We start from the raw sequence: 114,767 nt of genomic DNA on the forward strand, positions 1-114,767 counted from the left end.
CATTTAATACTGCTTAAAAATCAAGTTCTAGTGTGTTTCTACTTGGTTTCATATCTTTTTTTTTCCTTATATAGACTGTAATCTCTGTTTTATGACCACAACACCCTTCCATATCTTTTTTTGAAAATAGATATATACTTTTTTTTTCATTTTAAAACCCATACACATATCTTAGCATACCATGATTTTCTGCTTAAAGAATCTTGGTAATTATATTTTATGTGGCAAATTCAAACCAATCAAAGTTTATCTCATTACCTTTGCTCATAGACTAAATGGATTTAGGTCAATTTCTTTTAATGACATGGAATCCTTTAATGAGTATTTCATAATTTAAGAATAGAACAATCAATTGCCCAGACCATAATAACAATTCTCTTTTTTTAATATTACCCTACATATTGCTATGTTTAGCTAAAAGGTGTCATGGATGCATTTTGTAGCCAATCAACAAAAACAAAGTATAGTTCACATTAAATTTCAAGAGCGGACTAACAAGTTCATAATAAAAGTGGAAGTATACTTTTAAGCTTTATATATACACGTGCGTTTTTAGAAGAAGAACCAATGATTGGACTCTGAATAGGAATGAGAGTTAAAAAAAATCTGTTAAGTTGGACAAATTTCAATTACAATTTACCCCAATTTGCACAGGTTTAGTATTGCCCAGGGTTGGGGTGAAGATTTTAACAGGCTTGACTTCTTGGTGGAAAATTAAAATAGGGTTAGCTCCTTGGGCTGCAAAGTCAATCCAAAAAAGAGACTAAAAGGCTGACCTCGTCAGTCAAAAAATTTACAACTAAGTAGTTTACAAACTAAACTTACTAAAAGTCCAAATCTAACACGAATCCTGTGCAAATTAGGGTTTGTATAACCATCAACAGCAGCGACAAAAGAAACAACTAATTTATTTTGGTAGATTTTCTTTTGTTGAAACAATGCAACTCAAAAACTTGAACTTTCCACTGGTGTAGTATTTATTGATGCAAAGCATTGTTACAACAAAAACCTCATCTACCAAACAAACACATTCCATTGCCATTTCTACTATTGAAGCGTCCAACATAGTCTCATACATTTTATAAATAAAAATGGGATTTAATAACACAGAAAGTCGACTCAATAACCTGAGGAGAGTACGTGGAACTAGGAATGCATTATATTTACAAGAAAGTAAATGTTATAAGTCTGCGTTTGGTGCGTTAGCAAAAGTTTGTGAGTCAGTGGCAAGTCCCGTTCTTACTATCAGTGTGTGTAGTAAACAAATTGAAAACAGAGTGTGACTTAATGCTATAAACATGTAGCTTAATCATTCAGCGAGCAAATGGAATAAGACAGATAAGTAAGATTGCATAGCACCTGGCTTACATCGAAAATGAACACGAGTTTACCATTCCGGGGGACATCTACTCAGTGCAGCGGTAAACAGGGCGCCATTTTTTTGGTATTAGAAGGGATCCGCATGGAGCGAGAGGCACTTGGTTTTTGAATTTTCTTCTGGTTTGCAAGTTCAAACTTGGCTCTCGCGCATAGCACCATCCACGGACGTCAGGAAGTTCGAAAGCCAAGTGAATCGTGGGGACGGACGTGGGTGGGCCTTATGTCCTCTTCATGCACACCTGACAGCGACTTATGTGTGTTCGCAGATTTCCTGCTTTTAACGTCGTTGGGACGGGTTTCCTAGAAATAAAGATGGGGGAGGGGCAAGATATTAGAAATCGTGCTAACTCAACATTTGATTAAACATATTGTAATGTCATTCTCAAATAGTATATGATACATATTTGCTGTAATATACGAAAACTAGGCCTGGTTGGTCGAGTGGTTAGCGAGTTAGCCTCACAGCTCTGGGGTCCTGGGTTCAAATCCAGGTCGGTCCATCTGTGTGGAGTTTGCATGTTCTCCCTAGGCTTGCGTGGGTGTTCTCCGGGAACTCCGGTTTCCTCCCACATTCCAAAAAACATGCATGGTAGGCTGATTGGACACTCTAAATTGCCCCTAGGTATGAGTCTGAGCACGGATGGTTGTCCGTCTCCTCGTGTCCTGTGATCGGCTGACCACTGATTCAGGCCTCTAGCTCTAGCAAGTCAGCTGGGATAAGCTCCAGCACCCCCTGTGACTCTAGTGAGGATAAAGAGGTTCATGATAAATCAATCAATATAATAACTAGGGGTGTGACGATACAGCCATCTGGATTAATTCAGCATTTTTTTATGAAAGCACAATGTTGTCATGCTATTGTTAGAGTTGCTTGAACAACATCATCATCTTTTCAATTATTATTATTATATATTATACCTGCTATCCATATTTGGCTGGGATATGTTGCAGCACACATTATTGCCAACATTATGATATGACTGTGTGAAGTCCATTCGACTTACGTAAACATCTCACTGTCTTCAATCGTCGCAAGCCAGAAACTGTAGGAGTTGGCGTAATAGTTGCAAGTTCCTCGACCGTGGCATTCGATGAATGGAGCACTTCTGAACTCCTCCAAGCAGGAACCGGGAGAGGCCAGAGCCTGGCCTGAGCCCTCAGCACCTGCACTGGTATGCTACACAAAAATAAATATGCAGTCATTAGGGCCACTGCTGAGACCCTACCACTCTAGACTGGTTGGTAATCGTAGAGCCTACAACCAACTAATGACAGACAAAGTCTCACCATGACGAAGGAGTATCCAATCCACAGAGAGTCCCAACCGTAAGGACAGTTAGGAATCATGATTGTCTGACTGTGAACCGCAATCACCATGGCTGGAGCTTCACATACCGCGCACCTGTAAGCACAAGCATGAGAAAATGCCAAGGAGCTTGATAAATATATAACCTACCTGCTGATGAAGGGTTTGATGCTTTGGCCTGTGATTGGTGCCATACTCATGGGCATGGGCTCTGGCGAGGTGAGCCAGTACGAGTAGTCGTTACGGGAGGCAAAGTTGCAGACATTGTTGATGTTGCAGAACAAGAAGGGCATAGGGCTGAACTTCCTTAGACAGCTCCCTGCCGTACCTGAGAACCCAACGGATCTGATGTTTATTACAAAACTTTGCCCTGCATTATTTTTTCTGCAAGTGTAAGGTTCTCACCAAGATCCTGCCCATGAGAACGTTCGTTGCCTTGTACATATAGCAGTGAGTAGCCATCGTATATAGGCGAGGTGCCTTCCGGACAAAGGGGAACTTCCACTGTCTGACTATGCCGAGTAACCAGGAAACCGTGATCCATAGAGGAGGGGCCCGGTGGTCCTACTTGGCCTGGAACACCATCAGGTCCTTGCGGGCCAGGATACCCTCTGGGTCCTGTTGATATGATATCACGTTTAAAGGTTTGCTTCTTTCAACTGGCTACAAATTACATAGAATGTGGAATTCTGACCTTGAGGCCCGGGCAGACCAGATTCGCCTTTGGATCCTGACTGGCCATGATATCCAGGGAGGCCATCTTCGCCTTTTGGCCCAGGAATACCTGTCAGACCTGAAAAATAATACAAAATGGAAAAACAGTTATTGAAACAAGTAGGTAAAACCTATAAGACCATAAAGGCTCAATTTGCTATTGTCCAAACTGCTTCAAGACATGGTTACAGGTAACAATTACATTGAACAATCAATTTATCCCTTGTTACCTTGCTGTCCTTTATATCCTGGGAGCCCGGACGGCCCCTGAGGCCCTGGATAGCCTGTGATACCTGGGAGACCAATGTCTCCTTTGATGGATGTGTGTGGACCAGGAGGACCAGGGGGTCCACTATTGCCTTGAATACACAGGAGTATTGTATTTAGTCATGTATTCTGATCCAGCAGCCCAATAATTGTTTAAACACCCGCTGCTATGAGTGGCGCCATTTCTCACTGCTACTACCTCATGGTAATTTTTCTTACCTTTTTCTCCTTGGAATCCTTGGTCTCCAAGTTCTCCCTTGAATCCAAAGTCACCTGCAGAACCCTTTGATCCTGGTAATCAACCGTAGCAAAACAGAAGATGCCATCAGCACATTGTCTGTAAGACCTATAAGATCTATTTATAATCACCCGGGAAGCCGGGTACTCCTTGAACTCCCCTCTCTCCTTTGGGACCATGAACGCCAGGAAGACCAGCTGGCCCCTGTACAAATATGAGCATATTCAAGAATTGCTGTAATTCAAGAAACTAGCAGTGAATGTCTTACATCCTAAAAAGGGCCTATCTCACTGGTGTTAAGGCAAAGCAGATGACATGATGGCCACCCAAGTTTTAGCCTGGTGTCTTTTTTGACTATCCAGTTCAGCTGGGAATCTTTGTGTTTTTTATGGACTGAGCAGTTTTGATGTACTATATGGCAGTTTAGTGTACACCTACTGTAGGTTGTTGTAGTGTGCTGTTTTTTTAAGAGAAAGCAGTTGGACAGAAAATGGTTTTGGTGAACAGAAAGAAAGGGAAAAATACTAAATAAATATATATGCTACCTAATACAAGTAGCGTTGCTTTCAACTAGGAAGACACCATGTGGGAAAGGGATATCTAGTAACTGAAAGAGAGAAGAATAGGACAGATACAAGTGCGTGCACAATGTTATTATAGTGTAATGGGAAACCCACTATGAAAACAAATCACCAATGAGTATTTATTTTATCAGTCGACTTCCTTCATTATGTGTTGAGCAGGTAGTGTGTGACTACTGCACAGTAGCTGAAGCTTTTCCTATGACCAGACACCAGGTAAAAAGGAGAAAATGGATGGATAGATGGATGAATTTAGAGGGCACGTGACCAACACTACAACAGGTAGTATCTTTCCAGTGAGATAGACCCTAAAAGCACATTTATCAATGGCTTTTTTTAGGTACCGGAAATCCAGATGCTCCAGAGTCACCCTTTTGCCCTGACTCTCCTTGGAATCCTGGGAGACCATGGTCTCCTTTGTCTCCCTTCTGGCCATCATGACCCGGCACACCTGATGGCCCAGGAGTACCAATAATTCCTGCAAATGATACGAGATACAAACTGCATTTATTTTTGGTCTTCTTATTAATTTAAAAAAATAAAAAATAAAAGCTGCCTACCTTGTTCACCGGGCTGTCCCTGTTCTCCCTGATTTCCTTTAGGACCCTCTAAAGAGATTCCTGGCAGACCGGGTTCCCCTTGCTGACCATACTGCCCCTGATTGCCCGGAAGTCCCTTGTCACCTTTGATGCCAGGCACGCCGGGATAGCCTGGGGTGCCCGGGAAGCCAGGGCTACCTCTGTCACCTGGATAATAAAATCAGATATTTTCTCTTTTTCACCACTCAAAATTAGTGAAACGTTAAATTAGTAATCAAAGCATTACTCACCTTTGCTTCCAAATTCTCCCTGGGGTCCTGGAATACTAAGACCAGGTAAACCTGCAGAACAAAGTTTACAAATGTTGTCAATCCTGTTCCGTAGTTTTCTGCTGAAAGCATGCAAAAAAGATGCATACATGTTGAAAATTATTGTGTGATACTAACCAGGGTTTCCTCTCTCTCCTGAGGATCCAGGAATTCCATCAATACCAGCTTCGCCTTTCTCCCCAGCTGGACCAGGAGTCCCTTGCAAACCACCTTCACCTAGTGGAGAATAAGTTCAAACAGTATTAATTACAGTGTACTAAATAAGGAGAATTATCGTGTTTTCTGGCTCCGAAAAAAAGCTGTTTCTCACCTGGCCGCCCATCAAGACCAGGCTCTCCTGCAGACCCTGGCAGCCCTGGGACACCCTTCTCACCAGGTATTCCTGGCTGGCCTACATAGGTTGCATGTTCACATATGGTGGGTCATTAAATTACTTTGTTTGTGAATGGAAGCGAGAATACAAATTGAAAAATCTGACCTGCAATGCCAAATGTTCCTTTGTCGCCTTTCACCCCTTGATTTCCTGGCATGCCAGGCATTCCCATGTGACCCTTCAGACCCTTCTCTCCTCGTTGTCCTGGGAATCCCGGTTGGCCAAGTTGTCCCTATAAGAAAATAAAGAGATATTTGGGATGCCGTTCAATTTCAAGTCAGAATTGACACATCAAGATCAAGACATATGGGAAAACATGAAAAACATTTCAAGTCCAAAATAAAACTAGAGAATTACCCTTTCTCCTGGAAATCCTGGGAGACCAATACCTGGCTCACCAGGTGATCCACGTTCTCCTTTGTCGCCATCAGTTCCTTTGAAACCAGGATGGCCAGGTGTACCGATATCTCCTTTCAGACCATTTGGACCAATTGGACCTGCAAGCAATAATTAGTAATTAATTTATCATGTTTACACAAATTAAATTTACATTTGACTTTACTTACCTGGTATTCCCATCCCACCCGTACTTCCCTTCTGTCCAGGGACGCCAATATTTCCTGGTTCTCCAGGATTGCCACTGTCTCCTTTCTGACCTGAGAAACAGTGATCAGATTTAACATTTAAAGAGACTGTAAACATATTTTGATGATTTGCTTCCTATTAAAAGAAATATGTTTGAAGACAAGTGCTGAAAACAATGGAGTGCTGAATCTCTGTGATTGACAGATGGCTCAGACACACCTACAGAATCCTAACGCTGACAGGAAAACCAATTTTAAAGCTTTCTTTCATGCACTTTTTTTTATTTTTTCAAATTTTTCAAGTTTGTTAACAACGGTCTTTACTTTTGCCAAATCCAATAATTTATTTGTTTTAATTTGACTTTACAGGAACTTTAAGGGAGTTTCCACTCAATCAAAATATGGTGCTTTGAATTTGGCTCCTCAGAAAGTCTCAAAAGGCCCCTCTCGTTAAGCTTTGTCACAATTAAGACAATTAGTTTACGAATCCCCACCTGGATGTCCTGGAAAACCAGGTTCGCCATTTTTTCCTGGTAGTCCAGGGTCTCCGGGTAACCCGCGGAAGCCTTTCTGTCCTGTTAATCCAGGGTTTCCTAATGAGATAAATGACATTTACAGTATTATTAAATTGGACTGTATACCACTTGGTTTGTATGTTTTAATGGACTTTGGTGTTTCATTATTTCACACCTGGATCTCCAAGGTCTCCCTTTTCGCCTTTCATATGTTCCATGTCAACTTTACTCATGTTTCCTGCAGGACCCTGAAGACCCATCTCTCCCCTTTCTCCTTTAAGTCCAGTATCTCCAGGTTGTCCTCTTGAACCAGGAAGACCAGGATCACCTTAAAAAGAGACATTTAAAGGGGACCGTTCCTTTATGCTTTTGCGAATGTCCTTTATCACAGAGCTCAAAATCCAGATCTCTGCTGTTGATAAATATGGAGAGCATAGCTAACTGTTACACTTATGGCACCATAGCAAACTGACCACAAAAACAAAAAGAATATTATTTTTGCATAATATTAGGGTTTCAACCATCCCAGAGGTTATTTCTATTGAAGCACATCATAGAGGGACCGCCAACTCAGTTAGAAACTGGCATAGTTGAATAATCACCTCTAAAGCCTTGACTCCCAGGAGAACCAGGAGGCCCAGGAAATCCTGGTAAACCTGGCGTCCCAATGACGCCCATTTCACCCTTCACACCTGGCCAACAAAGACACAGTATAAAATTAAGAATGTTTTCCAGAATTGTTTCACTCTTTCTTGGGCAAGTGACTATTTTTGATAGTTATAAAATTACACATTAACCATAAAGACCTGGCATTCACATAGGTGAACATTACATTTTGAGTTATGTAGTACATTTAACATTTGGGCTGCGTGACGTTCACAAATGTGGATGCCTGGTTTAAATTATTATTACAATAGAGAGAAAGAGAAAGAGAGAGAGAGAGCAAAAGAGAGAAAAAGTACAGGAGAGAAACTTGATGGGCGGCAACGCACTCGTAACATAACTGTAACACAGTATATATATATATATATATATATATATATATATATATATATATATATATATATATATATATATATATATATATATATATATATTGTTAATTCTGATCATTTTAGAATGCTGTCAATGGTGCTAGACGTCCGATCTAATCCAAAATGGATTGACTGTCTAGCGCCATCAGAGGCAGCCAAAGAATTGAAGGAGATCCCTCGGGTTGTGTGTTGCCATCAATCAGACTCTGATGGCTGTACAGAGACGTAAAACCAAAGCAAATCTGGGCTAGTTCTCTTTTCTCACCCTGGTTTCCTATCAGCCCATCCCTTCCTGGCAAGCCTGGAGAACCTGGAAGTCCTGTTATACCCGGGGCTCCAGGAAAACCACTTATTCCTTTTTCTCCTTGAAGTCCTGGCATGTCAATGCCGGGAGGACCTGGATAGCCCCTCTCTCCTTTTTCGCCTCCTCTACCTACAAACAGAACATTGTCAACACACAAAAAACCCAACAACATTGTTTATCTTGTGACCACAAACCCACTTGGCTAAGATTGATCTCCATGACTTTGTACTCACCAAATGGACCGGGCTCTCCAGTTTCCCCCCGTGGTCCTGGGGCTCCTGGTAAGCCCTTTCCTGGGGAACCTGGTAACCCTGCTACTCCAGCAGGTCCGGGGAGTCCAATGTTACCTAAAAGCAAATAAAAATATTTGAATTTAGTAATTCAACTCAATACATTTACTGCTGTACCTGCCAATTTATACCTTTTACTCCCTGAAGTCCCAGTGGTCCTGCCACACCTTCTCGTCCAGGAACACCAGGAAATCCTGTGTTTCCTTTCTCTCCAGGGAAGCCGATATTGCCAGGAGGACCCTGTAAACCTTTTTGGCCGGGGAGGCCCATTCCTGGCTCACCCTGTCCCATGAGAAAATAAAGTGGTGAGTGGCTACTCTAAACCAGGGGTAGGCAAACTGGTCCTCGAGGGCCATTGTGGGTGCAGGATTTGTTCCAGCCGATCGGACGCAGACAGTTTATCCAACGAGATTAGTGCTGAAACAAGAAGCACCTGACTGTAATCCACTAACTGAACTTCTAAAATACCAGATTGGTGTAAAGGTTTTCTCTTACAGGTTGGAACGAAAACCCGCACCCACTGCGGCCCATTGTAACTTTAGCAAATGTAGTATCTTGAAAGTGCAATGTCAAAATACTACATTAACTATTTAGAAACAAGTTCTGTTTTGTGAAATACCATTTTTATAAATGTCATTTATCTAAGAGAGGACCAAGGAAATACAAACCTTTTGTCCCTGTGGACCAGGTTGTCCAGAAATACCATCATATCCAGGTCTTCCTGCCTCACCTGGCAATCCTGGAGCTCCTGGAATTCCACTGATACCTAAAAAATGACAATACAATCTCTTTTTGTATTTGTCTGTCTCACTCATGTAATTCATTAGCTCTTATTACCAATCCATTTTGACTGGTAGGGGCAAAGGAACTCTGTCAATGGGATTGAAAAATGATACTACTGGTTTAAATCAATTAGACATCTATCCTTGGGAGAATCAGGGAGATAAAGACTAGCATGTTTATTGGTTTTTAAATCAGCCTTGGAGTATTATAGGTTAATTATAGGGTAATTATGTATGAATTCATGTTGTGTATTTGGTTCTGTCTGTCTCTATGTTTTTGTTCAAGTATACAAAGAAAGAATAAAGGGATGATTATCAAATTCGCAGTTTAATAATAATAATAATCGGACATAGGCTTTGTCATCATTGAATAGACAAAAAGCCTAATTGTCATCATACCCAGAAACTGCCTATGATGAAATTTATGGTCGTAATCTGCAATTGAAGGAGGATTATTCTCTTAGGTCAGGAGGTCAAAGGTTGCAGAGATTGGAAAATAAATTTTGTGATAATTTAGTGAGTGATTAGTGTATAAAACTCAAAATTTCACAGCAGGTGATGTGATATTATATGGTGAGAAGAGAATGAGTGATGACATTTGGGAGCATGTAGGTAAAGGTAAAAGAGGCCGCCAACATCAAAATATGGCAAATATAAGGGTGTTCCTCTAGTTTTATTTGCTATTCATTCTGTGTGCCAAATCTAAGTTACCTTTTGCACCAGTTGGGCCTGGAAACCCTATTCCTGGGGGTCCTTGATCACCCTTCTGCCCTGGAAAACCTGGTGCTCCTGAGTCTCCTTGTAAACCTGGTAAACCTTCAGTGAAACACATAATCTGGTCAAATAGTTGGATTTTTTACAACTGGTCCTTTCTTACGACAATTCCCAAGTTAAATAAGTTGAAAAGAAATGGAGTTAGGAAATCATTGTTGTTGTTCACCTTGAGGACCATCACTACCAGGTTCTCCTCGTGGCCCAGGTACACCATGTGGGCCAGGGGTGCTCACACCTTGACCTGGTTCACCTTTCACACCTGGTGAATGTGAATTGAGCAGAATTGATTCATGAATCGCTGAGTGTCAGAATCTTGAAGCCATGTATACATTTAAATTTATTTAAATTGGCTTCTTGAAAACATTCCAACATCAGTATTAGTGTTGATGTCTTACCAGGGACTCCTGGTGATCCTGGAATACCAGCCCTCCCTTGACTCCCCTTGTCTCCAGTAAGACCAGGTCTTCCAAAGCCTGGAAGACCTGGGGGTCCCCTCTCTCCCGGGGCACCTATAAGACCAGGGTCCCCAATCGATCCGCGATCCCCTTTTATACCATCTTTGCCCTAGGAGAAAAACATTGCTGTCAAATAAGAAAAAACACTAAAAACTGTTCACTAAGTGAGGTGCTTGGGCACATCAAACGGGTACAGTTTTTTTGTTCACCTTGCATGTTCTACTGAGTTATCAAAATGTATCTAAATTAATCTAACCTAACATTACTTACAGGTTCTCCTTTGTGGCCGGGATTACCGGGTAGGCCGTCCCTCCCTGGGATTCCATCCAAACCTGGATTTCCAGGTGAACCACTCAGACCCGGATAGCCTTTGTCTCCTTTCAAACCCGGAGCAATGAATATGTCTCCTGGTTCCCCAACTGCACCAGGAGCCCCAATCAAACCAGGACTGCCATTGATGCCCTAAAGTCAGATTGAGTTGAGTTAAATTTAATTTGCATTTAGAGAAACTGAGTCTCGTTACTCATATCCTTGTTGATGCTACTCACAGGTCTTCCAGGAATTCCAGAGGGTCCAGACTGACCCTTGTCTCCTTTGGCTCCAACTGAACCAGGTGGTCCTGATGAAAAAAATTATACTTCAGAATACTGCACATCTTGTGGGTAAATGCAGTCTGGATCACCTAGCGACCTTTCTACAGTGTGACCCCACTTTACTCACCCTCCTCCCCCTTAATGCCCTGTGGGCCAGGTAATCCAGCTGGTCCGAATCCTTCACACAGGGTGCAAGTGTCTCCTTTATCACCTGTTTGGAATCACAGAAAAATACCTGTACCGTAAATACAAAAGAACATGAAACCCAGAGATAGAAAGAAGGTAATGACCTTTCTGTCCCAATTCTCCTTGAAGTCCCTGAGGTCCAGGTGGTCCAGGTGCGCCTTTTGCATTAGTGCATTCATCAAGGTCAACTGAAGCCACATAGACAAAACCATGAATTGGTAGACTGAAATGTATAGATCTTAAGATTTCATAAATCCATCTACAGTCGTAGCACTGCCTTAACTCGAAACATACCAGGTAAACCTGGAGGTCCAGGTGGTCCATCTGCACCCGGTTGCCCTGGGGGTCCAACCAGAGAATCTCCTTCAATACCACTGTCTCCTTTCTGACCCACATCACCTTTCTGGCCAGTCTCTCCACGAGGGCCTTCAACGTAGCGTCCTAAGCCAAAGAAACAGTTTGCATTAAACTGTTTTTCGTTTTTATGGGTATGGTTCCAGAATAGAGCAAAAAAATGTTTTGTCTTACCTGGTGGCCCTGCTTCACCCTGAGGTCCTAGAAAACCTTTAAAAAGAGTACGATGGGCGGAAAACATCAGTCAAGGAGGGAAACACACAATGTTGATTTAGAAAAGAGCATTTTCCTCCACGGCGGCACGGTGTGAAGTGGCTAGCCCGTCACAGTTCTGGGATCCATGGCTTACGTATTCCCTAGTGGGATCCAGCCTTTCTGTTGTCCTGAATGTTCAGCCTGCCTGAGTGGGTTTTCTCCGGGTTCTCTCTTTTCCTCCCCATTCCAAAAACATGCATGCTAGGCTCATTGAGCACTCCAAATTTTCCAAAGGCGTAACTGTTAGCACGATTGTTAGTCTCCATGTGCACTGTGATCGCCTGGCAACCAATTCAGGGTGTACCCTGCCTACCACCCATTGTTGGCTGGGATTGGCTCGAGCATCCCCACAACCCTTGAGGATTAGTGTTTTAGATAATAAAATAACGAATGCTTTCTTGTGTTTTACCTTTTTCTCCTTGTATACCAGGGACACCACGGGGACCAGGCGGGCCAGGAGCACCACTTGCCTAGAAAACCCCAACAGGAAGTTGGTTTCATTAATTTGAACCAGTTAGCCTCCAAAATTTGCTCAAGCTTTACAGTAACAAAATAATCCCACAAACGCACGTATCCAGGAGGCCCTCTTTCTCCCTTTTCACCCTAAAGACATAAAAGAAAATATATTAAACATGTTAAATGAATACACAGCAAAATGTATTATGGGTGAATATAAATTGCATTGTTTACCGACGGTCCACTGAATCCAGGAGGTCCTTCGAAGCCCTTTTCTCCCTGTGTAACAGAGTGAATTTGTTAGGGTTTTTTAAGGGTTGTGACAATAAAGGCACCAATAATCAAATTCTTCACAGTAGTACCACATTTTAGCGAAAACACTGTAAAAAAACACTGGAATTAACCCCAAATATCTGCTTCCACTTTATAGTTGATGGCTTTCAATTGCCTTGTGATTGGCTAGCAACCAATTCAGGGTGTCCCCTACCTGCTGCCCATGGTTGGCAGGGATAGGCACCAGCACCCTCTGCAAACTTTGTGAGTATGAGCGGTATGGAAGATGAATGAATGAATGACTTTCAATTGAATTCAACGATATATATGCTCACCAAATTTTCTCCAGTTAGAAATCGGGTGTTGGGCGCTAAATTGTTCTCATTTTTTTACAACCCAAGCAAAAACGAGCCTGTGAAGTCAAGTAGTAGTTGTTTTACTTCTTTCATTCATTCATTTTCTGAACCGCTTTATCCTTATTAGGGTCTCAGGGGGTGCTGGAGCGTATCCCAGCTGGTACCGGGCCAGAGGCAGGGGAGACCCTGAATTGGTGCCCAGACAATCGCAGTGCACAAGGAGACGGAAAACCATGCACACTCACACCCAAACCTGGGGGCAATTAAGAGTGTCCAATCAGCCTACCATGCATGTTTTTTGGAATGTGAGAGGAAACCGGAGTACCCAGAGGAAACCCATGCAGGCCCGGGGAGAACATGCAAACTCCACACGGGTGGACCAACCTGGATTTAAACCAAAGACCCCAGAACTGTGAGGCTGACGCGCTAACCCCCGGGCCACCCGACTATTTATTTATTGATTATTTATATGTCTGTTTGTTGTTATTTGTGCACTACGTGGTGAAAGCTTTAAATCTCATTATACTTGTAAAATGACAACAAAAGCATTCAATTCAATTCAAATTCGGCTATTTGTGAAGTAGAGCTCACATAGCCTAGTAACTATCAATCCTTGCAGCCCTATTTTTTGTATCGCGACTGATTATTTAATTGCAGATAGATGTAGGATATGGGTTAACCACTAGAGAGAAACGTTCAACCAGTTGTAGCACACTAGTGCTTGATTTTTTGGGGGTTATTTATTTTTTACCTTTCGCCCTTCATCTCCTTCCTTGCCAGGTTTTCCCTAAAATGGAATAAAAAAATCTGTAAAACAGTGTGCGTGAATAAATATATCATTTTTTAATAATTATCTTTTAAACCTTTTATTGAGCAAGCATCTACTATTTTCGTCATTTTAAAAAAACAGCCTCTTAAAAGCATGGAGTCATTATATGTAGAAATCACATTTTGAGTCATGTAGGCCACAGGATTAAGATATGGTTTAGTGCATGTAAATTACTAAGTGTGGCCTACATAACCCAAAATTTGCCTCTGTCAATAATTACTGTATTTTTGGGACTATGAAGCTTACTTAAAATTAACACACTTGAGCCAATAGATAAGAAATAAAATAAAATTTCCAACAAATAACATTTTTTTTTACTATTCTCTCTCTTTTTTTCATTTAAATAAAAGAAAATAACAAGTGGATGAACCTTTTTAACACCCACAACAACACAGTCTTATTTTTATAAGGTATTTAAAAAAATAAAAGAAGTCAAAATAAAAAGAGAATATTAAGATCTTTTTTCTCCTTGTTTTTTCTCCTTTCTCCTAAATAAAATGACATTAAAACAAATAAAAGTATAAGAATAAAAAAAGAAGAATATTTACTATTAAGTTCCTTTCTGCCAATGGAAAAGATAGATGTCCAAATAATTGAAAATGAGAGGACTAAGGATGTTTCAGTGCCATTGACGGGGCTAGACGCCCAATCCAGTTTGACTGGGAGGGGTAAAGGAAGAAATATTAATTCACTGCTAATAATCAAAATGGATTGGATGTCTAGCACTGCCAATGGCAGACAAGGAGTTCAGTGACTGCCCAATAAAGAGTTAATACCACTTCAAAATGATAATGCAATGCCACCTTTCGTTTGTCTGCTACTTACTATTGGTCCTGGTGGGCCTGGTTCACCCTTGTATCCATTCCGACCTATTTCGCAAATGCCCTGTAGAGCAAATACCATTAGCAATTTGAATGAAAAATCTGTCCAGTGCAGTTTTTATGTTGACTTAAACTAAAGATAGGAATAAGGATTATAAAATCTGTTTTTCTAATTATTTTTATTACTTTTTGCTACCACGAGGAGCCATTTCGTTGGTAAAAACATTATAGTGTCCAGTAAAGTTTATTATTAACATTGTATTTTTATAAAATAGGGACATAAACTATTTCTCATATTACATATGAGATTATGTATGTATAGGAAAATATATAGTTTGTTAAAAAAAAAATACAAAAAACATGAAGGACGTGCTAGAAAAAAGCCTAGCCTGTCAATCCAAATTTTGTCATATACAACAGCATGCACGCGCTGTATTTCTCTAAATCATATTTGAAAACTTAAACATTTATCTCGACAAACTCATGAATTCTAAATCTCCTTAACATAATTTTAAATAAAGCCGTATTTGGCATCACAAAATGAAAATCACAAAGTTTAAAGAAAATGATAAATCAATTTTCGGGAGAAGAGAATAACTAGTACATTATATCATGATTATTATTATAAATAAAATGACTTCCATTGGACTTGTATTTCTATATGTATGTAGTATATGGTACATGACTTAATAACCCGTTTGAGAACTCACTTTTTCTCCTTTCTCCCCTGGAATTCCCTTTGGAGAAAAATAAAAACATGCAGAGTAAGAAAGGCTGAATAAGGAACAAGAAATTTTACGCTGTAATTTTCAGAGAGCTGAGTGATTAAGCACCGGTGGTCCGATGAATTCTGTGCCAGGACCTTCCACACCCGGCGAAGGTGGTCCGGGAGGACCTGGTGGGCCTCGGAAGCCTCGGTCACCCTGTCCAGAATCAAATTACATTGGACATTTCATGAGGTTCATCCAATGAGCTCAGCAAACAAGAGTAGAATTCAAATGACCTCTTTTAGAAATTAATCATCATCACAACCACTTTAATAAGCAGTAATGATCATAAAACAATTCTATTTTAAAGCTGAAACTTCAAATGATTTCTTCCTTTCAGTTTAACCCCTGGTTTCCTGTATTTATTTTTTATAAATATACATAATAAATGTACTAGATACAGAAAATTGGATTTAAAACAGAGAACAATTTGAAAATCTAAAGTAAAAAAAGAGATAAAAGAAAGATCAAATATTTTTCTAAAATATGTCATCGACGTGAGTGCTACATAAAAACTATGCAAGAGCAAATAATCAAAAATGAAATGAATAAAGACCATCTCTTTAAATAAATACATACATGTGTCAAAAATTAATATTGTATTTAAATAAATAAATAAAAAGTTTCACCAAATGGGTCATGAGTTAGTTAAATAGCAGCTCATTTGATGTAAACACGTAATTATTTTACTATTTATTTAAGTAGTATTTCATTTGACATATGTTGCAGGACTTTATGAATGTGTTTTTCTGTCACTCTTTTTAAAACAAAAAAATGAATAAAATCAGAATACAAATGAGTTCTCACTGAGTATTAACCTTCTGCAAATCCAGCCCCCAAACGCCAATTGACCAATCATACATCTGCTAACGTCCAGTCTGTTTTCCATGTCTCCCTCCACCAACACACCTGAATCAAATAATCAGGATCGTGACCAAGCTCCTGGACAGCTTGCTGAATAATTGATCATTTGAGTCAGGTGTGGTAGAGGAGGGAGATATGGAAAAAAAAAGACTGGCTATGGGCCCTCGAGGGCCAGGGTTGGAGACCCCTGGTCTAATTGATTCATTTGGTGATTTTCAATTAATTGCCATAAAACTGTACAGAAGAAGACGAAAATAATCAACATGTTGGAGACTTCAAAAATGGCGAAGCAATGCCTCTACGGCAAGGGTGTCAGACTCGGGTTGGTTCGCGGGCCGCGTTAACGTCAACTCGATTTCATGTGGGCCGGACCATTTTAGATATAATATTTAGATTTTTTTAAATAAATTGATTAAAAGAACTGGATTAAAATCCCTGAATATTCAGTTTTTTATAGATCTAAAACAATGTTTATTTGAGCTTTTTTATGTATATTTTTATATGATTAAATGATTTTTGAACTAAAAACACAGAAAAAAATGGATTAAAAAATGTCAATTATTGATTCAAAAGGGTGAAAATCAGGAAATTTAATATACATCTATACTCTTCATTTTAATTTGATCCTAAAACAGAAAGTCGCCACTCATGATTTACTTTCCCGGGCCACACAAAATGATGTGGCGGGCCAGATTTGGCCCCCGGGCCGCCACTTTGACACGTGCTCTACGGAATATCTAAATTCAACAGAAGGTAGACAAACCTTGTCGCCTTAACAACGGTAACAAAAGATAGGCGGAGCTTATGACAAAGGTCAATTAGATCATAAAAAATGATGGAATCATTTCTGACCTTATCTCCTTTCTCACCCTCAAAGGACAGCTTGTCATCCTGTCAGAGAGTTATTCATATATATCAATAAATATTCTGCAATTAAAATCATGAATCAGAGAGGATGACACTTGCACCTTTTCTCCAGGGAGGCCTGGTGGTCCAACATCACCCTGTCAAATCCATTAAAAAAAGTATTAATTGAACATTTCAGTGGATTTGCTGAATTTGAAAATGCTTCTATTGAGATGACTCACTTTGAGTCCAACGTAGCCCCTCGGTCCTGGAGGACCAATGGGTCCGGGTGCTCCAGGGGTACCCTAATTAAAACAATCTCTCGTTAAAAACTTCCTGATTGAGACATTCAAATGGACTCACACAAAATACGCACAGGAAGTCCGGGTGTGCCCGGGAAGCCTCTGTCTCCTTTCAGGGGAATAACGCCAATCACACCACCCGGATCACCCTGGAAATAGTACAAGAAATAGTTCAAGAAAAACATGTTTAACAGGAAATTAAACCTTAGTATCATTCAAGCATACCCTCATTCCAGGAAGGCCCGGAATGCCCTGAGAAAAAAAAGGAAAAACTATAATTCATACACTGTATATTTGTAGACAAATTCATATTATTAAGTGAGCATTTGCTTACAGAAGGTCCCTGAGGACCATCAAAACCAGGAATACCATCTCTTCCTCTGTCTCCCTAAAACACACATCAGGCGTCATCAGTGGCAGTGAATGAGTTAATAATAATGGGGAAAAATACAAGCACAATACTGGTATTACGGCTGTCAGCCTGGGTACACACTATGTAGTAGGGTGTGTTGTTTTGTGGTGGTTTCTTTTTTTTCTACAGGTACAGGGAGAGGTGGCTCCACCCCTGTGGCAAAGCCCTGGCCAGGCCAACAGAGCTATGACTACTTCCCAATCATCCCTCCTCCAATCAAGATCCACTTCCTGTCCTTATTTAAACCCTCTTATTTTGCAGTTCTGGGCTTGACTATCTGGCATGCAGTTGCTAAGACAGTGGAGTCATTACTTTTCTTTAAAAGGCACCAATTGTCTAGAGTTAAGTAAGTTTTGTTTGCCCCAGCTTCACCTGATATTGTAAGTGCGCTAGTCATTGTTGTGTTGAGCATATGTTGATAGAGTTAATTATTTTGGGCTGCATAGGGGGACTTGAAATAAGTTTGGACACCCTGGGGTATACATATAGTTTGTTGCAATTATACTTGTAGTTTTTTCCCCTGTCTAGACTTTTATTACATCAGTTCTGACAGTGGCACCCTTAGGCCTTATTTCCTGTATTTTTGGGGGTGTTCATTCAAACACCTGTCTGGGAGGGTGGTTTTTTTTACCTTTTTTATTTGAGGGTGCCACTTTAGTATCTTTTGCTTCCCCTATGTTGTCCTGTAGTCCAGGTTTTGGTGGACTTTTGTTGTAAATAAATTATCCTTGAATGCTACTTGCAGTGTGTCTGGCTTGTCATTGACTGAATCTTTCTGCTGTGGTGGTTGCGACTCCCTGGTATATCTTACTATCAGGGGGAGTCGTAACAACTGGTAAAACTAAGGTTCATCGGGATAACTTTGGTTAATTGTTTTAAGTGTTAAAGAAATAAATATAAGTACAGTACTGGTAAAGCTAAGATTAATTGTAATTAATCAGGACAATTGTTGGGGTAATTGTTTTTTTAGCCCAGCTTTACCGATTGTTACTGAATTAAAATGTTACTTAAACCAAATGAAATGAATAACATTACAATATCGGAACACTGTCGGAAATCCTGATTGAGGCTCTAATGTGATTAATTGCGATTCAATTCTTTTAATCAGGCCGAATTTTTAAGTATCGTTACTTGACTCGTTGAGGGCAATTACAGTACCTGTAAGACTGATATCAATCACAATAAATTTGTTTGGTTAACTGTTTATCTCAGTCCTATTATTTTTACATATTGTTAATTAATTCAAATAAACTAAATAAATTTACAGTACTTATAAAACTACCATTAATCACGACTAATCAAAAGACCTAGCAGTTAATTGTGATTGAATTTTTTAAATGACTACACTAATTTTGTTGCATAATCATTGTGAAAGGAATACCAGCTTAGGGCCCACAACACTGCAAATAATTACAATACATTACAATAATATTCAAAATGACAATTAAAGAAAATGTGTGTAGCCATATTGTAAATATTGTATTGCTTTCAATATCATTTTCATGTATCATTTGTGGATGTGTTAATAAAACTTGCTTGGTAAAATCACTAATTTTTCATTAACAAACACAAAAGGTCATAAAGAAAAAGTGGAGAATTCATGTATGTATATGGATGTTACCTTTGTCCCATTGCATCCTGGGATACCGTGAGAACCAGGAGGACCATCATTTCCATTGATACCCTGGAAAGAGATAACCAAAATGAGCAGCCATTTTTAAAATTACAAGGATCAACAAAGCAGTACTCACAGGCAATCCTGGATTCCCTGGATGACCTGGAAGACCAGGGGGACCCTGCAAGTAGAAAACCACACCAATATTACTTTACAAATTTACTTTGTCATTTTCTACCACATGTCTGTATTTCTCCCAAAATGCTTACTCGGACTCCTTTAATTCCAGGAACTCCAAATTGTCCTGGCTCTCCCTGAAAAGATGCACAATAAATTAGTAAGAACATCATAACAATAATCTAGTGGAGAAAATATGGAATGTGTTCGTATGTGCTGACCTTGGGCCCAATTGGTCCGATGGGCCCCTCATGTCCTTGCATTCCTGGAAATCCCATGTTCCCTTGTAGCCCAGGGAGTCCACGTTCACCCTAAAACAGTATTAAATGATCATATTTCAGTGCCATCGACAATAGATGCATTATCCATTATAATTGGCTCCCAGGCCAAATAAAAACAAGCTCAAATTTAAAGTGCATGGGGGATGAGGCGAGGTAGCTTTTTGTTCAAAATTCATGTCTAAAATATTAGTGATTCATTTTATTACAGTCCATAGAAAGTGAAAACTGGAAAATAAAAGCTGTTCAAAAATAATGCTAAATAGAGTTTATAGGGACACAGAAAAAAACCTTTTTAATGATATGATTTATGTGTATTTTCAATATTAACCGCTAGAGGGAAGCATTGTACTAGATGTAGTTTTCTGAAGCGCTCATGTGGATTTTCTTTTTTTCATTAATTTATTCATTCATTTTCTGAACCCCTTATCCTCAGAAAGGTCGCTGGGGGTGCTGTAGCCTATCTTAGCTAACTAAGGGCACCAGGCAGGGTACACCCAGAATGGGTAGCCAGCCAATCACAGGGCAGAAGGAGATGGACAACTTTTCACGTTCACACTCATACCTAGGAGCAATTTAGAGTGTTCAACCAGCCTACCCTGCAGGTTTTGGGATGTGCGAGGAAACCAGAGTACCTGGAGAAAAACCATACAAGCCTGGGGAGAACATGGAAAGTCCACACAGTAAGGACCGACATGGGATCGAACACGATAACCGTGAGGCCAAACCGCTAACCACTGTCGTGGATTTTATTCTGAAAAATCTATACTTGGCTGAAGAGAATGTTGTGAAAACTATTTTTGAGCAAAATCAACTCTGAAACACTTATCAGCTGCTTTTCTGTTAAATTGTATCATGAGAATTCAGTCATGGGATTCAGCATACAGTTGCTACAACAGCCTGTTGTTGAACATTGGACAATGAAGGCATGCTGAAGGGAGATTTCAGCAAACATCTTTCCAAAGTGGACCACGCCAGGTTGTTAAAATCAAATGTTGAGAACATGGGTATCAAACTCATCTCTGTCACGGGCAAAATTGAGGTTGTATTTTCTTCACAGGGTCATTAACGGAAAAAAAATTGAGTAGAGAATGAATCGGCAGCTATTTTAACAGTTGTATGGAGACATTGCTGACTTCCAAATTGTCCAAATGCTCTTTTTTAAAGCCAATTAATAGCAATTTTGCCTATCATTTTTTACATATTTTTTAATAAAATGGTATCATAATAAAATAAAAGTAAAATATTTTCCTTTAACTACTCACTTATTTCATTAATCATTTTTCTTTTTTTAAATATTATTTTTAAATGAAATAAAAAAGGTAAAACGGTAAACAGGATGAACTTATTTTGAATTAAAACTTGACCTCAATGCATTTGATTTACTACTTTAGTAATGTCACACAAAATAATACCTGTGGTTTAGATACTTCCTGTGAGTCAATAAAACAAATTGGCTTTTAAAAATTGAAAAATGCACATTGCAGTTCATTCTAATGAGTCGTCAATAACCGTAGAGCTCATTTATATTAGCATGCAAGCACAGGAGGTCAATGGAGCAAAACAATGCATAAAATTACAGTTAACTCAGTTAACTCATCCAACATGACGATAACCTTACCTTGGTTCCTTTAACACCACTGCAGTCACATTTTCCACATGATGTCCCACAGCCCTAAGAAGAAAAACAAACAAACATACAGGTAACTATTTTGTGCATATTTAATTTTGGCTTTCTTTTACAACCAATGAGAACCAAGGATTTCAGCGTCAACAATGTTGGAAGAGATAAGATAGATAACATAGAAATTACACTGTAGCAGTAATGATATAAGAAGTAGAAAGATGTTTTTAGGCAATCACGTATAGCTCAACCATTATGATTTGATACTGTATCTAGTTTGCCATGGATCACATCACGAATATCAAGAGCTAGTAGATGTGAAAATACAGAGTCAGCGGCCATAATAACCCATGGCCATCTTAAAGCATTGACCTTCTCTCTCAGGTTCTTTTACAGCGAAGCCAATGTGAGTTATGTTCTCCAAGAAAACACTGTTAACTCAGCATAACAGTTTGGTTAATAAGGTACATACATAACATTTCACGTTGCTATGAATGATGATATATATATAACAACCATTCACGCTCACTTGTATCTAGGGGCAATTTAGAGTGTTGAACCATTCTACCCTGCATGATTTTAGAATGTGGGAGGAAACCGGAGCACCCGGAGAAAAAACTCTACACCAGGGGTGTCAGACTAGGGTTGGTTCGCGGGGTGCGTTAACGTCAACTCGATTTCATGCGGGCCAGACCATTTTAGATATAATATTTAGATTTTTTTTATAAACGGATTAAAAGCCCTGAATATTCAGTTTTTTATAGATCTAAAACAATGTTTATTTTAGCTTTTTATATATATATTTTTAGATTTTACAAAATGATTTTTTAACTAAAAACACATTGATTAAAAAATTACAATTATTGATTTAAATGGGGGAATATCAGGAAATTTAATATACATCTATTCTCTTCATTTTAATTTGATCCTAAAACAGAAAGTCGGCAGTCATGATTTACTTTCCCGGGCCACAAAAAATGATGCGGCAGGCCAGATTTGTCCCCCGGCCCGCCACTTTGACACATGTGCTCGACACAGTGAGCACCCACCTGGGATCGAATCCTCGATCCCAGAACTGTGAGGCTGAAGCGCTAACCACTTGGCAGCCGGGCCACCTGAAATTCAATTAATAAAATATAACTGGTAATAACTGGTGTATATATATATATATATATATATATATATATATATATATATATATATACACAACTGCATAAATACCTATACACACATGTATACAGACGCTCCCCTACTTACGAACGAGTTAGGTTCCGAGCGATTGGTCATAAGTTGAATTTGTTTGTAAGTTGATTCAGTGCTATATTTTGTATTATAATTTATGTTTAAGGCCTATATAAGTATATTGAAGGTTTATATAAGTGCATTTGTATGTTTAAGGCTTGTATAAGTAACACACATTGGTTTGTACTGAAAAAACATTTAATAAAATGGAGAAAATATGTACAGTACTGTATAGAGAGAGAGAGAGAGAGAGAGAGAGAGATTTATGTATTAGAAACTGGCCGAAAGAAGCGATCTAACGACGATTGCACAGTTTTCTTCTTTTTTTCATCATAAATGATGCGGTAGCACTGTATGGCATCATTCAATTGATTTGCAAACTTTGTGCAACGTTCAATATTTGGGTCCTGCTGCTCGATCTTTCTGTTTATAAATGGTACTGACGGTCGAACGATTCAAGTTGTATGACCGTGCAACGCTCACCACTCTCACGCGCATCAAGCTTCGTTATTATTGCCACTCGTTTCAAATGAAATGGCTTGCCTCTTCCTTGCAATCCCTCACTAGAAGCATTTCGCTTTTCACCAACCATATTGAATAATGGCTGCACGAGATATTTCATGGTAAAAATGAAAAAGGTTCTTTGCGCACTGGAGATACGTCACGCACTTACGCAACTTACGCTACTAACGAACTGGGCAGAGGAAGGTGGATGCTGGGTGAGCTGAGCGCTCACAGCGCCAGGCGTCGGTATTAGCGGAAAGAAGCACTACGCGCAATACGAAATCAAACTTACGAACATTTTTCGACATAAACGCAATTTGCAGACATGTTCGTATGTACCGTTGTTCGTAAGTCGTATGTTCGTAAGTAGGGGAGCGTCTGTATATACCTATACACGTATGTTTATGTATATACTTATGTATATATCAATATATGAGGAAAAATCTGTACTGGTGAAAGTAAAGGACAGACTAAATATTGGGTAAAAGACAAGCCCAATTATGGTGAAGCCTGAGATTTTTAGATTCCTGTTAATATGACGTGATTCTGAATAAAGCCCTCTCATCGCCCTTGACCGTGTCAAGCGAAACATGAACACAAGGGGTCCCACCACAACTTCTCTCCCTAGCTTCCTTTCCTCTGGGGTCTGCAGGGGTCTTTTTTTTCATAACCCCCCTCCATTGTGCAGCTGTTTCTAGACTCACGTGCCAGGCGTCCAGCCAGAATTCTCCTTGTCTCAGGGGGTTTGCGGTACCGGTCTGGACATGCTCGGCTACTTTCGTCTCCCTCGTTCTCAGAGCAAAGGAATAAATCGACTTGATTAACTCGTTGGTTGCCGCTGATGACCAGTCCATTTGGATTGGGCACTTCCCAGTCCAAATGGATTGGACGTCTATCAAATAAAGAGTGCACTAAACACAAGCCACACATGTGGACCATATCCACATTATCCACATGTGGACCATTATCCAGAAGTTCTCCAAAATATATCGGAAGTGATCTGGAAATGGCTCTTTAGAGGTAAGCTACTTGATTTCAACAGGAAGCCACCCAAAAGTGAAAAGGAATCAACAGCAATTTCCAAGGAGGCATACAATTTTTAAAAAGAAGGAAGTAAAAATCAACAGGAAGTCACCTGGAATTGCTCCAAAATTAAAAGGCAAATGGCAGACGAGATATGTTATGCATGGCATGGCATGGTATGAAAATACGGTGAATTTTTACTTTAATGAAATTAACTTGCTTCATAATTTTGATTTTCAGTTCTCAATTGACGTTAAATTTATTTCAGCCCTGTGATTGGCTGGCAACCAATTCAGGGTGCCCCACACCTGCTGCCCATAATTGGCTAGGACAGGCTCCAGCACCCCCTGCGAACCTTGTGAGGATAAGAATGAATATTTTCCAAATTATTATTAGTTTTTTTAATGAGTGGGGTCTTTATTCAATACACAAAACATATATATTTTTTTTTAATGACTAAATGAATGGAAATTTATTTTCGTAATATTATTTGATATGAGTATTTAAAGTTTTGGGATATTTCGCTTTGGCTTGAGTTTTCAGCCTTTAAATAACAAAGTTCAAGCGACAGATTAGCCTCTTTTTGGTCAAGTGTGGACAAGGAGCCAATACGGTTTCCTGGATATCAGAATGTGTGTTTATTTACCAAGGATGGGGCAGATTCCTACTCAAGTGCAAAATGGAAGCCGAGGGCCGATTTGCATGCAGGTGTCCACCGGCACGGATGAGACGGAGCACCCAGAATAAACATGACATCATCACACAAACGTGTCTGCCACTGACGTGTCCTTGTCTAATACTTGGAGATGTTTGGGCAAAAAGGACAGAAAATAGTAACACAACTATGATGTGAAGAAAGCAAGTCTGAGTGTTTGGAAATGTTGGATAAGTGGGCCCCTGACAAGAATTTCGTGAACAGACTCCCTGATGGCCATTCGCATCACCACATGTACATTACAGCATTATATAGTAAGTTGTTTTTTTAAGGAGTCAAAAGGGAAGATTTTCCACTCTTTAAAATTCAATCATTTGTATTGTGTGGTGGTCTTTTTGTTTTTTTTAAAAGCGGATCTACCCACCATTCATGTCTTTTTGAAATAGCACAAAAACATCTGGCCAAATGTAGATCCACAGAATTTTCACATAGTGTATCTCCTATAAAAACAGTCTTAAAAAAGCCTACAAGCCTTCATAGTAAAGAAATAAGTGAGTTAAATGCAGGGACAGCAGAAATCTGTCAATGCTTATTCGCAGAAAAGCTGTAAGTTTTGTGCTAAAACTGACATGTATTTGGGACTCTACATAATTCCCCCTACGTTGACGAAGATCCCGGGTCAAACAGAAGAAAAACAGACCCTCAGCATGACACTGCCGCCACCATGCTTGACTTTTTGAAGTCCAGACATGAAGACGACGGAAATAGTGCTCATGTGTACTTAAGTGTGGAGGGGCAGGAATGCAAAAGAAAATACATGTAGAGTTAAATGCATCATTAAATGTTATTTATTTATACATATTTTTTATGGTTTAAGTGTTTGGTTCTTTATTGAAATTTTTGTATTTGTCCATTCGATTTTTAGTTTAGCTGGGATAGGCTCCGGCACCCCTCACAACCCTTGTGAGAATAATGTTCAGAAAATGAATGAATGAATGAATTTATATATTCAAACCTTTATTCATTCATGTTAACATTTATTGATTCATATATTTTCTCTAAAATTGTATTTCCTTTTTCAACGTGAATGTATGTATTCCTATTTTTAGTTGTTTATTTTCTTAGTCTTTAAATGTATGTATTTAATAAAATTCATTCATTTTCTGTACCGCTTATCCTCATAAGGGCCGTGGGGGTCCTGGAGCCCATACCATCCAACTGTGGGGCAGTACACAGTAGATAGTCTGAATGGGTTTCCAGCCAATTGCAGGGCACACATAGATGAACAACATTTTCAATTGAATGTTTATTCATTTATTTCAAAATGTAACTTTTCTAAAATTGGACTTTGGCACTCTTGCTCCTCTGCGCAGCATGAAATAATTCACGCCCACTGAGTACATCCACTCTTATTCCGTCAAACTCCTCTTCTAATAGGCAGCTAACTAACAAACAGACAGAAAAATGACCCAAAGTATGTTTATGTTAGCATCTTTGACTTCCCACAGCCAAACAAATCTCTCACTTTTGGTTCAATTTGCATGACACGGCCTTCAACGTTGCCAGCACACCCAAAAACAAAAAAAAAGAAGCTTGGCATGAAGGTAAAAGGTAATTAGTCAAGGCCACAAAATATGAGCAAACATTTTGTGTCCTTCAGCTTGTAGATTTCAGCACTGAAGAAGAAATAGATGTTTTTGCAACAATTTCTTGTAAAGAATGTGCGAACCCAGAAAGGGCAATTTAATCATATGTGTTTTGATTTGTTATCAAAGTAGTAGTATTTTGAGTTCACAGCCACTGATTAGTCAAAGCATCTGGCATAAGGTAAATAAATGCTAGTAAATACAACAAGTCCTTCAAATGTTTACTTGTGCTCTTGTGAGTTCCACTCAAGTCACAAAAAGTCATTTAATCATTTTCTGAGCCGCTTATCCTCACAATGGTCATGGGGGGGTTCTGGAGCCTATCCCAGCCTACTTCGGGCACCAAGAGGCGAACAAATCAAATCAAATCAAAAGCCTTTATTTTCATCATACATAGCTGCGTATAACGAAATTGTTGGTGCTACTCCACAAAGTGTGTTTCCCAGTAAAAACATAAGTAATATAAAAATATAAAAAGTCACGTCCTGGCAAGGTAAATTCTAAAATATTGCACAATCTAAGATATTGCACATTCTTATTGAATTGGCACAAGGAGACGGAAAACCATTCACGCAAGGGTCAATTTAGAGTTTTCAATCGGCCTAAATGCATGTTTTTGTGATGTGGGAGGAAACCGTAATACCTAGAGAAAGCCCACACAGTGAGGACCGACCTTGGATCGAACCCTAAGACCCGTGAGGCCGCCGCGCTAACCACTCGTCCACCGGGCTGCCATAGTTAAAACCTAAGTTCAATTTAAAAATAAGAACATAAATCAGGGCATTGTACTGACCACAAAAAAAAGATATTTAGGGCAATCGATGATATCTATATTGCTGTTAGGGAAATTATACATGTTTTCTACAGAAAAAAAATACAACTTTATGACCCCAGGAGTGTCATTCTGGGACTTTTCTTTAAACATTACAAATCCGCTCATGTGACGTGTCCAACTACCATTAGTTGGTTTTGGGTGGAGCATCAAAAGTTGAGGGAGGAAATCCCCCCCATCCCTTTAAGGTGCAATGATTAGAGACTTTCTTAATGAGTTAACAAAGTGGCATTTCAAACAGATGTGGTGGCCTACAAAGAGTGAGTGTCCTTATCAACATGAGCCTCATATTAAAGGCTTTTTTCTGAACTCTTAAATCCTTTCTAATGACCTCATTGGGGGTGGAAGGTCAACAGGATGAGCCTTGGAGGGTCATGTGACTGGTCAAGATGGAGCAACTGATTGGAGGGGTCAAAGACCCCGCTCAAATGGAGGCATTTTTCCTCTAAGGGCCTGCTTTCATGTGTTTTGCATTTGGAATTTGGCTCTAAATAAGGTTGACTGTTGTTTGTTTTCAATTGAAACAAACATTTCAATTGGAAATTCATCGATTTGATGAAACAATGGAGTTTATTATTATTTTAATTATAGTGGATTATTGTAATAAATCATGAAATTCAGTTTTTGTTCTGTTGTTTTTTTCAGAAAATAAAATAAGTTCATTCAATAGGTTATTGCAAGAGAATTTGTTTCTTTTTGTAATTACTGAATTAGTTTGCATTTGGGGGGCTCACAGCACAAATAGGGAAAGAGTAAAAAATATATCTCATTTGCACTTAATTTACATGAGTTTTATTTGACATTTTACATTTTTAGAACTCTTTACAGGGCAAGTGACTGTTTAAGTGACTGTGAAACTTAACTTAAACACAAAGAACTAATGTTCATATACAAAGACATCACTATAGAACTGTGACATACATGATGCCAGATACTAATTATAGTAGTTTCTATATTATTTTTTACCTTAATAACCAATTTCACATTGCGATTTAATTGAACAAAAGGGGTTATAAAAAATAAGGCCAAAATGAATAAAAACTACAAGAGGCTCTAAAGTTGTTGATTATTTTTACTGGCATTTAACACATACACTTTCATTCCGTAGGCCACCCCCTCCCCAGTTAAAATGAATTGGACCTCTATAGTGTTGTTGAGGGCAGCCAATGAGTTCAATGACTGAAAAGTTGTTGTGCTTTCATCTTCCATTTTTTTCTGTGGCCCCTTCCTCACGTGGAATCAGTAATTTGCAGCTGGAGTGCAGCCAATTCTGTTCCTGAGAAATCCCCTAAAACAATTTTCCCATTTGCAGAGTTAATTTTTCTGTAGATCTGTGGGGTTCTGCCCAATGTCCTGCTTCACATTACTACTTGCTGACATTTTGAACGCTTTTCGGTGGTCCCAACGGATGCGCTTGCACTATATGTGAGGATTGGTCGTTTCAGCTTTTTGGCTTGTACTGTAGTGTTGAAGTCTTCATTTACATGAAAAGCACTCTGATCAGTTTAAAATAATTGAACATAGATGACACTATGTTTGAAAGTGAAATATGATAAATGATTCTTTGGTGAAATCTGAAGTCTTTTTCCAGTCAAATGGAAAAAATGTTGTTTGCATATTTGCCGGGTTTTGCCCACCCGCAGCCAGTCTGGACATTTGCGCTGTTGGGGTTGATCTAGGGTCATCAAAGCAATGACAGGAATGCTCCTCTCCTTATCTTAAGCCTGTCTATTGTGAACCAGATTTTAAAAATGACAATCTAACTCATTGACTACCATTGAGTTAGGGGCAATTTAGAGTGTTCAACCAGCCTAACATGCATGTTTTGGGATGTGAAAGGAAACTGTCCAATCTATATGGAATGGGAGGGTTGGCAGCGATTATTATTGTTGGCTTTGCAATTGCAGTTAATGAGTTAACATTCTAAGCGTTATGACATCATCGCTGTTTCGCGTCACAGCATTCCAACGTTCGCACGTTGGTGTTGTTTACAGAGCCATTTGGTCTTCCAAGTATGGCATAAAATTCCCTTCCTTGTCTCCTCTCATCCTAACTTGTCAGTACCAGAGAAGGTCAAGAATGTCCCAGCAGACCTCCCAAAAAAAGTACCTGACTACTGAGGAAAAAAAATAGTCCATCCCCTCATGGAAGGCATGATATGTGCGGTTTACCACAGCCGCCTTATCTTTATTGGGTCATTTGCAAGGTTAAGCAACTCTGACCATTACGATGCTGCTTAAATGAACAATAACAAGCGTGTGGGGCCCATAAAAGAATACTCAACCTGTGACAAAGGAGAAACAGGAGATTTATAAGGCACTCATTTAACTCTTTGGCTTCCATTGATGGTGCGAGACATCCAATTCCTTTTGATTGGTAGAGGCACTGCAGATGATCACACTGAAACATGAGCATTCACAGAGATAGGCAAGAAGGTAAACACTATGAAATTCAATAATAATCGACTTACTGGGGCCATAACCAGAGTGTACTTCTAATTTTATTCATTCATTCATTTTCCGTGCCACTTATCCTCACAAGGGTCGCAGGAGGAGGCAGGGCCTAGTGCCCATAGTTGGCTATACCAGCTAACTATGGGCACTAGCCAGGGGAGACCCTGATTTGGTGGCCAGGCAATCACAGGGCACGAGGAGAAGGACAACCATACATGCTCACTCTCGTACCTAAGGGCAATTTAGAGTGTTCAACCAGCCTACCATGCACGTTTTAGGGATGTGGAAAGTAAGAAATGGAGTATTGGGAAAACCCACAAAAGCCCAGGGAGAACATGCAAACTTTACACAGGAGGGACCTGGGATCAAACCCTCAATCTCAGAACTGTGAGGCCGATGTGCTAACCGCTAAACCACCAAGCCACACCTTACACATTTCATCTGAGTAATTTGTTTTAATATGATTTAAATACATTTATAGATGATATATTTTTAAATAATATTGAAAAATACAATATACAATAAATAATATATAATTATAATTGACATCTACCAACAACAGTGTATAAGATGCCTTTTTTTCCACTCATTTGCCTTATTGAGCATTAACGTGAACATCTACTCTGCAACGTCGACTTATCCTTTTTTAAGGCTTAATCCTTTATAGGGCGGGTGACTATTTTCTGTAATTTAAAGAAGTAAATCTCATAAACACCTGACACGTAGACACGTGTGCCCTTTTCAATATTTTTGAAATCATTTTTCAGTTGTTCCCTTATTTTATTGTTAGAACTACAATATACAATGTTTGTTCTTGGTTACTGATCAAATAAAATGATCCCCAAAAATGTGACTTATACTCAATGGTGACTTCAAATAAAACAATTTATAGTTTGTGTATTTTTGTCTCTGAAGTAGTTAAATTGGGTTTTCTGAAATTCTTATAGGATATATGGCTTTAGTTTTCTGACAATTTAATATTAGTCTGATTTTTCTTTTTCTTTTTTTTCTTTTTACAAAAAGCAAGGTTTTAGCAAAAGGTGTACCTAGTGTGAGCAGTGAATGGATGTTTTAGTGAGAATGTTCTGGTTGGCTGTCCTCAAGCATTCCAGATAACAGACCCAACCCTTTCTTGTCTTTGTGAGCATAAAAGGCAAGGAAGAGGAGAAAAAAATGCCTTCCTCCAGCCGACATCCTGTGTCACATTGCTGCGCGTTCACAGGGACGCAACTCAAGTGTTCTCCGAGTGAACGGACCCTTTCTCACACGGAACAAAGTTTGATGCTTGCTCTCACACCCACCAGATTCAGCTATGCATGACTGTTCTATGACATCACTATACATTGTCTCCCTTGTACTGTAGACTATGAACACTGAATGTGGACACATCTTAGGTCAAGACATGTACATTTTACAATGATTTTATGTTAAAGTATAAAGTAAGTTATTAAATTAAGAGAAAGCACTCATACATATAAGAGAATATCAGAGATTTGTAATATTTTTTTCATTATTGTTAAAAAATGTCAAAATGTTCCAAAATCTGGAGAATAAAATGGAAATACATGGGAGAATTTTAGAAACAAAAATCATATTATTGTGAGGGAAAAGGTGAAAATTTGACAATAATTGTCATGGAAAAAATAACATGTTCCATGAGACCATCATAATGTTTTTACCGGATTAAATTAATTTTAGCAGAAGAAAAGTTGTAAGAAAAAAAAAATCTGAAAAACATATTGAAAAAAAGGAATTGGCTTTTAATGGGATAAATTATTATTTTACAGGAATAAGTAAAGTACATTTATGCAAAATTCATATATCACATTGTCATGATTTTTGGAATAAAATGACAATTTTAGAAAAGTATAGTCATCATAGAAAGAGAAAATTTGATTTTTATACCTACGTGAGGCTGAATGGCACAGATAAAGATGAATTAACTTAATTGAGAAAAATATATATTTTCACTGAAATAAAGAATCTTTGTTACAATTACTAAAACTTGATTAGAACAAAAATCATGTATTAGTCAGTTCAAATTGCCATTTTAGCCCCAAAAAAATAGTCGTAATATTAGGAGAAAAAATTTGAATTATTCTGTAAATAATTCTTGCTTTAATTAAGTTTACAAGAGCACGTAGAATTGTACAGAAATCATGTTATGAGACATAACGTTTTTTTCTACCTTTTCGATAAAAATGCCAACTGTGAGAAAGCTCTTCTCACACGAGCTTCCTAACTCATTTCCTGCGTGGAAGTGATCTGATCAAGCTTTCGTAGAAAAACAGAGCAAAAGAAGTTCGGCAGCCTGCGGCCGTGACGCAGCTGGAAAATGCATCGGTTCCTTCAGTTAAAGCTTTACAGTGACAACGCACGTGAGTTCTGCCATTGCGGGATTACATTCCTACTCCATTCTGGCTTTGCACTTAAAACGAGAGTCTATGAATGAATGATATGATGTCAATCCTTGTAACAGACCTCGACCCAAATGTGAACCATACGTCTTCTCTTGTGGATTTGGGTCATGTGTTTTCAGTCATGTGCACATCCCACTTACATGGTTGCAACCAAGACCATCCCTGACAGTGAAAGACAATATACTTTAGCAGGAGAATTAACCCATTCAATTTTGGCCAGGTTCTGTGTAGCAACACGTTAGGTTTGTAACGACACGTCGATCTGGATCGATTGGTTAAGCCTCTGTAGGGCACTCATTGGTTACCATTGATGGCGCGAAAGGTCCAATCCATTTTGATTGGAAGAGGCTGGTAGTGGTCCTTTTCCTAGTTCTCTTGTCTGCGGTTGTGTTGTCTATGTTTATTCTGGACTTTAGTTTTGGTTCCCTTTTGTATTTAGAGGGAGCCTCTGTTCATTAGATATACAATGTCAAAATATACTATTTCAGTTTGCACCAGGCCACCTGACGATGTAGTGGTTCACTTGCCTGACTTCGGTGCGTGCAAGCTCAGTGGCGGTATGATTCTGAGTTTGACTGTTTTTTTCTCTCTCTGTGTACCCTACAGCTGACCAGTCTAGGGTGTGAATACGGATGACGAATGGATGAATGAGTTTGAAACAGCTGCTCCCTTTTTCTTTTAGGAGATAACTAGTAACCAAAAGAGAGGTAGAGGGGCGATATGATAGTGTGTACGAGTGATTGCGCTAAAAAAGTTAGTTTATTTGTAGTGAGAGACCCAGAATTACGACAAATCACCTGTGAGCATTATTTAATTGATGCCAGAAGCCAGCCACCCAAACATCTCACGGAGAAAAAAAGCTCAAAAGCCCAGACACCCAAAATCATTGTAACAGTATTCACGCCACAGGACCCAGGGCGGTCTTCCGGCCCATAAGAGTCACGCCCAACCAGCCTTCGGGGATCAGTGAGGGAACGCGTGTGTTCTATAGGAATGTAACAAAAACATAAAGGAAGACTAAAACGGGGATCATTGTTTTCATTTTCAAAACATTGCAAGGGCTCACATAAGAGCAGAAACCATTAGTTGTCAGGCCCAGGGCCAGACAGGTGAGTGGTTGGTCCTCTCATCCAATCACAGGTCCAGCCCCTGATGGGATAAGCAATGGCTTATCACAATCACGGAGCCACACAGAGCTTGACCACATCGCTGGATCGTCTTTAACAGTTCACTGTAAAGTACCTTCTCGTGCTACCGCCTTGTTTTGCCTCACCTGATCTCCAACATCTTGTTTTGTTCCCAGGACCTCGACCACGCTCACAACCACGACTACGCATCTTATACCTTCGCTTCGGACCGCACTACAGACCTCTCAGCTATCGACAGATTAGAAGCCTAATGGTCAAGACCACACTATCCAAGATTGACTTAGCCAACATCAGAACTCACTGGGATATGACCAAGACATTTGGGAGTCAAAGCTCACACAAAACAACTTTGACATAACCTGAGACCAAATGGGAAAATACTAAGACGCTTCAAATGTGGTCTCAAGTCCAATCTTGAGTTACAACTGAAACAATGATTGCTAAGTAAAATTCCATGCCATCCCTCTCAATTTGCGATTCTCAGAATGTACTGTAACCGCAGAAACAAAAACATAACCAAACATTCACAGTGGAAAAGTTGACCAGACCTTGTTCTTTTTTTTATCGCGCACCTGTCACAATGATGGAAGCTTGCCGGGAACAGCTGAAGATGGGTCGTCGCCCAAACTTGCCTCTTTGTGCAAAAATGCAATCTGTTGTAAATCTGTCTTCTTTATTATCATCTGTCCATTACAAGAAATGGACACGCTGGTCAAGAACCAAGGACAGATAGGTGGAACCACCCCGGTCCAAACCTCCAAGCATTTTCGCCCTAAATCTGCTGTCAACACTTGAACACCTCACTTTACTCATAAAAGAGTGAACCATTTGGAAAGTGACAACAATACAGAGAGAGATCGTGTACAAGAATTATTAGCTTTGGACTTTTGTGTGTGAAAAGTTGAACACAGATGTGACATGTCACAGTGAAATGCTCGGACCACAGGGAAACCTTTGGCGGCGGTAGCCCAATCCATAAAAATTTGGCTGTGGCGTCGAAAATGAGGAGCCAGAAGGTCACAGGTTTAAGGACTGCAACAGAACGGACACTCCAAATCATGCCAATGCCTCAACCGAGGACATTTTCAAGCAAAGAAACAGCATTACAGCTGGGTTGGAATACCTGACTCCATTCATCCATCTGTCTTCCTGACATGTGCTGGCACGATACGTGGATTAGCATTTTATAGGGGAATCATTGGCTGCTATTGACTGTGCTAGACGTCCGGTCTATTTTGACTGAAATGGGCAAATGAGTGAATGCTTCTTAAGTAACAGGGCGTGAAAGTGCTTATCAGGAATATAAAAAAGACACAAAAAATAATAATACAAAAAAACTATTGAGATTCATCAAGATTAATCAATATTACCGTATTTTTCGGGCTATAAATCACACCTGAGTATTTAGTCGCACTAGCAAAAGAAAGTATAAATTAGATTTTTTGTGGCCAAAAGTGTGACTTATAGTCAAGAAAATACGGTAATCGCAATTAATTTATCATTAATTGTTGCGCTAGACATCCAATCAATTTTGATTGAGAGGAGCGAATGAACATTGCTTTATTCAATTGTTGGCAGAAATAATGAAAATATGAACGACTATTCATAACTATACATGGATCAAATATCGATATTAATCATTCTATTTTATAGGTGGCAGCCAATGCCTACCATTGATGGTGCTTGACGTCTAATTCAATTTTACTTGGAGGTACTCAGGTAGTAAATAAAAAAAAAAGGAATTGCTAGCAGTAGCATTGAAACATTTGCGGATTGGACGTCTACCGTTGTCAATGTCAATAGGACAAAACGATTTTTTAATCCTCTCTGGAGCATAAAAAGTGCCCCAGAGCAATTACAGAATTACGATTCATCTTTGTCGCCTGTCAAAATACAGACGAGCGCCACAATGGTAATTATTCCAAATGTAGGCATTTTTACAACAGGGGTCAGGAAGGTTGCGCCTTCCCAGGCAGCGCTGCTTGGCTGGTGGCCCGGCACAGTGAGAAGACCAGCTGTCGTCTCAACAGGAGGGGCTTGATGGTTCGTCCCTAGGTTCAAACCCAAACTACAAGCTCCCTCAAGATTTAGGAGTCGAGACCAAACCGGGTGTCCGACCGATTCGACAAATCCGGCGCACATTCCTGAGTTGACCAGAGGATTAGTACATGTCACAACTTCCCAGGCCATACCAGTAGTTTTGGTGATCGGTAGATAATCGTGCGACTCATCCCAAATGCAAACTGCCTCCAGGAATCTGCCTATCACTTAACCTAGAATCCTCCTGACTCAAAGTGACCACCAAGGGAGAGAAGCTATTCTGGTACTGAAACTCATTCAGGATTGAGTTGCACAAACAAAAAGGAAAACGCAAGATGCTGTTAGCAACCAGTAAGAACCAGGCAGAAGTTGATGGAAGAAGAATTTACGATACATTTCATTGTTGTAGTGCTGCGCTAGATACAATGCTATCTTAGAACGAGATTTGTCCAGAATTCACAAAGACCAAATTAATTCCAAGACTTTTGGGAGTGGAGACCAAGACCTAGACTGAAACAAGATCAAGACTTTAGGCAGTTGGAACAAGGACAAAATCAAATCTTGCTCATGTTCAAAACTCAAGATTTAGGAGTCGAGACCAACATCTGACTGAGAGCAAGACATGACCAAGACTTTTTTTGAGTCAAGACAAGGACAAGACTAAAACTCTTGTGAGGGGAGGCCGATATAAGACTGAGACTGAAACTATATTTTCATTTGTTTTTCGCAAAATGACACAAATATATATTTTTTAAATGGGCAAGTGTAATTGTGACTGAAGCGTGCTTTTTTGAAGGACTCTTTTTCAAAAAATTATTGGGAGGTCTTGTGACATTTTACTGAAAGCAGATGGTTGCATGTTGCATGTGATAAAGTGACTGGGTATGTCAAGTCTTGTGGTGTATAAATGAAATTTGATCAAGTTTTGCGAGAATCAATTAAAAAACAATGTATTTGGGTTTTTTAAACCAAATGTTTTTCCAAAAAATGACTTAAAGTTGAAATACTGCCCATGTGAGACCAAGACTGAAACAAGATCAATGTGGTCTCCCGAAAAAAAGGATATTGAGAGTGACAACATTGAAATGTTACCTTCTGAAAGACAGTCAGCTGGGTTAAGGGTTGCAGTATGACAAAGTGTTTATACTGTATATTCATTCCCGGCCTTAGTTCAATAGCAGTGATTGTAACATAGACTAAACAAGAAGTTATGTTGTGCGGAAGGCCACACAAGGGTGAAATACTCATTGGAAATTCCTTAACATGTGACTTGGCAAGGCAAAACGAGTCAAAAGCAGCACAGAACGTACGTTTCTGGATTAACTGGGTGAGCATTTTTTTCATTTGACATTTCCTCATTAAAACGTTTTTGTAAACATCCTTTTTGGAAGTTACTCTTAGCAATATAATGATGAAGATTCCCTTTTTGATCATTTCAAACATATCATTTAACTCATTGCCTGCCCCTGATGAAATATACTTCCAATTAATTTAAAGTGGGAGGACTGTCTGTAAATTATCTTCTTTCAGTGAATGATCGCTGCCAGGTTTCCCTTTTGAAATGGATTGGACATATCTCTCTTTCAAGGGCAGCCAAGCTGTTAATTAGTCTATATAGTTATGAACTACAATTACACAGGGAATGAGTAAAGATTTTCCATAATATTTTCATTAATTCTATCATAGTTCATTGCTATCCGAAAATCCTGATATCTGATTGGTTTACTACCAAATATATCAGCTACTGATGCATTGTGGGAAACAGAATATATAGTCTATGGACAGAAAGATTTTTCTACAGACTCTCATTATAGCATAATGGTGGATAATAGCATCTTTTTGATTATACCCAAATCTCTGTTTTGAAAAATGTGTCACTATGACTCATTTAGATTCAAATACTACAACCATTTAAACTATCAATCAACTTGGACGTCTTTATGAGTCACTCTGTTCGCAAAACTTTGAGTGGGCAGAGTGACTCCCAAAAATCAGGCAAATATCATTAACAGTTCTGTGTCATTTTTGTATCATCGGATCAACCACAAGATGTTCCGCCAAACAGAAACCCCCTCATCCCAAGAGTTCTTCAGAGTCCAAACAAACCAGATGTTGTGTGTCACTCTTGGAAAGTAGATAAACCACCAGTCCTACTTTATTGAAGACCAGAACTAAGCTCATTAGATGATCTTAAAACTTGACTGAATAGGAAAGGGAGAAAGTCAATGTGTGATAATGCAAGACTCCCTTATGAGGTGCCACTTCCTCTTTTGAGTCTGTTCTTCATCATCTTGACATGGGATGCTCCTCCAACTTCTCCTCCCCCTCACCTGAACTTGCAATACATCCGTGTGGGCGAAGAATGTGCTGGAAACGTCACCTAGTTTACTCCAAACTTCAGTGCATATTTTTATTTGATGGATTTTAGTCGATATGAATAAACACCAACTAGACTATATGCTTAATGTCTTCAAAATATTACTCTTGACAGTGTGTTAATAAGGGACTAAAGATGGATATTAGCCCTCGGCTACAATCTTACAGATTTTTATATATATGTTCATTAACATGAATATGAATATGTTCATTAATATGTGCTGGCCCTTATTAGATAAATAAAACTCAAACTAAGGTTGTAAGTTCTTTCCGGTTTAAAATGCTGCTGTAATTGTGGAAAATTATGTCAGAACATTTTTGGAAGTTATGCTTTTTTGTGACATTATTTGTGAAATTTGGCAGAGAATTTCATCAAATTCTGTCTTAAAATGATGTTAAAAAGTCTTACGTTTCACTTTTTGAAAACCTGCAGATTTTACTTAAACACTAGAGATGAATGTCCAATCCATTTGGACTGAGAGGGCTTGCAGCAATCATGAATGCGTTAATATATAAAAATGATTCAATCATTTTCGGATCCACTTATCCTCATAAGGGCCGCAGAGGGTGATGGAGACTCCCCCAGCTAACTAGGGGCACCAGGCGGATGTCACCCTGAATCGGTGGCCAGCCAATCGCAAGGCACAAGGAGACTGACAACCATTCATGGACACACTCATATCTATGTAGTGTTCAACCAGCCTACCATGAAATATAGAAATTATTGAGTCATAAAATATAAATTAATCAGCTATTATTGTTATCATTAGAGGTAGACTATTGACCTGTATGAAGTGTGCCTGAAAACAACTGGATGGCCAAAGCAGGAAAACAAAGAATATTAATAATTCTGTGGATTTATGCTTATTATATTCACTATATGAGGTGTAAAGTAAGTCAAAAAGTTATTTAAAAATTTCAAAACAAAATAAAAATGAAACATTTTAATAGATTTCCAAAATATTAAAGGGAGAAAAGGAGAAAAAACATATTACATTCATGAACATAGTATATGTATATATTAGTAATATACACTGCATTATGCATATATACACAATTTAAACGCGGTAAAACAGGGGTATATATTTTTCCTTTTTTAAGTGTGTATATTAAGATTAGAACTGAATTTTATTGTATGGCATATCAGGGAAAGACTTTCAATGTTCTGTTCTTTCATCCATAATCTACAATATGACTGTATATTATGAAAAAAAAAATGTGTTTGGTTGACAAGAAAACATGCATTCCTTATTTTAGTATTGAACTTAAAAATCAGGTTTAAAAATATAAACCTTGTGCAATCCTAAAATCACAGCTGTAAAATTTTATGATGCAAATCAGAATGTTGTCACGATCCAATAAAAATCATGGCTCGTCACATTGAAATCATGCCTTGTGCAGTAGGTGTCAACATCATTTCAATTGTATTGATTTTTTTCTGTTCCATCGACGGCGATAGACGTCCAATCTGTTTGAACTGGGAGGGCTGACAGCCATTCCAGTTTATAATGGACTGGATTTATTTCACCGTTACTGGCAACCAATATTATAATGTAGCTCAACGTTGAATTAAGAAAAGGGGTACTAGATTGAATATGAAAGTTTGATCAAAATTTTTGAGTACCTACATGCTGTACACACCCACACATACAGGGGCCCTACCCTCCAGCCCCCTCCCCAATTTCTCCTCCCATACCCCAGGAGAGATGGGAGTGTTTATCCAGAACTTCATGAGAGCAGGAATAAAGATACAGTAGAGCGAAACAAGGATAAGGATGCCATTCAATCAAAGCAGTAAAATGGCAGGACGTATCAACCATCAGAACAGAACAACATTGCTGCGCAAATATAACAATAAAGCACATTAAAAAATAAACATAAATAAAAAAAATACACAGATTTCAAGATTTCATTTTGCCAAAGTTTTCAAACAGTTAGACCAAGGGTGGCCAAACAAGTGCATGTTTTTATTCCAACCGATCAAGCGCAGACATTTTGACCAATGAGATTTCTGCAGCAAACAAGAAGCACCTGATTTCAACCCACTGATTGCGGTTGTAAAAGGTGTCCTCTTTTTCGGTTGGAATGAAAACCCGCACCCAATGCGACCAGTTATGGAATAGTTTCCCCACCACTAAGTTAGACTCACCTCAGCCGTGGCGGTGTTCAAAGTTGACGAGAAAGCCAGCAGAAGCAGAATAGTGCCGGCGGGGAGCAGCATCTCGACGGCGGTGCGTACCACTTGGCGAGTCCGCAAACAAGCACCTGTAGGTCGGCCTCACTCAGTGGCACAGCGCGGTAGCCTGCATGTTGCGTCCACGATGGGTATGAAGTTCTGTTCAAGAAGAATGGGTTTAGTTCGGGAAGTTTGCGCCACACCACACCTCCCCACCCACCCCCCAAAAAAGAAATCAACCCCTCTCCACCCACTAGAACGACCACCCTCGCCAATGATGCGACCAGTGCAAACACTTTGGACTTTTCGGCGTAAAGAGAAGAAGAAGAACCACTCGCCCCGCTTTGGGTGACTTTTAGGAGAATATTCCATCAGTTTTTAAATATATTTTTTGGTTAGCGCTCCGGTGAGTACGAGTTGTAACTACATTGTAATTTGCCGTTTTATTTGTGAGATATTAGTTGAGTTTTGGCTACCAGGTGGGGCGAAGTCATGTGTTAAAAAAAGCTGCGTGGCGTGGACTTTTTTGCAACTATGCAAGGGCATCACAAAAGAATCGTGAAGAATCTAAGGTGAGATTGAATTCATTGGATGCATTGACGGTGATAAACGTCCGATTTGTTAGAACTAGGAGGTGTGGCAGCGACTGAAATGTTGTTGTTTTTCAAATGGATTGGACGTCTATCACCGTCAAATGTACTGAAACATTGTCATTCACAATGTCGCTGTTTACAGGTGGCTGCTGCTGTTCCTCTGCGTGGTCAGCCTCGTCTCAGAAGCGCAAGCTGTAAGTGATTTTTTTGTTTATTTTTAATAAGGCAATGTGCGAAAACGAGTATTTCTATGTTTCAATGAGGTTTTGTATGTGCGCACGTGTAGTCAGTCTGGCCAGGGTGGGAGTGTCACGCGTGGGGAGGGTCTCCGTGCGTAGGGGGTTCGCTTTTGGCATACCATTGCCTATAGTGCTGGGTGTCAAACATACGGTATCTGGGCCAGATATGGCCCGCTTCATTATTTTGTGGTCTGCGCAGCTAATAATATGCATGGAATTCTGTTTTTGTTTGTTTGTTAGTTAGTAAAATAGCCAAATTTCAGTCTGTTTTCACTTTTAAAAATGACGCATGAATTGTTTTGTTACCAATACACCTTTCAAAATAAATACAATAGTTGACAATCTGAATGTTTTTAGTAATTTCTAATTTCGAATAAAGTATCAATCTTATTTAAGAAAATGAATACAGTTATACCTTGACATAAGAGTGTCGCAATTTATGAGAAATTTGAGATTTGGGGAAAATTCCGAGCAAATTTTCTCCTTGAGATACGAGACAAATTTGAGATGCGAGCTTCCCAATGATACCCTCCGGGGGCTCAAGTATGCGAGAAGCTGTTTATGAGAACAGCATCGCTCTGTCTTTCTCGCCGTATCTCCCTCGCGTAAAGATATCTATGAGCACCGGGCCGTACAGGTTGGATATTTTACTGGAGATACCGTGACTAAGTCGATAATCTGTGAAAAAGCCAGCGGAATCTACATGGACTTGAAAGCCAAGCAAGCATCTGAAACAGACACCAGAAAAACCTTTTAAAGCGAGTCGTGCCTGGTTCGATAATTGTAAAAAACGAACACTTGGTTCTGAGGCATGGACAAGCCAGGAAGTTTCGACTCGAAAGCCGCGGTCAACATCTTTGCCTCGGTTATCGCATATGAAGGTTTAAATTTAGTGTAACGTAAGATTAAAACTTACTTTTAAGTGTGTATGTATTGTAATATAAGTTCAAATTTAAAATTTATGTTATGTTACGAGCGTCTTGCCGTCAAGTCCCTCCTCCAAGCACGCCCTCTCTCTTTACCGAATAATTTCACATTTTAGTATTGAAGATCATAACGTCTAGATAGGTATTTGTGACTTTGTGAGTAGGTGGTGAAATAGAACAAATAAAAAGATGTTTTTTCATTGTTATATCCTTTTTTGGGTGTTATTTCAGAGGTTGGCTTATTTCAAGGGTGGCCAACTCCGGTCCTCGAGAGACTCTATCTGATTGGTTTTCTATATCTCCCTCCAACATCACATCTGGATCAAATAATTGGGATCGGTATCAAGCTTCTGGGCAGCTTCCTGATGAGTTTGATCCAGGTGTGGTTGAGAAGGGAGAAATGGAAAACAGACTGGATGCATTATGTATTTTTATATATACATCTAAACAAGTCCATTTTACTCTACTTGCTACTGAGTGATTTTCAGGATTATTTGGGGAAGGCCTATTGGTGAACATAGGCACGATCAGGAATTTTTTCAGGTTTTTTTTTGGATTGCTTTTTAATCTGGGTTTCAACAAAATATATGTTGAAAATGCCCAAAATGTCATATCAAATTTGAATAAAATATGTTTACACGTAAACACTTCCCTCTGCTTGGCAGTTGGCGACTCAAAATGTAGCCAGTAGTGATGTCCCAATCCGATACTCAGTATCTGCAACAGCGCTACTTTTCCAGGCCCAAGCAGTATCTAATTTGGTCATAAGATCGGAACCAATTCAGTATTCAAGATATTTTTTCAACAACATCACAATTTTTGGGGAGCTGTAAATCAAACCTCTAAGTAAACGGCTACTGTGTAGGAGTGCTTCTCTTTAGAAACTACTTTATATGGTAACAGAGCCTACTGTAATATTAGTAAACAGAGCATTTCATGAGGAGGCACCCACAGGGACCACTTGTCTTTTCATATATTCATGTTCCGAACCACTTATCCTCACAAAGGTCACCACTTTAATACATAAAAATGTAATTTAAATTGCTGATTGCATGACTTTTTCCTATTTTTTACTGGTCTAGAAATATAGGCATCGGATTGGCAATTAAATGGTAATGACCAAACATATCTTGAAAATAATCAGATCAGAAATACAAACTATATATATATATATCATCATTGGGACACGCTTTGTAGGAAGCACAAAAAGGTTTGATGCCACGTTGTTAACCCATATGACACGTGTCAAAGTGGCGGCCCGGGGCCCAAATCTGGCCCACCGCTTCATTTTGTGTGGCCCGGGAAAGTAAATCATGAGTGCCGACTTTCTGTTTTAGGATCAAATTAAAATGAAGAGTATAGATGTATATTACATTTCCTGATTTTTCCCCCTTTTAAATCAATAATTGTAATTTTTTAATCATTTTTTTCTGTTTTTAGTTCAAAAATCATTTTCTAAAATCTATAAATATATTAAAAAAAAGCTACAATAAACATTGTTTTAGATCTATAAAAAACTGAATATTCAGGGATTTTAATCCAATTCTTTTAATCTATTCATAAAAAGTCTATCTAAGTTTATCTAAAATGGTCCTGCCCACATGAAATTGAGTTGACGTTAACGCGGCCCGCAAACCAACCTGAGTCTGACACACCCCTGCCATATGGTGAAAGTTCCCCTTTACAGTTTTGGATCTTAATCTAAATCAACGCACCACTTCAGTTCAGACTAAAGATCACATGAAGTTTGCTTACTGTATTTGTTTCAAAATCTGTTTTGACACATGATTTAGTTCCAATTCAAAAAGTGAATAATATTACATTCATGGCTATAATTACATTGATCCGAAAATGTAATAATACCCGTCCGTCTGTATTTTTACTGTTATGGCGTAACCGGCTGACCTTGGCAGTTGCCTGAGCAGTAGTTGGGTTTTTAATGTGATTCTTTGCAGCTCGTGCTTCTATGCAACAACTCTTTCAGAACTAGGGCTGTTTTTACAAAAAGAAAGGCCCGACTGTTTTTGTTTTGATCAGATTTAGCTTGAAACACATACAACACATGACTGCATCTTTGCACCAAGAATGATTGTTCTAACATCTACTTACAGTTCAAGTAAAGAATTCTCAAAATGTCGTGTTTTCCTCATCCTCGTGATGCAATTTTGTTTGTATTAGCATAATTTAATTTAATTTGGTTTAATTTTACAAATGATTTGCATATTCCCTGCCGTTTGGCATCAAATGTTCACATTCAATGGATCGGACGTCAATTATCATAAAATGCAGTGAATGGTTTAAAGATTTTGGTGATTTGACTCGTTTAAATATGTTAGAAACTTAATTCTGGAGTTGAAAAATCATCCTATTCATTTATTGCTAGATTGACAGTCATTGATTAAGAATAATTGCAGGTGCTGCCAATGGTTTAATGTTTTTATTTATTTATTTGATAAAAGGTAATCTCTTCAAGCTCTGGTTTCAATTTTATAAAATAAAGTTTAATAATACTTGATTGATTATAATAGTAGCCTATGACTATTTTTTAGTATCTTTTTTTTGCATTGTTTTGACCCAGCTAAATATTTTTTTGTTTTTTTCCTATGGTTTTTAATTATATTAATCTATTGCTCTTGTAAACGAGAGTGATTATGATTAATTGTAGAAGCAGGAAATATTTGGCCTGTAGTGGAACAAAAATCACATCAATTACTTTTTACTAATTGTAATAAATGGCAGTGATGAGTTTATTAGAACAAAACTCAAATGGACTGAAAAGTCACATTTGTTTCTGAACACATTCAATCAGAAACTGAAATGTGTTTTTAAAAATAACAATCACCAGGAAATGTGCAACTAATAACACATCTCTGTGCATTGGTATTGTTCCAACTCAGCTGCACATTGCAACATATGTTTCTGTTCAATTTCATCTGCAAAGCTTACCCGTGGGACTTGGCTGGATCTCTCGAGCAGATCCCCACCTCTGCGTAACAGCTTTTTTCCCACCATCTATCCACAATGCCATGTTTTGCATTGGGAATCCCCTCTCTGCCCACGGGGAATAACGTGCTCAAGATGTTTTGGGTTTGAAATCGATCATTTCTTTAGGTGCTCTAGTTGGAGATCTCATCCATTCTAAACGATCATCAAAAATACTTTGTTTACTCGAGTGAATAGCGGATGACAGAATGTCCTGAATGGATAGATGGAAGGATATGTTATGGACAATTTATGAAGGATGGGCAGATAGATGAATGGATGATGGGAAAAGGAAGGAAGGAAGGAAAGAAGCCAATGAGTAATTATTTTTTTAATGTCGAAATTTTGTGAATTTTAAGGAAAAAAAGGAATTTGAGTAGGATGGTGGATTATGTGAACTTGATGGATAGATGGCATGTGGTGGTAAAATGGATGATGTGAGATAGAAGAACGGATCGTTCCCATGCTTCTTGTACCTTTTTTTTTACTGTTACTTTTTCTACTTGACGTGAGCTGTTGCTGTTTTTCCTACTGGTTAGTGATGGATTTATAACGGAAAAATGTTGACGCCCATGTGGAAAAAGCCCCGCGGAAAGTTGTGCACCTTCATGCTAGGTTGGGAAACACGACTTATAATGCTTGTGGGACCTCGTTGGGATTGAATCACTTTGGCTAACGAGTGCGCACTTTTATAGAAGCTCCCCCCTCATCAGTTGGCAGAAGAAAAGCTCTTGAGGCCATCAATGGCCACAGGATGTTTCCAATCTGAGTCTTTCATTCACGTGAGTTTTAGAAGATATTTCAAGATGTGTTGGAGCGAGATGGAATGAGGGGGCAGACGGATGTTTTGGGAATCAGAGCTGTGTTAAAGGAAGATGACACTCACAATACAGATTTTCCTACCGTGCTTGGCCGTTGAGCAGCCTCATCTGCTTTCTTACTTAACTTGATTGTTGTTCTGCATTCTGTTACAATGCACTGCTAAATTGAATCAAACTTTGGATGAACATCAAACAAAATAAACACAGTATTTTAGCATTAAGCCACTGCACTAAAAATAAAAGACATGGTTGGACCGTGTTGTCCAAGGGTCTTCAAGTCAATTTATGTGGGGGTTGTTTGACATACAGACTGGGAAAGTGCAGGCCATATCAAATATTCGACAACAAAAAAAATCAATCGTTGGAAAAAAAGTACAAGTATTCCTATCTTGCAAATCACAGATGTCAAACTCAAGCATGGACACAGATCAGGCTCCCCACTTAGTAGTAATTTTTACAAGGCCCATGACAGTAAAACATGAAAGATTACTTGATGATTCTCCTTCACATTAAAATACAATTTAAAAAAATGTTGATAAATTAGATAACTCAACATAAAAAAGAGAGAATATTTGTTTTTTTTTCTTTTTAAAAATGTACAATAAAAAAATTGTGATTAAAAATAAACTTTTTAAAACTAAAAATAGAGCATATTTAGTTTCATGAAACATTAACAACTTACTGTAAAAAGTGTAATAAGTAGTAAGTGCTTAGTGACTATTAAAATAATAATAATTTGTGGCAGCCCTAATCAATATCGAGAGAAAACTTTTAATTAAATCATCACATGACCATCGTGTGTGAAATCATAGTCCTAACCTGTACATTTTTTAAAATGAAAACAAATCTCATACCTTCCATTTGAAGATTTGAAGTCACTCTTTTAATAAATATATTGCATGTACCGTATTCCATCAAAATTCCATCTGTTCAATCCACTTATATATGTGGCTTCAAACTTTTACTTGTGTGGGGCAAGGTTATCTGGGGTAAATGCCAATTTTAGGGGGTAACATCCTGAGCAGAGCATTGTGGCACAACAACATAGATTATCCAGAGAAGGTCTCTAAACAGGAAAAGGAAAGAGGGTGGAGTTCAATGTGTCAGAGTTTCTTTACAGCCCTGCTGGACCTGACATATTTTGGCTACCTCTTATGAGTTGTGTTAATACTCTTGGCTCCTGGGACTATCTTTTGTACATGTTGTTAACTCGTTGACTACCATTCTCAGTGCGACATCTACAATCCATTTTGACTGGAATTGCGGGCAAATCTATGTCAGTGTTTAACTAATTGGCTGCCATCCACAGCATTAAAAGTCTGGTCTATTTTGCCTGGGAAGGACGAATGTCATTCGAAGTCCTGGATGCAAGCTTTTTTATTTTATTGTATTTTCTAATTTTTTTGCTGAATATTCGTTCTATCATTTAAAAGATTGGTTCAGGATTATTTAATTATTTCTCAAAGTTAGGTATTATTTTGATCATTTGTATTTTTCAATGATAGATTTTTATTTATTTTTTTAAATATTGTTTTGTTCAATTCCTGTTGGGTCTTCACTGTGTTGAGTTTGCATGTTCTCCCTGGGCTTGCATGGGTTTTCTACAGGTACTCCGGTTTCCTCCCACGTCCCAAAAACATGCATCGTAGGCTGGTTGAACACTCCAAATTGCCCCTAGGTATGAGTGTGGGCGTAAATGTTTTCTGTCTCATTGTGCACTGCGAATGGCTAGTCAACGATTCAGGGTGTCCCCTAGCTGGTACCCATAGTTAGCTGGGATAAGCTCCAGCACCCTCTACAATCCTTGTGAGGATAAGTGATTCAGAAGATGAATGGATGAATCATTCATTTTCCATTCCGCTTTTCCTGACAAGGCTCGCGGGGGTGTTGGAGCCTGCCCCAGCCAACTATTGGGAGTAGGCTGGGGGCACCCTGATTTGGTTGCCAGTCAATTGCGGGGAACAATGAGACAAACAACCATTCATGCTCACACTCATACTTACAGACATTGAGGAGTGTCCAATTAGCTTACCATGCAGGTTTTGGGGATGTGGGAGGAAACCAGAGTAACCGGAGAAAACCCACGCAGGTCTGGGGAGAACATGCAAATTCCACGCAGGAAAGTCGGGAAATGAACACTCGATCTCAGAACTGTAATACGGATGCCCTAACCACAATAACGCATGATGATTTTTAATGAAAATGTAATTTACTGAGTAATCGTACAATTAACATGGGTTCTGGATTATTCCTAATTTTATATAAAAGTATTTTTTTATATATTTCCAAAATATATTTTAATAATGGAAAATCTATATTTAGGTTATATATTTGGTTAAGTACGTCTCTTTGTTTTTATCTCTGTGTGTATTTCTGTTCAAGGTAATTGAAGAACTAACAAAGTGATTGTTGTAATATGAAATGAAAGAAGTGATCACATTTTGGGGTAGTGGGTCAAAGGTCAGAAAAGGGATTTTTTTTCTGTAACTTGATAATGTTAGTCAATCTAACTCAATGTCGATGCTACCAAATATGCTTGCAAAAATGCTCTGTTTTTGACTGCTTAGACCAATGTCTGCTCTCTCACAGTGCTCCCTCCTTTAGTTCAAAGTTTTTTTTCTTTCTCAGATACGATTTTTAGTCAATAAGCTCTAAAATGATCAAACAAATGCAGGTTTCAATTTTTTGAAAAAAGTTTAGTGGAAAAGCCACAACTAGAGCAGAGAAGGACCCTAAAAGAACCACTTTGATGAGAACCACAATAATAAACACAAGATTAAATGAACACAGCTGCAAAGACAGATTTCTTCAGTTCATTTGATTTTACCTAATGAAGTCCATTCAATCACTCAGTGAGTAGCTTGGGAGTAGCCAGCATCTGACTTTTTGGGGCAGCTAGCATATGTGAAATCTGGAAAAACCCGTTTAATATATATGGAACTCCATGATGAATTGAATAGGTCCCAGTTGGCCTCAATGAAAGAATTTCACTTAGTGAGTGCAACCAGCCCAACTATTGCCGTTTTTGTACTTCCTTTTATAGACTTTGTCCCTATCACATTTGTCTTGTTTACCATTTCTCTATATAACTCACTGGCTGCCATTGACGACGCTTGATCTGAAAGATCTCTCCCAGTTGAAATGAATTGCACATCTATGGTCAATAGCAGGCAAGGAGTTAATTTTGGGTGACTTCCTTGGTAATTTACGGGTGGGTCAATTCCTGCTTTCTCCGTTTGTTATAATTATTTTTTCAAAAACTCCTCAAATTGCACTACAATTATCCATCAAAAACAAAATGTACAGGAATGTAAGAAAATCATCAAAAAGTGACCCGTAATTTCCCCCTAAAGTTTAGTTCGGTTCACAACCTGATAGCGTTAGGCCCTAAACCATCAGGTAACTGGGAGGACTGTCTACGATACCCATTCCTTCATTTTCTGAACCGCTTATCGTCACTAGGGTCGTGGGGGGTACTGGTTCCTTTCCCAGCTAACTATGGGCACTAGGTGGGGGACACCCTGAATCGGTGGCCAGCCAATCATAGGGCACAAGGAGATGGACAACCATTCACGGGTACAGACATACCTAAGGGCAATTTAGAGTGTTTAACCAGCCTCCCCCTGAATGTTTTTGGGACGTGGGAGGAAACCGGAGTACTCGGAGAAAACCCACGCAAGCCCGCAGAGAACATGGAAACTCCACATGGTGAGGACCCACCTGGGTTCGAACCCTTGACCCCAGAACTGTGAGGCTAATGCACTAAAACACTGGCCTACCGGGTTGGCTTGGCTACGATAGTTCATCTTTAAGTGCGATTGATCGCTGCCAAACCCACGCAGGCAACATGGATTTGACGTCGCGCGCTGTCAACGGCACTAAAATATGAGCACTCCTTGCCAACCCTCCCTGTTTAAATAAATTGAACATCTATTGTTGTCCGTGGCGGGCAATGAGTTAATCAGCATTCTGCTCCTTGTCCTCCCACGCTCAGACGATTCCCTTCATCACATTGCAACTCTGTTCCGTTCCAGGCTCAAGTATGTAGATGATTGAGTGCTCGGTTCAAAAGGTGCTGCAGTAATGAATGGATATGCTGGTATTTAAACCTCAGCCTGCAGATGGTACAACTCTATCCAGTGGGAGATCGTTCTTCCATGTTGAAAAATGTTATCCTCCTTTCCTGTTTTCACACCAGCTAGTGTCTAATTACTGAGACAAACTGAGTTCCAGAGTCTTATGTCACGGAAGGAATATTCACTAAATTTGACATGAACGGTGATAACGTCTCGACCGAGCACACATGTTCAAAATTCTCAAGCTTCTCATGTCTCCATTCATACGTAAACGCTTCCAGATCTTTGCATTTGGATGTCACTCAACGTATGATTCTGGACCGAGTAGACTATCTTCTTCTCCAACACCGTCTGACAGGATTTAGAATTAGACTGCATCTAATCCCATTTCCACTTAGCTCAGGATAGCCGCAGGGAGCGTTTAATAGGAGCGTAGACCGCTGGGAAATGAAGTCAGTTTTGCGAATGACCCCAAGCCGGCGCAAAGAGGAGGCAAGGTCCATCTGCGTCAAGCAAAGGGACAGAAAGGAGAACATTGTTTAAACTGGGCCCTTGCCAGAGGACCCCAGCAGTGATTTGTGCTGTTTCCTCAACTGAAGAACATTTTGCATTCCCAAGTTACGACCTACTCTTTGTGTCTTTAAGCCTCCTTTTCATCACCCCTAAATTTTGTTTTAATTTTTATGGAGATAAATCACAGACTTATGAGACCGAGCTGACAGTGTCCAGTCTAATTGGCTTTCTGTGATGGTTCTGGGTTTGCGTTTGAGTTGGTTACTATGAGTATATCCCTTCATAAAATTCAGAAAAATTGTTCTGTGCATAAGTGGCACAGCACTGCATCGGCCTCTTGGTGAGGACCAACCTAGGATCGAACCCTCGACCCCTGAACTATGAGGCTGACACACTAACCACTCCTTTACTGGGCCGCCTCTATATATAATATATCAGTTTGAAAATTTAAATGAATATTTGTGAAGAACTGAAGCAAATATACACAGGCACAAATATTATTAAGGCTACACAAATGCATTTAATCAGATTAACTTTTGAAACATTAAGGATATTACCCTAAAAGTAAATTAAAAAAAAAAGCAAATCCACTCTAAATACTCATTATTCTTAACGGAATAAAACTAAATCACAAACTCATAGCATATAATCTTGCTTGGAAGGTAAAACTGACCTCGCTAAAAACTGCCTCGAACATCCTGTTTTATAAAATATGTGTTATTTTAACTTGGTGACAAAATATTTGTCCTTAAGTTTTTCCAAATATTCACATCTCATGTCAGCATTTGATGAGAAGTTGATTGTGGCATGGCAGGATACACAATTGGCAGCAACAAAAGCAATGGTGAGGACAAGTCTTCCATAAAGTTTCTTATCGTGATAATGAAGTCCTTTGGGAGAGCTGGCGTAAAATCAAGATATGGCTCAGCTAGAATAGCAAATCTACCACAAACATGGTTATGTTTAGCATTTTGTGCTGCCCTTGTTTTCAACGTGTTTGTTTTAAGAGATCTGATTAAGTTGATCTTTCGTACAAGGCAAAGACAAACTGAAAACATTCCCATTGACATGCAATCCATTTGAACTCATGCACAGATATTGACATCGACAGACATCAAATCCATTTTTAACTGATAATGTTTAGAGCATTGAAGGCAATAGACAGACATCCGATCTAGAAATGTATTTGTAATGCACAATTCAACTCAAGTTAATTCAATGTGCTTTACATCACATTCAATTCAGAAATATGAATAAAAACAGGAAATGAAACATTAACAGCAGCAATAAAGTAAAATAAGTAAGGAATATGCTAAAGAAAACAATAGTTTTTCGCCTTGATTTAAAAAACAACAACTTTCCTAGTCCATTTTTCATTGAATTTGTGAGGACTGGCAGCAGCATTCTGGATTTGCTATATTATTTTTAGGAGGAATCTTGGTTCTGTTACTTCCTTTTTAATATATCAGTCCTAATTATAGTAGATGATTTGATATAGGGTAGAATAAATGAAATAAAGCAGCTGCGTCAACAGCATTCTTTTTCTCACGGTGACTTATTCCTGTCTTCCTTCCCTCCCCGATGCGATTCATGTGGCGATGTTGCGAACACTTCGGTCTTATGAGCGTGTGATGTCAATACAGCAGCTGTACACACTGTTCATATCCCATGGCAAATGACTCATTAAGACCACGATGTGATGTACGCACGATTAATGATAAGATCACTTGAGGGACCAATTGCTTCCACTCATATTTTCGCTTTCCTCTGTCAGGGGTGTCAAACTTTTTTTTTTGCGGGTCAACTTGTGGTTTTGGATGATGACATTAGCTAACATACAAATATTGAACTGATTTGACTGACATTAATGCCTCAACATTCGATCAATTTTCACTAGGAGGAACATTGGTTAATTTGCCGCATGCGGTCAAACGGATTGAATTTTTAACCGCATCATTGGGAGGTAAACTAGGGTTGCCACCATTAATTAAGTAGTTGATTAGCAAATAAATTGTCATATTTTCATAGTTTACTTTTTATAGACAATAACGATTGCATTGTTGACCTCAAAATTGTTCAATAATATATTCACTTCGGGCGAAAGGCAGTCTAGACCAGGGGTGTCAGACTCTGGTTGGTTCGCGGGCTGCGTTAACGGCAACTCGATTTCATGTGGGCCGGACCATTTTAGATATAATATTTAGATTTTTTAAATAAATGGATTAAAAGAACTGGATTAAAAGTGCTGAAAATTCAGTTTTTATAGATCTAAAACAATGTTTATTTTAGCTTTTTTTAAAATATATTTTTAGATTTTACAAAATGATTTTTGAACTGAAAACACAGAAAACATGTACTAAAAAATTACAGTTATTGATTTAAAAGGGGGAAAATCAGGAAATGTAATATACATCTATACTTTTCATTTTAATTTGATCCTGAAACAAATTCGGCACTCGTGATTTACTTTCCTGGGCCACACAAAATGATGCGGCGGGCCAGATTTAGCCCCGGGCCGCCACTTTGACACAGGTGCCCTAGACTGATCGCCAGTCAGCCATAAGGCACTCTTTTTATCTAACTTCCTTTATTTTTCATTTTTAGCTTTTATAAGTCACAATTTTTATTTTAAAAGGGGGATTGGTAAACATTCACTTTTTTATTTTTTATTTAATGTTTAAAAAACTAAAATTAGGTGAGGGCAGCCCGGCGGCTTGAGTGGTTAGCACGTCGGCCTCACAGCTCTGGGGTCCTGGGTTAAAATCAAATTTTCTCTGGGGACTCCGATTACCTCCCACATTCCAAAGACATGCATGGTAGGCTGTTTGGACACTCTAAATTGCCCCTAGGTATGGGTGTGAGTGCAAATGGTTGTCCGTCTCCTTGTGACCTGTTATCGGCTGGGCACCAATACAGGGTGTCCCCCGCCTCTGGGCCAAAGTCAGCTGGGATAGACTCCAGCACCCCCTGGAACCCTAGTGAAGATAAAGCGGTTCAGAAAATGAATGAATGAATGACCGTGATATACTTTGATTTTATGACTTGAAGTCAATGCACAGGATTTACTTTCCCAGGCCACACAAAACGGGCAACAAGTTCGAGACCCCTGTTCTAGAAAGTTAAACACTGTTTTTAGTTGAAAACATACAGGTTGTTGTCTAAACACCACAGTGTCAAAGGTCAGCCTTAATGTCACAGGCAGCTCGAGTAATGCCGATCACGGTGACACTTGAGTGATAGAGTTGACAAAGTACCTCTTTGAGAGTCATGCATAGCTTTCAACTTGAAACCGCACAGCTGACCATAAACAGAACCAAGATGATGGAAACAGTGTGTTATACTTATTCGTAAAAACAGACACTTTGTTTCTACGAGCGCGTTTTCAGTACCGCCTTCATTTATAAAACATTTGTCCGTTTGCTGCTTGCAGGGAAAACAGCTGACACTGTTTTCCACTATTAAATAGCAGATTGACCCCATGAGAAACAACTGTTCACTCAGGAAAAGGCGACGCAACTGTTTAGAAAACGCTGTCTGAATATGTCAGTGTTAGCAGTATCATTCATACCTCATCTCATTTTTTAACCACTTTATCCTCATTAGGGTCGTGGGGGATGCTGGAGCCTATCCCAGCTGGGCCAGAGGCGGGGGACAAGGAGACAAAGGACCATACATGCTCACACTCATACCTAGGGGTAATTTAGAGTGTCCAATCAGCATACCATGCATGTTTTTGTAATGTGGGAGGAAACCAGAGTACTTGGAGAAAACCCACACAGGCCCGGGGAGAACATGCAAACTCCACACAGGTGGACTGACCTGGATTCGAACACAGGAACCCAGAACTGTGTGGCTTTCATCATGAAACTCCCTCACTCTTTTGTTAACCAAAAAAAACTTTTTTTTAGAAAGAAAGAACCCTGTGTGAAAAAAGAAGGAGACAGTGTGAGAAGAATTTGTTGGGAAGAGGGGTAAAGTCATGAGTCACTAGTGTGGCAGTATTTTGGGATATTTTAACTCTGGCTAGAGTTGGACAATCGAGGCCATCCGTGAACTATGCAGCCTTGTTATCCCTGAAAGTCAAGACGTTTCTCAAATGTTTTCATCTGCATTATCAACAGTAATAACAAGCATCATCTGACTACAGTGGGAAGGTACCGCATGAGTGTCTTATGACAAAATTGGAAGGATTGAATAGATACAATGGTTGCAGTGGAGTATCATTTAGCCATCCTAAATCATCCTACAACTTAGCACAGTTAGCACACATCTTGATACGGACCTTGTGTGTATTATTTGTTATTTTATTTTTTAAATTTCGTATCGACCTGTTAAAAGGTTGAAGATCACATTTCAAGTGTAAAATTGTCCAAATTGACCGATTAGCCTAATCGATTTTTACTGGGCTTTTTTTGTTAATCAGTAGTTAGTGACCAATATAACATGATTACCGTATTTTTTGCAATTTAGTATAAGTTGTACGAGCCAGAAAATGCACAATGAAAGGGGAAAAACATATATAAGTTGCACTGTAAGTCGTATTTTCGGGGTTAGTTTTATTAGATAAATCCCAAAACGCCAAACAAGTGGCTAGTGCGTCAGCTTCACATGCTTTGTGGGTTCGATCCCAGGTCGCTCCTCACTGTGTGGAGTTTGCATGTTCTCCTAGTTGAACGCTCTCTAAATTGCCCCTAGGTATAAATGTGATCATGAATGGTTGTCCGTCTCTTTGTGCCCTGCGATTGGCTGGCCACCAATTCAGGGTGTCCCTTGCCTGGTGCCTGAAATCAGCTGGGATACGCTCCAGCACCCCCCGTGAACTTGTAAGGATAAGCGGTACAGAAAATGTCTAATTGACTGAATAATTTCCAACATAAGTCACACCCCTAAAAAAACTGTGATCTATAGTCCAGAAAATACGGTACATCGGATGACTGGTGGAAAATCACCATGCTATTTTTTGGGTTTGACGGAGAGGTGTTTTTTTCTAACTGTATCTATCATAGTTTCGTCTTGAGAGGATAAGACAGGATATTGTCCTGCTGCTGTATTCCGTCACCTGCTATTTTGGGTTGACTTAAACTGATGGCGCGTAGCAACATTAAGAGGGACTGCCTTTAAGGGAGCGATTCCTTTGTGCCGAAGGCCCTAGCGGAGATGACGCAGACTATTGTTTGGTTTAGTCGTCCGCCTCAATGTGGAAAAAGCAACAAGTGCGTTGCATCCTCGCTGGTATGAAGTGACTTCCTGCCTTTAGTCTCTGTTCAACATGACAACCCTGCAGATGTGTGTTTCTTCACAGCCTCCAGCACGCAATGTCCTCATCATTTGCGACGTATTTCAAACATGCGCCTAGACAAGTCTACCAGCACGTTGTGCGGTGATGATTAAAGCATATCAAGTAACACTTTGAAAAGGAGCCCTCAGACGGTTTAAAAGGAAAAAAGAAAAGATGCCTTGTAGATTTCATAAGCGGGACGAAAAGGGTCTTTTTGTTAGGAAGATAGGGGATCATTAGAGGACAGCGTGTCTGGTAAAAGAAGGTCTTTGTCCGCTTGTGAGATGTCTCAATGTGGCCCTTTGTCAGAGGGGATGCTCTGAGACTGAGAGGGTCTTTTCTGATTCCATGTCCACCACTGTAGGCAAAAATTATTGGACAGAGTGCACATTTGGCACTCTAGACAGCCATGGTATGACTGTGTAGGTGGAAGACGTAGGACTGAATTAGCATGAACAGCTCATCCACTCATCTATATGGCACAACATATAATTTCTTTAATATATTGTAACCAAGGGAGCATTTTCCATTACTATAGTGCCTCAAGGATTAAGTGCCTTATTTACTCACTGACTGCAGAATGACAGCAATACAGTAATCCCTCGATTATCACGTCTTCACTTATCGCGAATTCGCTACTTTGCGATTTTTTTCCGCTATTAATTATTTTTAAAGATTTTTTTTTAAGTTCATAAAAATTTGAAAATCAACGCTGAAACTCGTAAGTGGAAGCCACTCTTGCTACTACGACTCAGCACTGAAGAAGAAGAAAAAGTTATAATAGGGGTGACCCTACTTCGCGATTTTTTGATTATTAGGGCCATGTCTGGTCTACATTAGCCGTGATATTCGAGGGATTACTGTAGATGTCGAATTCGCTTAAACTGGGAATGGATTGACGTCTGTTAGTGACAAACATTTGAATTCACAACAGAGGGATGAAAAAAAGACACTTAATTGGATGTCTATCATCATCAATGGCACTGGAAGGGTTAACTGTCGACAGCTTTGTCAACGTTAGCGTTCATGTGTGTGCGTGTTCTTTCTACTGCTTGATCAAGACTCTACTTTGTTTTGACTCTTATTGTGAAGAAATGCAATACTGACAAGACACAAAGACGTTTGGTTGAAATTTTAAACAAGCCCTGGGCTTGTCCTCTGTGGCTGACGTAGGGACTTTTGAAACCTCTGACCCCTGCTTTCTGTGATCGGGGGCCTCACGCCGGCCACGACAGTGACGGTGGGTGGCTAAATCAGGCGAGCTTCTTCTTATCAAAGACATGTGCTAGCCATTAATGTCTGGATGTCTACTATGAGTCATAGGAGCACAGTTGCAGCAAAAACAGCAGCTGTGTCCACACACCACAATATACACAAACAACACCTTCATGACACAAAGGATTACCAAACATCTGTCTTACATCAACCGTATTTCCACCTAGCAGAATACTTGGCATAGTTACCATAGGATTGATCAGCACTGTATGCTGTACTGCAAGTGAACAGATAAAATTGCTTCAAGTTTTGGCCTTCTTTCCCCTATACTTTACATACTGAACGTTGGTGCCTCCCTTTCTTTTCATGACAGAAATGACTGGGTAGCAGGATACATTTTCTGTTACTTTGTATTTTGATTTGAATCAAGAGACTGTTGCTAATTCACTTTCTCTATCATCTTTGAAAACACCACTGAAAATGGAATTCGCCTGAGCCATGCTGGATTAAAGTCCCATATATTTCAAAATAAATAGATGAATAAATAATAGCTAGGACCGGGGTTTCAAACTCATTTTTGTTGCGGGCCACCTTGTAGTTATTGTAATTGATCTTTGGGTAGTACTAATTATGACTGCCATGGCAGCACGGCGAAAGAGTGGTTTGTATGTCCGCCTCTCAGTTTTGGGATCATAGGTTCAATCTCTAGTGGGCTCTGGCGTTCCTGTGAGGAGTTTGCATGTTCTCCTGTGTGGTCTGTGTGGGTTTTCTCTGTGTACTCCTGTTTCCTTACACATGCCAAAGATATATGCTTGTTAGGATGATTGAATACTCAAAGTTGTCCTTAGGTATGAGTGTGTGCGTGCATGGGCTCTTGTCTCAGGTATGAGTGTGTGCGTGCATGGGCTCTTGTCTCATTGTGCCCTGCGATTGGCTAGCACCCAATGAAGGGTCTCCCCCGGCTACAGCCCATTGTTGGCTGGAATAGGCTCCAGCACCCCTGTAACCCTTGTGAGGATAGATGGCTGAGAAAGGAAACTAATGAATTAATCCCTACTAAATAGACTGACATAGTATTTATAATCGAGATTTTTTTTCTTGTGTTTGTTTGGTCAGAGTAAGCAACTGAACAGAAGAGGATTTAAGGGCAGAGAAAGAACAGGGAAGAACGGAAGAAATCTAGTGATACGAGTAAAACATTTAAAAAAAAATGTGCTAACTAATACAAGTAGTGTTGCTGCCTTCTCTTACCAAGAGGAAACTACGTGGGGAAGGGAAAGCAAGTAACTGAAGGATAGAAAAGGGGAAGATGGGACAGATAAGTGTGTGAACATTGAGTGCACAAGCAATTAAAGTCGTACGTAGTGCAGGTATTTTAATAGTCAATTAATTGTTGAGTGACATAAGCTACCTAGGTGTAAAATTGTCCAAATCCTCTTATGTGAGCATCTTCACGTCAATTTTTCCCTATGTATATTGCATTTGGATTTTGTGTATTCCCTGTTTGTTTGTTTTTTAAATCAAAAGAAATATATTTTTTTTTAAACATTTTTTTTCGTCTGTTCCTGTTCAATTCAAGAAGCAAATTCAGTAAATGTATGTGTTTTAGAATGTTTTTTAACATAAAAAGGGGGGGCTATAAATATTCTCTGAAAAGATAATAGGTGTAAACAGTCTATTCAAGTTTTAAAAATTTTTACAAGGTAAAAAAATATATGAAATTACTGTTTAATTTCTTGTGTCCTGGATCTGTCATCGAGGATTACAGAAATTGCCATTTAATGGTAGATTTTTTTTTTAAACCCACATGATTGACTTTCGCCGGCCACACAAAATTATGTCTCAGACTAGCCCTTGCGCTGCGAGTTTGACACTTGTTCCATACGTCAATGAAGAACGCAAACACTAAACTTAATTTTGCTATCTTAACACAACGGGAGTTACAGAATAGTATACTGACAGGAATCCATAAGGCTCCAGTATTTACTCAACCCTTGACACGATAGCGCACGTGTCCCTATTGGGTAGTCAACTGAACTGAACCAAAATGTATTGTTACAAAGAAGAATACACAAAATGACCCAGTTTCCCGAATGGTCGCTAAACAGCTGCATATTATGTTTTTGTGTCGGCAGGGTGGAAAGAAGCACAACGGTCCCTGCGGAGGAAGAGACTGCAGCGGAGGCTGCAAATGCTTTCCCGAGAAGGGTGCCAGGGTAAGTCCCTTAATGTTCCAAATAGCCGCATAAATAAACCTCTTGGTTATCACACTAGAACACCAAATAAGGGTAAGACGATGCACTGTGCGTGGTCTGACAGCTAAGCTTGAAGGCGTGTCCTTCAAATTGTCTCACGTGCTAATTCGTCAGGTGCCACATCAATTCTTGTTGGTTTATTCACTATTGAGGTAACTCAAAGGAAGTGTAAAGCTGTAACAATACACAAAGGAAACTGCTTTACAATTTTTCCATGTGGTTTAACAATAGATCCAGTCAACATGCTAATGCAGCTCTTAATGTGATTCACTCACTAGCAAAAAATACATTTAGCGTCTGCCTGATCAACCAACCGTATTTTCTCGCATGTACGCCGTATTTGTTGCTAAAAAGATGACTGAATCGAGGGTACGGCTTATATGTGCACAAATTAGCCTTGACATGCACGAAACTGCAAGGTGAACAAGACAAAACGCTATAACACAAGATAATGCTTAACAAAATTTATTTTATGTCTATGAATGAAATTCAAGAAAAAAATAAACCGTATCTAGTATAAAACGTGAAAAAACTCACTTGTTGTAAAATAGAAAAATTTTAAGGCAATTTTCAGGGTACGGCTTATACGTGGAGGCGGCTAATATGCGAGAAAATACAGTATACAAATTCTACAACCTTTATACACACGTAGAGGCTGTGCCTTGCTCAAGAGCCACAGTCATCCTTGAGTGGTTTTGTTTATGAGAGGTTAAACAGGAAGTCTATAAACAACGACTTCCATGGTACCTTCGATAATTGAACATAACTCTACTCTTATAAATTTAATAGCTCTGAAAATTGACAAAAATAATTCTCAAATGACCCATCAGGAGCCAGAATAACAATTTGCAAGATTTTTTTCTAAATTATATTCAATGTATATATCTAAATTAAAGGATAAAGTCTGTTTCTTAGTATCGAGTAATTACCGGTATTGGGTAAGACCACAACGACACCCTCGCTACTCCCAACTTAGGCTCACCATAATCAATAAGGAGGAGTAAAAGATTGTTTTCTGCATTCCTCCAAAGATGACCTCTGCTCGGGCAAGTGGGTGGCCCAAGATTTACGAGCGTAGCATATTTGCGTCTCGCAAAAGCCATCTTTTGTCTCCCTCGCACGATCTTTTTCTGTACACTGTAAACGAAACTGAAATTTCCCATTTCAGTTTTGTGTTCCTAGAAGCCACCATGTAGGCTGTTAAGTATTAGTAGTATCATCGAGCATCACAGCTGAGTTCCGTCATTGCCAAATTAAGCAGCTGCAGAACATTTGGCAGACTCCCATTCATGGATTTGTAAGAAAAGAACTTGCATGTCGAAGATAAAAAATAAGGAGTACATCTGCGAGGAAACATCTTGCCTTATTCCCAAACTTAAGTACTTGGCTGACTGAAGATGTCTAACTAAAGTTGGCGAGTGCAAGGCCACCAAAAGTGGAAAACCCGAGTAAATTTCTATGCTGGTCATTTCCTCGTTGGCTATATATCACGAAATCTCATAAAGGGCTCTTCAAAACTCCCAAAGCTCGACAAATCCCATCCACAGAAACAATGAAAAGCTCTTCTCACGCTTGGCGCGTTGTTATCACATGTTACGGCACGATGGAAATCCTTTTGACGCAGATAGCGGGAGAATAAGCGTGAGGCAAAGAGAGATAAAAGCAATCTGTTGACCCTCTGGTCACAATCTTTTGCATTACTCGGAGCTGGAATGCGGGACTTCCTGTCAACGTCTCGCTTCACCTTTTTATGGGTTTTTCCTGTATCCTCCTCAGTTAGCGTAGAGGTCAAAGGCCACAGCTACTGGAAATATGCTCTTGAAAATAGCCAGTGTAGCCAAGACCAGAAAATCATTAGGTCGCTGGAATTTAACTCTCCATAAGTTCAGATAGGTTCACCTGGTTCTTTAGAGCACATGTTTTCCCTTTGAACAGATGGGAATCTTCTCATATGTTTCAACAAAGTGTAGAATGTAAGTGCAAGTTGTCTCATTTTAAAAGTAACAGAACCCGAGGAATCCGTATGTAATGAACCGATATGGCTAGCACGTGATTCATGCAGCTTGTCGTCATTCATTCTAAGATGATTATCCCGACGTGTTTAGTCTATGTCTGTCTCTAACGGCTTAAATCCTCGCGTTGGGTTCCTCATACTTGTGTCAGTTTTTTCATTTCTGCTCTTAGTTTCTCTTGTCCACTCCACACGCCACTTCCCATCTGACCTTCTGCTTTTACAGCGATGAATGGTGTACATTCCTGTCATCCTGTCTAGTCGAAAACTCATGTCATTGTCAAATTTGCCACGTTTTGTTGGTCTTAGCTTTATAAACAGAGAAAACTATGTCTCGAAGCAGGCATGTAAACAGCAGTAGATTAGAGCTGCCACAATCGGTTATTTTGGTAGTCGCCTCAGTTTTTTGTGTGAGTCAAATAATTGACTCATATCGTACAAATTCAATGTACCCTATTTTTCAGACTATAAGTCACTCCAGCCAAAGGATATACAATGACAATGGAGTGAAATAAAACATCAGTCACATTGGAGTATGTCAAATTTTTGAGAGAGCATTTTTAATTTATCCGAAACGAAGAAATATAAGGGTCCTGGGTTAAAATCCAGGTCATGTCCATCTGTGTGGAGTTTGCATGTTCTCCCCAAGCCTGCGTGGGTTTCCTCCGGGTACTCCGGTTCCCTCCCACATTCCAAAAACATGCATTGTAGGCTGATTGGACACTCTAAATTGCCCTTAGGTATGGGTGTCCGTTTCCTTGTGCCCTGCGATCGGACCTGCCACCGATTCAGGGTGTCCGCCGCCTCTGGCCCGGAGACAGCTGGGATTGGCTCCAGCACCTCACGCTACCCTAGTGAGGATAAAGTGGGTCAGAAAATGAGATGAGATGAGACGAAGAAAAATATGCAAAAGTTACATTAGTAAAAAAGAGAACAACGGGCTAAAAAGCATCTGTTAACATAGCAGTTTTGCAGATAACTATAGCCTGTAAAAACAACATAACAAGCTGTCAGTCATCAGAGAGAGAAAAAAACAAACAAACACAATATAAGTCGCAGTTGAGTATTAGTCGCAGCACTAGCCAAACTTTGAAAAATATCAGACTTGTCCGTAAATTTCGGTAATTGTGGGTCCTGGTTTTTGTTCCAACGGATCCAGCACAGACAGCTTGAAAAACACCAACAAGGTTTCTGTTTAAACAAGCAGCACTTGACTGCAATCAACTGATTGCACATGTATGACACGAGACGTTTCCTCTTGTTTGGTTGGAATGAAATCCTGCACCCACCCAAAAAGTTGAGCATGTTCGCACCACTGTAGCCTAGATAATTTTGTTGCTTATCTTTGCCAAGAGTTTATAAGAGTTCACCCCCGTGACCCTCGTCAGGATAAGAAGTTTTTTTTTTATTATTAAATTCAGTAAGATTGAAATCGTAAATTAAAACATAATAAGGAATGAACTCAATGGCTATCATATAAAGCTGATGGACATGTATTCCATTTGAATCATTCACTGTCACAACAAAGCTGCTTTTTTTTTGACGCAATAGCATTATGGAATTAGAACAGTTGAATGAAAGAGCCATGGCAACAGTCAAAGCAGAATAAAAAGCAAGCACTGTGCACAGCCCAAAAGCATTTTAGCAGTTCAATGCCATCCTCTGTGTTACTTTTTGGGGACAATATTCACTTTTCAAACAAGAAGGATGCCTTTTGAATTGTTATATTGCTGAAGGAGTCGGGGAAACGATGGCATGGGTTTGCACAAGACGTTCTTAGAAAGGTTAGGGCATAAATGGTTGTTATGCAGATTCTGTCTGTTCCATCCTGGAGAACACTGGGACAGCTGATGCTTGTAGAGGAAATGACATATCACAGGAAGTAGAGCACAATGACAGACCACTGTTTTTTTTCAGTTTTTCTGGGAAAGGTTGGCTACTATATGATTTTGCCAGGATTGGCTATAAATGACTTGGATTCCTGTTAGGTTCACCAATAGTTGTTCCATGACAACAGGCCTGCACTGACATCCGTCTCTGTCTACTATCCATAAATATCATGTATGTACGTCACTTTGCTGGCAGCTTCAGGAACAGACTGAAGGCCTCACATTTTTATGATGTTTGTACCAAAAAGATAAAAATAACTTTTGTCCAATGAATTAAAACTTTAGTTTACAGCACCAGAACATGTCAGGACAGTAAAAAAAATCTAATTAAATTTAAAAAAGAAAAAAGATGAATAATTGGTTTTTGTTTTCACCTTAGACTTTTCCTTCCAGGTCATCTCTAGCAAAAATGATGATGATTAATAATAATAATAATAATAATAATAATAATAATAATAATAATAATAATAATAAAACATTTACAATTGAGACCATTTGTCCATATTTTATGTAGACATCAGTTTTTGGGCATGTAGGTCACAAACCAAATGTTAAAACTGTGGCCAGCTCTTTATAAGGTTAAGGCGTTTTATTAGTAGTAGTAGTAGTAGTAGGAGTAGTGGTAGTAGTAGGAGTAGTGGTAGTAGTAGGAGTAGTGGTAGTAGTAGGAGTAGTGGTAGTAGTAGGAGTAGTGGTAGTAGTAGGAGTAGTGGTAGTAGTAGGAGTAGTGGTAGTAGTAGGAGTAGTGGTAGTAGTAGGAGTAGTGGTAGTAGTAGGAGTAGTGGTAGTAGTAGGAGTAGTAGTAGATGTTGTTTTTATATTATTTGTAGTAGTGGGGGTAGTGGTGTTAGTAGTGGTAGTGGTAGTAGTGGTAGTAGTAGTAGGAGGAGGAGGAGTATAAAAAATATTCGCTATAGAAAGTTCAATTTCAAGTCCCCAACCGAATCGAATAGATGTGCTCAAACGCCAGTCATGGAAGAATTAAAATTAAAGCCCTAGGACCAAGACCGAAACAGGGAATCAAGATCAAGATGAGACCAAATCCTTCAAAATTCCTCTTGAACCAAGACCAGTCGGACACAAATGCCAGTCACGGAAGATTAAAAACTCATGTCCTGAGAGCATTGCACAAGCAGTCTTCACATGTTATTAATGCCAAATCTGAAAGCTGAAACTGTAACAGCCTCATAACAAGGCCTGGCAAAAAGAAGGACCAACTGTTTGGGAAAGATGGTGAAAGACAAAGTCTGGGAAGTATAAAAAGCTGTTGTTGTCACTGAAACTTGTGTAGAGGATGGTTATTGTTGGACTTGGACCTAGTCCATGCATGAATTGGACAGTAATGACATCTTATGTGATAAGAGAGGAAATGAAACAGATTTAAACAACAGGTGGGGGCTTTTTAGAGGAGACCTTTCGTCACAATATGGCCCCTGAAGAACTCTGTTCAAAATCGAACAAAAAGCACTCAATTATGCTTGGTTTTAAGTATTTTTAGCGAACTATTATACAATCCGTACACTTTTGATTCTTTGAGACAATTCAACAAGTTTTAAGTAGTTGAATAACATACCATTTTTTTTCAAAAGCCCTCACTGGGAGGAAGAACAAACAACAATAAGGAGACATGACTCACTAAAAAATATCACAAGATTAAAGGACTGAGAAATTATTCTTCTTATCGCCTTCCTTGAAAATTTCCAAACCGTATTTGGCAGAGAGTTGTGCACCCACCTGTTTTTCTCATGTACAGTAGTGTATTTAGTACTTACTCTCTGGTTGGCTCAAATCATTTGTCAATTTAAAACTTTTGTAAGACTGCCTTATAGAAGACATTTAACATTTTCAATGCCGCTGACAGCAAAACATCCATTTGGAATGGTAAATGATTGTTTCAGTAACACTGATAAGTGTGAATTTCATTTGGACTGGAATCAAATGATGTTTGTGGAGCGTGTGGTTAGTGCCTCAGCCTCACAGCTCTGGGGTCCTGGGTTCAAATACAGGTCACGTCCACCTGTGTGGAGTTTGCAAGTTCTCCCGGGCCTGTGTGGGTTTCATCTGGGTACTCCGATGTCCTCCCACATTCTTACAAACATGCATGCTAGTCTGATTGGACACTAAATTGCCCCTAGGCAGTGTGAGTGTGCATGGTTGTCCGTCTCCTTGTGCCCTGCGATCGGCTGGCCACCGATTCAGGGTGTCCTCCACGTCTGGCCCGGAGTCAGCTGGGATAGGCTCCAGCACCCCCGGCGAACCTAATGAGGATAAAGTGGTTCAGAAAATGAGATGAGATGAGATTCCTTTCTAGGTGCTTTTGCTCCAGTCAGCTGAATACTTTTACAGTCTGCTCAAATGTTTTTTATTCTGTTGTTAACAGCTAATTTATGTGTCATTCTGTCAACATTTACTAGCTAGGTCAGCATAACAAATTTTAGGATTAACATCATTTATTAACTTACTTATTACCTATCTATTTATGTCTAAAATGCCTTTTCTATTCCTGCATCCTCACCCTCTTGCTACTGTGACAACGAAATTTCCCGAATACGGGATGAATAAAGTAATCCAATCCAATCCAATCTAAATTGTGATGTCACATGCAGAACTGCCTGGGGGGGAAAGCAGGCATTCCCTGTTGCATTGTTTTGGATGGAATAACTATGAAAAGACAATAACATTTGAGTGCTAAATTAATCTTTTTTACATGTAAAATTACATCAGTGCAGTCATTTTCATTTTCTGACAGGGTCAACATTTCGCCAGACCTCTAAAGCAGATCTGGTTCATCTATCACCATTACTAGAAGCCTATAAAACAAGCAAAAATCAAGTGAGGGAGGGCAGTTTTCTCGCTGACAAATATTGTGTTATCTGGAAATGTTCCTCTTGGGGCATAAAACATGCCTAGATGGATTTCCATTTGGCTGCCCTCTGTGACACCACACGTTTAATTACTGATGAAAATAAAAGGATCTTCGTCATCAATAATGTAGATTTAGCGATGTTTCTACTTCTTACGCACGCAGTCAGCAGTCCTGTGTTTGTGTAAATGTGTGCACTTGGGAATCAGACACCCAAACTCTGGAAACATTTTACGTGCCAGAACAGACAAACATCGTTAGCAAAGACGCTCCAGATTTAAATTTGATGACCACAAGTCCATCTACAATTTGTACTAATTTCATCACAGTAGTTAGCATATGTGACGTTCAGTGAAGAAAAAATAAAGTATTGCATATCTAGCGAGCGATACCATGTGTTCCTCATCAGGTGGTCTCGTGATACCTTCGTCGCACAGGAAACAATTAGCTCTCGTAAATATGTCCCTTTTCCCCTACAATTTCATTTTTCTCAACATTTATAGAGCTGCCTCGAGTAATTGTGCACCCAAAAAGGTGGAGGTCAAATAAGTTGAGGTATCCAATAACGGTTTTATTAGACGGCACCTAGCTGAAGAGTATAGTTTGGTCCTAGATTAAATAAAAACAGGTCTACAGTAATCCCTCGATTATCGCGTCTTCACTTATCGTGATTTTTTTTTGCTATTAATTATTTATTTATATATCTATTTTTATTTTTTAAGTTCATAAAAATGTGAAAATCCACGCTGAAACTCGTAAGCAGAAGTCACTCCTGCTACTAGGACTCAGCACTGAAAAAATAAGTTAAAAGGGTGACCCTACTTCGTGATTTTTCGATTATATCTGGTCTACATTAACCGCAATACTTGAGGGATTACTGTACCTTGGTTTGTGAAGGCTCCCACTTAGGTTAAAACTTTGAGTTCACGATAGGGTAAACCTGGCATTCACAAATTCAGTCATTTGCAGATTTTATTTTACTGGCTAAAAATCTGTTGATTTTGCACTCAAGTCAATGCAATTAACTCATTGGAGTAGATTTCTTGCGCTGTCAATGGCAACAAGCCTTCAGAGCAAGTCCTTCCAGTTTGAATGAATTGGGTGTGTTTCATTGTCAATGGCGGGCAATAAGTTGTAGTTTTACCAGTATTACTATTCCTAAAATAATATGTTGACTTTCCTTGAGGAGCTTCATTTAAAAGTAGTGCATGGCCATCATCTTGTGGCATCTATACGTGCTTATAACAATTGTTTGGTATGAAGTATTGTCATGGCAAGGATTTTCCGTACCACTTATCCTCACTAAGGTCACAGGGGTGCTGGAGCCTATCCCAGCCAACTGCTGTAGGCAAGAGGCAGGGGAAACCATTGCTTGCAGGAGTTTCTGCCATCGGTGTCAACAAAGTTAAGTACCAAAGGACAAGCCTTATGCATTCATTTATTCATTCATTTTCCATACCACTTATCCTCACAAGGGTCAGCCAATCGCATGCATGTTTTTTTTATGTGGAGGGCAACTGGAGTATCTGGAGAAAACACACGCAAGTCCTGGGAGAACATGCAAACTCCACACAGGAAGCTCTGAACCTGGGATTGAACCCTCGATCCCAAAACTGTGAGGCCAACACGCTAACCCCTCACCCACTGGGCCACCTAAAGCCTGGTACAATAACACAAATCATAATTAATTGAGAGAATTGAATTTGATTCCATTTTTTTACATCTAAGACGGGTAAATCAATCACATCACAAAACGAGGGAACCACAAAAATTCAGAAGTTTCGGTACATTTTGACAATCAACAAATGACATTCAAAACAAAACCCTAGCCTTTGCTTGTTTTGTGCTTAGACAGAGATAAAAGACTCCCCAAAGATCAGTAGAAGTATAGAAGCTCTCCTAAAAAAAAGAAGCCAGCCAATTCTAACCAACGTTAGTGTCAACACACCCACTAGGACCCTCATTACCCATAAACACAATCAGTTGTTGTAAGACCGCATTATACAGCCGCGCTTAGAGGCAACACTTCATTCCGAAATGTCCTTTTTCTCACGCGTGAACGCCACAGCTGCGTCCTGTTTCGACATCTCATTCCTCAGACCTGAGGCAAGATCGCAGGTGTCCGGCCCGGGAGGAAAGTCCGAACAGTTCTTGGAGACGCCCCTGGCATCCGGCGTCGCCACTACTCATTAAATGCTTAACACGAATGATGATTTTCAGAAATGGAAGTGGTGGGGGGCGGACTTAAACGATGTTTGTTGTGCGCTTTATCCCTCAAACTGTGTTTGTATACGTGAAGTCTGCGCACATCCAACGAGGTCATTGGCGTTTTTCTCCAGCCACAGGGGGAAGATGAACAAGAAAAGAACCCCCCACCCTCCGCGATCCAAACATACTGCCATAGATATCCAAACATCATCTGCAGATGTTTATTTGCTCTGCTTGAGTTCTCCTTAGGGTATCCATTGCACCCCCCTACTAAGCTTGAAACCCACTTTTCTTCTTCATGAACTTCATGCTAAAAGGAGATCTCCAGGAAATGAGTTTAAAAACCTTCCGTCCAAGACAAACTTGTAAATGGGGTTGCGGATCGGACATGTGGGATCTAATTCACCCTGGGGAAACCTTGTCCCTAATGCGCTAATGTCCAATTTGCCGTATTTTGGGACTGCTGACCGGCAACTTGAGATGAAAGGTACATTGTGTACTCTTGTCCAAGTTGAATTCACCAACAATCTAAAAGATGCTACGATAAACTCGTTTGTACTCGGGTACCTATCATCACGTGAATGTTTTGCGTGTTTTCGTTTTTTACAGTCGATGGCAGATTAATTAGGAAAGCTAATGTAATTTGTATCACTGTAATTGCTGTAGTTTGCGATTCAAAATGGCCGACAGTTCAACATTCTCATCTCATATTCTGAACCTCTTTATCCTCACTAGGGTCGCACGGGGTGCTAGAGCCTATTCCAGCTGATTTCGGGCTAGAGGCGTGGGACACCCTGAATTGGTGGCCAGCCAATCGCAGGACACAAGGAGAGGAACAACCATTCAAGGGCAATTTAGAGTGTCCAATCGGCCTACCATGCATGTCTGTGAAATGTGGGAGGAAACCGGAGTACCTGGAGAAAACCCACACAGGCCCAGGGAGAACATGCAAACTCCACACAGGTGGACCAACCTGGATTTGAACCCAGGTCCCCCACTGTGAGGCTAACATGCGAACCACTCAACTAAGAGTGCAGTCTTTTTTTTTCATGAACTCATTGACATAGATTCATCCGCTGTGAGCCCTCCCACTTAAACTGAATCGGACGTCTACTAGTGATTAACTGTTAGAGTTATTGTGTTTTATCCTAAAATAAACTGAGAAAAAAATTAAGAGTGCATCCTGATTGTGAAACAGTGCACTGTCCTACTTTTTATTTCCTGACTTTTTCTCAAGCAGTGAAGCAACACAAGCGCTTCCGGACAGTCATTTACGGCTTGATTTTTATTCCTCCTGGATGTCAGAGGTCGGTACACGAGCCCGTGTGTTTCCCATCCTGTTCTTATTGGGCCTGTCCCAAAACGTCCACCCCGGGAGACGCTTCCCGGGACCACATTCAATTTACGGCGTCAGACGGACAGACTAATAGACGTGAGATTTAAGAAGAACAAAAATGCAAACATACAAAAGCGAGATGGGAAGAAGGGGGGTTATCATCGAGTTGGTGGAGACTGCAGTAAATGTCACCAAAAAGTCAGATGGCAAATCCACTTACAATTGATAATAGTAAAGGTCGACTATTTTTTTTTTGTTATATTAAGTTATTAGATGCCACTTAGAGCACGTCGGCCTCACAGTTCTAGGGTCAGTTTGTGTGGAGTTTGCATGTTCTCATTGGGCCTGCATGGGTTTTCTCTGGGTAGTCTGGTTTCCTCCCACATTCCAAAAACTTCACTTATCTCACTTATGGTGCAGTTATGCATTTGCAAGACTGGTGTGGAACAAATTGTAAGCAGGTCCCAGGTCAGATGGGATAGGCGGCATTACCCTGCGGCTCTGACAAGAATAATCCGTTTTAATTTCCAGTGTTGAATTGGATTCAATGACCTCTTTTACAAAAACATGGAAAGGTCAAAATACCTGAAAAGAACCTCCATAATAACCACTTGAAAGGTTATATGTCAACCAAAAATGAGCTTTGATCGCTCTCAACAGGTGTGCCTAAGGAAGTGGCTTGTCTCAGAATGTGCGAGTTTATGCAGGATTTTTTTATTTGCACATTCAGGTCAGGGGTTTCATTTCTTGTCATCTATCTGCACTCCTACATGGAACACACACACACACAGACATGGTAAAACCTTGATTCCAGCTGCAGAACGTCCTTTGAAGGCAAAATAATTGCTGTCTTATCTTTGGCTTTGGGACTTTTCCAAGGACATTTTTAGGTATCGGCATCCCATCAGTGCACACCTCAGCATCACTGTGTCCTAACCTACAATGTGTGCGTGTGTGGCATTGCATGCTTTCCAAACGAGGTGAGAAGTGACTGGATGAAAAGCAGACATGGGTGACCAGACCCCGTATGGGAAGTTCGCCTTTTACTGCCCCGTTCGGTCTGACACGTTTTTTTTTTTTTGTGTCGGGCCCATTATTTATGTCATTTTATCTTGTTTTTACAATGTTGATTTTTGTTGTCCGTGACAAAGGGGGCTGCAATTTTTAGCCGGACATAATTCTTTGGCCAGGAATGATGGTGATAGAAGTCCAGTTCAGTTCATTTTAACTGGTAGCAATGGCAGTAAATGGAAATGTTTTTTCTACGGAGGATAGAGAGAAATGTTTATTGTGTTTTCTGTCTGCCTGTAGGTAAAACTTGTAATGTATTGGTTCCATATGGCTGTTTGTTTAAAATGACTCAAGAACGAAAAGGGGATTATTATCAAACTTGTTTGTAATATGTAACGGAAAAGGTGATTGCATTTTGGGTGATGAGCCAAAGGTCGTAGTAGTCAGAAAAGGAATTTTGCAATATAATTTTATACCAGCTTTAACGGATATCACCATGCTTTTAATGTGCACACCAAGGTCTGCTCTATTCATTCATCCATTCAATTTCTGAACCGGCTTTCCTGACAAGGGTCACGGAGGGTGCTGGAGCCTATCCTAGCTGACCCGGATTTGGTGGCCGGCCAATGTCTGCTTGATTATAGTGCTCTATTTTTCAGGAGAATACCAATTTGTACTTGTGAACTTGTTTAGTTTCTTTGTTAGCGTGCAAGACGCATTGCATGGTGTGGTCCCAACTGGGGGAAGTACTTTGACGGCAAGTAAGAAGGATGCTTTGGGAAGAGGAAGGCAGGAAATTCTTGGCTGAAAGCGACGTAAGAGGATAACAATGGTCCCACAATGAAGGAAACCGAGTGACGTGGGGAATGTCGAGTGTCTTGAGTCAAGGCGATGTCATGTGCATACCTCTGCTCAGGTCAAAGGTCATCGTTACATGCACTTTGGCGCTTTGACAGGCGTGGGTTCGATTTCCGCTGGTGGCGGGAGACTGTGAGTGCGAATGGTCGTCTGTCTCTCAGTGTGATCTACAGCTGACTGGTGACCAGTCTAGGGTGTAGTCTGCCTTTCAGAAAATGATTAAGAAACACTGCGCCTAAACAATAGGTAGGCCCATCTGTTTCTGTACACGTACACCCGAATTATTGCATTTTTGATTCTTATCTTGGCTATTTATACATTTTTGGACAATAAGAGCAATTACACCAACATCTAATTCACTTAACAGATGAAACTATATTTGAATAATATTACTAGTCATTCATTGTTTGAGGTCAACTATTTGTAGTGATGGCGCCCTCTTGCGGTGGTGTTTCTTTTAGTTTAAAGACAAGATTGTGCTTCGATCAGAACAGCTGGAGATTCATGCCAGACAAAACATACACTTACTTCTCAAAGGCCTCTTGGAGACACAACTGTGTCCTTTGTATCTCTAACACACATACGCACAAACCCACACGCTACTCATTATTCTGAGGCAATTAATCACTTGTCTGTGACATTTTTTACAACTTATTTTGATGGATTTGCGTATTTAACTCATTGACCGCCATTGACGGGTCTAGACGTCCAACCCATTTCGATTGGGCTGGGCGAATGAACGAATTTACCCCTGCAAATGGGTTGGACGTCCACAGCTGTCAATGGCACTGTAAGATGAGAACTCTCCGGCACCTATCCCAGTTTAAATGAATTGAATTTCTATCGTTATCAATGGTGGGTAATGAGTTAAATGAGGAGGTTCAAGCTTTTATTTTTTTACAAATTATGTTTATGTATTTTTTTAAGTTCAACTCCTCTAGTACCTTAAATTAAAAACAAATGTGTAATGTTATAATAATATTACTACATTTACACTGTTTAAGGTCGTGTTCCAAAAGTGGAGTTTTTTTGTATGTTTCTTTTTAAATTTTTTGCTCAAATGTTTGTGCATTATCATTCATAATATATTATCATAATTTCAATATTATAATCCAATAAGTCAAGTAATATTTCAAGAGGATATTTTAGGAGGGGAAACCTATTTTATTTTAGTCTCTTTTTTAAACACGGCTGTGAATAGGATATTTTAATCAACGAGAACTTTGCACAAATTCTGCACTCAAAATGACTGTTTTATCATGTTGTCATCTGAATAAACTGTAAAAATTAATGAAGCAAGCATATTTTGACATTTAAAGGTAAAATATTAACAAAGATGGAGTATAGATCTTATACCCATTAAAAATAATCATTTTTTTACAGCAATGACAATGTATTTGTACTTTGTTAGTTCCCACCAGTGGGCTACTTGAAAGAATAATACTCACGTTGACCAATCCCCCAAACTATTTGTCCGTGGGTGTTTTGGTGGGTTCTCACAGGAAGACATCGAAGCCCCCTGACCTCGGCGGTCATCACCATCTGACTTTTTAGACTGTCGTGGCAAACAAACAACATCGTTTCCCATGATATCACCCACCACAAGTTTCTCAACCATTTGCAAAATCATATCATGTTCTTTTTTTACCCCCTGAATTCAACACTTCAGCCCACAACTCACACTAAAAGGGGAACACAACTAGGAATGTCTTTTTTTTTTTTTAATCTGTGTTGACAAGCCTATTTTTGTTCTACTTCTACAAATTGACCAGTAGGAAAATGTAAAGAGCTTTTTGAGAGCTTAACCCTTTGACGTCTGAATTTATATTTTTTTTAAATGTACATAAAAAAGATTGGCAAAATATTTACACATATATACATACATATGTATGTGTGTGTATATATATACATACATATGTATGTATGTGTGTATATATATATATATATATATATATATATACATATATACATACATATGTATGTATGTGTATATATATATATATACATATATACATACATATGTATGTATGTGTGTATATATACACATATATACATACATATGTATGTATGTGTATATTATATATATACATACATAGCTATATATACATATATATATACATAGTATATATATATATATATATATATATATATATATATATATGCTGTTTTTAGTTTGATGGAAAAAGAAATATTTTGTTAAATGCGTTACAAGATTAGGAATCTTGAAGGGAATTATTAGACATTAATGGTGTTACAATCCAATTAATTTAGGTCTAGGGGGGGCTGACAGCAATCAAATGATGGTAAAAAAGATAAAACATTTTTACAGTTAAGTTAAAACTAATAAATTCATTGATTGTATTACTTTTAAGCTGTTTTATTTTAACAGATTTTCAAAGATCTGCCAAAACCAATCATTCAAAAGATTGCACAATTATCATTTTGTAGATTGGAAAAATGGACTCACCATCATTATCGTCGTAGCACGGTTACAATTTTTAAACACAAATGTTGCAGCAGTACATGTTTACAGACATCAACAATTTTGATTAATGGCAGTTCTCCTTTAGACTTTTTTTAAACTTTCAAAATCTTTGACACCAAATTTTAAAGGCATTTTAGTTTTAAAAACAACAATAAAACTCCTGAGTCACAAGTGTAAGCTTTTTATAGAAAAATAAATAACAGTTTGAACACTTTCCTTGATATCATGTCAAAGATAAGGTTATCAATCATTCATATCCAAGTCACTGAAATATTGATGAATTGAGTTCAGTTTGTTCCAGACCTGATCATTAAATTTATGTTTTTATTCATTCGTCCTTCAATAACAGGGTCAACATGGTCCTGTGGGTCCCCAAGGCTTCACAGGGCCCCCGGGGAGAGTTGGAGATCCAGGCATCCAAGGGCCAAAGGGCCACAATGGTGAAACCGGCCGTAGTGGCGCCCTTGGGCCCAAAGGAAATATGGTAAATTCGCCTTAAAAAAAACAAAAGCTGCAGATGTAGGTTTAATCATCATGGCCAAATTATTTTTCTTTAGGGAATGACAGGTGTACCTGGCTTCTCTGGAAACAACGGAATCCCGGTAGGGGACATTTGCTGCGGGTGTCCTTAGAAAAGAGGCAAATTTAAATCGGCATTCCGTTTTTTTTAGGGTCATCCTGGACAACCGGGACCCAGAGGGAAGCCCGGCGCCGACGGCTGTAACGGAACAGTCGGGGAATCCGGAATCCCGGGTCTAGTTGGGCGTCAAGGAGCACCAGGATATTCCGTAAGTGTACCGCCACTGATGTTTTGCAAGTATGTACTTCCTGTCTTAAGTTTGCAGTTTCTCTCAGGGGCAACCAGGCAGGAAAGGGGAGAAGGGTGACACCTTGGATGTGACCGTGTACATGCAGAGATTCAGGGTGAGAAGTACAGCATGTGAAATATTTGACCAATCCTATATTGCTCCAACTGAATCAGATTTTATCATCTCTATACAGGGCGAGCTAGGCATACCAGGACTATATGGACCATTTGTAAGACTCAGTTTTTGTATTTGTACGTATTCATGATACATGATGTTAAATGGACAGTGGTAGTGTTTATATGAAAACCATGACTGAAATCAGCAATACCTGAGATTTGGTTGAGATCACTTTTAAGTTACCATATTCTCTCGCCTATAAGCCATATTTGTGAATCAAAAAAAATGATGCCTGAATCAAGGATAACGCTTATATGCGTACAAGACTTACAGCATTACTATACTCTTTTTCACCAGTAGATGTCGCCAAATTAACATTTACGATTTGTTGCTTATTTTCTGTTTTGCAGTAAGAAAACAACCATTACTGGATGATTTACTAACTTCGTTATGATATTGACCCTAATAATGTGCTTTTGATTCATACAGTATCTCAGAAATACCATGCGCGATGATTTTTCTTAAGATTTTCCCTTCAAAGTAACTCATTTGTACTCGTTATTAAAACCATGAATATGGAGGCGAAAATTGTGAAGGAGGGGGCGGCTAATACGGGAGAAATTGTAAAATTCAACGATTTTATGGCAATTTTAAGGGTCCGGCTTTACGCATTGGGGGGCGGGGTAGTGGGTGTGTTTATTGCGAGAAAATACAGTAAAGCAATACAAAAGCAACACAGAGAACAGTCTTTTGTCAGTGAACTCCAAGAACAGACCAAAACCTTTCAAATGCATCATGGACCATGAACGGTTTCAATGATAAAACTCGAATAAAATCTGTAAACCAGTAGTACAGTTGTCTCGTTATCATAACATGATATTTGACAGGGCCCCCCAGGAAACCGAGGATGGCCGGGAAACCCAGGGGTCCCAGGAACGAAGGTAATACAACAACAGTAATATGTATTTAAATGATAATTAATATGATCTAAACTAGCCACGTTTTTTTCCAGGGTCAACGAGGGGCACCGGGTCCTCCTGGACCAAAGGTTAGTCATGCTCAGAGTAGCTTAAGTTTGCAAGCCTTTGGACCCATTCGCTTGACTAGCTGTCTTCTGCATAGGCTGTGCAAAATATACTCAAGGGCATGAAGGGCGACCAGGGGGAGATAGGACCTCCAGGACCACCAGGAAACTCCACTCATCAACACACTCAGCCCCCATTTGGGCCACTTGTGGGTCTTTGCGTTCCATTTGCCTTTAAAAAAGTGTTTTATCTCTCTCCCTGCCATTGACAATCTGCTTAAATCTGTTTAGCACCAGTTTATCACTAATAGACGTCCAATTCATTTGATGCGGTTCATTCAATGCCATCTCCCTGTATTAAATGCATTGGACATCTATCGCTGTCAATGGCAGCCAATGAGTTCATTGTAAGGTGTTAAAAAATCCTGATCATTTTAGGGCCCTCGTGGAGCAAAGGGGTTTAAAGGAGAGCCAGGTGATGTGGTAGGTTCTCGCTAATACCTCACACAATTTATTCCTCTCATTCTATCGTTAGGGATCATTATTCTTCTTTAATTCCAGGCCGACAACAAGGGAGAAACTGGAATTACAGGCTTCGCGGGATCACGAGTAAGCAATCGATTGCATTTTCCTGTCAGAAATGACTTTGTCTTTAAAATCTGCATGGGATGTTGTTGTAGGGTCTACCTGGTGCACCTGGCCGGCCTGGTCCAAGGGTATGCTTGTATGACACATTTGATTAGGTGCTATGTTACAATGCAATAATGAGTCTCGCTTTCAGGGGAAAGTGGGAGAACAAGGGCCAGATGGAAGAGTGGGTTTAAAGGTAAATATTTTCATCTTTTGTGTGAGATTAAACATTAAATTTTATCAACGTGTTTCAAATTGCCTAATATATTTTCTTAGATTTGAGACGTGCGTAGGATTGTGGACATTCATTAATCGACAGACACCAAATTCAATCACTTTCATAACCTTGTTTGTGGTCGGACAAGCAGGCATTTTTATACAAACTAAACAAAATATCAAATGAGCAGCTATATATGAATGCATTCATTTCCATGCCATCTATTCTCATGTGGGTTGCAGGGTGCTAGAGATTGAGTCTGTTAACAATTGACATTAGGGGGGATACGCTGAGAATGGGCCAACCAGCAGCAAAAAAATACTATTTTTCTTTTGATTAACTCACATTTTTTCATAAAAAAAGGGGGAGTCCTTTTTATTTTGTTTTTATTTAAGTTTAAAAGAGAATGAGCTTTTTTGTTTTTTATCATTATTTATTCACCTGTATTTATTTTAAAAAAATGTGTTGTCTTTTTAAGCAAAAATGAAAAAAACTATTTGCATACTACCTTCATTCATTCATTTATGTTTAATTTTTGTTTTTAAACAAAGACAACAAAAGGAAAACACTATATTTTTAATGATTATTCCTTCATATTTTTCATTTTCTATAGTCCTCCATCTGTCCTTGAGGACACCAGAAATTCTATTACAATTTAATTTTAGCGAGAAACAGGAAGTCATTGCACATAATTTACGTTCACCCGCCACAAAAAATGATGTGCCAGGCAATTTATTTGTGGTGAATACATGAGTTGTACTAATTTTCTATCTTAGGGCGTGAGAGGTGAACCTGGAGAACTGCTTTCATCAGGAACTTGGCCCTGGTCTACTTCAGGTATATTCCATTTTACAGAAATAAAAATGGCCACATGATCATATTCATTTTATATTTCTTACCTTATAAGCTGGGCCCATTGGTGCCATCGGTGAGACGGGCCCCCAAGGTCCTAGGGGCCCGATAGGAGATCAAGGCATTCCTGGACCACCGGGCCGAAACGCTTCTTACACACAGCAACAAGGTTGAAGACAAATACCACATCACTTATTAACTCAACTCTCTCAGTGCCATTGACAATCACAGACATCCAATCATGTCATCATTTTTTTTATATTGAACTGGTGCTGTGCAATATTGTAAAAAATCACCTACAAGGATATGGCCAATTTTAAATCATGATAACCTCTTATTATTTGGTTAAAAAATACACAACAATTATGACAGCTTTCCTCCTTCTTCCTTTATTTTTGAATGTATAAATTGACCTACTACAAATTTTAAAGGTATCAAATAGTGATGCTACCTATAATTATCCAGCATAAGCATATGCAGCACAGTCCCATACATATTTCACTCTAGTTTAAAGATATGTAAATATCTACTTATTTATGTGACTGGTCATTTTGAACTTTAGGAATGATGTATTCATTCATTTTATGAACCGCTTATCCTCATAAGGGTCATCATGGCGGTGCTGGAGCCTAGCCCAGCTAATACGGGCATCAGGTGGGGGACACACCCTGAATCGGTGGGCAGCCCATCGCAGGGCACGAGGAGAGGGACAACCATTTATGCTCACACTAGTATCTAGGGGCAATTTAGAGTGTTGAACCAGCCTACCCTGCATGTTTTTAGAATGTGGGAGGAAACCAGAGTACCCAGAGAAAACCCTTTAGCCGCTGCCGGGGAGTACATGATAACTCTACACAGTGAGCACCCACCTGGGATCGAACCCTCGATCCCAGAACTGTGAGGCTGAAGCGCCAATCACTTGGCAGCCGGGCCGCCTGAAATTAAATTAATAAAATATAACTGATAATAAATAAATAAATTAATATTAATATTAGAACAAATTGTGTTATCTGCATGTACCGTTGGCAGTTAAGACTATATATATATATATATATATATATATATATATATATATACACATATACATTATATATACATATATATATATATATATATATATATATATATATATATATATATATATATATATATATACATATATATATATAATGTAGCAAGTGAGATTTATATTGCTCTTGTGATATATATTGTACAGTCCTACATTGAATAGGCATTAACTTTGGTATACTAAGAATTACAACAATGAACATGCTGCCTCAAGATTAAAACTAAATATGTTAATTCTTTCTTTGAACGGTCAGTGTTTGATTACGGCGGGCCATTCGGAAGAAAGGGGGAGTCGGGAGAGAAGGGCCAACAGGGAGAAAAAGGTCATCCTGCTATCAGTGCTGGGCCGCCGGGCAACCCTGGTCGCCCAGGTTCTCGCGGTCTTCCAGGGCCCAAAGGATCATGTGAGTAAAAAAAAATCTGCATTGTGTTACATCTGTTCATATTTCAACTGTAGCTAAAGATACAATTATTCTGCCTGACACATCAAGGGGAAGATTTCTTCAAGGGATCTCCTGGTGGCAGAGGAAGGCCTGGAAATGCTGGTTTCAAGGGAGTCAAAGGTTCTATTTAACTCCTTTCCTTGAATAAAATAGCCGAGAGTCCAATTTAATTTAAATGTGTTGTTTTTTTGCCTCTAGGTGATCATGGCCAATGTGAATGCACCGTTAACAACTCCCCAGCAGGGCCAGTTGGGCCGGTTGGTGACTCCGGTGACCCAGGAATGACTGGAGAGTTTGGACAGGGGGGTGACATTGGCAGCCCTGGACCCTCGGGATTGGATGGATTACCAGTAAGAGAAGTCAGGGATTGTTTACGTTTCTTCTCATTTCTCATGATGGTTTCTTCTCACAGGGTACTCGTGGGTTCGCTGGGGTGCCAGGTCCAAAAGGCAGAAAAGGGGACACAGCTGTGGCCACACAGAAAGGTGAACTTCATTGATTTGCTACATGGTTTGCAAACCAACCTCAACAGCATCTCCAATGATTTTAGCCAAGTAGCATTCTCTCTTTTGTCTCAGTTGCTTCAAAACTAGACTAATCATAATGTTCTCAGGCTATCGTGGAGACTCTGGACTTCAAGGGAAGGATGGTGAACTTGGTCCGCAAGGATTTCCGGGCCGCGTTGGTTTGCCTGGGTTTCCTGGGAATCAAGGACTTCCGGTGAGTTCAGTAGTTAACTTATCACCAAAATAGACATCAAGCATCTGCTCGGGACAGTGATCGATGGTGTCCATCATGCGAACAGGGAGATGATTCCAAAGGAGAGAGAGGAGAAAAAGGTTTCTCTGGAGTGCCAGGTCGAAATGGCGCACCTGGACTCATAGGAGAGCCAGGTCTAGATATTGAGGGCATCAAAGGCCAGTCTGGTTTATCCGGTGATGCTGGGTTTGATGGTTATCCTGGAGTTGCAGGAACACCTGGTAGCCCAGGTAAGAGACTTCTAATTGATTTTTTTTACTCGGACACTTCACTATCTCATCTTCTTTTTACTAAATCTTTACACTTTATTAATCCTCATAAAAGCTATTTTCTTTTTTTTTGCAAAGCATTGCTTTTGAAAAGAGTATTTATGGCTTTTGAATTTTAAAAAAAGATGCATGATGAATTTATTTACTATTTTACTGTTACTTTTTCTTCTGGCCATACAGTTGACAACTTTGTTGCAGGGCCTGCAGCCAACAAACCAGCTCGGGCAGGGCTTGTTTGCAAAATAATGCTTGTGCTATTTTTTTGAATAACTCTTGTTCCGAATGCTTCTCTGGTTCTGTCTCTTCTGCGACTGAAAGGCGGCTGCATTCCAACTGGCGATGGAGGACAATGGGATGTAACAGGTAGTGGGCATAATGATGTTTTCCAATGTCTTTGTGCTTTGCCTTGTGTGCATGATTCTTGTGACAATTGAACTGCTTTTTTTGTGGTAGGACAACTGTGGAAAGAGCTAATGTAAAGAATATTCTTGTATATCTTTAAACACTATCCACGCTGGGCACCGGTCAAAGTCACCATAATTTTAGTTGCACAGTTAGCTCTGTATATAGTCATGATAAACAATACATTAATAGGCTGTGTTCTCATTGTTACTCTCTTACTAGGTCCTTGTGGCAGTTTTCCAGGAGAACCTGGACTACCTGGTTCTCCAGGACCCAGAGGCTTACCTGGCCTCACAGGTAAAGAATACCAAAGTGGTCTTGCCTTTGGACGAATTAAATTTACAATTGCTTTCTATCATAAACCTTCAGGTCTTCAGGGTGAAAAGGGCCTATCAGGTCTCTTTGGACTCAATGGGGTAAATGGAGAAAGAGGAGACTATGGTCCCGGTGGCCTCCCTGGACCGCCAGGTCACATACGAGAGCTATGAAAGCTAATAATGACTCGACTGGACATATTTCCATGTTAACCAGAATGATCTTTTATGATAGGTTTTTCTGGGCCACGGGGTAACTTGGGCTTGCCTGGTGGAAAAGGGTCAGTTGGATTTCCAGGTGTGCCCGGGTTGACAGGACGGAATGGACAACCTGGAGAAAAAGGACTCCACGGTGACATACTGGGTGCACTGCCTGGACCCCCTGGTGACCCAGGACTGTTTGGTCTTCAAGGAATCAAGGGATTTGCCGGCGATCAAGGAGAAGCAGGCTATCCAGGTAAGTACATTTCTCATTAAATAGCGAAACATGAATAAGAATGTGAAAACCACCGTTAATAAGGACTACATTATTTGGTCACCTTCGTAGGTTTTGATTGAATTCACCATTTAAATCTGTTTGTCGTTACAGGAATGGAAGGTGCGCCTGGTATGATTGGCTCCAAAGGCAACATTGGGCCTCCAGGCCTGCAGGGAGTGGAGGGAATTCCTGGAGCGCCTGGCAGTTACGGCTACCCGGGTGATCCCGGCAATACTGGTCCACCAGGGCCCCAGGGTGTTATTGGACAACCAGGTGACGCATGAAGAGCTCATATTTTGAAAATCTCCTTATGCATATCTAATGGACCTCCTATGTAATGTACTTCACTCATCCTGAACTACAGGATTCACTGGTGAAAGGGGCACAGAAGGAACACCAGGAGCTCCAGGCCCATTGGGGATAAAAGGGTTACCAGGGAAACCAGGTAGCTTTGGGGTCCCCGGGGAGAACGGCTCACCTGGTATTATTGGAAGGGCTGGGCCAGATGGAAGACAAGGAGCTTCAGGAATGAAAGGTCACTACCAAAGTTGTTTAGTTCAGTAACACACCTCAATATCCAGGATTTGATCATTTTACTGAACCAATATTTCTCAATTTCAAGGCTACAAAGGGTCCAGTGGCATGTCAGGCTTTGGTGGTGTCCCTGGGAATACGGGTGTGAAAGGAGAAGGCGGAATAAATGGAGGCACTGGGCAGCCAGGACAAATTGGCCCTAAAGGAATGACCGGAAAATCTGGTGAAAAAGGTGATCGACCCATCTTTTTTAAAATATGATCTTAACATTACTAGAAAGACTGATTTAATTGTTGTTTGCTAGGTGACCGTGGCTTAGTGGGCCCACCTGGCGAGAAGCCAGACATTCCTAAACAGGAAATTGTCAAGATGAAAGGAATCAAGGGAGAAATTGGAACATTAGGAAATCAAGGCTTCGTCGGACCAAGAGGTTAATCAGATGCTCGTCATTGCCCGAATCTGATTTACGTGTTCTTACTCTCACACTAACTGATTATCACAGGCGCAAAGGGTCTCCCTGGTGTTCCGGGTCGTGGGGGAATTCATGGCTTTCCAGGAGAGCCCGGTCTTGAAAAGGGTTTACAAGGGGACACGGGTGCACAGGGACTCCCAGGTCTCAAAGGAATGCCAGGCTATCCCGGGAATCAAGGAATTTCTGGCTTCGATGGGATGACTGGTAAAAAGGTGAGGAGATTTAAGCTGTCAGAAGTTTAGAATATCGTCAGTTATTTAATTGTATATCCCTGTCCTTTTGGATCATGTTCCTCTTTATAGGGAGTCAAAGGAAGGCCTGGTGCCTATGGTGCATCAGGGGAAACGGGCAAGAAGGGAATCAAAGGTAGAAGCTGCAATGCATGTTGACAAATAGCTCATAATAACGTGATCTTTTCTTTATTTGAGGTGAACACGGCATGCGCATAGACATTCCAGGAGCAACTGGACTGAGAGGAGAGGTTGGTCCTTTAGGAGACTCCGGTATGACAAACTTCAATTCATACCAAAACAAATTTAGTGCTTATTTGCATTTCTGTGGTTTACTTTACACTGTCTAATATCATTCCATTAGGACAAAAAGGAGTAGCTGGAGTGGCTGGAGAAAGGGGATTCCCTGGTTTTGAAGGTATCGAAGGAAAAAGAGGACAACTAGGTGATCGAGGAGATGTAGGGGTTCCCGGTAAGAAGTTCAACATCATGCTGCATTCAGACTGGCTGTTTTTTTTCCGTTGCGTGATGGGTTTCCATAAAGAGTCATTTCAGTAGCCCAAGCCGAAACATTCCTCAACGTCCAGTCAACAAATTTCCAAAGAAAGATTAAAGGAAAAAATTAGGTCAAATAGTCAAATATTAGGAGATTGAAATCGCAATACTACAAGAATGAAGTCACGCATTTTAATTTTACAAGATTTAAACCATAATGTTATGAGATTTAAGTTGTTTTTTGTTGGTATTTACTGTACATGAACTGGAAGTTGTTTGGTTTCATGAACCGAGACTTTTCGCATCATAAGGTCTGTATCAAAACAAAACGACTTTTGGCAAAACATTTGGAGATTTAAGTAATATTAGGATAAAAAAAGTGATAAAATTATGAGGTTTAAGTCATTCATTCATTTTCTGAACTGATTTATTCCTTACATGAATCAAAAGATGTTCTGGGTACGTGGACATCAACTTTCAGCAACGTAAATGGGCGGAGCGTGAGCGATGTGTAACCAGCCGGTCTGAACACAGCATTACATTTGTATTTTTATTTCTCCCTAAATTATGTAGAAAATTTAGTCCATAAAATGATTTTCAACAAATATAGGTTTCGATGGGCTGAAAGGAACGCCTGGAAACAAAGGTCTGAAGGGTTTTTCTGGGATACCGGGAAAAGTGGGGCAACCAGGTTTCGAAGGCGGTCAAGGAATAAAAGGTAAGAGAATCCAATTAACTCCCTTTAATTCATTTTATGATGATAACTTTGGCATTTTCACAATTTGTTTGCTAATGTCTGCAGGTTTACCTGGTCTGATTGGGCTTTATGGATTAGATGGACTGAAAGGACAAAGGGGTGTCCCTGGAATCACAGGTATTTTTGTAGAAAGGTTTATCATTAAAAATTCATAACCAATGCTCTAGGAAATGAAAAAAATAATTCTCCAACATTCAAAATTTGAGTAGTGTTTGAAGGTGGTGATCAATTCTTTTGGTTCCAATCAGGTTTGGATACCACTGGACCATCTGGAGATCCAGGACTCAAAGGAGAGAAGGGTGAAGATGGAAGCCCCAACGACCAGGCAGGGGTGCCAGGGTTTGCCGGTTCAAAAGGCTTCCAAGGAGAGGATGGTACGTTTCTCTGCTACTTAGTCAGCTCCAAAATGTACCTTTGATTCACTAGACTAAAGACCATTTTTGTTTGTTCTCTGTCCAGGTGTCCAAGGTCAACCTGGACCATCAGGAATCCGTGGGCCAAGAGGTCCAGATGCGAAACCAGAGAAACCGGGGCCGCCTGGGAATAAGGGATTCCATGGCTCTCAAGGACTGCAGGGTGAGTGCATGTTGTACTAGTTGAAGAACCATATATATGTATAATTAGCATTACTATTTACCCAAATTTTAGAGGTCATACCAAATGCTCTGATTGAGTTTAAAAACAGGGCTAATACAACTCAATTATGTTTTGCTCAGGTTTCCCTGGACCCAGAGGTGTCCCTGGTACTAATGCCTTTCCTGGAGAAAAGGGTACACCTGGAATACTTGGCTATCCTGGAGTCCCCGGCAGGAAAGGGTTCACAGGAGAACAAGGTCAAGGTGGATATAGGGGACCAAATGGAATTTCTGGGAAGAAAGGTACAAAAAAAATTATTCATTCATTATCTTTAACGCTTGTCCTCACAATGGTTGCGGGGTGTGCTTGTGCCGAAACCCATTGACTTCGGGCACCTGGCGAACATCACCCTAATTGGTGGCCAGCCAATTGCAGAGCACAAAGAGACAGACAACCATTCACACTCACACTCATACCTAAGGGCAATTTAGAGTGTTCAATCAACCTAACCTGCATGTTTTTTAGATCTGGGAGGAAGGCAGAGTACCCGTAGAAAACCCTAGCAAGCGTAGGAAGAACATGTACCAACTCCACACAGGAAAGTCTGAACCTGGGAACCCTCAATCTCAGAAGAGTTAGGCCAACGTGCTAATCACTCGCCCACCGGGTCGCCCAGAATTCTTTAATTGCAAAAATTACAAACAGGATACTTGGAGTAATCTCATCTCATCTAATTTCTGAAACGCTTTATCCTCACTAGGGTTGCGGGGGGTGCTGGAGCCTATCCCAGCTGACTTCAGGCCAGAGGCGGGGGACACCCTGAATTGGTGGCCAGCCAATCGCAGGGCACAAGGAGACAAACAACCGTTCATGCTCACACTCATACCTAGGGGCAATTTAGAGTGTCCAATCAGCCTACCATGCATGCCTTTGGAATGTGGGAGGAAACCGGAGTACTCGAAGAAAACCCACGCATGCCCAGGGAGAACATGCAAACTCCACACAGGTGGACCAACCTGGATTTGAACCCAGCTCTCCCACTCTGAGGCTGACACGCTAACCACTCATCCGCCGGGCCGCCCCTTGGAGTAATCTGCAGTTTTTTTACAGGTAACAAAGGAGATCAAGGTTCAATGGGCATTCATGGTCTTATTGGGATCAAGGGAGAAAGAGGACCATATGGGCCTAAAGGGGATTCCGGACCCCCAGGTAACTCATGAACCCAAGAGATTAGGTCTTCCTTTTGGCGAGATACCATAATCTGTTTGGCCCACAGGTTTGCGTGGGTTGCCGGGAAGCCAGGGTCCACCTTCAGTGCCCAACATTGTCCCAGGAGAGAGGGGCCTGCCTGGAGCACAGGGAATTCAAGGACCAAGAGGCATCCAAGGGGAAACAGGGCCACGGGGACCACCAGGGGATAATGGTTAGTTTTTTATTTAGATGAGCTAGCAGAATTAACAAGCTTTGTTATTTTTCAGGTTTTATTGGGCCCATTGGGCATAAGGGCATGCCTGGAATATCCGGAAGACCAGGAACACCTGGATTCCGTGGGGAGGTCGGTCAAGTGGGCCACGGTGGCCTGCAAGGCATGCAAGGTACGTCTGGTCGGCACAAGGCAGACGAGGATTAGTCTTAATTAGCCCTGGATTAAAGGTTTTATGGAAGGAACAGATTAGTAAGTAAAATTAATTTGTTTCATTCTTGTTTTGCAAATTTTTGAGCGCTGTAAACGATCAACAGATAGTACCAATATAATTAGTACTCCATGAATGAATTTTTAAGCATGAGTATTAAAGCGAAAGTTTTTATTATCTTTGTCCAAAGGTGGTCCGGGTAAACCGGGTCTCCCAGGCCGAGCTGGCATGCCAGGACGCAGCGTCTCCGTGGGTTATTTGCTGGTCAAGCACAGCCAGTCCGAGCAGACTCCCATGTGCCCCGTGGGGATGTCAAAAATTTGGGATGGATACAGTCTTTTGTATCTGGAAGGCCAGGAAAAGGCTCACAATCAGGATCTCGGTAAGGCTCGGTGTAGGCAACAAATTCCTGAAATCATTGCGCCTTACCTTTGCAATGTTCTCCCCAGGCTTGGCCGGCTCATGCCTGCCACGCTTCAGCATCATGCCCTTCCTCTACTGCAACCCTGGAGACATCTGCTACTACGCTAGCAGGAATGACAAGTCCTACTGGTTGTCAACCACTGCCCCACTACCCATGATGCCTGTGGAGGAAGGCGACATCAAACCTTACATCAGCCGCTGCTCGGTTTGCGAGGCACCGTCGGTCGCCATCGCCGTGCACAGTCAGGATATCACCATCCCGCAGTGTCCCGCCGGATGGCGCAGCCTGTGGATCGGCTACTCGTTCTTAATGGTGAGTAGCATGTGATCCAACGCTATGTGACGACCAGACAAACAACTACTCAATGACCGCTTCCCCGCAGCATACTGCGGCCGGAAATGAAGGTGGAGGTCAGTCCCTGTCTTCGCCCGGATCATGCCTGGAGGACTTCCGGACGTCGCCATTCATCGAGTGCAACGGCGCCAAAGGCACGTGCCATTACTTTGCCAACAAGCACAGCTTCTGGTTGACCTCTATTGACCAGTCTTTCCATTCCGAGCCGGCATCAGAGACGATCAAAGCGGGGCAGCTCCTGTCGCGAATTAGCCGCTGCCAGGTCTGCATGAAGAACTTGTGAAAGGATATTCTGAAATGACAAAACAGCCCCGCCGGAGCCGCGAAACTCATTTATGCAATGACTGTTGGGTGCCTTGAGAATCAAGTATTTTTGTGTGAAATGTGTAATGGTGCTTCATGGTTTAACTTATTACCTCAGGCAACACAGAGACTGATTATTGCTACTATTGCACTGCACCTAGCCTTATCCTACTCAAAGCCACTAACTGCTTCATCACACATTATTGGTTAAGCTTTAAATTACTTTCAATGAGTCGTTTCCATGTCATGTGTATTTCTTCCAGTAGTTACAGCTGTTATGTTAATTGCCATTCTGCACTGATTCCTTTTTTTCATATTTTTGAGTATGGGAGTGCCTACTCTCGGTCGCAACAGTATGGCTATACACAAATCATGTTTAGATGCCAGAAGGATGTGAATTTAATAACATGACTGGCACATGTCTGAAATGCACTGATAGAATTTGGGCAGGAGGGTTGCTAATTGCTTGCAAAATTTTATCGCATAGTTATCCTAACCGCATTTCCATTTCCTCTTGGTTTTTGCAAAAACTAAATTTTGCAATGAGAAAACTTCTAATGGAAATGCATGCATTTAGAAAAGACAAAAAAAACAATCGTCGCAAAATATAGCTTCTACTTTTCTATGGAGAGGTATATCAGATATCAAAATACATCAAAATTGCAACACTTTTTTTGTAATGATACACCACAAGTCGCAGCAAGTCTTGTGCCTTTAGTAAAATCTTGCGTATGAAACATCAAGAGTGGCACGATGCTTTAAAAAAAAAAAAAACATCCTTCAAGAAAAAGTACTTTTCCAGAATTTGGGGAAATATCACATTACGCTTTGCAAAAAACAAAAGAAAAGGAAGCGTCTGTTGATTTTCCTTGCAAACTCATATTTCTATCAATTTTGATTATTTTAGGCAATTTCTTTCTAAATCGCTTTGACAAATTATACCATCCACTTCCAATCAATGGGGACGGGTTCGTTTCCAGCCCATTGGCAATGCCTATTCAAAACTGAGGAGGAAAGTATTTCTAGGCTAACTTACCAAATCAGCTAATGATTAATTCAACTCCAATTTCAGGTCGGTAAAACATAAACGGACTCGGTCCAAGGTCCTTGGGTAACCTTTTATATCTAGTAGATCAGTGAACAATTATATAAAGTCCTCCAAGCACCTAATGCCAAGGTTGAAAATGTTTTTTTTGTATTATACATATTATTTTTGGGAATGGTGGACCAGATTAAATGTTACTTACAATACATGGTTAATTTTATCCCACTTGTCTGAAAACACACCGGATAGCTGCTGGTCAAACACTAGTTCCTTTAATTACATTATTATTGCAATATAAGGTCAAAAAAATTAAACATTTCTACAAAACATGGTGTGATTTCATGAACAAACCGACACAAAATAAAATTCTTTATTATTATGACACTTGGGTTAAGAACTATATATAAATCTCAAAAAGGTAACACAAGATTTAAGTCTGATCGATAAAAACATTCTAATTTCAATATTATTATAGACATTATATAACACTTGGTGCTGTTAAGTTTACAAAATGCATCACAGTATCAGAAGTTTGATCACAGTTTGACCATTGACGGTGAACAAAGTCCCATCTATTTGGATTGGGAATATTTGCTATCACCGTCAAACATGATAATTCATTGCCAGTTCTTCCGGTTGAATGCCAGCGAATGAGTAAATTCACAGATGAAGGGATTCCGTTATTACTTGACAACTTCCTGGGGTAGTTTTGGTGAGGTACTAGCAGCAGCGCGATCGTCCCCGCTTGCCGCCGCCCCCCCTGCAAACTTCCAAATCCACAGTAGCGGACTCCAGTTCCTCATTCCTCTTCCTCAAAATGGAGGGCAGCACCAGGTCAAAAAGCTCTTCGAAGAGAGCATCCACATTGTAGCCGGTCTTGGCGCTGGTTTCGAAGCACATCTTCTCCGCCGGCAAGCTGACCTTTTCCTCTGAGCCCTTGTAGCGAAGGATGCGCCCGTAGAACGCCAAGGCGTCTTCGCGGGTGACTTGTTTCTGGCAGGTGGCGGCGGGGACGCAGACGGGCGGCGTGGAGCAAGCGGGCAATACGTCCTCGGACTCTGTTTCCGTCATGTCGGGAGGTAGTCGGACGTCAGTGTTCGTCAGGTCGGCCTTGTTGCCCACCACGGCGTAAATGCAGTCGTGGTTGGCCGTGTCCGTCAAGGGGAGGAAACGCTCCTCCAGCTCAGCCAGGCTATGCCAGTTGGTGACATCGTAAGTGAGGATGACGGCGGCCGCACCACGACAGTACATGGAGCCTAGGCCGTGGAACTGTTCCCGGCCTGTAAAGACAGGAGACACTACCTCAGACAATAATATAAAAGTAGCAATTCCAACTGTTTGCCCCCACCTGACAATTATAAAAACTTTGTAACATAGCCTTAAAGCTAATGCTGTGCGATATTGATTTTTTTTTAATTATATATACTATAACCGACATGGGCTATTTTACATCACAATATCAGTATGCCATAATAAAATAGATTATTGATTTTTTGCTGAAAAGTATATACAACAACTATGACAGTTTTTCTCCCACTAACTTTGTTTTGAATAGAGATTAAACTGACCTGCCACAAATCCATTAAGTAGTGGCGGCCCCTGAGAGGATAAACCGAAAGCCCACCACCGGTGTTGCAACCTAAAACTATACAGGGTCGTAATTAGAAACAGCATAAATATTTCTCTTGAATTGTAAAGCTATCTTCAATTTCCACAAATACGTGTGATTAGTGGTTTTGACTTTCGGTGCAAATGTTGTCGAGGTGGGATGAGGAAGCTGAGAAAGCTCTAGTCCCATTACCACCAAATGGCGCGTTTGAAGTGTCCAAGATCAGTGCATCGCTTAACGAGCAATTGTCACTGCTTTGTGTCACACAAGACAGCTTTAAGAAGGCAGAGAGAGAGAGAAAGCCTTAAGTTCTCATTAAAAGATCAGATGTTTCACGAACAATGACCTCTAATAATAAAAGTATTGCACGCCCGCAATGTGAGTATTACGCGTGCCCACATCGCGATTCCGCGGTATAAACGAGACATCCTTCAAGCCTAACGGATATTATTAAGTCTTAAACCACTGATAATGCGGAAAATACTGTTTAATTCAGAGCCACTGACCATGACAGATAAGAAGTGGGAGGGGGCCAAAGAGTTCAACATAAACATGCAAATAGACTTGAACAGTGGTGCATGTATGAGTAATAATAGGTATTAATGAAATTGCAAGGAAGGGCAAAGATTTTGGGATATTTGTGTTTAACATTTGGCAATAATGGTGCCAAAAAGTATTGATAGTATTGACCATTTGTGAAAAACATTTTCTGAAAATACTGGCTTCCATTGGTTTTTTGTTCAATGTCGTGTCAAAGAAATGAAACTAAAATTAAAAAAAGGTAAATAAATATAAATTTAGAAATAAAACCAAGCATAATGCAAATAAATCTTAAATACGCAGACATTTTTATGCCATTCAAAATGTATTTAGCTTGTATATGTGGGATATGGAGTGCTTTAAGAAGAAAAACATTGCTTCAGGAATTTCAAGTCATCATCCAAAAACAAAAACTGAAATTAAATGGTTAAATGGTTGAGCACTTATGCATGCCAGCTTTACTTGACCTCATGTAACCGCTAGAATTTCCTTACTTTCCATTGAGCACAAATAATCACGCACCTGAATGAGTCTGTTGACTTTACTGGAAGAGAAGTGAAGTGAGTAACCTTTGCATTTTCCCTGGTTTGCATCATGATTGCTTTCTTGAGAAATAGTAACTCAAAAATGTATTTTTGCTGGAAATGAAACTCTACTGACTCATAATTACACCATCAAAAAGCCTACTTTCATTTATACGTTCTGTATTAATCGGTTAGTCTGGCATTCTTAGCTCATTGGCTGCCATTAAAGCCCATCATTAGTCGATTTAGTATTTAAACCAAAACATGATTGTACAATTATGTGGCGTCCAATCATTCCATCTGTGAATTTTAATGAGTTTATCACTAGTAGACATCCAATCAATTTAAAGTGTTAGAGAGGCATTGAATGAATGTTTGTCCGTTAATTCCTTCAAGTTTAAATGGATTGTCTATAATTGTCAATGGCAGTCCAATAAGGAACAGAAGAAAATATCGTTATTTTAGTACTTCCTTATTTTAAGATTTCTTTTTCAACATTTTTTATTTAGTCTTTTTTCATTTGTATTTATTTATATCAATTGTACAACATTTATTTAGATTTTTTTTCATTTATTTGAACTTAATTCCAACCATCTTTTTCATTTTACGTTCTTCATTTTTATTCAGTTCACTTTTTATTCATTTCATTCTGGCACTTGAAATAAGATTTAAAATGAAGTAGTATCCAAGTAAACAAAATTTGAAAATGTAATTAAATATCATCATACTGAAATAAGATTTAATGACATCTTTCATTCCCATCACAGATTTAATAAATGACTCTACTCACACTACTGAGTCAATTCTAACCAATTTCACCTAATGAAACAAACTAATTCATATTCATTCAATGTCCCTCGCTCTTTCGCCATCCAAGCGTCTACATGGCAATAATTTCCTGGAATTTTTCATACTTGTGAAGGTATTCTCCTAACGATAAGGTTGTTAAATTAGCTAGCTGAGGCATAAAGTCTTCCGGTCATGACAGCATCATGTGACGATGAAGAGGAACTGGGCAAGATCCTTAAAAAAAAGGACCACGTTGAGTTGTCAGCTGTATAAATGAAAAGGCCGGACGAGCGGCTTGTTTGTTTTCAAAATATCCCACAGTCAAAGCGACCTGATAAACCAGAACATAACTCTTGATAGGGGTCAAACAGGAAGTCACTCTCCACTTATCTTGCCTTAGTCGTGTATTTTTCGAAATCATGTTTACATAGCAGTGCATGTAAGGACTGATGTCACGTCACGGCAGACACGTTCGGTCAACATCGTGACGAGGCGGAATTATCTTTCAGATTGGGGACAGAAGTCCTATGTCAAAGCAAATGGCATCTTGAATAATCAATTGGCAAAAGGAGCAAAAGTGGACAATAATGTTCTGTTTCCAGCTATTGAGGCGGAATTTTATTTACATAAATTTAGAGTTAAATTCCGATGTTGACAGTAGGACAACTAACACTAACAGAGATGGAATTTCAACACTTCAGCATTTTAGTCACTGTAATTATCTGATCTGTAGTCCTCCATGGAAATAAACTATTCTATCCTTTAATAAACAGTCATTGAAAACATATTTTGCGATACATTTTAATGCAAAATAGTTGTTTAGCTGACAATTTTTATTCTGCTTATATCACAAATTGTAGCTATATTTTTATATGTACACTGATTGGCCATTTTACATCTCACTTATATCAGCACGTGGCAATTCTTTTTTTTTTTTAATGAACAGTGATCAACCTAAAAAATCCTGTTAATGTAAAACCTAGTTTTACCTATGTGTTCCTACAGTTTTCAACAAAAATCTTACAAATTCTATACAGTTTAAGACCTCATATAACATGATTTAATGTTAAATTCTGGGCACGTTTGACAGCCACCCTCAATATTTTAAAATGAACTACGACCATCGGGTTCACTCCCTAAATGTCTCATCAGCTCAGAGACATGAACAGAACAGCAGATCAGGATGCCCTAACAATAAATCCACAATTAATGGAATTAGTAATTATTCTTTTTTTACTTCAGTAATCAGTCAATGGGCATCTTTTGGGGGAAACCCCCTACAATCATAATAAAACCTAGCTCTAAAGTAAGTACATTACCTGTATTCCCGGAGTCAGCTGGGATAGGCTCCAGCACCCCCGCGACCCGAGTGAAGATAAAGCGGTTCAGAAAATGCGATGAGATGAGATAACAACAGGTAACATTTTTGAGGTTCTAAGGTTGCCAAGAGCTCCATTCCATCAAAAATTAAATAAAAATAAAAATAATAATAATAATGCGGCTCCAGTTTCTTACCTAGGTCTACAATGTCTTGTGTGTCTTATGTCAGTCTAGCTACTGCAACCAAGAACTTTCCCGAATATGGGATGAAATAAAATTCTAATCTAATATAATCTAAAAATAATAATAAAACATTAGAGCAGCAAGATTACCGGCTGTGTCCCAGATGGAGACGTTGTAGGGTCCCCACTGTTTGAGGAAGAACGCCCCTCCGACGGTGCTGACCGTGTCCTTGAACTTCCTCTCCGTGTACCTGTGGAGAAGAGACGTCTTGCCCACATTCATGTCCCCCAGGAGCACTACCTTCACGTCAGGCTTCCTCATTTTCGAAGACTCGGGCATGGTTGCCGGAGTCACGGCGCGTTATAGACAATAGCGTCTAGATTTTAAAAATCGCGTTTGCCAAGAGGATCAGAGCCATTTCTCAGCTGACAAAGTTGAAGAAGTTGGCAAAGATTGTTCCTCATCCTGAAATCTGCGCTCGGACTTTTGAGTGGTCGAGACGAGAAGAGAGGTAGAACAGGAAGTGCATGGCAGGAACTTTGTCCTCATTTTGGGCTCGCAGGTTCCAGGCTAAAGTGGCTAATCTGGCCAATGAGGCTAATTTTACATAATCTCTACCACTAATATTTAAATAAATATGATAAAATGCTATAATGATTAAAAATAATATAACAATGACCCTTATTAGAGGGTATATATATATATATATATATATATATATATATATATATATATATATATATATATATATATATATAAACTGTATATTATTTTTTATATATTTTTTTAATAGGCTTCTTTGTGGTGACACCTCACGTTAGTGATGTCAGGCTCATACTCATCTAGGGGCAATTTAGAGTGTACAATACCAGGCTACCATGCACATTTTTGGAATGTGTGAGGAAACCGGAGTACCCGGAGAAACCCACGCAAGCCCGGGTCGGTCCACCTGTATGGTGTTTGCATGTTCTCCCCGGGCTTGCGTGGGTTATTCCGGGTACTCCGGTTTCCTCACACATTCCAAAATTGTGTACGGTAGCCTGGTATTGTACACTCTAAATTGCCCCTAGATGAGTGTGAGCCTGACATCACTGACGTGAGGTGTCATCACAAAGAAGCCTATTAAAAAAAAAAAATACAGTTTCGAATTTATTCTACACTATCTCTTATTATAAAACATCAAATAATAACAAATTAATGTATTATTGTTCCGTGTCTGATTGCATCAAGTGGTTGCCAAGATATGGCCGTGTTGGAGTGGATACAGGATTTTCCGCGTAGCACTTGAAGGCATCGTGAACTATTTCTTCCTGTATTGCTGTGACCAAGAAAAGCCTCATGACCCGGCGTATTTGTGCACAATTGACATCATTGATACGAAGAGGGAGTTTAGGTAAGCAGAGTGAATTACGCAGTTCGAGTCCCTTTTTGTTGAAAACCCCAGTGTATCGGCGGCTAGCATGACAGTCGATGAACGACAGTTGCAGCCCGTTCAGACATTCGCCTTCTTGTTTGCCACCATAACTCTGTCCATTCTCGCCGCAATCTTCTGTTTACACGTGGAAGGTAAAGTGAGACCAGCTGTTTAATTAGTCTAACTTTCGTATTAAGGCTTTTAATATATTTTTTAATTCACTCAACGTGTTTTTTTTTTATTTCGGCGTCAATATTGACAGCTTCCGTCCTTGTTGTTTGCTCGGTATTGTGAGACGGAGGTGTTTAGGACCCCGTTGACACCAGGGGGTTGATGTGGGCCGTCTTCATCTGAAGACCGATCAGAGGTCAGTTTCGTAAATTCTCCAAAATGAGGCTAAAGACAGGGATAGGGTTTGAGAGCTGGTCCTTGTTCAGTTTGACCGAAACTTCCAAGCTTGGCATTTTTGCGAGCGACGTAAAGGGATAAAAACATGGCAAGGTTTTAGCTGGAACACCGCCATTCGGTGGGTAAACGCTCCCCCCCGATTGAACAATACGCCCGCTTCCAGCATTTGAATCCACTCGAACGGTCGGATAGTGACCCCGCCAGAGGGTGTTAGGAGCCGACGCGCAGGTTACGAAGCAGGCCGGACAACCATCGAGATTCGACTATGCTCCTCAACAACACGACGCGAGGGTTCCTTTGGTCGGACGCCGAGACCAGGACGTTGCTAAACATCTGGGGGGAGCAAGACGTCCAGGAGGCGCTGGACGGGAACTTCCGCAACAGCTTCGTGTACCGCGACGTGTCCCGGCGGCTGGCCGCGATGGGCTTCGAACGCACGCCGGAGCAGTGCAGGGTGCGCATCAAGAGCCTCAAACGCCAATATTTGCTGGCCAAGGAGGGCAATCTGCGTAACAACAGGCAGTACCACAAGATCGCCAAGTTCTACGACACCATGGAGAGGATTCTGAGCAACCGGCCCGCCCTTGACCCCCAAGAGTTCATCGACGGAGGGCCGGGAGGGGAGGAGGCCGTGGACGGCTTGGATGAGGATGCGGAGGATGCTCATGATGTCTACTCCGAGAGCACCGGAGAGTGTCCCTTCCCCGCCGAGACTGAAGTCAAGCTGGAGTATCCCAGTATTCCCATTCCCATCCCAGTTAAAGTCACTGTGGGAAATAACAGTAAGTACACCTGCATTATTATTATCTTCTTAATGTGTCCAATTTCATGTTTTCTATTTAACTATAGACATACTGTACTTTTTTGGTAGTGTGGATGCAGGCTAAAGGCAGGATAGATGAACTCAGTTGATCCGGTTCACTGAAATTTGTTCCAGATTTGGTTGGAATTGAAATTAAAAGGATGCTAAAGCAATTCATAAATTCCAATGGCTGTTAGACAGCCTTTATTAACTCATTCACAGCCTTGAACTGCAATTGATGTGGATTGAATGCCAATGGCAGGAATTGAGTTCACTTCTGTATTCATGGTTTGGGTGGGTCACTTGTGAGCCCGTTCTCCCTGGGCCTGCGTGGGGTTTGTCCGGGTACTCCGGTTTCCTCCCACATTCCAAAGACATGTATGGCAGGCTGATTCGACACTCTAAATTGCCCCCAGGTATGAGTGTGAGCGTGAGTCAGTTGGGATAGGCTTCAGCACCCCCCGTGACCCTAGTGAGGATATAGCAGTTCAGAAAATGAGATGAGAGACTTGTGAGCCTGGATTGCAATGTAATTCAGAGACTCAAGTCTATAAATGTGTTTACTTCCATTTCAGGTGAAGAATGTATGATTCACACTTTAAAAAAAATAGATAATGCTAATTGATTTACACTTTTTTTAAATTAGATGACACTAATTGTTTCATTACTTACTCCATTTGATTGTAGACTGGATTTTTTTAATGTTCCATATCAGTTGTGGTTAGCACTGAACCATTCTTTTGTGACACCAAATATCTTGTTGACAATAAGGCTGCGTTCAGACTGCAGGAAAATCTGATCCCAATGTGTTTCATTCTCATAAACGATTTTTAAGGCTGGCTGTTCACACTTGTGTCCAAATCGTAAACAGGCCTGTTCAGATTAAGATCCATTATTAAACCATCTGATAGGTTACCGTGGCAACTAAGGCTTTATCCAGCGCCTGTAGTGTTTAGGGTGTTAGGGAACCAATGCTACTATGTCATAATATTAGCCAGTTCACCTATGTAACTAAGTTACATTACTTACCTACATTGCCATTGTTTATATGCCCTTCCTCGCAATCTTCGTATGTTGAATGCTGGGTTTAAGCCCAAGAATGCCAATGTCCAATCACTCTTAAAAGGGGCACTTTTTATTTTTACTTTATAATTTCTATATTCCCTTTCCTTCATCGCACACAAAATACTTTCATTTATCATCAATTCAATATTTTGGCTGCCATTCTGAACAAGGCCTAACTGCAATTTATCTTCCCTCAAATGCAGCAAGTACAGTATTTTTCAGACTATGAGTTGCACCAGCCAACCAATGCACAGTCAAGGGGTGAAAAATATATTTGAGTCGCTCTGGAGTATAAGTTGTATTTTTGGAAGGGCATTTATTTTATTTTATCAGAAACCAAAAACAAACATCACAGTAACCATGGTAAAATGGAGAACAACAGGTTGAATAGGCATGTGTTAACATAGATTTTTCTGATGACTATAGCCCGGCTACAAAAACACACAACAGAAAAATAAATATATAAGTCGCACTTGAGTATTAGTTGAAAGCTCAGCCAAACTTTAAAAAAATTGGTGCGACTTATAGTCCGGGAAATACGGTAAGCTAAACGTGCATTGGATAATAGACTCCAAGCTTGGCTGCTACATTCTGAAACTGAAGGAATACTCACACTTGTAGGGAACGACTCATTGGCAAACAACTCAAATTGGCAACACTGTCAAGTCGTTAAGCTAAATTAATGAGGTAAATTAGGAAGTGTGAAACTTTTGAGCCTGTGATCTAAGTAGCCAGAAATTTCCAAGTGCAAGGAACTACATAGCGGCTTATAGACTGAAAAGTAAGGTAATGAAAATGCCTTTTGTCCCCTTCAGGTGCATCAGAACAACATCCCAATCCCATCAGCAGCCAGTTGGCAGCAAATTGTGGCGCTTCCATACCCAAGCAGCAGCGGCGACGGCGGCGCACCAACTTCCCCCTGGAACGACTCATGGAGCAGTTCCTAAAGCAGAGCTCACAGGCCGAGGACAACTTCTACCGAATGGAGGAGCGCCGTTTGCAGGCGGAGGACAACCGGCGTGAGGCCGAGCACGCCAGGGAGCTGCACATGCTCCAAATGCTTGGGCAGATGTTCTCCAACATCTCTTCCCCCACTCACCCGAAGACCGCCGTGCCCTCCCAACCCTTGCCGACGTACGCTCGGCACCAAACCTCACCGCCGGCGGACGGTTTAGTCAAGCGGTGCCAGCCCTTAAAGAGGGACTCTCAGCCATTAGGTATTGGGGTCACTGCAGCTTGGGTGGGCAGCGGTGGAGCTGTTGCTCAGATATTTTATTGCATTTGTTTTAACGTTACCGTTTAGGGGATTTTTTTTTTCATTTGTTTTGCAGTAGTGAAATTCATGCCAAGAATTTATGAACTCATTCATTACCAGCCTTGGTACCGGTGGTTTCTCTACCTATGGATGTTTCAACATACACATTTTTCACGTTATGAAAAGATTTTTTTTTTGTTCCAAGTTATGAAACATAAAAAAAGAAGTATTTCCCACATAGCCAACTTTACAGCCCTTGCGTCCGTAAATCCACCACGAGGAGCAGAGTTCAGTGCTGTAGCATCATTTTAGTGGCTTAATATATATAGTTTTCTTCTATTTTTGCTGTTTTATGCACATATTCACACCTTTGCATACATATTTGATACATAATTGATGTACTTTACCAAACATTTACCATATTTTCAATCTATAAGACTAATATCATGATTAACTAATATTTAGCAATATATAAGGCACCCTGCGATCAGCTGGCCAAAGTCAGCTGGGATAGAAACCCAGGAATGTATCAAGATTTATCAAAGTCACTTAGATAAATATGCTTTTAACTTTGGGACCAAAAGGCAAAATATTTTTTTTAACTCGTTGGTTGCCATTGACAGGAATAGATGTCCATTTTTTTGTCAGGGAGCAAAACCCTTTTTTTTCAAGATATCTAGTTTTAAAAGTTACATATAAAGGACCCAAAAGTGAATGTCTTTTTTCTAATCAACTCACTGCCTTCCCATGAAAGAGATAGACGTCCAATCTGAACAGGGAGATCTGACAGCGAATGATCATGTTTCAGTGCCATTGACAGCACTAAATGTCCACTACATTTTCCACTGGGAGAGCCGACAGTGATCTTTCAATCGCTGCCATCCCTCCCAGAGGAAATTGATTGGATGTCCAAAGACACCGAGGGGACCGTATAATTGTTATTTTTCAAACTGCGTATTTATTCTTGCAGTGTTTGAACGTCGCTACAGCCTGGGCCCGACGTCTGATGGCAGCATGGAGGAGCGCGTTCAGTCACTGGTAAAGAAGATCGTTCCCCCGCTGTCCAACAACAAGCACAAGGGACAAGACGGCAGAATCGGTATCATCGGCGGATGCCAAGAGTATGTCACGCCCCGACGCATGTACGCGCTCGGGAATTCATCCTCGTATTGATCGCCTTTTAAATTCACCCTTTACCTTCAAGCTACACCGGAGCGCCCTACTTTGCTGCCATTTCGGCACTGAAAGTGGTGAGAAAACGCGTCTCACGTTGCCGTAAATTCAGTGTTGCTGCAATTTTTTTGTCGTGTCTGCAGGGTGCCGACTTGTCTCACGTGTTCTGCACCAAAGATGCTGCAGCTGTAATCAAATCCTACAGCCCGGAGCTTATAGTTCATCCTGTCCTGTGAGTGACCCATTTGTGGAAAATGATCGCCCCCAAAAGATGGCAGAAAACCTGTATTTGCTTTTTGTTACATACTGCAAAACATTTAGAGTAACACATTTAATGCAAGTTACTTGTCAGAGAAATCATTTTTTTAGGACTGATTGTCATACACACACTGATAATAACTTATCAGATAATGAATTTAAATAGTAATGTTTATAGCACACTTTTTTTGTATAAAAGCCAATCAAAATATGTATTTTACCTTGAAATTCACATTTTAATCACGTGACATTAATCACATTGTTATATACTCACAAAATGTTATTGAATTCAAAATTGGTATTTAGCCAACTGATCATAAAACAATGGAAATATGGTATTTTAGTTTAAATAATAGATTTCAATCATGTTTATTTGAATGAGATTAACTTCGATTAATCATATTGTCATACACTTAATCCAAGAAACTGTTATTTTAAAATCCAATAGAAATATGCATTTAAACTTGAAATGCACATTTACTTTTGAATAATTGCGTGAGATCAACTACGATTAATTGCATGGTCATCGTACACGTAATACAATAATGAAGTAGTATTTAGCACACTTTTACTTGAAATGTACTGCCGTATAAAATATTTTATATTAAGTCATTGGAATGAATTATGCACGGTTAAAATAATTGCAAAACTGCAGACATGTCACTTATGTGTGTGGTGTGCTCACCTTTAATAGGGACAGCCCAAACGCAGTTGAGGAGATTGAAAAATGGCTACCGAGACTGCATAGCCTTGTGGTGGGGCCCGGTCTAGGAAGAGAGGACTTCTTATTAAAAACGGCAAAGGCAAGTATAGTATAAAAAGGCTACATTTGAGGGTTGTTTGTCATTGACACCTATAGACATCCAATCCATTTCTGACTATGTGCCATTGGCAGCGACTGAACGTCTTCTCGCCCTCAAAGGCAGTGAAGAATGTAATGTATTCTATTCTCTTTGTAGGAGGTGATAGAGAAGTCCAAAGCCAGAGATATTCCAATTGTCATCGATGCGGTGAGTTTTTCAGAGATCTAGACAATTTTCTCTCACAGTCACCTCCACAATATATTTTTAAATAGAAAAACAAAGGATTTTGGGCAGAAAATACCGTAAAGTAGCAAGCATAAAACCGCAAAACTGTTAAATTACATGTATTGAATTGAGATATCTTTTTTTTCCAAAGCAATGCTTTGTGTTGTTGTGGCTCAGTGAAGTGCAATCTCTCAAATTCAGGAAAGTACGTACCCCCTGAGGTGGGCGCCCCAGCACCCGAATGGCTAGCGCGTCGGCCTCACAGTTCTGGGGTTGAGGGTTCGATCCCAAGGTGGTCTTTAATGTGTGGAGTTTGCATGTTCTTCTTGCACTGGTATTTTCCAGGTATTCTGATTTCCTCCCATATCCCTAAAAACATGCAGGGTAGCATACCTGTCAACCTCTGCCAATAACTGCCCCTATAAATGATTATGATTCCCCTTACAAACCCCCCAAAAACCTTACAAACACCGTACGACGTATGTTTACTCGCGGTAACCAGACAGTGTAATAGAAATAACAAAGGTAATTTGCATACAAAGTCTTTTATTCAATTTAAAAAGTTTACAATGCAATAAACTGTGCCTTCAGTGCTTCCTATTGTAAGCCAATGCGCATGATTTAGCACACGGTGCCATAAATGCTGATTCATTGTAGATATGAATAATAATAATAATAATAAATTACCTTAGCTGTCTGTGAATCCGGAAACATAACTTTCACCAAATCCGAGAAGTGGTCCGCAGCTGTGAAAGCAATGTTGTGCTCAGCAAGAAAATGGCAGAAGAGAATTTCTGCATTTGTCGTCTTGTGGGATGCTGCAGGATTTGCGGTAGAGACGAAGTGCTTGGTTAATGGGACATGTGAATTGGTTTTTTTCACATTCTCCACGTGTCCGGCAGTTTTAAAGTGGCTCTTCAGATCGTAAAATCCACTCGCAGCAACTTTCACGTCTTTATTGCAAGGGACACAGAATGAGAATTGAGTGCCTCTTAACGATGCTTTAATCCAGCCAGCATATTCACCTTGAAGTAACTCCCATTCTTTCTGGTGTCGACCCGATCCTTGAGTTCTTCGTTTCTTACTAGGTAGCTCCTCCATGCTTGCTTCCACGATATTTACTCTATGTATATCTACGCATGCGCATGTCATCCTTTATCGATATTGCCGTACGCACCGCTAAAAAAATACATACGATTGAGGATAATTTTTGCTGGTATACCGTGACAATAGTAACGATCGATGACAGTAGCGTTGTTGGCTACCAGCCTACGAGACTATCTGGATTTTAGCCAAAACGGTCTTGTTGAGATCGTTTGTCATAAATATTGGCGATTTTTTTTTTTTTTTTTATTTATTTATTTTTTTATTTCCCCGTACCAAAGTCGGTGTACGGCGTACATGATTTGAAATCACCGAATCAGGGTGTCCACCACCTGGTGCCCGAAGTCAGCTGGGATAGTCTCCAACACCACGCGACCCTTGTGAGGATAAGCGGATCAAAAAAATGAATGAACGAACACCCTGACTTTAAGAATAGCCCTTGCAGTTTAAGGTAAAGTAATGAGCTGAGGCCAACTACATCCCTGATTGGTGCAGGGGTCATCAGCGAAGACGACAAAAGTAACATTGAGAAGAATGAGGTGAAGAGAGCACAAGAGAAGTCTATAGGGGAGCTGGCAGTAGAGTGTGAAGAAAAGTTCAGGGAGGAGGGTGAGATTTCCTGTATCCTCTTTGATGGCCAGATTGAACAAGGCTCAACAGCCCAGCAGGACTGACAACATTCGTGCACTAATACATAATTCTTATTATAACAATTTGTATTGGTTTTGCCCATTTACTGTATTTCCGTTTTTATAAAGCATAAAAATGGTTAAAATTGTTCTTTGAATACAATATTGCGGTCAGTTGGTAGGAGGTATCTAAACACAAATACATGCTCTTATTTGAATTCCTCGCTAAAAATGACATGATTTAGACATCCCTTGTGTTAAGAATTCCTTTAAATTTAAGTTGGCACATGAGTTGTTTCAAATTTGACAGGAAACTTTTTACCATTCTTTTAACTAGATTTTTTCTTCTTGTCAGATTATGTTCAACTCACCATGTTCTTTTTTTTTTTCTTCCTCTTACAGGATGGATTATATCTGGTGACAAAGCAGCCATCAGTTATTCAGGGCTACCAAAAGGGCATCATCACACCCAACTTCATGGAGTTTACGCGGCTGTATGAGACGCTAGTGGGTGTCTTAACCAAAAGCCGATTCCAAACGTATTGAAGATGCCTATCCCATCCACGTGTTGTTTTCTCAGCAACATAAGGCGGTCGACGGCGGCGATCACCGTAGTCGCGTCCTACAGCTAAGCGAAGCCATGGGAAACATCACCGTGTTACTGAAAGGAGAAATTGATCTCATTGCAGACGGCAGCACAGGTTTGGATCGATTTATCCGAGAGGTGTGTTAGTGATTGTTTCAATAATGTCAGCTATTTTTCTGATTTTTTTCAGTGGTGGCGTGCAGCACGGAGGGCAGCGGGAGGCGATGCGGAGGACAAGGTGATCTTCTCGCGGGATCTGCCGGCGTATTGGCGCACTGGGCCCATGCTGCCTCCCAAGCAGGATTAATAACAGGGTGGGTGTGGCGGAAAACCTGATTGGGGTCATTAAATATGGATGAAATTCAAGTCCATTCTTGTCACATCCGACCGCAGCGTGAACCCCTCAGTGGTGGCGGCGATGGGGGCCTCGTCGCTCACCAGACAGTGCAACAAACAAGCGTTCCAGCGACACGGCAGGTCCACCACCACGTCGGACATGATCCAAGAGATCGGCCCAGTCTTCAAGAATCTATTCGAGAGATGAAAGTGGAGACTACGCGTATGAGAAAATGCCTCGTGGTTGAGTTTTCTTTCGGTACTTGCAGGTTTTACCTCCGGTCGAGTATTTTAATGAGTGGGCCGGGTTTCGGTGAAAGCTGACGATACCTTTTTGTGTATGGAAAAAGAAGCGTCCCTCAAATATTTTGAGGTTTTTTCCAAGTCTTCCCAGACCGGAGAAAGAAAAAATGTAGCTGGTATTGATGTTGTTTTTTTTATGGAAAAAAATACAACTTGAAGTGTGTTACCTTTAATTGAAATGATTACATGTTATTCTTTTTTGTCTGAACCCCACTGACTAAACTAGCACCCCCAAAAATACCATCCACATTCACTCATTGATTTTAACCTGACCTGGAACTGGCCAATAATAAACCGGAAGGGACCCAGGAGTGCACCAAACTGTCAGGAAAGTAGCCGAGAATTGCCGTCTAATGTTATTCTAAATTATTCTACATGATTCATTGTCCTTCCAATTCATTTAATATCCCTCCATGTAAATCCACATTCTACATTATTAACTATTTTGTTCCACTTGATTTAACATAACTCCACACATTAAATTGGATGTAACATCATTCAAAATAATCGACCATCTTTAATTCTAAAACAAACAATTCGTAGAAATGTCATTTTCTAGTAAAATACATATATACATTGGCTTTTCAATGAATGAAGAAACGCATCCCATGTTGGCCACTAGGTGGCAACAGCACAGCATCCTCACGGAAACGCAGATTCATTTTTTAAACCCTCTACTCCACATTTTTGTACCAGTTGTGGGAATATTTTCTAATCAGTTCACTTATTTTATATTCTATGATTATATATTTTTTCATGAATTGGCTGTGTTGAGGAGATTTCATAGTCTATGATGAATTGGTTGTTTTGAAGAGAGCAGCGTGTCCACTTGTGTGACGGCACGCGCATGCGCAATCGTGTGCTAACGTTTAGCATTAGCTGCCCACCGTTGCCGACTCACAGCACGACCCATGTCGTTTGCATCACGACCATTATTGGATTCGACGCCAAGGGCAAATAACTGACTGGAAAAGTAGCAATATATGTACACGAAGAGGTGGGCATGCATTTAATTTGCGTAAGTGGATCAGAAATGGGAAGCTTCTGTTTATTTTGAGGTTATACACGCGACGAGTTCGGGTAAGCAAAGACTGCGGTTAAGTTAACGTTAATGAGTTTAAAAATTATACTTTCACGACTTTTGAGACTTTAAGAATGTTTTACGGACACCTTTGTCGCAAGGAATTAATATTTTGTCGCCTGGAATTAACATTTGAAGTAGTTTACGGGAACTCAGCGAATGGGGTTTAGTTACTATGATACTAATTACATACACCTGCGTTTATTGACGTCGTAATGCGGTAACATTAGCATTTTAATTCAGCCGATATAGGATTACAGAGAGTAAATATTTCTCCTATACGTATATACTTCTATAAATGCAACTCACGAATCGCCAGGAAAGGTGGCATGCCAGCCAAATCGCTTCGCGTTAGGCTCGATTTCCTGTTGGCGTTTTTATTTAAAAAGTAGTTTTGGTCAATCACAGTAGTAGCACCAATACTTTCTAGTTTTTTTTAAAAGTGCCTTGCGTGTAAATTATGGCGGAAGCGGCATTTTGTCATCGCTTACTGCATCTACGACCACAGTAGTATATTACCCCGGCACTTTGACCCCGCCCATTTCTGCCTTTTGATTGACATTTCATTATGTTTACACCCGTTCTGTTAAACTAATTCACCATCTTTGATATTGTGAAAGAAAAAAATGCAGCAGAAATAAGAAGCATTTATTAATAACACAGTATTAGTGCATTCACTCCCTGCTGTTGTCAAAGCAGACTTGACTGTTTTGATCATCGTTTTTAAATGACCATAAAACTAGGTCTTCGACAGAAAACAAAAACATTTGTGCTTAGTTTATTCCATGTTAAAAACAGAAGTATAGAACACCCGTTTATGATCCCTAAAAATTAAAAAACGAGCAAATTACTTTTTCACATTTTTTTTGTACCACTTAGTTTATCCTACATTAAAAAACAAACACACAAACAAACGCCCGATGTTCCTTTCAACCGCTTTGTACGGCTCGTGTACACACTTTACTAACGCCAGCAAATTTTAGCATGTAAATGACACTTCTTCTCGCCACATTTTTGTTCCAGGTGCAGCGGTAGCGGTGCATGACCAGAAAAGTGGAGGCACGATGTTGAACGCTACAAATGGTGACCATAACCACGTTGTCGCCAATTATGTGGAAGAGTACTTGGACATGGTGGAGTCACTACCATTTGATATGCAGAAGAGTGTTTCCCTCATGAAGGAAATTGATGCCAGGTATCAAGGTAAAAAAAAAGACATTATTCCAACTGCAAAGTACATAAAGCGTGTTCAAATTTAAATAGTTCTCCTGGTTGACAATTGTCTCTGTATGTAAAGCGTTGATATAAATTGTCAAGTACTCGTATATATTCTTTATACAAAAGTACTAGTTTTTCTTGAATCAAGAATGTAGCACCAATAATTAAAAACAAAGTAAGTCACTCAATGAAAAAAGTGCATTGTATGTGGAACATTGATCTACAGATCATCAAATTTACACATTACTAGATGAGGTCATCGGACGTCAAAAGGCTATATGACAACAAATTCAAAGTTTATTCAAAGATAGTAATGTTAGCATCTCTACATTTTGATGATTGGCAGATCGGAAGCAAATGTTGGCGCATACTGCCACCTAGTGTACAAGAGTCTATAACGCGCATTCCTCCATTTTGGTTTCCCATCCATGTGGTTGAGTACAGCAAATATTTGACGACATTCATTGATAATCAATTTCGTTGGCAACATATGTAATTACAGACGCTCCCCTACTTACGAACATTCAACTTACGAACAACGGTACATACGAACATGCGAAATTGCGTTTAAGTCCAAAAATGTTCGCAAGTCCAATTTTGTATTTCGCGCCTTTTTCGGAGTAGTACTTCTTTCCGCCGCTAATACCGACGCCTGGCGCTGTGAGAGCTCAGCTCACCCAGCATCTACCTTCTTCTTCGTTGCAATGCGGAAGTGCGTGAATGTATCTCCAGTGTGCAAAGAACCTTTTTCATTTGTATCATTAAATATCTCATGCATCCAATATTGAATATGGTTGGTAAAAAGCTAAAGGGAGCTTGAGGGAGTTGCAAGGAAGAGGCAAGCCATTTCATTTGAAACGAGTGGCAATAATAACGAAGCTTGATGCGCGTGAGAGTGGTAAGCGTTTCACGGGCATTGAATCGTTCGACCGTCAGTACCATTTATAAACAGAAAGATGAGCAGCAGGACCCAAATATTGAACGTTGCACAAAGTTTGCAAATCAATTGAATGATGCCATACAGTGCTACCGCATCATTTATGATGAAAAAAAGAAGAAAACTGTGCAATCATCATTAGGTCGCTTCTTTTGGCCAGTTTCTAATACATAAATCTCTCTCTCTCTCTACAGTACTGTACATATTCTCCATTTTATTAAATGTTTTTTTTTTCAGTACAAACCAATGCGTGTTACTTATACAAGCCTTAAACATACAAATGCACTTATATAAACCTTCAATATACTTATATCGGCCTTAAACATAAATTATAATACAAAATATAGCACTGAATCAACTTACAAACAAATTCAACTTATGAACAATCGCTCGGAACCAATTGCGTTCGTAAGTAGGGGAGCGTCTGTATATGTTTTGACGAAAGTTTGGCGACACTCTTTTTCCTTGTCGACGATAATGTCAAATATTTATTCATCTTATTAGACGTGCTTCATAACTGAGCAAAGAATACCCCGAGATTTGGTACAAACGTAAAGCTGGCATGCAAAATGACTTGAATGGCTGGACATCGTAAGGCTTTTTCTTTTAAAAAAAGTGGTCTATGTAAAGTAAAGCTTTTATTTGGTTAAAAAATAAATACTATGTATATATAGTCAGGCTTTTTTCTTTAAAAATGACCATGTATATTAAGGGTTTTTATTAAAAAATGACCATGTATAGTAAGGCTTTTTAATTTTAAAAAAACGACCATGTACAGTAAAGCGTTTTTCTTAAAAGACGACATAGTATAGTAAGGCTTTTTTCTTAAAAAATGACTAGAATTGTAAGGCTTTTTTCTTTAAAAAAAAACGACATAGTATTGTAAGGCTTTTTTTTCGTAAAAAACGACATAGTATAGTAAGGCTTTTTTCTTAAAAAACAACATAGTATAGGCTTTTTTCTTTAAAGACGACATAGTATAGTAAGGCTTATTTTCTTTAAAAACGACACAGTATAGTAAGGCTTTTTTGTCTTTAAAAACGACATAGTATAGTAAGGCTTTTTATTTACAAAAAAAGACCATGTATAGTAAGGCTTTTTTCTTAAAAAATGACCATGTATAGTAAGGCTTTTTTGTTTAAAAAAGACCATGTATAGTAAGGCTTTTTTTCTTAAAAAACGACATAGTATAGTAAGGCTTTTTTTCCTAAAAAACGACGTAGTATAGTATGGCTTTTTCCCCCTAAAAAAACGACATAGTATAGTATGGCTTTTTTCCTTTAAAAAACGACATAGTATAGTAAGGCTTTTTTTTTCTTAAAAAACGACATAGTATAGTATGGCTTTCCCCCCCCTAAAAAACGACATAGTATAGCATGGCTTTTTTCCTTTAAAAAACGACATAGTATAGTCAGGCTTTTTTTCCTAAAAAACGACATAGTATAGCATGGCTTTTTTTCTTGAAAAACGACATAGTAGAAGGAAGCCTTTTTTTCTTAAAAAACATTTCAGAAGACACTGTGGTCCAGTGGCAAGAACAATGGGTTCAAATTGAAGTTGGACACAAGTTCAAATCTGGAGTGAGTTCAAGTCCACTCTTTGCAAATCTCAAATTGTTTATTGAGGTGATGAAAATGATAAATATAACTTCCAATCATCTCATTTCAGAAGTCACTGTGGTCCAGTGGCAAAGACAATGGGTCAGACAGACCTCAAGTTAGTGGATTTGACTGCCATGTGGGAGATGGGGTTCGAATCCCGCTCTCGTTTGACTAATCACTACACTAGTAGTTCAGTAAATGGGTAATCCTTTTTTCATTCAAATAAAGACTTAGTCATTTTTTTCAGCAAAACAATATTTCCGGTCAGCCTTCGGCTGACCGGAAGACAGTTGGGAGGGGGGGTTCCTGGTGGTGTTCGACAGTCGGCCTGCGGCCGACTGCCGACACCATACAGTCGTTGACTGGCGACACAGGGACGTGAACCCTCGACACCCACGTCGCAGGCAGGTCGCAGGCAGGTGACTTACCCACTACACCACGAGGCGGCCCGCCTATACATGATTGGAAGTTATATTTATCCTTTTCATTACCTAAATAAACAATTTGAGAATTGCAAAGAGTGGAATTGAACTCATTCCTGATTTGAACTTGAGTCCACCTGAAGTTCTGACCCATTGTCTTTGCCACTGGACCACAGTGACTTCTGAAATGATGTGATTGGAAGTTATATCTATCCTTTTCATTACCTCAATAAACAATTTGAGAATTGCAAAGAGTGGAATTGAACTCACTCCTGATTTGAACTTGAGTCCACCCGAAGTTCTGACCCATTGTCTTTGCCACTGGACCACAGTGACTTCTGAAATGTTGTGATTGGAAGTTATATCTATCCTTTTCATTACCTCAATAAACAATTTGAGAATTGCAAAGAGTGGAATTGAACTCACTCCTGATTTGAACTTGAGTCCACCCGAAGTTCTGACCGTTTGTCTTTGCCACTGGACCACAGTGACTTCTGAAATGATGTGATTGGAAGTTATATCTATCCTTTTCATTACCTCAATAAACAATTTGAGAATTGCAGAGAGTGGAATTGAACTCACTCCTGATTTGAACTTGAGTCCACCCGAAGTTCTGACCGTTTGTCTTTGCCACTGGACCACAGTGACTTCTGAAATGATGTGATTGGAAGTTATATCTATCCTTTTCATTACCTCAATAAACAATTTGAGAATTGCAAAGAGTGGAATGAACTCACTCCTGATTTGAACTTGAGTCCACCAGAAGTTCTGACCATTTGTCTTTGCAACTGGACCACAGTGACTTCTGAAATGAAGAGATTGGAAGTTATATTTATCCTTTTCATTACCTCAATAAACAATTTGTGAATTGCAAAGAGTGGAATTGAACTCACTCCTGATTCCCACCTCAAGTTCTGAACCAATATTTTTGCCACTGGACCACAGCAATAACTAGGAGAAGAACCAGAAGTCAGATTTATTCTCCGACTTTCTTAGCTTTACTATACTATGTCGATTTTTTTAAAGAAAAAAGCCTTACTATATACAGACGCTCCCCTACTTACGAACATTCAACTTACGAACAACGGTACATACGAACATGTCTGTAAATTGCGTTTAAGTCCAAAAATGTTCGCAAGTCCAATTTTGTATTTCGCGCCTTTTTCGGAGTAGTACCTCTTTCCGCCGCTAATACCGACGCCTGGCGCTGTGAGAGCTCAGCTCACCCAGCATCTACCTTCTTCTTCGTTGCAATGCGGAAGTGCGTGAATGTATCTCCAGTGTGCAAAGAACCTTTTTCATTTGTATCATTAAATATCTCATGCATCCAATATTGAATATGGTTGGTAAAAAGCTAAAGGCTTCTATTGAGGGAGTTGCAAGGAAGAGGCAAGCCATTTCATTTGAAACGAGTGGCAATAATAACGAAGCTTGATGCGCGTGAGAGTGGTGAGCGTTTCACGGGCATTGAATCGTTCGACCGTCAGTACCATTTATAAACAGAAAGATCGAGCAGCAGGACCCAAATATTGAACGTTGCACAAAGTTTGCAAATCAATTGAATGATGCCATACAGTGCTACCGCATCATTTATGATGAAAAAAAGAAGAAAACTGTGCAATCGTCATTAGGTCGCTTCTTTTGGCCAGTTTCTAATACATAAATCTCTCTCTCTCTCTCTACAGTACTGTACATATTCTCTCCATTTTATTATTATTTTTTTTTCAGTACAAACCAATGCGTGTTACTTATACAAGCCTTAAACATACAAATGCACTTATATAAACCTTCAATATACTTATATCGGCCTTAAACATAAATTATAATACAAAATATAGCACTGAATCAACTTACAAACAAATTCAACTTATGAACAATCGCTCGGAACCAATTGCGTTCGTAAGTAGGGGAGCGTCTGTATCGATTACCTTTGTCAGGTTCACCATTAGACATTCCCAAATTCAGGCACAAATAAAGATAAATAAGATTTTTCAATCTTATTTCAGTGCAGAAAACACCGTCTTATATTCGGGCCAATACGGTAACTGTCGCTGCCTTAGTATACGGCATTGATGACATGCTTTCTTTGAAGATGTTCTGAAGGAGCTGGAGGATGCGTACGATCACTATTGCAGAGAATCAGACTCAGCCCAAAGACGCAAACTTCACTCTTCAATCCAAAGGGCACTGATTCGCAGTCAGGAGCTTGGAGATGAGAAGATTCAAATTGCTGCACAAATGGTGAGTTTAGATGATAGAATCTTCATCCTTTATGAAATTGAAAACAATTTTTGGGCGAAAAACGTCAAAAGTGTATCTTGGAAGTTGCCGCCACTAGTGTGAGCACACATGTTATCTCTGTCGGTATTAATTTAGCCAGTCATGACAACATAAATCAATTTAATTGAACTTGGATTACAATACAGACACTCAAAAATAAGTTTAATTTAACCTTACACTAAATTTAAATCTAATTTCGTTTCAATTTTTTTTTACCTTTCTTCTCTTTTTGCCCCGCCTCCACCCTGACTTTCAGGATTTTGTAACTTGGATCTTTTTTGTATCTCGAGTCACTAGTTTGCATTTAAAAAAAATTCTAACCTGAAAATTTTGTACCTAGAGGCATGACTATGAAAAAAAATGCCCTCGTGCGTCAAAGCACGATTACTACATAACAAGGAACAGCTGCTAACTAGTGGACTCAATCAGTCGAAGTGTTGTTTATTTCCAAGTGTAAAGATGGGTTCCATTTTGAATCGATACAAGAATCATGCAATGTAATATCGCCATTTTTCGCCGAATGGATCACCTTTATTGAGGTACAACTGTACTGTTACAGGTGGAGTTGGTGGAGAATCGAACCCGTCAGTTGGACTGGCACTCGGAACTCCTGGTGTCCTCCAAAGAAAGCCCGGAAAGCCACGCCCTCGCGCAGACTGCCTTTGCGACGGCCGCCGCTTCGATCACGTCGTCATCATCGTCTTCGTCCGCCGCCCCCTCAACCAAAACGGGCCACCATGACAAAAAGCGCGATGAGGCGACGGCGAGTTTGACCGGCGCCGACAAAGCCGGCGGGAAGCGAGCGCGCAGGCAGAAGAACGGCGACGGGTACGGCGAAACGGACGGCGGCGAGGACACGGGCGCAACCCGGGAGAAGCGGGCCAAGACGTCATCCAAGAAGAAGAAGCGATCCAAGGGCAAGTCGGAGGTGTCGCCGCCCGATCTGCCCATCGACCCGGACGAGCCCACGTACTGCCTTTGCGAGCAGGTTTCTTACGGCGAGATGATCGGATGCGATAACGACGAGTGTCCCAAAGAGTGGTTCCACTTCTCGTGCGTGGGGCTCCATCACAAACCCAAGGGCAAGTGGTACTGCCCACAGTGCCGTGGAGAGAACGAGAAGACACTGGACAAAGCCTTGGAGAGGGCCAAGAAAGAGCGAGCGTACAACAGGTAGCCAGACTCGGTGCAAATGAACAACATTGCACAATATTATGAGGATCAGTACAACTAGGTTTTTTTTTTCTTTTTTTCTCCCCCGTGTTCCAGTTTGGTAAATAGTGTTATTTTTGTAAGACTGCCTCCCTTTTGAAATGTTCAGATGGCTAAGGCAAGTAGTAGAGATTCTAGTCCAGCACGACACCCTCAATATGAGGTTTTAAAACTCTCATTTAACTAAATACTGAAAAGTCTCAAAACCTATGACCATGGATATATAATTTGAGTTACATTGGAATATGCTTTTCTACTGCCACAAGTAAAACCAATTGCTAATTGAAAATCAGGGTTCTTGCAGGTCCTTCCATAGTGTTTCAACAACTGAATTTATAGGATCAGAATTGATCACAGATTTCAATTGAAATGTTTGGATTGTGACGATAGAAAGCATTTTTATCATATTACAATTTTACACCCACCTCAGATATAAAATGGAAGGAGTTCATGCATTCAATTGCAGGCCCCATCCTGTCAAAATGGCTTGGACGTTTACTGTCGTCAATGGCACTGAATGATTAACATTGGCAAACATCCCAGTTTATCGTGCCAATAGGAGAAACCTACAAAGATGACATTCTTGATGTGACCAGTCTTCCTAGTTTAAAATGTAACTAAAACATGCATTTCACACTTGGCCTTCATCTGAATCAATCTCACCCTCAATAACAATTCTATGACTATAAAACCTTTACTGCAGCTACAGCTGCGACACATTAAAAAAGCATCAATGAGTGGTTAGCGCGTCGGCCTCACAGTGGAGAACCTGGGTTCAAATCCAGCTCGGTCCAAGTGTGTGGAGTTTACATGTTCTCCCGAGGCCTGCGTGTTTTTTTTTAGGGTGCTCAGGTTTCCTCCTACATTCCAAAGACATGCATGGTAGGCTGATCGGACACTGGAATAAAGGTGAGTTGATGTAAAATACTAAGTAAAAATGTTACTAAACATTGGGTGAAATTAGTGTACTGACACACTGTTTCATAGCATCAAGACCACAAAAATCACGACTATTCTACGTCATCTTCAAAACGTGGACATTGATGGGAGGACAAACCGCCCTGAGGAGCGCGGTAAGGAACACCATCTTTTCCACATTCAACATGGCGGGACAATATGGCCGTGGTTACGCCTATTGTCTACGCAGCTGCGTAAATTAAGCACATGCCCAGTATCGTCCTTTTCGAACAGCCATTTCTATCTTGACGGATGACTAGCACACCAACGAGGTAAGTCGTTGAGCAATTTACTGGCCAAAGTACATTTTTATCACGCTACCGGCAGATTTTTTTTTAGGAATCAATTGTGCCAAAACGCCAACAAATTTGTTAGTTTAATACCAGGTTGAACACACCGTCGATAATTTAAGTTTGGGCTCCTTTTCCCCACCGGCTGTGGGCTACATGTGCCTGGTTATCTTAGCATTAGCGTCACGACGATGCTTCCAATTTGACTTAAAAAGTATGTTGTCCGTTTTCTCTCCATTATTTAGTCGTGTCGAAAGACTTTAATTTAATCAAACAAAGCCGAGACATCAACGGCTCACTTAAAAATGACATCCAGAGGCACGACTTAGTTCCTGGTGTGTTGTATGTAATGATAGTTTTCATTGCGAGTGCTAAACACCCGTTTCCAATTTATAATTGTTGTTTTCACAAAAAAGTCATTAATACAAAAAATGTTAAGCCAACTTTAACATTAACGTCACTCTGTATGTTTAATCGCCTTGTCTGGAAAAGGGAAAATAGCACGGAGCACTCACTAACTTATTTTCATTCTTGATCGTTTAATAAATTTCTTGTCAGATTTCTCTTTCCTGCAATAATTGTTTGGCAACTCCCAAATAGCTTGGTTAAATCAAGCTTTCCTTGTTTAGTGTGGCCACTTCATAGTGTAGAGGTTTGTTCACCTGACTGCCATATGGGCAGGTGGGGTTCGAATCCCAGGTAGGAATCATTTTTTCCCTTAAATAGAAACAAACATGTGTAGTCAAGACTTTCCAATAAAGACAAAGTAAAGTGTGGCCACTTCATAGTGTAGAGGTTTGTTCACCTGACTGCCGTGTGGGCAGGCAGGGTTCGAATATCGGTGGATGATAAATCATTTTGCCATTAAAAAAGACTAAGTCATTCAGCATTTCCTTAAATAAAAGCACCAAATGACCACACATAGGCGGGCCGCCTCGTGGTGTAGAGGGTCAGTCACCCGCCTGCCATGTGGCAGGCTAGGGTTCACGTCCCGGAGGCGCCAGTCAACGACTGTATGGAATCACCACCAGGATTCCCCCACCCCCCCAACTGTCTTCCGGTCAGCCTTCGGCTGACCGGAAATAAATTGTTTTGCTGAAAAAAATGACCAAGTCTTTATTTTAATGAAAAAAGGATCATCCATTTACTGAACTACATCGTGTAGTGATCAGTCAAACGACAGCAAGATTCGAACCCAAGCTGCCCACATGGTAGTCAAGTGAACGAACCTCTAGGCCACAAATTGGCCACACTTCACTTTTTCATTATTGAAAGGTCTTGACTGCAAATATTTAAAAACAACTAAGGGAAAATGTCTCCCAACCGGGATTCGAACCCCAGCTGCCCACATTGCAGTCAGGTGAGTTAACCTCTACGCCACAAATTGGCCACACTTTACTTTGTCATTATTGGAAGGTCTTGACTACAAATATATAGAAACAACTAAGGGAAAATGTCTCCCGACCGAGATTCAAACCCTAGCTGCCCACATGGTAGTTAGGTGAACAAACCTCTACGCCACGAATTGGCAACACTTCACATTGTCATTATTGGAAGGTCTTGACTACAAATATTTATAAACAACTAACGGAAAATGTCTCCCGACCAGAATTTGAACCCCAGCTGCCCACATGGCAGTCAGGTGAGTTAACCTCCACACCATGGATTGCCCACACTTTACTTTGTCATT

The 114,767-nt window shown here is 39.9% G+C and overlaps 5 protein-coding genes across 10 annotated transcripts; 3 read left to right on the forward strand and 2 right to left on the reverse strand.

Moving 5' to 3' along the window:
* Positions 1–367: 367 nt before the first annotated feature.
* On the reverse strand, positions 368–40,178 carry col4a1 (collagen, type IV, alpha 1). The gene is made up of 52 exons (XM_077616531.1): positions 39,962–40,178; positions 21,471–21,524; positions 19,793–19,882; positions 19,664–19,708; positions 19,531–19,575; positions 19,401–19,463; positions 17,702–17,755; positions 17,593–17,619; positions 17,442–17,516; positions 17,308–17,370; positions 17,188–17,223; positions 17,072–17,110; positions 15,422–15,511; positions 15,299–15,325; positions 14,593–14,652; positions 13,690–13,725; positions 12,544–12,588; positions 12,424–12,456; positions 12,263–12,323; positions 11,773–11,808; positions 11,539–11,685; positions 11,349–11,432; positions 11,186–11,269; positions 11,014–11,084; positions 10,736–10,927; positions 10,406–10,574; positions 10,177–10,269; positions 9,948–10,052; positions 9,123–9,220; positions 8,586–8,736; positions 8,398–8,511; positions 8,126–8,293; positions 7,429–7,518; positions 7,002–7,154; positions 6,806–6,904; positions 6,294–6,383; positions 6,085–6,224; positions 5,833–5,959; positions 5,665–5,745; positions 5,472–5,570; positions 5,316–5,366; positions 5,047–5,232; positions 4,831–4,964; positions 4,037–4,109; positions 3,887–3,958; positions 3,631–3,759; positions 3,381–3,479; positions 3,092–3,304; positions 2,837–3,014; positions 2,668–2,782; positions 2,385–2,557; positions 368–1,680 (listed from the first exon to the last, which is right to left on the reverse strand). The coding sequence occupies exons 1-52, from the start codon at positions 40,031–40,033 to the stop codon at positions 1,599–1,601; spliced, it is 4,911 nt and encodes a 1,636-aa protein (XP_077472657.1). The 5' UTR covers positions 40,034–40,178; the 3' UTR covers positions 368–1,598.
* On the forward strand, positions 39,898–88,135 carry col4a2 (collagen, type IV, alpha 2). Its single transcript, XM_077617576.1, has 47 exons — positions 39,898–40,394; positions 40,468–40,560; positions 40,724–40,775; positions 58,767–58,847; positions 73,897–74,031; positions 74,105–74,149; positions 74,219–74,335; positions 74,403–74,471; positions 74,550–74,585; positions 75,361–75,414; positions 75,486–75,521; positions 75,596–75,706; positions 75,936–75,980; positions 76,059–76,106; positions 76,178–76,213; positions 76,279–76,323; positions 77,121–77,181; positions 77,252–77,365; positions 78,519–78,668; positions 78,756–78,827; positions 78,906–79,057; positions 79,120–79,192; positions 79,321–79,427; positions 79,513–79,851; positions 80,011–80,098; positions 80,360–80,434; positions 80,507–80,605; positions 80,687–80,908; positions 81,041–81,202; positions 81,294–81,464; positions 81,552–81,695; positions 81,768–81,893; positions 81,966–82,147; positions 82,238–82,301; positions 82,364–82,438; positions 82,530–82,637; positions 83,271–83,378; positions 83,463–83,534; positions 83,666–83,791; positions 83,877–83,993; positions 84,134–84,295; positions 85,104–85,202; positions 85,270–85,416; positions 85,472–85,588; positions 85,818–86,009; positions 86,077–86,363; positions 86,434–88,135. Exons 2-47 carry the CDS (start codon positions 40,523–40,525, stop codon positions 86,686–86,688), a joined length of 5,214 nt encoding a protein of 1,737 aa, XP_077473702.1. The 5' UTR covers positions 39,898–40,394; positions 40,468–40,522; the 3' UTR covers positions 86,689–88,135.
* rab20 (RAB20, member RAS oncogene family) lies at positions 88,004–93,286 on the reverse strand. Its single transcript, XM_077616530.1, has 2 exons — positions 92,868–93,286; positions 88,004–89,033 (listed from the first exon to the last, which is right to left on the reverse strand). The coding sequence occupies exons 1-2, from the start codon at positions 93,055–93,057 to the stop codon at positions 88,474–88,476; spliced, it is 750 nt and encodes a 249-aa protein (XP_077472656.1). The 5' UTR covers positions 93,058–93,286; the 3' UTR covers positions 88,004–88,473.
* A 659-nt stretch (positions 93,287–93,945) lies between these two features.
* On the forward strand, positions 93,946–103,252 carry naxd (NAD(P)HX dehydratase). Of its 4 annotated transcripts, none has more exons than XM_077616990.1 (11): positions 93,958–94,111; positions 97,223–97,624; positions 98,633–98,783; positions 98,867–98,912; positions 98,979–99,067; positions 99,788–99,896; positions 100,053–100,103; positions 102,257–102,361; positions 102,435–102,555; positions 102,631–102,754; positions 102,834–103,252. In XM_077616990.1, exons 1-11 carry the CDS (start codon positions 94,057–94,059, stop codon positions 102,982–102,984), a joined length of 1,404 nt encoding a protein of 467 aa, XP_077473116.1. In that variant the 5' UTR covers positions 93,958–94,056; the 3' UTR covers positions 102,985–103,252. The 4 variants fall into 4 exon arrangements, with proteins under 4 accessions (XP_077473118.1, XP_077473116.1, XP_077473117.1 ...); XM_077616989.1 differs by lacking the exon at positions 93,958–94,111 and adding an exon at positions 94,319–95,322; XM_077616992.1 differs by lacking the exon at positions 97,223–97,624 and having other exon boundaries at positions 93,946–94,111.
* Positions 103,253–103,893: 641 nt separating this feature from the next.
* ing1 (inhibitor of growth family, member 1) lies at positions 103,894–112,119 on the forward strand. Of its 3 annotated transcripts, none has more exons than XM_077616994.1 (4): positions 103,894–104,159; positions 105,184–105,363; positions 110,431–110,579; positions 111,178–112,119. In XM_077616994.1, exons 2-4 carry the CDS (start codon positions 105,225–105,227, stop codon positions 111,793–111,795), a joined length of 906 nt encoding a protein of 301 aa, XP_077473120.1. In that variant the 5' UTR covers positions 103,894–104,159; positions 105,184–105,224; the 3' UTR covers positions 111,796–112,119. The 3 variants fall into 3 exon arrangements, with proteins under 3 accessions (XP_077473120.1, XP_077473121.1, XP_077473119.1); XM_077616995.1 differs by having other exon boundaries at positions 103,894–104,097; XM_077616993.1 differs by having other exon boundaries at positions 103,895–104,076.
* Positions 112,120–114,767: the final 2,648 nt, after the last annotated feature.

The sequence above is a fragment of the Stigmatopora argus genome, chromosome 13 (genome assembly GCF_051989625.1).
Source record: "Stigmatopora argus isolate UIUO_Sarg chromosome 13, RoL_Sarg_1.0, whole genome shotgun sequence".
Taxonomy (NCBI): domain Eukaryota; kingdom Metazoa; phylum Chordata; class Actinopteri; order Syngnathiformes; family Syngnathidae; genus Stigmatopora; species Stigmatopora argus.

Bases quoted from the DNA above. Each gene is read 5' to 3' on its own strand.
- col4a1 (XM_077616531.1), bottom strand. From the start codon at position 40,033: ATGCTGCTCCCCGCCGGCACTATTCTGCTTCTGCTGGCTTTCTCGTCA. The intron at 10,928-11,013 runs GTGAGTAGCATC...ATCTGACTTTAG, and splicing joins CTGGAATTCCTGGAAGACCT to GGCATCAATGGCAGTCCTGG. The intron at 6,905-7,001 runs GTGTGAAATAAT...TTATCTCATTAG, and splicing joins GGGAGACCTTGGAGATCCAG to GAAACCCTGGATTAACAGGA.
- rab20 (XM_077616530.1), bottom strand. From the start codon at position 93,057: ATGCCCGAGTCTTCGAAAATGAGGAAGCCTGACGTGAAGGTAGTGCTC. The intron at 89,034-92,867 runs GTAATCTTGCTG...CTGTCTTTACAG, and splicing joins CTCCATCTGGGACACAGCCG to GCCGGGAACAGTTCCACGGC.
- naxd (XM_077616989.1), top strand. From the start codon at position 94,806: ATGCTCCTCAACAACACGACGCGAGGGTTCCTTTGGTCGGACGCCGAG. The intron at 98,784-98,866 runs GTATGTCACGCC...TTTACCTTCAAG, and splicing joins ATCATCGGCGGATGCCAAGA to CTACACCGGAGCGCCCTACT. The intron at 102,556-102,630 runs GTTTGGATCGAT...GATTTTTTTCAG, and splicing joins CATTGCAGACGGCAGCACAG to TGGTGGCGTGCAGCACGGAG.
- ing1 (XM_077616994.1), top strand. From the start codon at position 105,225: ATGTTGAACGCTACAAATGGTGACCATAACCACGTTGTCGCCAATTAT. The intron at 105,364-110,430 runs GTAAAAAAAAAG...CTTTCTTTGAAG, and splicing joins AATTGATGCCAGGTATCAAG to ATGTTCTGAAGGAGCTGGAG. The intron at 110,580-111,177 runs GTGAGTTTAGAT...GTACTGTTACAG, and splicing joins TTCAAATTGCTGCACAAATG to GTGGAGTTGGTGGAGAATCG.
- col4a2 (XM_077617576.1), top strand. From the start codon at position 40,523: ATGCAAGGGCATCACAAAAGAATCGTGAAGAATCTAAG. The intron at 40,776-58,766 runs GTAAGTGATTTT...TTGTGTCGGCAG, and splicing joins TCGTCTCAGAAGCGCAAGCT to GGTGGAAAGAAGCACAACGG. The intron at 82,148-82,237 runs GTGAGGAGATTT...TCCTCTTTATAG, and splicing joins ATGGGATGACTGGTAAAAAG to GGAGTCAAAGGAAGGCCTGG.